General features: G+C 41.9%; 5 protein-coding genes and 3 long non-coding RNA genes across 11 annotated transcripts; 3 read left to right on the top strand and 5 right to left on the bottom strand.

Moving 5' to 3' along the window:
• The first annotated feature begins 1,273 nt into the window (after nucleotides 1-1,273).
• Nucleotides 1,274-8,729, top strand: zbtb8b (zinc finger and BTB domain containing 8B). The gene is made up of 5 exons (XM_004074408.4): nucleotides 1,274-1,411; nucleotides 1,955-2,147; nucleotides 6,161-7,076; nucleotides 7,163-7,341; nucleotides 7,459-8,729. Exons 2-5 carry the CDS (start codon nucleotides 1,974-1,976, stop codon nucleotides 7,771-7,773), a joined length of 1,584 nt encoding a protein of 527 aa, XP_004074456.1. The 5' UTR covers nucleotides 1,274-1,411; nucleotides 1,955-1,973; the 3' UTR covers nucleotides 7,774-8,729.
• Nucleotides 8,730-21,079: 12,350 nt separating this feature from the next.
• LOC101167304 (plasma kallikrein) lies at nucleotides 21,080-24,501 on the bottom strand. Its single transcript, XM_004074395.4, has 9 exons — nucleotides 24,343-24,501; nucleotides 24,114-24,270; nucleotides 23,847-23,962; nucleotides 23,607-23,769; nucleotides 22,104-22,222; nucleotides 21,890-22,022; nucleotides 21,651-21,757; nucleotides 21,319-21,478; nucleotides 21,080-21,229 (listed from the first exon to the last, which is right to left on the bottom strand). The coding sequence occupies exons 1-9, from the start codon at nucleotides 24,401-24,403 to the stop codon at nucleotides 21,115-21,117; spliced, it is 1,131 nt and encodes a 376-aa protein (XP_004074443.2). The 5' UTR covers nucleotides 24,404-24,501; the 3' UTR covers nucleotides 21,080-21,114.
• Nucleotides 24,502-39,448: 14,947 nt separating this feature from the next.
• LOC101167553 (glutathione S-transferase A) lies at nucleotides 39,449-41,906 on the bottom strand. Its single transcript, XM_004074396.5, has 6 exons — nucleotides 41,535-41,906; nucleotides 41,393-41,458; nucleotides 41,168-41,273; nucleotides 40,971-41,086; nucleotides 39,788-39,873; nucleotides 39,449-39,705 (listed from the first exon to the last, which is right to left on the bottom strand). The coding sequence occupies exons 1-6, from the start codon at nucleotides 41,700-41,702 to the stop codon at nucleotides 39,576-39,578; spliced, it is 672 nt and encodes a 223-aa protein (XP_004074444.1). The 5' UTR covers nucleotides 41,703-41,906; the 3' UTR covers nucleotides 39,449-39,575.
• Nucleotides 41,907-54,643: 12,737 nt separating this feature from the next.
• On the bottom strand, nucleotides 54,644-56,614 carry LOC101167806 (glutathione S-transferase A). The gene is made up of 6 exons (XM_004074397.5): nucleotides 56,367-56,614; nucleotides 56,228-56,293; nucleotides 55,971-56,076; nucleotides 55,391-55,506; nucleotides 55,115-55,200; nucleotides 54,644-54,904 (listed from the first exon to the last, which is right to left on the bottom strand). Exons 1-6 carry the CDS (start codon nucleotides 56,532-56,534, stop codon nucleotides 54,775-54,777), a joined length of 672 nt encoding a protein of 223 aa, XP_004074445.2. The 5' UTR covers nucleotides 56,535-56,614; the 3' UTR covers nucleotides 54,644-54,774.
• Nucleotides 56,615-67,617: 11,003 nt separating this feature from the next.
• On the bottom strand, nucleotides 67,618-70,747 carry LOC144995567 (uncharacterized). 2 transcript variants are annotated; one of them, XR_013659120.1, is made up of 2 exons: nucleotides 70,294-70,747; nucleotides 67,618-70,065 (listed from the first exon to the last, which is right to left on the bottom strand). It is a non-coding gene; the product is annotated as an uncharacterized LOC144995567 (long non-coding RNA). The 2 variants fall into 2 exon arrangements; XR_013659121.1 differs by having other exon boundaries at nucleotides 70,426-70,747.
• Nucleotides 70,748-71,462: 715 nt separating this feature from the next.
• Nucleotides 71,463-79,377, top strand: LOC144995109 (uncharacterized). Of its 2 annotated transcripts, none has more exons than XR_013658748.1 (6): nucleotides 71,463-73,684; nucleotides 74,074-76,798; nucleotides 77,075-77,160; nucleotides 77,502-77,613; nucleotides 77,722-77,983; nucleotides 78,941-79,377. It is a non-coding gene; the product is annotated as an uncharacterized LOC144995109 (long non-coding RNA). The 2 variants fall into 2 exon arrangements; XR_013658749.1 differs by having other exon boundaries at nucleotides 71,468-72,563; nucleotides 76,716-76,798.
• Nucleotides 79,378-84,694: 5,317 nt separating this feature from the next.
• Nucleotides 84,695-110,433, bottom strand: LOC101168100 (glutathione S-transferase A-like). 2 transcript variants are annotated; one of them, XM_023960227.2, is made up of 6 exons: nucleotides 110,179-110,433; nucleotides 86,085-86,150; nucleotides 85,903-86,008; nucleotides 85,587-85,705; nucleotides 85,427-85,512; nucleotides 84,695-85,354 (listed from the first exon to the last, which is right to left on the bottom strand). In XM_023960227.2, the coding sequence occupies exons 1-6, from the start codon at nucleotides 110,347-110,349 to the stop codon at nucleotides 85,222-85,224; spliced, it is 681 nt and encodes a 226-aa protein (XP_023815995.1). In that variant the 5' UTR covers nucleotides 110,350-110,433; the 3' UTR covers nucleotides 84,695-85,221. The 2 variants fall into 2 exon arrangements, with proteins under 2 accessions (XP_023815995.1, XP_023815994.1); XM_023960226.2 differs by having other exon boundaries at nucleotides 85,427-85,515; nucleotides 110,179-110,429.
• On the top strand, nucleotides 91,402-95,975 carry LOC144995108 (uncharacterized). The gene is made up of 2 exons (XR_013658747.1): nucleotides 91,402-91,678; nucleotides 92,022-95,975. It is a non-coding gene; the product is annotated as an uncharacterized LOC144995108 (long non-coding RNA).
• Nucleotides 110,434-111,314: the final 881 nt, after the last annotated feature.

Genomic DNA, 111,314 nt, shown 5'->3' with positions numbered 1-111,314 from the left:
TAACGTTTTAAAACCATTTAAATAGTTGTACTTTAAACCACAAGTGTTCTAAAAAAGTCAACTCTGATTCGTTTGAACCAAAGATCTTTGTCTGCTCCCCCCACACTATGCATTCATTAAGATGTTGGAAGTAATTATAGCTTGTTTTGGAGTCCAAGTTCTTCTGGTAGCTTTCAGTGGGTTAAACCTAACTGTTTTACTATCGACAAATAAAGTTCCCAAGAAAACCAAAACCAACCACAACAAAGGATTCTATGATGTTTCAGGAAGGATCACAAGAGGAGGGCCTTTCACCTCTCTCTGGTTCTCTTCCTTTGTTTTTTAATGAAACCATCCAGCTTCAGGAATGTAAAAACCAACCTGGGCGGTTTATGTGGGGCTTGAATCCAGTACCACTTAGACTGATACAACCACTTGGATGAGTTGCAAAATGTATCGACGAAGAAGAATTTGACTTTAGCCATGGCAAAGTATATTTGTGCTGTGCAAGGTAAAAAAAAAACCAGATAAACTTGAAAGAGAAAATGTTTAATGTGCAAGGACAGATTTGCAGTTTAAGGGCTGCAACAGTAAAATATCTTTTCCCTCTGAAGGGACAAATAACTCAAATGCATGGCAGCATTCCAGCTTAGTGCACTGCAAAAACTGAATCTTATGTAAGTAAAAAGAGCCTTGCATCAGAAAAGCAGTCTTATTTTCTGTCTTTCAACAGCAAGATAATCCCAGCTGATGACATTTCTGCAAGTTATTTTGACGTAAAGGATACTAGCTCTGCTCCATACTAATCATAAAACTTTTATTGGTAAATGAAGAGGCATTAAAAAAAACTCAAACGTCAAAAATTTAAACACCATCATCCAATCAGGGATGTCCCATAGTACCTACCTTTATTATGTTTCCTTTTTTAACATTTCAATTTGATTTCTGAAAATTATTTTCTTCCCCCAAAACATTTCATTTTGATTTTGTTTAACTTTTTTTTACTTGGGTTTTTGATTTATAGAATTTTGTTTAAATTTCTTAAATATAATGTTGTCTTTTTGATAATTTATTGATGTTTTTTAATGATTGGTTTTGCTTTTGTGGTGATCTTTAATGTTTTTTCAGTGAGTGATTTGTTGGTATAATTTCACTTCCTTTTTCTACTTTTTGCACTACTAAACTCGAAACATTTGTTCATTTTAAAACAATGATTTTTATTTTATTTTATCTAATAAATTTTAGATCTAAAAGGTACATCCACTAATGAAGAAAAAAGAGAAGAAGAAAAAAATCTTACAAAATTTCTTCCGGCGGCACTGATTGGATGGATCTGTAAACGTCACTTCCTGTCGAAAGCGGATGTGTTTGGCTGCTGGCGTGAAACAATGATCTCAGCTAACAATTTGCTTCACAGGAAAGGATTACGCAGGTAAATCCAAGTTACATGTGGCATGATTCATATAATTCTGGTGTTCATTTTCTGAGTTTTCTTCATCGTTAATCTTTTGTTTCGATTCAACACATTTGACAGTTTGCTGCTCAGTCCTCCCAGCAGCCGTCAGAGTTAGCTTAGCAAAATGTAGCTAAAATCCCCTCCCTCGCAGTGCCAGTTTGTTTGTTTACCTTGACTTCTTAGCTTCGGTTGTCACGATCTGCTACGAAACCTAACACGTTTTAGAGACTTTTATCTGTTATGAATTTTATTCATTCCTATTTTACGAAGATTTGTTTTTTAGTTTTTACACTGAATGTCAACCAAGCTGAAAAACTGAGCATTTTGAAAACGATTTGTGTGCTTTCAGTCGTATTTACGATACAAAACAAATCCCCTCATATTTTTAGATGCCCAGTTGCGAAAAAGTTAGGAGATAAGCTAAAGAAATAATACTTTAACAGGATGTCATAAATCATTCATGTATTTTCTAAAGATTTCTGTTGAATTGTTTTCTTAATGTTGTTGTCTTTGTGCCAGAGTCCAGTGAGGGTGGAGGATGGAGGTTCCTTGCTATCTACCCAAACTGCTCTTTGAGCTGAACGAGCAGAGGAAGCGGGGCTTCTTCTGTGACTGCAGCATTCTAGTGGAGGGTCAAGTCTTCAAAGCTCACCGGAATGTCTTGTTTGCTGGAAGTGGTTATTTCCGAGCTCTTCTGGTTCACTATCTTCAGGTGAGGTCTCTGTTTAGCACATATGGTGAAGTTATTCCTGCTCTCCTGTCTAAATATAAAAACACATCATAGTAAAGGACCTATATCATGCTTTGCGGCAGAGGATCAGGCGGTTGAGCAGGTTGGCCACTGATCGAAGGGTCGGCGGTTCAATCTCCGCTCCCCCCAGTCATCTCCCTTTCTCCAGTGTGGCTCCACTGGTGTGTGAATGCATTTGAATGTCCAGGTAATGGTCAGCGTGAACTGGCAGCCACACCCCTTTCAGTCTGCCCCAGGGCATCTGTGGCTACATCAGTAGCTACCATCACAAAGTATGAACAAGGACTAAATGAATACTGGACACATTGTAAGAACTTAAAGTGTCTGGAAAAGCGCAGAAAAATCCAATCTATTATTATTATTAAGCCTTTCATAATAAGCTATATTCATATATATCATGTATTAGCTTTGGCACACTAAAGATCAAATCTTTATGACATATGAGCTCTTTTCTTTCTCTGAAGTAGGAAGACCCAATCTCTGAGTCTGTCTGTGCCTTGTGCTCGGCGTGGTTACCGCCTTTTTATACCATGGTCCGGTTGAATACTCGATTCTGATTGGCTGCTGTGTATGCACTAAAACCTGATAACCGCACAGTGAAAAAAGAAGTTCCGGTCAGCTAGCTTAAATGTTAAACCTTTTGCTTCATCATTTGGACAAAAACAAGCGGTAAGAGGTGAACTTTCTCTCTGAACTGATGCTTTATTCAACCCATCGGGACGATCAGCATATACATATCCTCGAATCTTGACTGCAGCGGTGGTGCTGCGCAACGCGGACTATACTATTCTTCACATAGGACGGTCCAGGCTTCCACGGCGTGCGTTAAAAAGTAATAACCGCACACTTCGTCGGCCATTAACCCTTACGTAACGCCAAGTCGGCCTTGGCAGTGTGTCTGCGTTTCTCCCGTGAACACGAACAACATTTTTTGCAACATTTTATGGATGTGCATATCGTATATCTGCCTTTAGTAGGCCGGACGGTTCTTCCATCACAGACAGATTGGTGATGGCTAATCTGTTCATTTTGTGGTGAAATTTGGTCACAAAATGCGGACAACAACACCAGATGAACATTTCAGGATTTATTGAAACGATAAGTAACGAAAACTGTTTAGTTGGTGTGGGTCATCGAACATCTTAGGTGGGGTGCACATTCAAACACTGAACTCTCAAATCTCCACAGGCATCTTATTTATTTGGATTGAGCTGATGAGTTGTTGATGATTTTGCCTGTAATTAAATGCAGAAACAAATGAATACAATGATACATAAACCATTGTTGGTTGAAGATAATAATAAAACATACGTCTATGATGCATCCACTCAGCTGGACATGGACTGATCTGTGGTTGCATTTGGCTGGGACTGCATCTTCTCCTGGTAGAGGTTGGAGGGGAAGGGAATGCAACTGGCTGAGTTAAGGAAGTTCCTGGCTGAGTCTCACAGGTGCTCACTATTGAGCTGATAGTGGGTGTGGCCTGCTGGTGGTGCTGGATCACAACTAGTATTTTTAACAATAAGAACACTGTATTATGTTCTGATTAGCACTGGAAGCAAATGTTTCTTTTCTCTTTGAGGCATCAACCTCCGTATCATGAAATTTAAACGCTAAACGGAATGAGTATTTCTAAACACATAAATGATTGTTATACTGGGTCACAACTAGTGTATGGAAGTGATTGTGTAGCATAATTCAAAATAAAAGTCAAAACCAGAAATGCTTTTTCATTTTCAAAATGTAACTACGTTATTTGACTCAAAATTAAAATCAAAAAGCAATCCGCCAAAATGCTTTTTCATCTTCTGCTTCAGCACTGCTTATTCTGTCACTTAATTAAAACGATAAAGAAAATGGTATTTGACATTTCCTTTTCAAAAAGTTCTCTGGTAAATGTGTAGCAAAATTCATTTAGGAATGTCTGATTTGACAATTAAAATGGATTAACAGAAATGATTTTTATTTTCAAAATGTAGCTGCATCAAATGACTCAAAAATAAAATGAAAAATCAATACTTCAAAATGCTTTTTCATTTCTACTTAAAAACGCTTATTCTGTGTCATAATTAAAATGAAAATGCAAAGAGAGGATTACATTTTTGTTTTAACATCCACCCTGCAAAAATTGTCACTTAATTCAATTCCACTTAGGATTTCCAGATGGGAGGCGGGGCGATGACGTCAGTGCTTTCTCCGTGTGTCCGGCTGCTAAGGGACACATGCTAGGAGCAGTGGAGCTTTGTGTTAGCAGCAGAGGAGAGGCCTTTGTGATGGTTGTGAACTCCTGATGATTGTACACAGCTCCTTAGGACTACGTAGCAGCATTTCCACCTTATGCGGTCCTTCTTCAGACGCACCACGTTTCGTCAAAACTTTGCCCGGGACTAGCTTTAATGTCAGACCGGCAGCCGGATCGCCAAAGGCGGAAGTGCTCCTACGCAGATCTGAGAAACTCTAAATCATCAAATGAATATGTGTTTACAGCGGTGTCCACACAAAATAAAGGCTGATGTAATTCCCACATATTTACATCCAAGTTGCTCATTGCTGCTCAGCAGCGTGATTTGAACAGCGCGGCGAGTTCAGATCTCTGGACTCTGGCGAGGTCAGGAACTTAGTAACTTAGTAACTTGGTAGAGCTGTGACGGTGTGGGATTTTAGATCACTGTGGTGATGAACGAACAGGGGGCCAGGGGCCGCGGTGTCACGGTCACCCCCCCACCCCACCCCACCCCCGCCAAAAACAAAATCCCCCGGCGGCTGCGCCGCAAATGAATACAATTACAACGCAGCATTCTCTATTAACAAATAACAGTAACAACCAACTACTACCTATCTAACTAAAGAACTAACTATATAGGTGTTGTAGAATGACTATATGTGTGTGTTAGCGTGCTGTGTGTGTAGGAGGAAGGAGCACACACGTGTGTTGGTGGTGCGTGTTGATTCTTCTGCAGCGGACCGCTCTCTAGCTGCTCTCTGGTACAGACATTTTCTCAGAATATTATACATTACCCAGTAATAAACAGACTGCAGACACTTTGTCGCCTTTCTGGTAGCCGTGAAGCCTGACACCCATGAAGAACACGGGGCAGGAGGCTCCGCCTTTGTTCTTACAGACACGTAACTTTGCGCCGCACAAAATAGTTCCCAGACAAAACATGTAGTGATATTCGTGGAAATCTAACAGCGCATGTTTGGTGTTACAGAGTGAAGGAGAACAGTAATAAACCCCCCCAACACAAAATCCTCAGGTGGGCGGCCGTTTCGTGCACGCAGCTTGTAATGGAAATGAATAATTAGAACGCAGTAAATTGGTCGTATCATGTTAAAGTCAGTGACGTAAAAGCAAAAAAGTGGTTTCAGGTTAGTTAAGAACAACAAATCATTAACATATTGAGTTTTGGTTTCGTTTTTTTTTTTAAATTAATGTTTTTTTCTTATGTTTTTGCAAAAGATATAAATAATGGGATCTTTGAAGTTGGAAACCTGAATAATGACAAACGTGGGAACTTCTTCAGTTATCTGGTTTCTTAAAGCCAACAAGCCATTATCCATTCATAGATAGATAGATAGATATAAACTTCATTAATCTCCCAAAGGACAAATTCAGGTGTCTGGTAGCAAAACACACAACCACTCACAATAAACAACACTAAAATGACAGTTCACAAAATAAGATATCAGTTCATATCAGGCAGGTTCATTAAACATAATACTTATTTGTTTATGTTAATTATAGTACTGGAAATGTGATGGTTATGCTTCATTAATGTTGAGTCCTGATCCATTTGATCTGCTTTATTCAGGAACATCTTTTTAAATCAACACAGCATGTGTTAGTGTCATTTAACCGGCAGGTCTAAAATGTTCCTCAGACCTCATTTGCTCCTCCACAGGTTCTTCTGAGCAACAGGACAAAGTTTGAGTGCTGCTGGTTTATGTAAAACTTTACACTTGTTTAATTTCAGGACAGCGGACAGCGCTACAGCACAGCATCACTGGACATCGTCACGGCCGACGCCTTCTCCATCATCCTGGACTTCCTGTATTCTGGACGGCTGGCCCTGAACAGGAGTAACGTCATTGAGGTGATGTCTGCTGCCAGCTACCTGCAGATGACGGATCTTGTCAACCTATGTAAAGATTACATCCACTCATCGTTGGAGATCTGCAGTAAGGAGAAAGAGATGACTACAGCAAAGGATACGCGGGTGCAGGAGGGAGCCATGGGCCCGGCCGACAGCGGCACCCCTGCTGTGACCGTCCCCAGCGATGCAGGGGATGCAGAGTCCCTGTCCCAGACTGCAGAGGGAGACAGAGGATCAGGCTTGGCTTCAGAGTCCATGACCTCCACAAGGACCCCCTTAACCGTAACAGTCACCTCCCCTCCAGGGTCCAGCAGAGATGCGGATAGTGCCTACTCTTCAAGGGAGGGGTTTGCTTCTGGGATTGAGGGACAGAAGAGACACTTGGATCAACAGAACCTTTCATCCTCCTCATCCTCCGCTTTGACTCCTGAGTTGGTGAACCCAAAAATTGAATACGACCCCGACGAGGGGCTTATGGAGTCTCCCGACAACAAACTCCTCACACCGTATCAAGGACCTTCCCCCCACAATACCCATCATGGCAGGTTGCTGCCTTCAAGCCCCTCCCACTCTAACGAACGATCTCTTGCGGGGTACAGCTCTTCCTTTAACGCCAGGCAGCTGATGGAAATGCTGAGCAGAGCTGAGGGTCCCGCTGCTCTGGGGGACAGAGCGACGCAGCGCTTCACTCAGGCGCTCGGGAGCGGCGCCGCAGGAAGCCGAATGGAGGAAACGCTGGGGTTTGTGGGTTCATCCATCATGGAGATACAGACAGACTGGCTTGGAGAAGACACAGGTGATGACTGCGATGCATTTACATACATCACAGAGTCGGAGGGGAGATGGTTCAGTGGTCTAATTATTGTCTGGCTCCCCCTGCAGGTGATGGGTTAGTAGTGCCGGTGAAACTACACAAGTGCCCGTTCTGCCCGTACACCGCCAAGCAGAAAGGGATCATGAAGAGACACATACGCTGCCACACAGGGGAGAGGCCGTTCCCCTGCCCCATGTGTGGCAAGAGGTTCACCCGCCAGGAGCACCTTCGCACCCACGCCCTGACTGTACGCTGGCAGGGTCGGGTTTGGACCCCTGCTTTTGGTTTTCTCATTCTAGAGCTGTTTTCACCTTAACGTGTGCATTCTTAAACAGGCTGTCCTCTCGTGTTTTGGCCCCTGCAGGTCCACAGACATTACTGGCCAGTGACGTGTAAGAGCTGCAGGCGGACCTTCACCGGATCCGGAGTTTCACCGGGCCTCAGGCGCTTTGGGATCTGCGAAAGCTGCAACTGTGTGACCACAACTCACGAGGACTCTGCTCCAGTTCACCCCTCCAGCCAGCAGGAGAACATGGAGCGTGCAGACAGCGGCACAGATTGGTCCAGTTTTATGGACGATGTAGATGAGGTGGAGGTTGGCAGGGTGGAGGACCTGGTGGAGAAGCAGATGCTGGATCGACAGTTGGCAGTGTGCTCAGATGTGGGCCATACCCTGTGACGTAATGGTCTGTGAAGAAGCCTTTTCCACGCTCGTCCCTGATTAGGAATGATGTCAGACACTGACTCACAGACATCTATTCCCTTCGTTGTTCAAGTCCCACTCCGACCATCTTGTGATCTATTGTAGAAGCGTTCCCAGTGATTCTTTTAAGTAGGATTCTGCTGTTTTTAGCTAAAATCGAAACACCTGTCCTTTTCTAGGACATAGTTTCTACAGAGCAGCAGGAGTTCATTAGAAATTCACCTCTTGAGTTGTGGGAGGGAGGGTTGGATGGAAGCCTCCACTATATCCCATCATCCCTTTGTTTACACTCTCCCACTAGCTTACAGCCCCTCACAACCAAACATTAGCGGTGCAACATAAATGGTGATCAATATCAGGTCTATCCAGCCGTCCAGTTCTGATCCAGATTCCAGCTCAGACCAGGAAAACAAAGACGTTCATGGATCCGTTTGTCTGACAGTGGATCATCAGAATGGAGCAGAGCAGGAAGACTTTGGGGCACCCATCACAGTTTCTACGTCACAACTGAGAGATTTTCAACAGCATTTTTTCATCTGCTCCTGATTTATCCTGATTTGAATAAAAAATACACAGAAATTCAGTTTAAATCTTAATTTTCTTTATAGATGTCCACCATGATACAAGAACACGTTATAAAAACGTGGAATTTAAAAGGCTCTGTGTACAGACACGTCTGTGAATCATGTTAGAATAAATGCTGTTGGGTAAAATGCAGCCACATGAATAAAAGTCTGTTCCTGAGAGTCATCAGTTCATCCTGAAATCCAGTTATGTCTAATCTTTGAAAGTGTCCTGGGGGGCCATCTAGTGGCTAAGTCACTCTTAAAAAGTGTCGGCTCACTGCTTTTGGTGATCCACATCTGTGGAAACCTGTTTTCATCTCTCTCAGAAAATAAAGAGGCTTTTGATGGCTCAGTAACTCCATTCTAGTTAAGGGGTTTAGAGTTTTCCTTCTTACTTCCAGAAAATCTTGTTCAACTCTTATTTTGTATCTTCTTTTTGAGAAGTTGATTGCAGTCATTACATAAAGTTTATCCTCTTTCACCAGGTCACCAACTCCAAGAGCTTTATGTTCCTCCATCTTCATTTGATTGGGTAGTTTGAGGACTTTGGTTTCATTTGCTGGAGGGAGAGCAGCTGAAGTTTCACTGTGCCTCCCACTTTGGCCAGATCAGATCCATGTCTTGAGGATAAACTCTCTTTCAGGATCTGTTCCACTCCCTTTATGTTTTCATCCAGGCTCTCCAAGTTGTTGCTGGACGTCATCAACATAGCTGTCTTCTTCAACAATTTGTCGCCCCTCTTCTAGGTTGGTGAACATTTGACGGTTTGCAGTTTTTCTAAATCTTCTTGCTGCTCATCAAGTTCCACTGTCTTTGCCACTAGTTTCCAACTCTCCAAGTAGATCAACTCTGTAATCATTATTCACTTCACTAACATTTCTTCCCTCCTTTGTGATTCTTTTGAACTCTTTTAGGTGATTTTCTCCTATACTTCAATTTTATTTCTAAAGCCCAAATTCACAACAACAGTTGTCTCAATGGGCTTCATACCTGTGATTGTAAAGTAAACATACAATCAAAAAGGATCATAAATGCATAGAATTCAATTGGATGATACTAAACTTTAACTAAACTGACTAAACTAAACTGGGCATCCCTGCCCTTAGACACTCCTCTGTAAGAAAAACTTCTAAAAAAAACGGAATCCAGAAAAAACGAAGCAACCAAGGGGTGTCCACATGTATGAGGGATCCTCCCCCAGGACGGACAGGGCTTTCTGCTGAAGTAGTTGGTTTGTTTAGTGAAAGCATTTTTTTGCCACGGTTCTCTCTCACTTCAGTTGTTTTAAGGTTCTTCCAAGACCTTCTTCAGCCATCTTTACAGATTATGATTTGTTCTTGTGAACTTGCGTATTTCCCACATCAAGAGATGATTTTTCTGACTTTATCAGCTTTAGTTTCACCGTCACACGTCGGTTTTCAACCATCGAGTCCTCAGGTCTCCGACTCCGACTCGATTGACCGTGTTTTCCAAAGGACATGGAATCAACTCAATCACTCAACTACTTTTCTTTGCTTTTCTGTTGTTTTTTGGCAGGTAATTTTCTGATAGATGATAAATATGATAGGTTTTCAACCAATCATATTTAAAGACATAAATCAGACATAAATCTGAATTTCAATTGAACATTTCAAGAAACTTAACCTGTCAAACACATCAAAATGCCAGAAATAATCAGCACTAAACATAAAGGATTTTCTTAATTTATTAGTAGTCCATACTGGTTGTGTCTTTGGTTTTTGGAGCTGGAGAAGAATCGGACCAAACAAAGATGCAAGTGTGAGCATTAAAAATACTGATGGTGCAGTGTGTCAAACAAAAAGAAACATTGTGTTATGTTCAGTAGATAATTAGTTCCATCTGTGTGCAGCAAAGCAGATAAAAAATAGTTTCAAACGTTTCTGATGAGGTTCTAAATGCTCACCAATAGCTAAAAAAAAAACCCTCACAAGTTCAACGGATGCAACAAAAATAGCTGCTACAAAATAGCTTTTGATTTCAGTAAAAAAGACCCCCTCATCAGTGATGTGGTCACAAACTGGCCCCAATGTAATCAGACAGTTGGCGAGAATTAGAGAAATGAAGTGATTAAAAATAAAGTTTTTTTATGATGAAGGAAGGACGGAAGCAGTGAAGCACATGCGTCCGCTGCAGCTCAGTTAGTGTGTGCGGCCAGACACACTTATGTTTGGTTTAAAAATAAAATATAAATATAAAATTTACTAACACATTCTAAGATTTATTTCAATTAATTTTCATTGATTTCATGTTGCTGTTTTGGGCTGCTGGTGTTGAGGGGACCTTTGCTGCTGCTTCTGCCATCTGCAGTTGGAACCTGATGCAAGGAAGCAGGCCAGTCAGCAGAGGCCTTGTATTCAGCAGGCAGCTTATTGGACTGAACCATCGCCTGCGGAGAAGAAACTCTTTTTGTGTTAAATATTGCTTCACTTTAGCTTCTATTTGATGCTCATTAGTTCCATTATTTTTGTATGTTAATGCAGGCTGCAGGGGTTAGTGTCGGAGCTGGCATCACAGGGAATTATGGGAATCGATCCCCTTTGCTTGCTTTGGTCAAAATAGGGTTGAGCACGGGTGTTTCTTTTTGCCTACGGGTCCTTTCATCAGTTAATTTTCCTGTTGTGTTTACTTCTTTTTGGCACCATGAGTGTGGGAAGGGGAGGGGATGATGACACCTGTGCGATGTACAATGTTCAGCGTGTCAAAATAAAAATGCAGCGTATGTCTTATCATGTGTCTCTGCCTCTATTGCAGCGTTGCTGCAGTGTGTGTCCGCCACATATAACATATCGGTCAGTGAGAATCTTGCCAGACATCAAACTGGTCCGTGGCGCAATAAAGGTTGGGGATCGCTGACTTACAGCATTAAGTTTGTCCTTTACATCCTCTAAATTTTTTATCTTGCTGTGCAGTTCCTTATTTTCCACAGACAGACCCCTCTTCATTTGCTGGAGTTGATCTGTGTTGGTTTTACTGTAAAGACACTGAGCTTCCACTCTCTCTTTTTGTAGAAGAAGACCGGTCAGCTGCTTTTTTTCTTCTTTAAGTGCATCTGTTTGCTCTTTGAGGGAATCAAGTTCATCCAGCTCTCGGATGTACTCCTCTGTCTGTCTCAGACCAACAACCTCATTTTCCTGCTTCCCCACAAGATCTTCCAGACAGGACTTTTCCTTCATGGTGTCCATGTATTCGTCCAGAAGATCTTTGTATTGAGTAAAAGCCTACAGGTCGTCTAGCTCTTCCTGGAGACCTGCAGCGTGTTTCTGCAGGGATGAGGTCACTGCATGCAGATATTTTACTTCTTCCATTACAGTCTCATTCTGGTCCTTCACAGCATTGAGTTTGTCCTTTGCATCTTCCAAATGTTTGATCTTGTTGTGGAGTTCTTCATTTTCCACGAACAGATCCCTCTTAGTTTGCTCCAATTTTTTTTCTTTTTTACCTTTAAAAACATCTTTTTACACAAGTGTTTTCCTTTTAGGATTATTTCACACCATGAAAAGTGATCCTCCCAGTCTGACCAAGGATCAAGGCATTCTCATAACAGCAACATGAAGCAGTTCTTTAGTTAACCACGAGCAGGGGTCACCAATGCAGTGCCCGAGGACCACTTAAAGCAGGGGTGCTCTTTAGGTCGATTGCGATCAACCGGTCGATCTTCAAGGACATGAGGGTAGATCACAGGCCAGCAAAGACAAATACCCCAAAAAATGAAAAGATATTTCGAAAAAATCCTTCAGCAAATCAAAATCCTCACCGAGAAGTACGGGACTTGATTGACATGCAGAACGGCCAATCAAACATCCCCTGATACATACGTCACTGCACATGCGTGTTAAAATTCACTTAGCGCAAATTCTGTCTGTCATCAGAATGTCGCTACTTGCGCCGCGGCACATCAAGTCCCCAACAGAAAACAACTCCAGTACACAGGAGTATTTATTGAGGCCCGCGGACACCGAGCACGCCTCCGCAGTTCCCCTCCAATGGATCCGAGTTCACCAAGGTAGCAGTGTTTTCCTGTGGCACGCGATTCTGGAGCGCCGCTCACGGAGCCAGCCGCGCTTTGGAAATGCCATGCTGCCCCCATTGCACGGTTTACAGAAGAGCATGAAATGTAAGGAGCCTGTGTCCTGACATTAAACAATTAAAATATATCTCGTTCTCACAGATTAATATCTTCATCGCACGGAATAATATCTCTTTCCCTCAAAATTCTATTTCGCTCCCTCGAAATGATTAATTCGCAGGGATGATTAATTCTAAACATCCTCCGTGTCTTCAATGCAATGTAATGAGACACAAACAGACAGAAATGTGAAGGTATCTGCTGTAAAGCTATGACGTGAATAACAAGATGAATGATCGGCTAGTTAGCATGTAGCCTAATAGCCTTCGAATGTAAAGTGACTGCTAAAGAGAATGTTAATAAAAGACAAGTCCTGAATATTATTATCCCTATTCGACCCTAAAATACAATATCAGCTGGCTGTCTGTCTACCAGCCAGCCAGATGCCCGAATGGCGGCATGACAAGCAAAAAAGCTCCGCAGTGGAGCGACATCCGGTGAATCGTATGGCAAAGCAGCAATCCTAGGTATCATAAATCTTATAATATTTATCTTATATTCATTGAGACAATAATAAATTGATAATTCTTGTTTTTCTTTTTCTTTTCTTGAACGAATGTGGGTCACAAAGATACGGAAGTTACCGCTGATAGCGGCTTTTGCGGCAGGACAGAGACCATATCGTTGTTTATGAATGATTTATGACGTGAATAATTATTGCGTTCGCACGAATTAATCATTTCGAGGGAACGAGTTATTATTTCGTATGAACAAGATATTAACTTGTTGGAACAAGATATGAATCTGTGGGAACAAGATATATTTTAATTTTTTAATGTCAGGACACGGGCTCCGTAGAAATGTGATAGTCACTGCTATTTATAAAAATAGTACAGACCAAAAGTTTCGTCACACCTTCTCATTCAAAGAGTTTTCTTTATTTTCATGACTATGAAAATTGTGGAGTCATACTGTAGGCATCAAATCTGTGAATTAACACATGTGGAATTATTTACATAACACAAAAATGTGAAACAACTGAAAACATGTCATATTGTAAGTTCTTCATAGTAGCCACCTTTTGCTTTGATTACTGCTTTGCACACTCTTGGCATTCTCTTGATGAGCTTTAAGAGGTAGTCCAACTCACCCTGAACCATCTGGATTGGGTTCAGGTCCAGTGAATGTGGAGGCCAGGGGCCTCATTTATAAAACTTTGCGTAGGATTTGCGTCAGAAGTGGCGTACGGATGAAACATAGGACGTGCGTACGCAAAGAAATATTCGGATTTATAAAACCGTGCGCACGCACATCCTACGCATCTTTCCCTTAATAAATCACAACCGATTCTAAATGCAGCGCAGCTTTTTGCGGCTTCATGACACGCCCATAGTTGCCCATAAATAGTCCGTGAAACGCCCACAAATGAATATTCATTGATTGCGGAACCATGGCAAACACCGAGAGGAAATCAAAAAAACGTAACTTCACTCAATGTGAAGTAAAAGTTATCGTTGGCGAGGTGGAAAAGAGGAGAAAAGTGTTGTTTGGAGGGCACAGTGTGGGCATTACTAATGCCAAAAAGGCACGTGAGCGGCAAACGGTGGCGGACGCCGTAAATGCTGTAGCCTCACAACCATTCGAGGTTGTGAGGCTACAGCGCTCCATCGGGGGGGGGGGGACACCGGAGCGCCAGATGCATGCGCCGGGGGGACCGGAGCGCCAGATGCACCGGGTGACACGCGTGGTTCCTCCGAGTGCTCCTCTGTAACGCCGGGCCCAAAAGCCCGCAGAGGTCCAACAGGACGGCTGGAGGAAGTCAGAACCGGCTCATAAGCCACTCGTCCTCATTTGCCAGCACGTCTTCTTGCTGTCTAAAAATGCGTTCACTCCGAATTCTTCCATTTGCCACATCTTCTAAGAGCGTAAGATCAGCCATTGTGCGTCATTACGCATTGTGATGGGGCATTTTATAAGCTACAGATGGATGTCGGTAATAATCCACATGGAAATGGGAAATTGATCTGCGCAAATGTAATTTCTTGTTGCTTTCTGAATGGTTGAGACATACGCCATACATTGTTTTATCAAAAATAAAACAAACTAAAGGCATATGCATGAATACCATAATTCAATAGCTTATGAAGAAATGTTTTAATATGAAAACAACTTTCCCCAGTGGATAATTAGTACGTCCGTCCGCACGCCCACACCTTTGTCTGCTCCTCCAGACGGACACACTGACGAGAATATCAGTTTTGTACATTATTTCGTTCTGTTAACTATATTATTTATGAGGATGAATTGCACAACATGCCAATATTGCAGAACATATTTCACTTTTCTTTTTCCAAATAAGTGTTCATTTGAATTTCTGTTGTAATTTTCGTTTGATTGTTTTGTTTGTTTCACTGCTGATCGATCAAACGGGTGTTCGTGTAGGCTGTTAATTGTAAGACTTGCTTTGTGAAGTCTTCATGTTATTTCTGAGAGGCAGGATTGTCATTTTCACTTTCACGTGTTTCTTCCATCTGCCGACGGCGTCGCCGTTTCTCATTTCACCCGTTTTTGTGCGTACGCCTGGGTCAGAGCTTGCGTGGAGGACCGCACATTTTCCCGTCAAGTTTGCTTTTTATAAATCTCAACTATTGCGTAGAGAGTGGCGTACGCCTTCTTTTGTGCGTACGCAACGTTTATAAATGAGGCCCCAGGTCATCTGGCGCAGCCCCCATCACTCTCCTTCTTCTCTTCCTTACACAGCCTGGAGGTGTGTTTGGGGTCATTGTCCTGTTGAAAAATAAATGATGGTCCAACTAAACGCAAACCGGATGGAACAGCATGCTCAAAGCCCAGATTTCCACTGTTCTAATGTCCATTCCTTGTGTTCTTTAGCCCAAACAAGTCTCTTGTTGCCTTTCTTTAGCAGTGGTTTCCTAGCAGATATTTTAGCATGAAGGCCTGATTGACACAGTCTCCTTTGAACAGTTGTTGTAGAGATGTGTCTGCTGCTAGAACTCTATGTGCCATTGACCTGCTCTCTAATCTGAGCTGCTGTTAACCTGCCATTTCTGAGGCTGCTGACTCGGATGAACTTATCCTCCACAGCAGAGGTGACTCTTGGTCTTCCTTTCCTGGGGCGGTCCGCATGTGAGCCAGTTTCTTTGTAGCGCTTGATGGTTTTTGTGACTGCACTTGGGGACACTTTCAAAGTTTTTCTCAATTTTTGGGACAGACTGAGTGACCTTCATTTCTTAAAGTATTGATGGTCACTCATTTAGCTGCTTTTTTCCTGCCATAATACAAATTCTAACAGTCCATTCAGTAGGACTATCAGCTGTGTATCCACCTGACTTCTGCACAACACAACTGATCCATTTATGAGGCAAGAAATCACACTTATTAAACCTGCAGTATCTTAGCTGTTCCTAGCACTGCGCTTTTCTGGACTGAGAGGTCTGAGGTCTTTCCAGGTATCTGTTGTAGCCACTCCTCCAGCTTGGGGGTTACTGCCCCAAGTGATCTAATTACCACAGGCACCACTGTCACCTTCCCTTTCCAGGCTTTCTCCAGTTCTTCTCTGAGTCCCTGGTATTTCTCCAGTTTCTCATGTTCCTTCTTCCTGATGTTCCCATCGCTTGGCACTGCCACATCCACCACAACGTCTTTCCTCTGTTCTTTATCCACCGCCACAATGTCTGGTTGGTTCTCCATTACCATCCTATCAGTCTGGATCTGGAAGTCCCACAGGATCTTTGCCCTCTCATTCTGTACCACCTTCGGAGGTGTTTCCCATTTTGACCTTGGGGTTTCCAGTCCATATTCTGCACACACGTTCCTGTATATTATTCCAGCCACTTGATTGTGGCGCTCCATGTATGCTTTCCCTGCCAGCATCTTACACCCTGCAGTTATGTGCTGGATTGTTTCAGGCGCCTCTTTGCACAGCCTACACCTTGGGTCTTGTCTGGTGTGGTAGATCTACACCTTGGGTTTTGTCTGGTGTGGTAGATCTACACCTTGGGTCTTGTCTGGTGTGGTAGATCTGAGCCTCTATTGCTCTGGTGCTCAGGGCTTGTTCCTGAGCTGCCAGGATGAGCGCTTCAGTGCTGTCCTGTAGGCTAGCCCTTTCTAGCCATTGGTAGGACTTCTTGATATCAGCCACTTCAGTTATGGTCCAGCGGTACATCCCATGCAAGGGTTTGTCCTCCCATGAGGATCTGTCCTCCAGCACTGTATCCTCTGCTCTCCATTGCCTGAGACATTCACTGAGCACACTGTCAGTTGGGGCCTTGAGCTTGATGTACTCATGCATCTTGGATGTTTCATCCTGGATAGTGGCTTCTACGCTCACTAGTCCTCGGCATCCTTCCTTGCGACTAGCATACAGTCTCAGGGTGCTGGATTTGGGATGGAACCCTCCATGCATGGTGAGGAGCTTTCATGTTTTAACATCCGTGGTCTGTATATCTTCCTCTTGCCATCTTATTATGTGGATCGGGGAATCAATGTCACGCTTGCTCTTAGCATATAGCTTGATGTCATCCATGTATCCATAGCCAGTCTTGTTGATTATTTGGCTGAGGGGGTTCTATCCCCCTATGCAGAACAGCAGTGGGGATATATATATATATATATATATATATATATATATATATATATACATATATATATATATATATATATATATATATATATATATATATATATATATATATATATATATATATATATATATAAATAACTTTTGAGATGACAATGTCTTTTAAAGATCTACCTATATATATTAAGTAGTTCACATGCCAAAAAGGTGTGGACACCCCTGTTGTAGTTTGTCTGAAGCGTCCACCTTCGTTCTTTTCCGAGTGACTGATTATAAATTTTAAATTCTTCCTTGATCCAATTTGTACGGAGCTCTTGTCCTGACATTACGATATTAAAATATTTTTTTTCCCCTCAGATTAATATCTCGTTCGTACGAAATACTATTCCGTTCCCACAAGATACTATTCTGTTCCCACAAGATACTATTCCGTTCCCACAAGATACTATTGCCTTCCCTCAAAATACTATCCCGTTCCCTCGAAATGATTAACTCGTGCGAACGCAATAATTATTTCGTTCGAACGCAATAATTAATCCCTTCGAACGCAATAATTATTCACGTCATAAGTCATTCACGCGGATATGCTCTCTGTCTGTAGGCCGGCAAAAGCCGCTTTCAGCGGTAACTTCCGTGTCTCTGTGACCCACATTCGTTCAAAAAAGGAACATGAAAGAAAACAATGATCACTTTATTACTGTCTCAATGAATATAAGAAAAATATCAAAAGATTTATGATAACTAGGCTGCTTTGTCATACGATAGCTCCTGCTAGGCTACTACTAGCTCCGCCGCAGAGCTCTTTGATGTATGCCGGCATTAGGGCAACTGGCTGGTCGGTTGACAGACAGACAGCTGATATTGTAGTTTAGGGTCGAATAGGAATAATAATAATATTCAGGACTTGTATTTTATTAACTTTAGCAGTCAGTAGCTTTACATTCGAAGGCTATTAGGCTACATGCTAACTAACTAGCCGATCATTTATCCTGTTATTAATTTACGTCATAGAGTAACAGCAGATACCTTCACATTTCTGTCTGTCTGTTTCTCATTACATTGAAGACACGGAGTATGTTTAGAAAACAGATTTATGTATTTTAAAAAGCAGAAAAAGCATCCATCGTATTCACGTTCATTCACATCTGGTATGCCCTCCGTCATCTTGCTGCAAAAGCCGCTTCCTGCCGCTACTTCCGTGTCTCTGTGAGCATTCAATAAGGGTAAAAATAAAAGCAAGAATGGTCGATCTGTTATTGTCTCGATGAAAATCTGAAAAATATATTAAGCTGGCTGCTTCGCCCAATGCACTTACCATTAGCTTGTAGCATCACAACAATAGCAGTGCATCACATTTCCCAGCATGCAGCTTAATATGATATTTTTCAGATTTTCATCGAGACAATAACAGATCGACCATTCTTGCTTTTATTTTTACCCCTATTGAATGCTCACAGAGACACGGAAGTAGCGGCAGGAAGCGGCTTTTGCAGCAAGATGACGGAGGGCGTACCATCAGGATGATGTGAATGAACGTGAAAAGCACCTTTAGTAACAGATACAAACGAAAACTCGTCCTAGGGATTTTTATCGATCTTTTTGAAACTTCTCGGGCATCAATGGCAAGCTACTGTGGACAAAATGTTGGAATTAGAAGTTGTAGAATTTGAAACGCGTGCGCGTGGCGAATTCGCAATCGACGCCATTTTAGCTAGCTCACACATATTTTATCGGAATAGCCTGAAACTGAAATATGCGATACCCTGGCCCACACTGAACAAAACGATGTCACATACGACAAAATCGATAAAGGAATGTGGCCGTGGTAAACAAAAAACGATCGCAAAAAAAAGTGCTGACTCGGCAAAAATTTATTTTTCTGATTTTATTTTTAAGAATCGGCTAACGAAACCCAGATAACTTTGTCGGGTATATCCAAACAAAGTTTTGAAATCATTACTTGATGGCGACACGACCTACTGTTTGGCGGCCATTTTGTGCCAAAATCTGCCATTTTGAGTTTTTCGCGTTTTTACACAATATGGAAAAATTAACTTTTTTTCGAGCGATTTTCACGAAATTTGACGCGCATGTCCCTAGCGTAAGTTTACAATCACATTTGGAGTTTCATCGACCTTTGACCTCGAGAAAAGGCGGCCATCTTGAATTTTCTATAAATCGGAATTTTTATCGATCGTCTCGAAACTTTTTGGGCATCAATGGCAAGCTACTGTGGAAAAAATGTTGGAATTAGAAGTTGTAGATTTTGAACGGCGTGCGTGTGGCAAGCTAGCAAAGTGGCGCACTGTTATAACTCCCATGTCTTTCAATACAATACAGTGAAAATTGAATGCATGCATTCATGCCTGAAACTGAATACATTGAATAACACTGGATATGGACATATAAGGAATGTGGGCGTGGTTACCATAAAACCACTGTTGCTAAGGACGACAAAAAGTTTACTTTTACCGATTTGTCCGAAACTGACGTCAATCTGTTCGTCCTCCTGAGGGTACCAAGACATAAAATGGTTGCTATGGAGATAAAATCAACAGAAAAGCCGCCATTTTGGAAAAAGTGGTTTTTTTAGCAACTTATGACATATAACTCTTACCAATGGAGGAATGTGTTTTTCTGAGTCAGTTGATGATGCGGATCGCTATGCTAGCACTTTTAGCTATGTTAGCATAACTAGCATAGTTAGCATAATTAGCATTTTAGGTAATGTGTTTTTCTAAGTCAGTTGATGATGCTGATCGCTATGCTAGCACTTTTAGCCACATTAGCATAGTTAGCATAGTTAGCATAATTAGCATTTTAGATAATGTGTTTTTCTGAGTCAGTTGATGATGCTGATCGCAATGCTAGCACTTTTAGCCATATTAGCATAGTTAACATTGTTAGCATAATTAGCAAATCCAGCCTTGACTAGCTTTTAATTTGCGGGCTGTGAGGGCGGTAAGGTCAGCGTTTGTGCGTAGAGTTGGGCGTGGAAGGCGGGTTGCTTCTGCGGGCCATACAACGCCGCTTGCGGCTTTAATTTTGAAGTGTAATTTGGTTTTACAGCCCAGTGTGTTCTACATCCTGAATGGCTGTTGACCATGACACTCCACCTCCTCCCTGATGTGTATTTGATCAGTAGCAGATTCTTGGTTTCACTCTATAATACTGGAATTCCTTTTCTGAGGAGGTTTGAACTTTGAGAAATGAGAAAATTTTCATGTCCGCTGAGAAAAGTGGGTTTTACAGCTTGTCCATTTTAGCTGTAAAAAAATGTAGCTGACTACTTAGCAGGATTTCCCTGTCGTGGTTTCATTTCTTAAAGCGCAACTCCAGTGATTCATGAGGAATCGCTGTGATTACTCATCACACTAACGGTAAGCATCTTTCTTGTTATCTGGACCAAAATTCTTTCCATCTGCACAGCTTTTCCCAGACACGAAGAAAACAACTCAGTCATTTTTGTTTTATACAGCCCCCATTTCTTTCAAGCTATTTACGGGTGATGCCACACCCGTACTTGCACATAACCTCTTGTGATTGGTTAACTTTTTGGTCACCACAAGTTGGCAAACTTCTTTTTACTTACGTCCTCTCTGTGCGTTGGACTGGTGGTGGGAGATTTGTCAACATACAGAAAGACTTCAGACCAGGGATGGGCAATGCCAGGCCTCGAGGGCCGGCGTGTCTGCATGTATTTCCAGATAGCTAAGCCCTACTCATGAACATACCTGGTTCAGATGTTCATTCATTCATTTTCTTAACCGCTTTTTCCCTTTCGGGGGCACGGGGCTGCCAGAGCCTATCCCGGCCACTTGTGGGCGAAGGCAGGGGACAACCTGGACAGGTCGCCAGTCTGTCACAGGGTAGAATGTCTTGGTTCAGATGTGTCCAGGAAATTAGAACATGACAGAGCAGGGTATGTTGGAAAACAGGAATGTGGCCTGCTTTAGACTTTGACTCTGTGTCAGTTCTCCATGGTGGACTTGAGAGCATTTATATCAACAACAGTTGCCTCAAAAGCCATTAAAGGAAGATTTGTTTATTTTGCAAATGAAGTTTCAGAAAACTATCGTCCCACAGTTCCTCCCAGAAAAACCGGAAACTGCTCCTGTCAGTTTCGTGACGCTGGGCGGAGCCGGCAGGGTGACCACACGCTTTAAATAGCAGCGGCGCCTTTAACAAACAAACAAACAAACAAATGAATCTCTTAAATTCTCTAGAGTTTCTGTGAGAATTTTCAATCCCACAGAGGAGTCTCCTACCTAGCTATGGGGTCAGGGAAGCTCGCATCTGCGTAGGTGTAGAACTGGCAGAAAGGAGAGGCGGTGCACTTCGTCTGACACTGCTGGACATTGTCCATCGGCTCAAAGCCAATATCAGAACCAAAAAAATCAATCCCTTCATAACGCGTCGTCAACCAGTCTGTCAGACAGAAAGCGGTAAGAGGTTTAGCTTAAAACACTGAAGACATATGTGAACAGTTTTTCTTTGTTCTAAAGTCAGGAAGAACAAAATCCTTTGATGTTTGTTCAAAACGAACACATTAGGACAGGATAAAGGATTTTTTACCAAACGATTGCTGTCTGTTTCCTACCGTCGGCAAGCTGACAGAATCGTGCCGGCAGCCCTGAAGTCGTTCCCTCTTTAGCTACAGTCACCAAGCTCTGTTGGTTGTTCTTCAAATTGCAGTTAAACCCAGTACTGAAACAAACAGGAAACACTATGAAGGAAAAGGCAGATTTTATGAAAACATTCAAAATTAATCATAGAAGTCAGAAAATATTAATGTGAAATGGAATGAAGGTGTGACACTGAGGCCGATGCTGTCTGTACCTTTGGAAGGAGAAGTACGTGCACTGAGGGTGAGCCGAGCACATCACCTGACAGTGCTCCACTGAAGCTGCTTTAACCAACTCCAGGTCATTTCCTGGGATGTCCATGTTCACAAAAAATGTTTTCTGACAGCCTGTGAAGAACAGTTTAAAAATCCGGTAAGCCATTCACATAAGGGTCCTGGATTCAAACATGCTCTGTGTTTCAGTGTTACCTTTTTTAAAATCTTGATTTAAAAACAAGTTTTGTGAAAATCCAGATGTGACGCCAGTCTTTCTCTCTATATTTGGAATCCTGGGTATATTCCAGCTGTATTTAAGGTGGCATCGAAACCTGGAAGGGAAGCATAAATGACAGTGGAGCTTCATAGTAGTTCAAATAAGAAACTTCTTAACTGGTGAGTATCTCAATACATGGATGATGGTTCTCATTCATCCAGGCAATGTTGCCTTGAAGTTGAGTGATGACACAAAGACTCAAGATCTTCGCCTGAACCTTTTCTGCATTCATCCAGTTGCTTCATCAGTCTGAAGCTATGTACACACTGAATGTGGTTCGCACATCAGGTGTGGTGGTCTGGCAGCAGCATGTTTCAGGCATTGAAGCGGGGCAGGTCGCAGCAATCCAGGGTTGCGCTAATCAGTGGCCAAGACTGTTTGAAAATGAGTCTTCATGTCTGTCTGGGCCCACTACAGTTGTTTCTGCTTGTGTGTTGTTTAGGGGCGGCCTAACAGATGGTTAAAGTAGAACTGCGAGCCTCTTGAGGATCCTACATCTTGATATTGATGGGACTCCAGAGACAGCAGCAGCTTCAAATATGTTCTTCCAGCTTTGTTTTGGTATTTTAACAGCTGCTCTCTTAATCCGATGTATTTGTCTGGCAGAAACTTTAACTATTTGAGGCATTCCTGCATCAGAGAGATCATTTTTCTTCCCCATATTGCTTCAAAATGTTGGTCTAGCACGGGGGTGGGCAATTATCTTAAGTCACGGTCCACATTGGGTTCTAAAATTCGATAGAAGGGCTGGACCACGAGCAGATGCGTAAAGTGAGAATGACATAACATGGAATGTAGATGAAAACATTTGGATTGAAAATCATATTCTAAAACAGAATATTCTAGAGTTTTTAGTTTAAAACTTTTGTTCTTATTTTAGATCTCTTTTTTTTATTGTGAAGCCCTTTGAATAAAGTTTAATTCATTCATGATCCTTTTATTAACATAAATAACATTATTTATGAAATAAGACAAAATTTCAGGAAAAATATACTGATACATTTAAAAAAACACACACACAAAACCAATAAATAATGGATCCTCTCCCATCATAATCCTAATAAAGACTTTGAGGGCTGCAGCTCCTCACACGTCTCACAGTTTGAGAAGTCTGCGCGTCTGTTTCTCATTTAGTAATAATGAAACAGCTAATGTCAATGTCTTCTGCTGCAGCTACGCACATTTCTTTTACCTTTTTACCAGAACAGAGTTCCCTCGTTTATTGCAGGAGATATGTTCTAAAAATAACCGTGATCGGTGAAATCCACGGAGAATGATTACAGACGTTTATGGCAGTAAAACTCCTCACTGCCTAAATACGCTTTTCTCAGACAGACATGAACTAATTATCACAGGGTATATGAGATTCAAAGAGCCTAGAGATTTAATATCACCTGTGAGTTTATTTTAAAAACAACAAATTTTCCATCCTGGTGTACCTGACATCCTGTGTTCGGAAATCTCCTTCCAGAAAGGTGAAGAACTGGCAGGCCGGGTCTAGAGTGCAGACTCTCTGACAGTCTTCATTATCGTTTGTGAACAAGAACCTGTAGTCTGCTCCGCCGAAATCCACGTTCTGGTAAACCTGAGACAGACAAGGTTCTAGGCGTGGAAACGCAAAGTTAAAGGGAATAGAGGTATGTTCTTTAATGTCAGAAGGAAAATAGTTATGAACTTACCAAGGTTTGGCTTGCAGGAGAAAGCCTTCAGAGAAAAACCAGATGTGGCACCATTCAATGGAGTCTGGGAAGTGGGTTTTCCAGAGGGGGTGGATTTCAGGTAGCACTTGAAGGCCCTGAACAGCAGCAAAATCTTATTTTTTTAGGTTAAATGTTTGTACCTCAGAGCTATTTTTCTCTTTGTAATACATGTAAAAGTAGTCTGCATTTCTTTCTGTCTCAATTCAAGCATTCTCCTTAACTTCTGCGTTCATCCATGAATAGTACCTGTCATCTGTAGTCCCGAGGGACCCAAAGAAAGTGAAGAAGAGACATGCGGGGTGCTGCGTGCACAGGTGCTGGCAGTGGTCCACATCAGGAGACTGAAGTTCGGCAATATCTGTTCCCTGAAAGTCCACATTCTCCAGAAGCTCCTCGTTGCATACTGAAAAGACAAAGTTAGCATGAGTTCTGAAAAAAAAAGTCCACAGAAGGAGTCATAAGAAGATGCTATTACCATCAATGGAGGCACAGCTGTAGAGAGGCAGCAGGCTCAGCCAAAGCAGAGCGGTTTTCATGCTGAAGGTCTGACTGCAGGAACGATAGAGCCCCTGAAAGACAGTTGCATTTATTGCAGCACCATTGCAAACAAAAGCTTCCAGTTCTGCAACCTTTGGTTTGGACCATGTACTGTTGATTTTATCTTGTTGATTAGTGACATGATGTAATCAGAGAAACAGGCAAAACAATGTTCTAGTTTGAAAGAAATTCAATGGAAATTCCGGTCAAAGTTAGATGTTTGCTCACAAACATACTTTGATTCCCAGTGAATGCCTATATACCTTATTTTCACGACCATAAGGCGCATTTAAAGTCTTAATATTTCTCCAAACTGTAGGGGGTACCCTATGAGGCGGTGTACCTAAGGTGTTGTGGTTCAACACTAGCATGCATGTTTTACTGGTATGTGTTAACGTCCCCGCGCCCTAACACCCGGTGCGCCTTTTGCATGTGTCAATTACTGAAAAATCACCCATAACTGAGACTGTGCCCTATAACCCGGTGCGCACCTGGTCGTGAAAATACGGTACATACACTGCTACAACCTTGACAACACGGTGGTAAACCCTTATGCACTGCACATTTTCCTTTTTGCAGTTCAATAAGTTTACAGTTACAGATTTTTTGTTTTTAAATAAATGCACACGTTTCTTTGAGTTCAAATATACTTTTATTCTGTGTTTTGCGTTTGTTTGTAGCACATAAACTTACACATTTTAGTTCAGTTTACTCAATTTTACCTGCTTTTGAGTTGCCAGTGCTAAACACTGTTGCATCTTACTTTAACCCTTGTGCTATCTTAGATGACCCCCCCTTACTTTGACGTGTTCTCCCTACCATGACAAAGGTGGATAAAGGTGGAAAGATTTCATATAATCCATGGACACCAGTGAAGATCACAAATCATTGAAGAAAAAAGGTTCAGAGTACTGTCTAGTGGGTCTAGATGACCCAACTCCCAATGATAAAGTGCCTAGGATAGCACAAGGGTTAAACAAGTAACTAGTTATAGCAGCTAGTTACATCCCATAAAAATAACCATCAACACGGCCAAGTCTGGACAAGAAAAAAACACTACATGATGATTGAAAATCCTTACCTAGGTCTGATGTTCCAGTGAAACTTGAATTAATATAAAAAAAAATCTTATATGTTAAACTACTTCTAACACCACACTCACATGCAGGTCATGACACACACACAACATTAAGTATAGAGCCCAGCGCTACATTGGCCTGAAGCTGGTGTGGTGTTCACCAGAGCCCGGCGCGGCTACCAACACCGGCATGACGTTCGCCTGAGCCTGGCGCCAGGTGAAGATAGATAGATAGATAGATAGATATATAGATAGATAGATAGATAGATAGATAGATAGATAGATAGATAGATAGATAGATAGATAGATAGATAGATAGATAGATAGATAGATAGATAGATAGATAGATAGATAGATAGATAGATAGATAGATAGATAGATAGATAGATAGATAGATAGATAGATGACTTTGGGGAAATTTCATTTATCTGTGACAGAAAAAATGACAGTCAGAAATAATCTATTTAATATAACATCAAAAAAGGACATCACAAATGACATTCATATTAAATAATGAAAAATTATTATTAAAATTATTATGAAAATTATTATCAAAAATGAGATTCTTATTAAATAAATAAATAAATATTAAATAAATACAGCTGCAAAAGTGTAAAAAACATGTGGTCTGCAAAACATGTGATCAACTGTAAAAAAACATGTAAAAACTTTTTTTTTTCTTTTTTCAAAATACAGAAATAAGTAATGAAGTTCACACCAAAAACAAACAACTGTTCAGGAACAAAAACAATTGAAAATTGAAAAACAACAACTACAAGAAACTACAACAAACAACTACAAAAACAACTACTACAGTTCCGTCTTGCACTGTGGGTAACAGTCTGGTGCTGAAGGAGCTGGTCAGCGCCTCTACAGTTTGGTGCAGGGGGTGGGAGGGGTTATCCATGATGGATGTCAGCTTAGCCAACATCCTCCTGTTCGCCACCTCCTCCATGGACTCTAGTGTGCAGACCAGGACACTAGTTAACCAGTTTGTTAAGCCTCCTCCTGTCTCTGTCTGTACTGCCCCCCGCCCAGCACACAATTCCATAAAGGACCACTGAGGCCACCACAGTGTCATAAAAGGTCCTGAGCAGCTGTCTGCACACGCCAAAAGACCTCAGTCTCCTCAGCAGGTGAAGGTGACTCTGACCCCTCCTGTACAGAGCATCCGTGTTGTTGGACCAGTCCAGTCTGTTGTTCAGGTGAACACCCAGATATTTAAAAGTGTCCACGACCTCAATGTCTGAACCCTGGATGTTCACCAGTGAGTGTGGTGTAGGGGAAACTCCTGAAGTCCAGGACCAGCTCCTTCGTCTTGCTGGTGTTAAGCAGCAGATGGTTGCTTCACACCAGCCAACAAAGTCAGAGATGACCCCCCTGTACTCCTGCTCATCCCCCCCTGATACACAGCCCACAATGGCACTGTCATCTGAGAACTTCTGCAGATGACAGTGGTGGGAGTTGTAGGTGTACTCCGATGTGTACAGGGTGAACAGGAATGGGGATAGCACAGTCCCTTGAGGTGCCCCCGTGCTGCAGACCACCACATCAGACACACAGTCATGCAGCCTCACAAACTGTGGTCTGTCTGTGAGGTAGTTGATGGTCCAAGCAACCAGATGTTGGTCCACACCTGCAACCTCCAGCTTCCTCCTCAGTAGTGATGGCTGCCCAGGACACTCTTTCCATGGATTGGCAAAATGTGCTCTGCCTTTTTCCTGCTGGACACCAAAGAACCATCCTGGACTGAAATGGTTGTTAGGGGCACAAGGAGACCCAAGATGAGGTAGACATTGCCTCCTCATCTTGCACTGTCCAACCAGTTTGCTGTTCTGGCAGACAATGAGGCAGCCATCTCTACTCCTGGGGGTCAGGTGGTCTATCAGCTTCCAAGACCAGCCACTAGTGGTTCAGCCCAGAACTGCCCCCCCTCCCCCAGCCCCAGGAGCAACAGCAGAGCAGCAGGAGGGAGTGGCTAGTCCGATTGAGGCTTAATCCTCTCGCCCCCAACCACTATTCCCCCAAACCACCCTGATTGTTGGCGACTCCATAACCTGGGGGGTATTCCAGAAAGCATGTTTAAACTGCCCTGACTTTAACCTTGAACTCTGGCTGAACTTCGCCTGAACTTGCTTACTCTGGGTATGTCGGTTCCAAAAGACCTGATATGAGTTTACATGATTAACCTCTTTTTGGTAACCCTGGGTTAAAGCATGTGCACGGCAAGTACAACAAGGCATTATCAATGGATTGCTGATTTCCGGAGTCACCATGGAAACGCGTGGAGAAAAAGAAGCGAGCGCTAGACTTAGACTATATATATAGTCTAAGTCTATCTTAAGTCTATCTATCTATCTATCTATCTATCTATCTATCTATCTATCTATCTATCTATCTATCTATCTATCTATCTATCTATCTATCTATCTATCTATCTATCTATATATATATATATATATATATATATATATATATAACTTAAATGTCTTACTTTGAATTTACTTCTTTGAACTTTGAACTTAAATTTATTCAACCTAATTTCTTATGTCTATCCTATTTAATAGTTTTTTGTACAACTCAAATTTACATGTTTATATAACTAAATGTCATAATATTACAATTCAATTTAGTTTTTATACATCTTAATTTATTGTATTTCTTGAACTCTCATATGTCTAAATTAAGTCTGTAGACTTTATGATTTTTTTAACATAAAAATGTATGATACAGTGTGACTTTGCACCACAAAAGCTGTGTACACTTCTCATGACTCTGACCTTTACTTTAATTCTTGCAACAGTATCTGAACAAGGGGTTTGGTCATCACCCTCTCACTCATTGTGCAGAAAGAATTAAACATAACAGGATAAAATAACTCGGCAAAACACAGTAAAACAGCTAAACAACTAAACACATTTGGTCAAAAAGCCGCACTTAAACCCAAATCCGTCCAGACAGGCAAAGGGAATGGTATCCCACAATTCCTTGCGGTGCCGATCTAACAGCAGCACGAAAGTTACACCTGCTTAACTGAATTAATTTAAATGAAAGTAAAATAAATGTCTGATAACTATGTGTTATTTTTAAGTTGACTACACTCAAAGAAATGATTTATCTTAAGTAAAGCAAATAATTAAGTTAGATTAATGTAAAATGTTTATCTTTAAACATTCATGCGTGGTCTTATCACCCTCTCACGGTGGAAAAAGTATTATCTGAGCTTCTTCATCCACTAAATCATCTTCAAATGGACACGCCATGCTGCTTCACCTCTATGAAAACAAACTAACCTTCAACTTAACCTGCTCCAGACCAGGTTATGTTCAGAGCATGAGTTGCTATGGGAACTTGACATACCCTGAAACATACCTCTGTTTTTGGAACAGTTGAGAAAATCCGCTTCCTTAGCCTCAAACTTTTCGAGGTAACTCACATAACCTGCTTTTTGGAATACCCCTCAGAAATAGGGTACATCAATGCCATTCCCAGATGCTTCCTTGGGGCTAAGGTGAAGGATCTTCTTTAAAAGCCCCCTGACCCGACCAGCGTCATTCGGATTATAGTTCACATTGGAATCAATGACAGAACACTCCGCACACAAAAAGCCAATTTATGTAACTCTTCTATCTGACACTGGAAGAACAGTTTTTATCTCTGGACCTATTCCCACACTTACTTGAGGATCTACACGTTTCAGCAGGATCTTCTCCCTACACACCTGGCTGCTCTCCACCTCCCGCATGCACAGGTTTGGTTTTATTGACAGTTTTAACCTCTTCTGGAATTGCCCCTCTTTCGTCAGACCAGATGGACTTTATTCCAGTCTGCTTGGTGGTAGTATTTTAACAGCAAACATTCGACATGCTGTTCATTGTTTTAAAGAGGACTTTCTGCCAACTCCCTAAACTTCTCCAGAACCTGGACCACACCAATTTTATGTCCCTCCCTTAGGACCCCCACATGGATTATCTACAAAACCTTTAATAAGACCTACCACGTGTACCATTCAATCAGTCATATTAAACCAATCAAGAGTTCACCTCAAAACCTTTAACAGAAATTATAAGCCCTTAAGCGTAAACCATGTTTTTTATTCTGAATTTGCAGAGAATAACTATTTTGGGCAGTTTTAACCTACATGTTAACCTACAATCCATCGGACTCATATGTCCAAGACTTTTTCAACAGTTTAGCAATAATGGATTTTACTCAGCATGTCAATGTTCCCACCCACAACAGGGGTCACACTGCAGATGTTTTAATCAGTCGTGGCCTGATGGCCACATGTGTGTTGTGCATGTTGGTATCTCAGATCACTCGTACGTGTGAGTTTTACTATTATGGTTTTGTCAGACACAAACTAGAGAGCAAAGAGAGCTGTTAGAGGGAGTTGTCTACACTCTGAACTGACTGAAAACTTCACCTCACATCTGGAAAACAACCAACCAGATACTCTAAAGTAATCTGTGGATTTATTCGTCCAAAGTTTTATAGTAAACTCATATCAATATTGGACAAAGTTGCTCCTTTAAAAATAAAAACAGTTAAAAACAAAGCACCTCATACTTGGAGAACAGAGAGACTTAAGAGAATCTCCAGGAGTGCAGAACGACATTGGCGCAAAATAAAACTAACAATTCATTTCCAGATCTTCGAGGAAAAGCTTACACAATACAACAACTTTATTAAACAAGAAAAACAGGAATACTATTCAAAATTAAGTCCATGTTCTTTTCTTAGCATTTTAAAATGTGAAGTTTGCAGCCCACTTCACTGATAAGATAAAGAACATTAGACTTAATATCACCCAACGACCATAACAGTACAGTCATTTGCATTCCCTTTTGCTTGTGAGAACACACTAGAGAGTTTTGCATTGATCGATGCTACAAAGCAGTTATACATTCATACAAAGACGTATCAAACTTAGGATAATTTGACATTAAATCAAAGATTGCTTGAAAGGGAGTGGAAGGAAGGGAATTTATATAATCCCACCCCTGTTATACCTTAACCATTTTTATTACATGATTTATCATTATCCGGTTCATAACTTCTATCAGACAGAATTAAGAATCCTGAAGTATCAATAGATCACATGACAAAGATGAATAACATGATTATTATGTAAAATAGACATAACTTTATTTTGGAAATCCGCATAGCACATATAGATCAGTTATCTGAAATATTTTCAGATTGTTTTTATTAGAAAAATCATGACTATAATTAAAAATAATACTATATCAGAAAAAATAGACATAACACTGTTTCAGAAATCTTCATAGCATATTAAGATCACGTATCAAAAATGTATGCAGATTATTATTACATTAGAACAATCATGAATATAATTACACATAACACTATTTCCAAAATATGCACATCAAGTATAAAAAGTTAATATGTGCTGATTATCTTTCATTAGAAAAAAATCATGAATCTATTTTTTGTGGCAAGAGAAGTGATGTAATTAGAGATCAATCACTTTAACCATCTTCAATAATTGATTAAGCAATTTTAGTATTGTAATTATAATGTAATCCTGTGAAATAGAAAAGGGTCCACATCCTGTTGATTGTCCAAAGTTAGTATTCTATCTTCTGCTGCCTGAATGACAGCCATCTTTCTGGGTTTAACAGAGTTTATAAGTTCTGTTTGCTGTAATGTCTGCAGAATTAGTTTAAGGTCCTTGTCCTTATGCAGCTGTTATCAGCGTAGCTGAAAGTTGAGGTCGAGTTGTCTGCAGGTCAGAACTCTGCTGAAAATCAGTGTGACAGTTGACTTTTAGAGATAGCGCAGATCCCAGGCGCCTTATTTCGCCCTGAAGAAGAGTGGTTGAAATGCTTCAAATCTAGATAATTACTGACCAGTGTCAAACCTGCCATTTTTAAGAAAATTTAGAAAACCAGTTTTTATCCAACCAAATAATTTCATAAATAAAAATAATATTTTATAAAAATTTCAGTCTGGTTTTAGACCCTATCACTGCACAGAGACGGCACTGGTCAAGGTTATAAGTGATCTCAGGTTCAACCCGAGTGCAGCCTTTGACACAGTTGACCACGCTATTAACCGGCTGCATGACGTGGTTGGAATCACTGGAACAGTACTCTGCTGGTTTGAATCCTACCTCACAGGAAGAGATTTTATTGTCAGTGTAAAGGATTCGTCATCTGGGAGCCACAGACTGACATGTTGTGTGCCACAGGGTTCAGTCCTTGGACCTACACTTTTCACCTTTATATGTTTCTGGTTGGTGATGTCATCAGGACAGCTGGCATAAACCTTCATAGTTATGCTGATGACACCCAGTTATATTTGTCTGTGTCTCCTGACGCCTTGGGACCCATTGATGACCTTTTAGGATGTGTTTTAGATATCAAAACATGGATGGGAGAGAATGTATGGAAGAGATTCTGTAGCATAATTAGAAATAAAAGTCAATACCAGAAATGCTTTTTCATTTTCAAAATGAAGCTGCATTTTCTGACTCAAAATTAAAATGAAAAAGCAATCCACCAAAATAGCGACTCGTCGCATTTCGGGCAGATACTCTGCAGAATTACAGGTTACTCCCCTAGGGCGGGTCAGTCAATTAACTCACCTGCTTAGCGTCCTATTTAAGTCAGGTGTACAATTGTTCATTCTCTCTTCCCTCCAGCGCTCATTCTTTGCAGTTCCCTGTGCTCGCTGTTCTCTTTTCACTGTCCCACCGGTCCTTGTCGGATCTTGTTGGATCTTCATCCTTTTCGCAGCAGCGCTGCGTTCCTCTTCGCCGATTCTCCGTGTTCGCTGTTCTCCTTCTGCGTCATGGTGTTCTCCCCCGTTCTTCTGTTTGTTGGTTCCCCCCTTCTTATAGGGGGGGGGGGACATCCGTCTCCCCGCGTCTGCCCCTGTGTTTCGGCTTCCGGCTCGTGGCGCGTCTTCGGAGCCGCGGGTCTTGTGTCGCGTGTCTGTGTGTCGCGTTGCGTGTCTACGGAGCGGTGTCCTGCCACAGTCGGGCTGTCTGTGGCAATCGATCGGGAGATGTCTCAGCGTTTTTGGGTGCCGTGGTTGCCGGAATGTTTGGTGAGCGGCGTGCGTTAGCCTCGGCTTCTTTGCTGTGTTTTCTTCCGGGGTTTTTCCTGCTTGTCGCTGTCATCTGTGACGTCACGCTCCTAAGGACCCTGGCACTTGCAGTTCTCAATAAGGCACAGTGCGTTTTTCAAACTCTGGTCCGGTTTCTGCTGTCTGGGCCATTATTCAGTGGCGGCTCTTTGTTTTGCTTTCTTTGAAGCTGTGTACAATTGCTAGTTGACCTGCATTTGAATTGGTTGGTTTATGGATGGGTCTCTTTTGTGAGAGGGTGAGAGAAGGAAATGTGAAGAGTGTCCCCCTGGTTTTCGGCGGAACTAAATTCTGCCCTGTTGTGTGTGCGTCTGTCAGTTGGCGCGTGGCCCTGTCTTCTCACGCACACTGGTGTTTTGTTTTTGTTTTGTTTTTTTTGGCATTCTGGTTGTGTGTTCTTTGGTAATTTAGGGATTTGTCGGGGGGGGGGGGTGTTTCATGATGGGCTTTTCCCAGGGGCCGTTTTCTGTTTTGGATCGGCACTAAGGTGACACTCGGACGTTCAGGTTTGACGCGATTGTGTGGGAACTGTCGCGCCTCGGTTCCTCCGCTTTGAATTTGGCATCGGCGGCTTTTCCTCGTGTTCCTTCTGGTTTTCGTTTGCGCTCGGCCGACTATGCCATCTCTATAAGTTGTTCTGTCAGACACTCGCTTTGGATTTCGGTTCCACTTTATTCAAGAAAGACGGATGGGTCTCCGCCATCCAGATTTGTTTCTGCTCAGATCTTGGTTTATGATACGCGCCTCTCTGTCCCTATGTAATCTTTTGCGTTATGCTGCACGTCGCACCCCGTCTTTGGAGTATCCGGACGTCCTTGGTTAATTCATTTCAGTGGTCTGTACTTTGTTTTCCACCTATTCCTATTGGTATGCGATGGAGCTACAAAATTGGGTCGTAAGTTCATATGTTAGTGTATCAATGACGCATAGTAATTCTAGCCGTTGAGCTCGTTCCTAATATTTAGATGGAACTCGATTACATGGAGGTTTAAGGGCGTTTAATTGGTATGCCGAATGGAAGAAAACTTTGTGGGCGTTAAGCTCGTTGTGGTATTGTCGTTGGAAGTTCGTAATAATGGAAGTTACTAAGCCTGCGTGGGTAGCATGCATAATGGATGTTATGGCGTCGAGCCCGTCATAGTGTGATGGCAGCTTAGAATAATGGATGTTACTAAGCTTGTGTGAATATTATGCCAAATGAAATGTTTATGGCCGTTAACCCCGTCATAGTATGAGATGGAAGCTTCGAATATGGGGTTATTTCAGCATGGCATAGGATGTCATCGGGAGCATTGTCTTGGATGTAAGTTTGTGTCATCCTAGGGTCGTTCATGGCGGCTAAAATTATAGTTCCGCAAAGCGTTTTGCGGACGTGGGCTTTACGTTCTAAGATCAGGTATGAGTACTTCTTATGTCGGCTCCCATTTCATTTCTTTCCCTCTCTCTTTTAGGTAGTATGCTCCCCTGGTGAACGGGAGCGGCCCAACGGTCAATGGTGCCGGGGTAATAACATAGCAGATACACTAGATAGCATGTTCCCTTCGTAGAGTGGTTCTCGAACGGGAGCGGCCCAACGGTCAATGGTGCCGGGGTAAACACATAGCAGATACACTAGATAGCATGTTCCCTTCGGAGAGTGGTTCTCGAATGGGAACGGCCCAAACGGTCAATGGTGCCAGGTAAACACATAGCAGATACACTAGATAGCATGTTCCCTTCGTAGAGTGGTTCTCGAACGGGAGCGGCCAAACGGTCAATGTACCGGGTAAACACATAGCAGATACACTAGATAGCATGTTCCCTTCGTAGAGTGGTTCTCGAACGGGAGCGGCCCAAACGGTCAATGGTGCCGGGTAAACACATAGCAGATACACTAGATAGCATGTTCCCTTCGTAGAGTGGTTCTCAAACGGGAGCGGCCAAACGGTCAATGGTACCGGGTAAACACATAGCAGAAACACTAGATAGCATGTTCCCTTCGTAGAGTGGTTCTCGAACGGGAGCGGCCAAACGGGCAATGGTGCCGGGTAAACACATAGCAGGTACACTAGATAGCATGTTCCCTTAGTAGAGTGGTTCTCGAACGGGAACGGCCCAAACAGTCAATGGTGCCGGGTAAACACATAGCAGATACACTAGATAGCATGTTCCCTTCGTAGAGTGGTTCTCGAACGGGAGCGGCCCAAACGGTCAATGGTGCCGGGTAAACACATAGCAGATACACTAGATAGCATGTTCCCTTCGTAGAGTGGTTCTCAAACGGGAGCGGCCAAACGGTCAATGGTACCGGGTAAACACATAGCAGAAACACTAGATAGCATGTTCCCTTCGTAGAGTGGTTCTCGAACGGGAGCGGCCCAACGGTCAATGGTGCCGGGTAAACACATAGCAGTCATACTGGAAAATGAAATGAAATGAAGTGAAAATGGAATGCCGCCGAAAACACACCTCATCTTATTTACACACTGATTATACATTCACATTTTTTCTTCTGGACGATCTTGGTGTTGGGGGTTTTGTTACCCTAAAGCGTAAGGAAAATAATAATCTTAAGAGAAGTCCTTCTTCAAGTGGAAGCCGCGAATGATGAGTATAAAATGCATGGTGTTTAAATTGAATCAGGTTGTGTAATCTCGTTTGTTCTCCTCCAGTCTTCTCTCTCTCTCTTCAGATAGTATGTTCCCCTGGTGAACGGGAGCGGCCCAACGGTCAATGGTGCCGGGGTAAACACATAGCAGATACACTAGATAGCATGTTCCCTTCGTAGAGTGGTTCTCGAACGGGAGCGGCCCAACGGTCAATGGTGCCGGGGTAAACACATAGCAGATACACTAGATAGCATGTTCCCTTCGTAGAGTGGTTCTCGAACGGGAGCGGCCAAACGGTCAATGGTACCGGGTAAACACATAGCAGATACACTAGATAGCATGTTCCCTTCGTAGAGTGGTTCTCGAACGGGAGCGGCCAAACGGGCAATGGTGCCGGGTAAACACATAGTAGGTACACTAGAAAGCATGTTCCCTTAGTAGAGTGGTTCTCAAACGGGAACGGCCCAAACGGTCAATGGTGCCGGGTAAACACATAGCAGATACACTAGATAGCATGTTCCCTTCGTAGAGTGGTTCTCGAACGGGAGCGGCCCAAACGGTCAATGGTGCCGGGTAAACACATAGCAGATACACTAGATACCATGTTCCCTTCGTAGAGTGGTTCTCGAACGGGAGCGGCCAAACGGTCAATGGTACCGGGTAAACACATAGCAGATACACTAGATACCATGTTCCCTTCGTAGAGTGGTTCTCGAACGGGAGCGGCCAAACGGTCAATGGTACCGGGTAAACACATAGCAGGTACACTAGATAGCATGTTCCCTTCGTAGAGTGGTTCTCGAACGGGAGCGGCCAAACGGTCAATGGTACCGGGTAAACACATAGCAGTCATACCGGAAAATGAAATGAAGTGAAAATGGAATGCCGCCGAAAACACACCTCATCTTATTTACACACTGATTATACATTCACATTTTCTTCTTCTGGATGATCTTGGTGTTGGGGGTTTTTGTTACCCGAAAGTGTAAGGAAAAAGAATTATCTCAAGGAATTGAACGGAGCCTTATGCCAAACCGAAGTTGTGAATCTAATTGTGAATGCCAACCAAAAGATGTGAAAATATAAAGATGTTGTGAAATAAATATTCTTCTGCAAGAGTTGTCTGACTGAAATGCTTTTTCATTCTCTTCTTCAACACTACTTATTCTGTCAATTAATTCAAATGATAATGAAAATGGTATTTGACAGTTAATTTTCAAAAAGTTCTCTGTTAAATGTGTAGCAAAATTCAGTTTTTTAGCCCCATAGATTTTGGCCCCATTCATTTTTGTATGGTTTTGCTTTGATGTCATACTTTTCTTTAAGGGGGGGGGGTCTTTAATATGTCCAAAATTCATTTTCAGCGAGATCTGAGTTTCTGAGTTTGTGGCTGGGATCAAATTTTTGCTCAAAGGCGCAGTAAGAAAGAAGAATTGTGAAAACCATCTGGTCCTTCAGTCCAGAACTACTGCAGGATGGAACAAATGACATCAAGTTAAAAGTGTGTTTGTATAAAAAAAAATGTACAAACTGTTGCAAAAGAAACGTTTTACAGCTGGAACTGGGATAAATGCAAATATCAGCTTTCAACGAGATATAAAGATGAAATTTTCAGGAGATTTTAAGCAGAAAATTTAAATCAGCAGAGATTTAAAACAGGAAAACCATACAAAAAAAAGGAATTTACTGGGAATTTAGTAAGTTTAATTTTGTGTGCAAACATTAGAAAAAAGCAACGTGTGTGAAATAAGGCCAAAGTTCATCAATCTGCAAAATGAAAAATGAGCTCAAACTGCAGATGTTTTGCTCCAAAGACACCTCCTAGAAAAGAGAAGACTGACCTCCTGTGGAAGGAAAGTGTATTGTTCGTTGTTTGGACACTGGTCATTTCTGCTGGATTCACCTGTTACATCTTACTTTGAAATTATTTAAATTTAAGTTAATCTGCATTAAATATGTTATTTATACCTAAAATTGTTCTTGAAGAATATAAAATGGTTCCTCTCTTTTGATAAAAGGTAGAAGAACAAAAATAATGTCTCTATTTTGGTTTAAAGATGAACCCTATTGGTGCAAATTAGATTAGATTAGATGACTTTATTAATCCCACGATGGGGAAATTCATTTATCTGTGGCAGCAACAACGACATTCAGAAATAACATCAAAAAAAGGACATCAAAAACAACATTCATATTAAATAAAGACAGCTGCGAAAGTGTAAAAAACATGTGATCCACTGTAAAAAACATGTAAAACTTTTTTTTTTCTTTTAATACAAAAATAAGTAAGTAATAAAGTACACACCAAAACAAACAACCGTTCAGGAACAAAAACAATTGAAAACAGCAACAACTGCAACAAAAGTAAATGAATAAATGAGTGAAAGAAGAAACACCCGTGGGTCCGTGGAGTGTCACTGTAACAAGGTGTTGTACAGTCTGATGGCTGGTCAGTGCCTCTACAGTTTGGTGCAGGGGGTGGGAGGGGGTATCCATGATGGATGCTAGCTTAGCCAACATCCTCCTGTCCGCCACCTCCTCCATGGACTCCAGTGTGCAGCCCTCACAGAGCTGGTCTTGTCTTTTCTCTCTTGTCCCCAGAGAGAAAAGCCCTCTTCTTTTCATTTAGGAGGGTCTTCAGCTCAGGAGTGACCCAGGGCTTATTGTTGGAAAAACACTGCACTGATTTTGTTTGCACTGTGTTTTCCACACAAACATTACATAGTCCGTGATGCAGTCAGTGAGACTGTCAATGTCCTCCCCGTGTGGACTGCAGAGAACGTCCCAGTCTGTGGTGCTAAAACAGTCCCTTAGTCGCTCTGTTACCTCCTCAGTCCAGATCTTCACCGTTTTAATCTGTGGTTTCTGCTGTTTCACCACTGGAGTGTAGGTGCAGAGGAGAGATGGACCAGGTTCTGGTCAGAGCGTCCTAAAGGGGGGGAGGGGGGCAGAAGCATATGCATTCTTGACATTAGCATAGAAAAGGTCCAGAGTTTTATGTCCCTCGTATGACAGTTCACATACTGGGTGAAGTTGGACAGGGTGGCAGAGAGGGGGGGTGCATGCATGGTTAAAGTCCCCAGAAATCAGGATCAGGTCCTGTGGGTGTTGTGTCTGCAGCTGGGACACGGTGCTGTGCACGCACTCACAAGCGACAGCAGCGTCAGCCGACGGAGGGACGTAAACAGTCACCACCAGCACATGGGAGAACTCCCGTGGAAGGTAGTACGGCCGAACGCTGACTGCCACCAGTTCAATGTCCTTGCTGCAGTGCTGTTCTTTCACACACAGTGATGTGGTTCGGGTTACACCATCTGTCATTCACGAACACCGCCAGACCACCGCCTTTCTTCTTTCAGCTCTGCGCCGCGCTCCGGTCCGCCCGCACCAGCGTGAATCCAGCAAAACCCTCGTGCTATCCTAGGCACTTTACCATTGGGAGTTGGGTCATCTAGACCCACTAGACAGTGCTCTGAACCTTTTTTCTTCAATGATTTGTGATCTTCACTGGTGTCCATGGATTACATGAAATCTTTCTACCTTTATCCACCTTTGTCATGGTAGGGAGAACACGTCAATGTAAGGGTGGGGTCATAGGATAGCACAATGGTTAACTGAGACCACAGAGTTTGTCGTTTCCTGGTTGAGCCACATCTCGGTGAAACAGCAGGCTGCTCTCACGGTACACCCGCTGCAGACGCATGAGCACCCTCAGCTCACCTAGCTTGTTAGAGAGAGAGAGCGGACGTTTCCCATAATAACGGATGTAAACATGGCTTGTACCTCCGTCTTCTCTCCCGGCGTTTAACTCCGGCTCTGCAGCCTGGTCGTTTCCTTCAGCTGAAATATCTGGCTTTCCATCGAGGAGAAACTCAGCTCGGCCAAGAGCTAACAGCTTAAAATATGCATCAAACTACCTCAGCTCCAAATTCACCTTCATTTAGCATCAACATAAAAGCAAAAAGATGAGTGATTTTTTTTTTGTTTTGTTTGTTTTCATAGCTGGAAATAAATTCCGGCATCAAGGGGATAAATGTTCCTGTTCATGCATCTCTACGGACAAGCTGCAAACAGGAAGTGCGACGCCCTGCTGGAGCCTAAGATAAATCCTCATTTCACAAAAAAATGTACACAAAGCTTTTTAATCAACCTTTAAAGTAACATAACAAAAGTATTTTTGAAGATTGTTTGAACCCATCAGACATTAAAACAGCCCTTTTAAGTGTTTCTTTTTTTTTAAAAGAAATGACCCAGAAACAAACAAGTATGTTTACATTTTGTTCCCATTTATTTTGTTCACAGCACAAAATCAAAATTCGTAAGCCGATATGCCGATAGGTTTTGAAAAACACAAAGACTTGGAGTGGTTGGAAAGAGAAATGGCGAAGCATTTCAGATGTCCTTCAGTGTTCCCATTCCAGGCCCATCAATCCAGGTGGGAGGCCATGTTTTCTTGATGCTGGGTCTGTCCCTCAGCTTTTTGTAGTAAGCTGCCACGTTGGGGTAACGCTCCTCACTCCCTCTGAAGGCAGCAGAGATGTGGTGAAACTTTAACATCGAGCTCTTTCAAATAAGTGAAAAACTAAGCGGTTAGGGGAACTTACCCGTTTCGTATGAAATAAGCAAAAACTGGGAAAATAATCACGTCAGCCAAAGAAAAAGACTTTCCAACCAGGAAATCACCACATCCCTGAAAGAAGAAGAAATGATTGCTACAACTCAAAAACCTAAAACACACCAAGAACAGCATGAGCATAGACGCAAACTCGGGCTGCGCGCATCAGAAACTTCCCCGGAGTTCACCGGTTCGAGAGCAGAAGACGCTGCCGTGGGTTTGTAACCACAGTTGTGCAAACACGCACGCAGCCTGTTTCCTAAACTGTGTCGCAGCAAATGGGCAACTTCCGCTTTGAAAATGAAACCAAGTGTAGGCAGGTCACTTTCCTGAAGGCAACAGCTTCACTGCAAACTCCAGGAATTTAGTCGTTTTAGGGCCTTTTAACATTTAAATTTACCAAACTGGGATAAATCTCTGGACGATCCCAGACATTTTTATGGATGAACAGAGGAGTACAGAGTAATAGGCTCCTTTCACTGCGCTGCAGGACAGAGCGCTTTAGGAACTCATTTGTCCCTTCAGCTATCAGGCTGTTCAATGAACCTCCCTGATATGAACTGCTGGCTTTTGAATTTCTCCCTTCAGAGATCAATAAAGTTTCTATCTATAAGTGTCATGTATTCTTCCTGTTTCTCCTAAGTCACAGACGTTATTGTGTTTGTGTGTCTTTTTTTCAGAAATAATCAAGATTTAAAAAAAAAAAAAAAAAAAAAAATCAACAAACATTGGTGGAATTTTAAAAGGTACAAAAATAATAAAGCAAAAAAAAAAAAGACAGAAAATCAGTGTTTGTATTCAGTGGAATCCACCTGTTTTGATGTCATATTTCATGTTAGTGTCCGATCATTAATCATGCGTGATGGGAAAACTTCCCATAAGTCTTTGGGTGAGGCCTTTTGGATAAAAACACACACATGCAAATGACCGGAGCTTGTAAAATCAGCTGATCTGTGTACATTTGTTTGGCAGCTGAAGCACAACAAACATTCAAACCACAAACAAACAAGCTGGGATTGACAGGAAGTGAGCGCACATAAACACAAAACCACAGCTTAACTTGACTGGACCATTTATTGTTACCGCTTTTGGTGCCACTCCCACTCTGGTGCTACGTTTGATTCATTTGAAAGGATCAAAAGTTTGGAATTTGTGTTGCTCTCCGGCCTTACCTGCAGGTGTCCCTCCCATATTTTCATCTCCTCTTTCAGGGCCTCTTTATTCCTCTGCACGGCAGAATCGTGCCTCTCCCCTTCTGGAACCTTCCAGTTGTAGTAAAGAACCTCACCTGGAAGAAAGACCACCGATCCTCCACTTTAGACCAATCTGTCAGCGTTAGGCTCTGTGGTGTTTGGACAGAGAAGCATACCTATTTTCTGGGCGAGAGGCTGTGCCTCGAAGATGAGCTGGTACATGAGGCCGACCTCGGCGGCGCCCTCAGGGATCAGCTGGGTCCCCTGAGACTTGAACTGGTTCTGTTGTTGGGAGACATGAAGAGAGCAACAGTTAGCTCATGTTTGCATCTGTTTGCAGGGTGTTGTTGAAGAAACCCTCCTCTTCATGTCAGTGGTGGAGGTTTGAGCCAAGTTCTCACCTCCAGGTACAAGCAGGCGGCGTAGGACTCGTTCAGGATGATCTTTCCATGTTTAAAGGCAGGAAGCTGGAGGATGAAGAACAGCAGATATAAACACAGCTCATGCAAACGCACTCAGGTGACGCGCATGAGATGATCTCACCTGACCCCTGGGGTTGATCTCCAGAACCTCCTTGGATTTGTGCTCGCCTTTCTCAAAAGACAGCAGCTTCTGGTTGTAGCCCTGCAGGTTCTTCTCCTCCAGAGCGATCTGCACCCTCCAGCAGGGGGGAGAGCCAGAGCCCCACAGCAGAGTCATGTCCTTGGCCATGGTAACAGAAATGACGAGCAGCAGCTGAGGCCTGGAGTTCAGCAGGAGGAAGGAGGGAGGAGTGAGTGCAGACGAATCCACATTCCTGGTTTTATAACCAGCTCCAACCCACTACGTCCGGATTGGAGGAGTGAAGAGACGGCCCCTTTTTTTTCTTCCTTCTATTGTTTTCAGCACAGATCTGTGAGATCCCTCAGGAAGATTAACGAGGTCCAAACTGGCTAAACCACACTTTTCCTGAAGAGTTACACAACCCTCTGTGGTTAACTCCACCTCTGATTCTCCAACTGCAGCTTCTGTCAAACACAGAACTCCAACAAACTCCTGCATTTCAAAGAAAAAGCAGCAGATAAAGAGTCGTTTTAGTGCTGCATTCAGGATTCTGTCACTGTTTCATTCAAAACTCCAAAAGAATTTTTTAAAAAAAGAAAAGAGAAGAAAAAGATCCCCACATGACTTGTCTGACTTCCTCCTAATTCTGCAAAATCATGCTGCCTATAGCCCATATGCTTAACTGGGCTGATGACTCTGCACTTTTCATTCAACTCTGCACACAGAGAAGGCGGCCACTCCTACTCATTTATCACAGTAAAAAAACAAGACCTGCTGAAGGTAACTGACACTGCCTATCCCATTTCAACAACAAACACTATTGCTATGCACAAGCGGCTGAACTGAAAAAGGGTTTGGTCTCCTGCCTGTGTCAACATTGCATTGGAAAAAATAGATTTTTTTATCATTTGTTTGTCAGGTTTTGGCCCTACACCTGATAAAGCTTCAGAAAAACTCCTTTAATACAAAATAATCTTTGTAACAAAAGGAGCTTTTCTCCAGGGACATTTTTGGGGAGCAGTCATAAACTCACATCATAAAACATTTCAGTTGTTGCTACTGGATGATGCAAACGCACCGTCAGGGCGTCTTCCTGTGGCTGCCGTCTAATGGGTCCTTTGAGTATTTCCTCAGAGTGTGTGTGGGTTCACTTTCCTGCACAGAACCAAACAGAGTTCTGCTAAAAGCATGCCAGGCTCATTCATAGATTTTCCATATTTACCAAAAATGTTTCAGTCTTCACTTTTTTCTCTGGCCATCAGAGTCTTGGTTATGTAATATCTTTTTGTTTAGCCTTTGGCCTCCATATATGTGTAACCATGCTCTGTGGACAAAGGTGAAGTCTCTAGAAAAAGAGGTTTCTCTGCTTTTACTCAATTTTTAAATGCTACAAACTTTAATTCATAAGATTTTTTAAACACTGGTTAAACCATTCTTTAAAAATATTTTTAGAAACAAATTCAAACATGCTTATGACCAAAAGATCATCTAATAATATTAACCAGTTGTAAGATAAGTGATCAGTGTTCATTTCTTAATGATTAACATTAATGTGAAAGGTGGGAAACTGCTTAGAACGACCAAATACAGGATGCACTTACACTGCATTTCATTGACGGATTGATGGAGACAAATGGTCTCTCAGTTTGCTATAAAACATTTTTTTTATATCTAAGTCATGCCAATTCTTCGTTTCTCTCCTTTATGTTTTATTTCAAACTCCTGTCCAGCAACACAGTAAAGGGAGGGCGGTAAAAACCCCAACTTTGAATAGAGAATGAATGAAAGCAAATGTAAAGATTCATGTGCGGTGACTGGACTCTTCAGGTACTGTAGTTGCAAGCATAAACTGGTAAATCATAAAGTAACAGTATTCAAAGTTCTCGAGAAAAAGTGTGGCTTTTAATCGTGCAGCTCATTAATGTATTCACAGAGTTGAAGTCATGTTTTGTGTTGCATGGTTATATATATATATATATATATATATATATATATATATATATATATATATATATATATATATATATATAAAACTGACAAACAACTGGTAGCCTAATGCTCGAACATCCACAAGCGACAACTCCTGTCACAACTTGAGATTGAAGCAATACAATACAATGGCAATATCACGGGAGAGCCAGATTAGCAGGTCAGAGAAGAGGTTATACCACACTCCCACCCTTAGATTGGGTGGACAGCCCCATCAACCACAGATATGCTGAGCGAGGCAGCAACTGACCTGAAACCAACCCCGACACCAGCTACAACGGTTAAGTGATGGACCGCCTGAAAGTCTCCTGGAAGCTGTGAATGAAGCATTGACGGCAATCCCTACCACAACAATCACAGAAACCAATGAACTGGTTTACACTTCAGCAGCAGTGATTTTGGAGATGCTTGGCTATAAGAGCAACCATGGGAGAAAACAGTACCCACCATGGAAGCAACGGTTAGAGGCCAAAATCAAGGCAACTCGGAAGGATGTGAGTAAGCTGACAGAGGCTCAAAGAGGTACAATGAGAAAGCAAGTACCCTAAAAGATACAGCCATGCCCATTCCTGAAGCACTGGAAACTGCCAAACAAAGGCTCCTATAGCCTTGAGCAGCCGCCTAAGGAGGTACACAAGAGACAATGAAGCCAGACATTACAGACCCCCTCCTGGACCCCCTGCAATTTGCCTACAGAGCCAACAGATCGGTAGACGATGCTGTAAACATGGCCCTCAACTTCATCCTCCATCATCTGGAGTCTTTAGGATCCTACGCCAGGATCCTGTTTGTTGACTCCAGCTCCGTGTTCAACACAATAGTTCCATCCCTGCTCCATGACAAACTCTCCCAGATGAATGTGCCTGACTCCACCTGCCTGCAGGTGGATCACAGACTTCCTGACGGACAGACAGCAGTATGTGAGGCTGGGGAAGCTCGTCTCGGATACCCGGACCACAAGCACCGGATCCCCCCAGGGCTGTGTCCTTTCACCCCTGTTATTCTCCCTGTACACAAACAGCTGCACAGCTGGTCACCTGTCTGTCAAACTCCTGAAGTTTGCTGACGACACCACACTCATCGGCCTCATCTCTGACGGAGATGAGTCTACAGCCTACAGGAGTGAGATACAGGAGCCTGCAGGAGTGAGATAGCCAGGCTGGTGTCATGGTGCAGCGCTAACAACCTGGAGCTTAATGCTCTAAAGACAGTGGAGATGACAGTGGACTTTAGGAAGGCCCCAGCCCCCCCTCCCCCCTGTCATCCTCTGTGACTCCCCGGTGACCTCTGTGGAGTCCTTCTGCTTCCTGGGAACCATCATCAGCCAGGACCTCAAGTGGGAGCAGAACATCAGCTCCATCACTAGCCGCGGTTACATGGGCAAAATATCTTGATCGGGTCAATGGTCGGGTTACAATTCACCCGTGCACATGGGATCAGAAAACCTTTTTCCGATTAGAAGAAACGTTCACATGGGTCACACTTTCGGTCGGAATAAATCATTTGGGCATGCGCAGTAGTGTCGAAAACCCGGAAGGGAAATGTGTCCCGTTGTAAACAAACCTTTGCTGTCACAAATGTTTATGCAGCAGCTCGGTAATATACGAGGCGATCTTCCAAACGGGCTTTTATTAATGTTATGAAGTGCCTGTTCGCTCATCATTTCATATTTAATCCGCGTGGTCAGTGCTTTTTTTGCGAAAGAAGTACGGAGCTGGTAGAGCCCGGTGTTAGGAGAGGCTAACAACACGGGCTAACAACATTAGCCTTTTGATGGACACAAAATCCAGGACTAACCATGCGGGAAACGCTGCAATCTGCAGCTTGGCTGCACGTAAATGTGTGGGAATAACTGCCTTTATTTTGTCAGGGCACAACTGGAAACACAATTCCATGTGATATTTTGAACAGTTTCTAAGGACTGAGAGGCATTTCTGCTCTGGAAAGCTCACACACACACTGCCCCAGGACGGCAGCCGCTAACCCAGAGCGGCGGTTCGGCTCACACATAACAAAACAACAAAACGCACACGTAACAAAACACCCTCCCCTCAAACACATTAATAAATCGCAGAGCTCGGGTGCCGGTTCCAGATGTCAGTGGGCACGGATCCCCCCCGCATCTCTCTCGTGAGGGGTGTAAGAGAGGGGAGAGCCAGCGGGGCGAGAGCGGAGCGGCACTTTACGCGGGGCGTCCGCAGAGCAGCTTATCGGTCCTGTATGCGCTCCAAAGCTTTCTCTCAGCGAAACACCATCTATGCATGACGTAAACCAGAGCAATAGACCTTTTTCACACTTCCGCATTTTTCGACCGGAAGTACGTCACTGACGTGTAAAACAACTTCCTGTTAGCATAGCGGCAGATGTGAAGAATGGCAAGTCGAAGAGTTGCAGTCTCAGTTGTGTTCCAGGCTGTTCGTTTTCCAACCAAAACAGCCCGGCCTTTCATTTCATTATTTTCCTGTGGATCCAAACCTGAAACCCGAATGGATACAGGCGATCTGAAGAGAGGAAGGACATAGTTTTAATGTAAACACAGATCATCATTCCACCTTTTAAGCGTTCAGCTCCATCAGCAAGGAGGGAACGGAACAAACCCAAGCCATTACCCGCCTCAGAATTATAGTGGAAAGAGTGATCAGTAGGATAAAGTCCTTTCACATCAGGGACTCTCCCGTGCCGCTCACACTAATGGGCAGTGGGAATCAGATCTGACTAAACTGCCGTGGTTTGGTAAATTATCATGGACTTTTTTGTTTTGAAGAGTGAATTAATGTTTGGTATGTAAATAATGTATAATGTGCAAATAGTATGGAAAAAAATTAGTGTTTCCACATATTCTTGAAATCTAATTAAATATAATTGTTATATTCTTAATATTTTTCTGTTGAAATGTGACTTTGACTTAACAAAAAAAATTAGATGAACAAATAAAACAATTTTGGTCAAAATTGTGCCTCATTTAATTTTTTGTTATGCGTAACATCAACTGATTAATCACAACACAAATAACATCAAACATTTACAATAAAAAATAACATTACAGATCATTAACAGTAAGACAGAAGGCTGAACTGATTGTTAAAGACAAGTGTAACTTAAGGTATGCATTCATGCATTTGCCATAATAATATTTATCCAAGTTCTCTTTCATTCCATCTCAAAAACCCCATCCAACACAGCCATGAGAGGTTGGGGCTGCACCTGGCATAATCTGCTTCCAGATGCCATCATATATGGATGTGGCAGTGGTCCTACACAAGAAAAACACAAGATTATTGGTCACACAAAAAAGTTAGACATGAGTGCATAACTACATTTAAATTTAATTCATTATATCTGCTGTGACCATAATTTGGTTAGTCATAACATTAAAAAAAAAAAAAAACTTAAATTGCTCACAAAGCAACAAAAAGTTAAGTGAATCACCTGTAAATGCCTTGTACAGTGTGGACCTCAGACCGTCCCTGCCAACTGTTTTGGGCTTTTGCACCACCAGCTCACTAACCGGTTCAGGATGGATTCTCTTATAAGTAAAAGGCAAAAAGCAATTAGTCTGTAGTCACTAATGGGGGTGTTTTTATAATAATTTACAGTTGGTATGGATACACATCGGTTCTTAAATCATGACAATTTGATCACAAATCCACCTGTGTTCTTGGTCTGTGCCATCTTTGAAAGCCACTTGTGCAGGCCAGGGGGGGTGGAACAGCCTGCTGACCCAGCTGTGAATAATATGCGGTCTGGAACAGGATGGCAACTATGTGATTGCAGAATTTTTTAGCAGCCGCACAACTGCAGGAGAAAGCTTTCAGGTTGGCACTTTCTGCATCCAGTGATATCTAGACACAATACATTAAATAGGTTACAATGAAGACATACTTATGTTGCTACATCAATGTAACATGAAACTATAACTTTCAGTAGGGTGACCAGATTTGAGTTTGTAAAAAAGAGGAGTGAAGTGAGTTTGTGAGATATTTCATCGAGAGTAATTGGTGTTCAAAGCTGCATACATAAAGCAAATATGATTACATTTCATCTATGTTCAATGTTATTTTATAATATAGGTATCTAAAAACCTCAGAGATGCTCTGTCTGCTCAGATAGTCTCCCTGGATGGTATAAGTATAGCCCCCAATTCCACAGTTAGAAACCTTGGGGTTTTACTTGACCAGGATTTATCATTGAAGGCTCACATATCTCAGGCATGTAGAACTGCCTTTTTTCACCTGCGGAATATTGCTAAGATCAGAAATATACTTTCTAAGATTGATGCTGAAAAACTCATCCATGCATTTGTTACGTCGAGGCTGGATTACTGTAACTCCTTGTTAGCAGCGTGTCCTAAGAGTTCCTTAAGAAGTCTCCAGCTTGTTCAGAACGCAGCAGCTAGATTGTTAGCAGGAACCAGCAGAAGAGATCACATCACTCCTGTGTTAGTTTCACTTCACTGGATCCCAGTTGATTCTAGAATCAAGTTCAAGATCCTCCTGTTAACCTATAAGGCCTTACATGGAATGGCCCCGTCCTATATTAAGGACCTCATAGTCCCTTACCATCCAATCAGAACACTTCACTCCCAAAATGCAGGACTGCTTGTGGTTCCTAGAATTAGTAAAAGTACGGTTGGAGGTAGAGCGTTTAGCCACCAAGCCCCTGTCTTGTGGAATAAACTCCCAGCTCATGCAAGAGAGGCCGACTCAGTTTCTACATTCAAAGTTAGACTGAAAACATTCCTCTTTGGACAGGCTTATTGTCAGACTAGTTAAGAGACTATTTAACTTAATGTTAATTTGTTTAAATTAAACTTAATAATAACTATTTCTTTTAAAAGGCTGCTAGAAGTTGAAGCTGGGGTAACTATGGTGCACTGGGGTTCTGTCCTCTTTCCTTTTTTACTTCTACCCTTCCTCTCCTCTATTCTTGATCATAATTCATCATTTGTTCTCCATGCCTCTGTTTGGTGCAGAGCGATTCATGTATTGTCCCTCTTTTCCTCTCCCCTCCTGGGGAGTGGGAGTGCTTCCAGACTCCAGTTGCCTCATCCGTGCTCCAGTTCCTGCCCGTTTACCTCGCCTTTGCTCCTGCTCCTACACCTGGCTGTGGTTCCTGTCTCCGGCTCGACTCGCGCCTTTGACTGTCCCCACAACCACGGCTGGATGAAGCTCGTCTGCTGGACTTTTATATATGTAGTTGTAGATTTAGATAAGTTAATTCTTCTCTAAGAGTTCTGGTAAATCGCCTGTCCGTCCTGGGGGAGGATCCCTCCTTCATGTGGGCACCCCTGAGGTTTCTTCGTTTTTTCCGGAATCCGTTTTTTTTGGGAGTTTTTACTTACCGCGAAGGGGGGTCTAAGGGCAGGGATGCCAGTATAGCTTAGTCAGTTTGTTAGTTCATTTTAGTATTTTTCTATTGAACTCTTTGTATTCGTGATCCTTTTGATTTCATGTTTTACTTCGAAGCCCATCGAGACGACTGTTGTTGTGATTTTGGGCTATACAAATAAAATTGAATTGAATTGAATTGAATTGAAAAGAGGACATGTCCAGGAAAAGAGGACGTCTGGTCACCATACTTTTAGAAAAATAGTACTAATAGTAAGTGAAGAAAGTGCCGACACCGCAGCAAAAAGAATGAAGACGCAAACGGGCAACTTAACATTTCTTATTTACAGCTTCAGCAAATTTTTTGTTGTTATGTTTATCTCATGCCTTTTCACTTAAACATGCACACAACATATTCACTGCGATGTGTTATACCTTATATTACAAATTAATAACGCCAGGATTTACAGTTGACGTAAACAGAGTTATAACCGGTGATGCGGCTATGGCTAAAGCTAGCTGAAGCTTACCTTGGTAATGGTGGATAAACTCTTCGTGGAAGAATTTATATCCCTTGTCCAATTTGTTTCCTTTAGTGGACGAATGCATCTTGACACTCTTCACCACATCGGCGCTGATGAACCTCGGAACACAACTCAGGCTCTTTGAAAACACTCGAGGCTCTGCCATTCCTCTCCAGCGAAGCACAAACCGGAACTAGGTTTACACTCTGATGACGTGTTTCCGGTTTTGCGAAAAAGGTCTATAGTGACACACGATCGGAATGACCGTTTCCATGCTAAACGATCGGAAAAACAATCGGTATAACCCACCTATCTCGATCGGAAAGAAATTTTGATCCGAACGAGTCTGATCAGGGCAGAGTATTCCGAATGGCGCGTTTACCTGACGCATTTTCTTTCCGATCATCAGGCGTTCATTCCGATTACTTTTGCCCATGTAAACGCGGCTACTAAGAAGGCTCAGCAAAGGATGTACTTCCTGAGGCAGCTGAAGAAGTTTCACCTCCCTGAAAAAATGCTGGTTAACTTCCACACTGCCATCATCGAATCCACCCTCACGTCCTCCATCACAGTCTGGTTCGCTGCGGCCACGGCCAGAGACAAGGCCAAGCTGCAGCGTGTCATCCACTCAGCAGAGAAGGTGATCGGCTGCCACCTCCCGTCTCTCCAGGAGCTGCACATCTCCAGGACCCGGAGGCGGGCAGCCAGGATTGTAGCCAACCCCTCTCATCCAGGACATGAACTGTTTCTGCCCCTCCCCTCTGGCAAGAGGCTCCGGTCCATCAGGACCAGGACCTCGCGCCACAAGAACAGCTTCTTCCCCACTGCAGTCAGCCTGCTGAACAGTACCCCCACCACCAAAGGTCTATCGCTGCCACTTACAGGCCCCACCATCCCAGCCAACCTGCGCTCCCACTTTACTTCACCCTACTCTGCTGTATATAGTCTGCATCCACCTCTCTCCACTGTATATAGTCTGTTGTTGTTGTTAACTTAATTTTGAACTTATTCTTAATTGCACTATGCACCAAGTCAAATTCCTCGCTCTGTAAAGTACGCTCTACTGAACCTGGCAATAAAGCTTTTTCTGATTCTGATTCTGATAATATCGCTAATGTTTGTGAGCTCCTTCGATTAAATCTGTCGCAAGAAGAGCGTGACAGAGCCAGGCCTAGCCAGGCTGGCTGCGACAGCTGCAGGACCTGGGATCTCCTCCCAGTAGCGGTTTTAGGCACGGGCCATACGGGCGATCGCCCGGGGCGGAAAAATGACGGAGGGGCGGCGCCAGCGGCTCAGCTCTTGTAAAATACTTTATGCATCACTATTGGTTTACTTATATCACAGAGTTTGTAACAGCCTGAAACCTGGCGGGGCCCCCGCCCCGCAGCTGCGCTCTCTCCTGTCTTTGAGAAGTAGACGCAAATGTGTGTGAGAAGGAGAAGGGAGGGGGCGCGGGGTGAAGAAGGAGAAGGGAGGGGGCGCGGGGTGAAGGATGCAGGCTGAGAGGTGAGCACGGAGCGCAAGCATGCGCAAACCTGGCTAGATCTACTTCCAGGGGGGCAACGGTCGCGGGCCGCGGCTCAGTGCTTGATGAAAAAATAAAAATAAAAATTGCGCCGCCATGTAGTGAATTGGCGCCCCTGGGTGCAGCTGCACGCGCTCCTTCTGGAAATGTATGACGAACGGGGGGGGGGGCTGCGGGTATAAAAAAGGTATAAAAAAATCATGCTTTTTTGGTTATTTTTGTGTGAAATGCCCAAATAAAAAATGGGAAAACAAAAAAAATTCTTCACTTAGATGACAGTTGGTTTAGTCGACAGACTTGATACCTATGTCAGGACATTTATGCTAAATGCAGAAACATCTGAAATATGGAGAAAAAAGGTCAAAGCTGGTGCCCAATTTAGAAAGAAAAGAGAAGAAGAGGAGAAAAGAGACAAAGAAAAGGGTATTATCGCATAGCTACATGCACGTTTTCTAAATTCGAATGCTACCTGCCCTACAACAACAACAACGTTGCAGAGGAAAAATCTCTTGTTTGGTCTATCATGACCAAAACTGAAGTAGGCCCAAATATTGCAAATAACGTCATTTTTAAGATATTTATTCTTAAATGTTTGCTCTGCCTTAACTTGTTACATTAGTTATGATTCGTGTGTCTGTCTGCTCTGCTGTAACACAAAGTTTTTGTTGTGTTTTATTGTTGTATATTAGTTCATAATGTTAAATAAGCTGTGATGGTAGCATGCTGCTGCTGCTGCTGCTGCTGCTGCTGCTGCTGCTGCTGATGCTGCTGCTGCTGCTGCTGCTGCTGCTGCTGCTGCTGCTGCTGATGCTGCTGCTGCTGCTGCTGCTGCTGTTAGCTTTTCAAAACTCCAGTTGATCAAGTCATACCTGAGATCACCAATGTCTCAGGAGCAACTCACTAACCTGCTGTTGTTAGTATCAATCATTCAGGGGGGGAGCAGATTTCATATGATGACGTTATTGACAAGCTTGCATCAGGAAGGCCACAAAGGTTAGGTTTTAGTTAGTGTTTTCTGTTCTAGTGCTGCAGTTACATTTATTCTAGTGTATTATTTGTGTGATTTGTAGTTTATAATATTTATTTCAGATTATTTGTGTTTATTAAATATTTCCTAACTGTATTTTCAGTTACAATAAATGGACAAAGTGACTCTATTGGGGGGGGCGCCAGAGGAGGGTCTCGCCCGGGGAGTAATTCAGGGTAGAACCGCCACTGTCTCCTCCTATGGCTCCCCTTGGCCGAAGACGGCTGTCCAACAGTTCTAGTGGCTGAACGCTGGGCTTATCCTCCAAAATCAGGTTTAGCTCTTGGTAAAATGGACAGGTGTTATGTTGACGCTAGGTGATCGGATTAAGACCTACTAAAATGTGCTCTCTGTTCTTAACGTTAACGTTAATTAAGAGTGCGCCTTTCCCCCATTCTACCCAGACTGGATTTGATCACGTTGAGGAGACAGGCCCACGTGTCTCATTAAGAGGTGAAAATGAAATGGGATTTGCAGCATGTTAATACAAAAACCAGGCTGTTATTGTTCATTTGTGGCTGATTTGAAGAGTTAATTTCTAGTACAAAAATTAAGATGACTAATTTGTCAAGTTCACCAGCAGGTTATAAGGTAATATTTTCATTAGCACTTTATTTGAATGTCATTTACAGTTTATTTAATTTGAAACTTTGAAACTTTTATTTTAAGTGTGCTTGTTGTATTTCCACAACATGTTATTTATCAAAATGTCTTATAGATATTTTTGGAATTATAATTTTTGTTAAGTATGACGACCCAGCTTTACCTGTTTCGTGTGAAAATAAATGTCTTTGAGATGATCACATTGTATCATATGTTTTTACCCACAAGGTTTTACTTTAATAAAACATAAAAGGACATGATGGAATTATTAAACACAAATCAAACAAGACATGGATTGATTTGAATTAACATGTGACTTTTAGTGGGCCTTGAATCACTTTGTACTTGGAAAAATGGGCCCAGGTGTCAAAAAGGTTAAGAACCTCTGGTATAGGCACTTTACCGAAATAGTAACTGGAGGCACACACAAAAATATGAAGTCCAGCTGTTCTTTTGCCCAGGACAGGATAAGAAGATGAGGAAGACCCAGACAAGAACCTTCACCAGAAGTCTCCAGACAGATGACAGAAGGAAAAGTATCTGAAACAGAACCAATCATTGTTATGATTATGCCCTCCTCTGGCCTTTCTCTGATTGTGTTGGTTATTCTCTACAGGTGTGCAGGGTTACTAGCAGAGACTCCTGACACAGCTGTAACCCATATCCACCCTCTCTGGAAGTATAACCGGTTTTGCCAGCCTTCATTCACCAGTCTGTCAGCAAAAAAAGTGCTACGGAGCACACATTTTTAACATCAACTCTGGCCTTGAAAATATGCTTCTTTTTCAATCCTCATCTAGCCTGGCCCAATTCTTAGACTATCCTCGTTTTTTCTGACAGCAAAGAAAACTGAACCTACTTCACTAATTCCAGATTCCAAACACCTTCTGATGAATAAACTGTTTTGCTCCAAAACAAAGAAATAAACAACAGAAATCCATCCCACCAAGAGATCCAAAACTGGTACAGTTGAAGGCCAGACATGAATGAATCCGTGGTCAAGAAGGCCAAAACCCTGACAACATGAAGAACGAGCAGAAGCTATGGGAGAAGATTCTCCTGCATGGAGCAGCATAGTCAAGCAGGGACACAGGTTGGTTTCCTGCAGACAGGAAATGGCCAGGATCGTGAAACCTCGCTATGGGACAACTTTTATGATGGCCTCTTTGACTTCAGCTCAGGTGATGGACTGGCCCAAAGCCTCTGCTTCTGCTTCCTCAGTTTAATGTGTTGTGGTGGAATTTAGAAGATTCTCAAAGCGTTCTTTTCACTTCTCAAAATTGTCCTCATTCATGGTCAACAGCCCACACTGCTGGCGGAGAGTTGCTTCTTCAGAATCAGATGGTTCAAATGGATGAGATGGATGAGGCCTTCAAGCCAAAGTCCGTGAGGGTTCTATCAACAACCCAAAGACACAAAATGCAATGCTCTTTTTCACCCGAAGGAACTCCAATGCACAGCTGCTGAGCTGGGGGCTATGAGCAAATCCTCCCAAGCCCTCCAGCCCTCACCAACTCTAAGGTGGAAGAAAGTCCAACCCCTGTGTGTGTGTTGTGGGGGTTGGTTGAACCGTGTGTGGAGGCCAGCCTATTAATCCCCATCTGGTACTACTGAGTCTGTAGCACGAAACCCTTCCCCTCAGTGAGGTGACAGTCAGTGTCCTGATGGTTGGAGTTCAGCTCTGTGGTCACAGAGCACCAACTACTTGTGGTCCTATTGGTGGGTGGAGGGCTTATGGGAGGGCACTCGTCTCCTAAAGCTGTCCCTGACTGGGTTGGGAAGAGAACCAACCACCAGAGACAGTGACCCCTGACCCGAGCATACAGGTTTTATAACAGGGGTTTGAACCCCTTTCAGTCTGGAATATCGCTGAAAACCACTCTTCCACAGAAGATCCAGGCAGAGGTTTCTGCCTTCAGACTGCATAGGCCCTGCACTGACTCAGGCTCTCAAACCCTCAACCTCAGTAAGGTGGTGCTTTCCGCGCTCATCAGGCTTTTATCATTTTCATGTTTGAAGCCATTTGGAGAGCAGCTGTGACTGAAATTTAAACTACAGAAATGACGTCTAGAATTACCAAACACCAGAGAAGGGAAATGATCAAAGCAAAGAAATTTAAATCAATTTATATTTATTATTTTCACATCTCAAAATCTAGTTCAGTGACAAATGCAGCCAGAGAATTACACAGTGAGACGGAGTGTTTAAACAAAAACACAATAGAAGCAGGTTGATGGTTTGATTCTTAGAGGTCTTTCAGCTGCTCCTGTCCAGGTGCCTCCAGCCAGTATTGAGGCCAGGTCTTTTTGATGCTGGGCCTCACCTTGAGTTTGTTGTAGTAAGCTGCCAGGTTAGGGTAGTGGCTCTCGTTTGCTCTGAAGGGAGAAGAGGAGATGTGGTGAGAACTTCACATGCACCATTTGGAGTTCCACTTTTCTGCTGCAGCTCAGTTAAATTCTATATCTCTGTTCGCTGCTCATGCTCCTCAATATCCTTTTTTTTTAACTTATTTTGGTCATCAGACCTGGTTATGACCTTTCTGGTTCATAAATAATGGCAACAGCAATATGATTCAGTGCACTTACCCAAGTCGGAAGAAAAAAGCAACAACTGGGTAAACGATCACATCAGCGAGAGAAAAGGACTTTCCACTCAAGTAACCATCAGATCCCTGAAAGAAAAGAGAATTTAAATGTCTGAAGCTCTCACTTCCTCAAAGCTCTCTCAGAACCTGCTGGAGATGGAGTTTGAGAGGAAGTGACCGTCAAAGTAATGGTCCAGCACTTTTTTCCTTTAAAGCCACATTTGAATCAAATACCAACGTAAAGTTACTTCATATAAGGTCTGTAATGAGAACGCACCTTCAGATATCCATCCCATGTCTGGATTTCCTGTTTCAGGGCCTCTCTGTTTCTCTTCACAGCCGAGTCGTGTCTCTCTGCCTCTGGGACTTTCTTTGTGTAACGGACGACATCAGCTGGAAAGAGAACTGAGGTTCAGGAGAAGGCGGCCTGAAAGAAAGCGCTCTACACTGTGGAATCCATTCCTCTCTCCTTTCATTTCTCTTCAGCAGGACTAGCCAGTGATTATGCAACACTCAAACAGTTGGAAGCAGCTTCTCATGGAATGCAGATCTACGAGCAAACTCGTCAGGTGATCCTGAGTGCAATTAACATTTGACCCTTTTTCTTCTCCAGCCGCAACCTAATGACCTGCAGGAGGAACTCCTGAATGCTGCAGGTGTTTTGAAGTCTTAAAGGAGATGATGTCAGGAGGTTTCTGAGGGACCAAACTGAAGGAACAAACTCTCAGAAGATCTAAGGTTGCAGGCTGCTGCTTTTTAATGTTGCTAAGGAGGCATTTGTCCCTGAAGACAGTCAAACTGGAGGCAACAACAGCCTCTGAACGACTTTTTATGACCAAAAAAGAGGCAAAGCATACCTATTTTCTGGCCAAGAATCTGCCCCTCAAAGATGCGCTGGTACATGAGACCGACCTCGGCGGCGCCCTCAGGGATCAGCTGGTTCCCCTGAGACTTGAACTGGTTCTGTTGTTGGGAGACACGAGGAGAGCAACAGTTAAGAGGGGTTTCGGTTTCCTTCTGCCTGCGGGACTTTTTTGAGCATGCAAACTACCCCCCCCCCCCTCACATTTCCAAAACAATGGGGGTCGGCTGACTGAAAGAATCATGTTCTCACCTCCAGGTAAAAGCAGATGGCACAGGACTCATTCACGATGGTGTTCTTGTGTTTGAAAGCAGGGAACTGGAAGACAGAATAAAGTCAATGCAACAAACGAAAAAACAAGTTTGCAAGAAAGCACATGAGATGACCTCACCTGACCCCTGGGGTTGATCTCCAGAACCTCCTTGGATTTTTGCTCCCCTTTCGCAACAGACAGCAGCTTCTGGTTGTAGCCCTGCAGGTTCTTCTCCTCCAGAGCGATCTGCACCCCCCAGCAGGGGGGAGAGCCGGATGCCCACAGCAGAGTCATGTCCTTGGCCATGGTAACAGAAATGACGAGCAGCAGCTGAGGCCTGGAGTTCAGCAGGAGGAAGGAGGGAGGAGTGAGTGCAGACGGATCCACATTCCTGGTTTTATAACCAGCTCCAACCCACCACATCCGGAGAAGAGGAAAGAAGAGACGGCCCCTTTTTCTTCTTCTTTATTGTTAATCAATGAAAATTGTGCAAATCAAAACAGAGACTGAGTTCCAAACCGGTTTGAGTTCCAACCCTTATTTCAAAAATGAAGTACTGAGCGTCAAAGTTGAAAACTCACGATGACTCTGCACTTTTCATTCACCTTAACCCACACACAAAATAAAGGAAGTCGTGCACAGCAACTGAAGGTAAACAAACCAGACCTGTTTTTGAAATGATAAACCAAAACTGAACTCCTGACAGAGTCCATGTGAACAGCTGCCTGTGTCTGTGCAGACTGAGGGAAGCAGTCTGTGCAGAAAAGAGATGTGATTCTCATCTTTTCTGGGATTTGATTGACATTCTTGTGACTTGGAGATAAAACAAACCCACTAGTTGTCTTCCTGAGTCTGTCAGCTCTGGCAGATGACTTCATCCAGCGTTTTCTCCTCTGACTCTGAGTGGGAGTTTGTAGGGGACGTCATTTTTGGTTGAACAAGATCAAATTTGTGTTTGCAGAGCAGAGAAAACAATCCTTCATACTCATTTAAAAGTCCATTGGCTCTTTTTCAAACCTTAATTCAGTTAAATAACGTTTTGCTCTGGTTGGCCTTTGTCAAATGTAAAATAATTACGCCATCCACTGTAAATAAAGGTTGACATACTGGACCAACAGTTATCTGTTCCACACACCAACAGGTCTTTCTTTATCTGTCACCGCAGATCATTACAATTTAGATGAAGTTTCTCAAAAAGAGTTCATTTAAGTTTGGGTGGGTCTGGGGTGAGTTTTGAGTCGACCTCCAGAATCGCAGAATTACAAAGTTCTGATTTATGCAAAGTCATGACTACATGACATTTGACAAACCTGCAAGGTGCAGCCAAACTGCTTTCAGGTTCAGCCAGTCAAATGATACAAGTCAGGTATGCAAAGGCCCCACCCCTTTTTACAGCAGCACGACACCCACCGTGATCTCACGCCCTCAGCTCATTTGTGTTTCCTGCAGCAGTAAACGTGGCCTCTTCCTCATTGCAGTCATCCCTGCGTGACTTCTACCTCAAGAATGTTGAAATGGATTAATACCTCGATAGTTTTTTGCATACTTCTCCACCTGCAGAGCCAAACATACCTCAACAAATACAAAAAATGACTATTTTCAGGTTTTGGCTGTATATGAGCTGCTAAAATAAACAGAGAAGCTTCATGCAGTCAAAGCACAGCTGCCTGAAGGAACTTTGGGCGGATAACCTGGGGGGTATTCCAGGAAGCATTTTCCTTGTGACGCGCATGCATGCATATATATATATACAGTAAACCCTTGTTTTTCGCGAGGGTTCCGTTCCAAAAAGAACCCGTGATAGGCAAAATCCGTGAAGTAGAATCCTCTATTTTTTTTTTACAATTATTATACAATTAAATCCTCTATTATACATTGAAAAGAAAAAACAAACCATTTTACAGGCTCAAGCATTTGTTTCACAAATAAAAGTACTTTAGAAACGTTTTTTCAACAAATACCATCTGTACTGTACTGTCAAATAATAATTTTAATCATCAATGTGAACAGAAGGCTTCAAATCGCGGAGATTAGCCCGCCCACCGCAACCCGAGTTTTGGATTAAACGGGAGAAAATTTTAAATGATTATGAAAAAATACAAAGTACAGTCGGACAAATAGTGACTCAGGTGTATTTCACTGTTTTTCAGACTGTGCCGCTGCATCCTGACTCCGCTCTGCAGTGTTTTCTTCTTTTGAAGCCCTCGGTGCAGCTGTGTTTGTTCAGGAGAAGAACATAGTGATAGGCAGTTGTTGTCGCTCTTTTTTCTATGGGTTTTAGAGAAACTCGAAATTGCAAGATGATTTGCACGTACGTGTTGTCAATTTGGCAAGCTGATTTACTTATGTGTACATATTAAACTGCAACGTTATTGACGCACAGGTAGAGAAGAAGCGGAGTGACTTTTTAGCCAATCAGAATGCAGAATACAATGCACGATGCAAATCCGTGAAGTAGCGAAACCGTGAAAAGTAAACCGCGTTATAGCGAGGGATCACTGTATATAAATATATAAAACTATTACTTCTATTGGTAACAAAAAATTGAGTTAAATTTATTCAACCTAATTTCTTACGTCTATAAAACTCAATAATTGTTTTATACAACTCAAATTTACGTATTTATCTAACTAAATGTTATATTACTCCAATTGAATTAATCTTTTTTCCATCTTAATTAATTATATTTCTTGAACTCTCAAATGTCTAAGTTTGAGCGGGCAGATATGCTCATTTCTATAACAATATAAAAGACGGGGGGGGGGGGGGGGTGCAAAAATTCGTTAAAGAATTTATCATCATTGTCGTTAAAGCCTAAATTGTAGTGGTGCTATATGAACTAATCATCCTCTCCTTCACTCTCACTCATGGTGCAGAGACGTAAGCTCAGTAGGGCAAAATAACTCAGCGAAACACAGTAAAACAGCTATACAGTTAAACACATTTGGTCAAAAACCCACACTTAAACCCAAATCCGTCCAGACAGGCAAAGGGAATGATATCCCAGAATCCTTTGCGGTGCCGATCTAACAGCAGCACCAAAGTTACACCTACTCAATTGAATTAATTTGAATGAAAGTAAAATAACTGTCTTAAAACTACGTGTAATTTTTAAACCGACTTACAAAAAAATGATTTATTTTAACTGAAACAAATAATTAAGTTAGATCAAAGTAAAATAATTCTTTTTCCAACATCCATATGTGGTCTTATCCCCCTCTCACTGTGGAAAAAGTATTATCTGAGCTTCTTCATCCACTAAATCATCTTCAAATGGACACGCCATGCTGCTTCACCTCTCTGAAAACAAACTAAGCTTCAACTAAACCTGCTCCCGACCAGGTTATGTTCAGAGCACGAGTTGCTATGGGAACTTGACCTACCCTGAAACATACTTCCATTTCTGGAACCAAAAGCTGAGGTTATCAACTTCCTTAGCCTCAAACTTACCGTTCCTCTGGCAAAGTTAGCCATCATTCAAAAATAACTAAACTTCATAGTCAGAAAGTACGTGATTAATTCTTTATTTTTAGCATTTTTCACAGAAAGCAACTCAAAAAGGGTTTCACAAAGTGAAAACAAGAAAGGCGAGCACAATAATACACAACAATGTTTTATTGTGTTTTGTTTATTTGTGTTTTCTTATTTAATATGATAAGAAAACACTAATAGATAAATTTCAGTTCAAAGCTCTTCTAAATAAAAAGTCTTAACCTGAGTTAGAATACAGAAAGCATAAACCACGTACAATAATCATCCCAAGCCCAAATAAAAACTGTTTCAGTTAAAGTACTTTAACTGAAACTAAGTTTTTAGTTGACTTTTAAAAGACTTCATAGAACCCAGAAAACGTAGGGACTACGGGAGCTTATTCCTACGGAGCATGTGTCCTGACATTAAGATATTAAAATATATCTTGTTCCCACAGATTAATATCTTGTTCCCACAGATTATTATCTCGTTCGCACGAAATATTATTCCGTTCCCACAAGATACTATTGCATTCCCTCGAAATACTATTCCGTTCCCTCAAAATACTATTCCATTCCCTCGAAATGGTTAACTCGTGCGAACGCAATAATTATTTCGTTCGAACGCAATAATTAATACGTTTGAACGCAATAATTATTCACGTCATAAGTCATACACACGGATATACGACGGAGTTTTAGGGCCACGGTGAGGAAAAGAAATTCTGGCCAACGTGACGAGTTTTTTTCTCGTCATGACGAGATTAATGTCGCCATGACGAGAAAAAACTCGACACAAAGTTTCGAGAAAAAACTCGTAGTGTCGAGATAAAAGCCGAAATAAAGTTTTGAGATTAAAGTTGCAATGTTGCCAGTCTTTCAGGAGTATTCAGTGTCATGTTAACTCGTAAATTTAAGAGATAAAAACTCGTAAATTTAGGAGAAAAAACTCATAAATTGACAAAATTTTAAGTCGTAAATTTACGCGATTAAGACAGTGGAAGTGAGCATGCGGAGCAGCAGGTGAATGACGCGCATCAACAGAGCAGACCGACTAAACTTGTGGAACAGGTGATCTGAATGTATTGATAACATTTCAAATGTCTGGAAGCTCATTTGTTCAATTTATTAAAGTTGTATTCATTGATGGGTGGTTATGCAGGATCTCTGCAGCCCGATGAAGCCGTCGGTATCCCTGCAGCTTTCCACTTCAATCCTTTCTTCCTCCACCAAAGACCACTACGTCTGTGTGACGCTGCCGTCCAAAGGAGGAGCACTTTTTTGGCATTTTCAGCGTTCTAATGCTAATATAACGGACTACTTTCTTTCATCTTTGTTGTTTTATGCTGAAACAGGACGCTTCATCTGCAGGAGTGGGCGTATGTAACACTGTTTACTTCCGCATTGGTGTTACGATGACAGATTCATGACAGATGAACTTCAGGTTATGTGAATGAAAAGGAGAATAAAGGCTGCAGCGGTCCTCTACACCCAAACGTTTCTCTGAGCTCCTTATTTTACTTATGAAAGTCCGCTTTACTGACACCGAACCCCGGAAAGACGGCTCCACTGACAATTATCTGATTTTGAGTAGCCAAAAGGTTCAGAATCTCTTTGTTTTAAACATATAATCCGGAAATAAAGCTTCACAAAAGGCTCCACATATTTCATCTTCAAGCTAGGCTCCGATAAACAGAAAACGGTGTTTTCTCCTTGTTAATCTATGATTTTTTCCCCCGTAAATTTACGAGTTTTTATCTCCTAATAAAATTACTTTTTTTTGTGGCCGTAAAACTCTGTCGTAAACTCTGAAGTACAAAGCCACTAGCTCACTAACATTAGCCATAACACTGAAAACTCCTGAAAGACTCAGCTTCACTTCTCTCGCGCAACATTGCGACTTTAATCTTGAAACTTTATTTCGACTTTTATCTCGACACGACAAGTTTTTTCTCGAAACTTTGTGTCACGTTGGCCAGATTTTTTTTCTTCACCGTGGCCCTAAAACTCCGTCGTACACGGATATGCTTTCTGTACGCCGGCAAAAGCCGCTTTCAGCAGTAACTTCCGTGTCTCTGTGACCCACATTCAAAAAAGGAACATGAAAAAAAACAATGATCACTTTATTACTGTCTCAATGAATATAAGAAAAATATCAAAAGATTTATGATAACTAGGCTGCTTTGTCATACGAAATTGGTCTTGTTGTTACACCTCGGTTACAGGGACACGGTGATTGGCCATTGATTGGCTGCAAAGCATGCTGGGAAACATGACGTACTGCTATTGTTGTTATGCTACGAGCTAAAGGTAAGTGCATTAGGTGAAGCAGCCAGCTTAATATGATATTTTTCAGATTTTCATCGAGACAATAACAGATCGACCATTGTTGCTTTTATTTTTACCCCTATTGAATGCTCACAGAGATACGGAAGTAGCGGCAGGAAGCGGCTTTTGCAGCAAGATGAAGGAGGGCGTACCATCAGGATGATGTGAATGAACGTGAACGCTTTTGTGCTTTTTAAAATAAATAAATCTGTTCTCTAAACATCCTCCGTGTCTTCAATGTAATGAGAAACAGACAGAAATGTGAAGGTATCTGCTGTAAATCTATGAAGTAAATTAATAACAGGATAAATGATCGGCTAGTCAGTTAGCATGTAGCCTAATAGCCTTCGAATGTAAAGCAACTGACTGCTAAAGTTAATAAAAGACAAGTCCTGAATATTATTATTCCTATTTGACCCTAAACTACAATATCAGTTGTCTGTCAACCGACCAGCCAGTTGCCCAAATGCCGGCATACATCAAAGAGCTCTGCGGCGGTGCTAGTAGTAGGCTAGCAGGAGCTATCGTATGACAAAGCAGCCTAGTTATCATAAATCTTTTGATATTTTTCTTATATTCATTGAGACAGTAATAAAGTGATCATTATTTTTTTTCATGTTCCTTTTTTGAACGAATGTGGGTCACAGAGACACGGAAGTTACCACTGAAAGCGGCTTTTGCCGGCGTACAGAGAGCATATCCTCGTGTATGACTTATGACGTGAATAATTATTGCGTTCGAATGGATTAATTATTGCGTTCGAACGAAATAATTATTGCGTTCGCACGAGTTAATCATTTCGAGGGAATGGAATAGTATTTCGAGGGAACGCAATAGTATCTTGTGGAAACGGAATAGTATTTCGTGCGAACGAGATAATAATCTGTGGGAACAAGATAATAATCTGTGGGAACAAGATCAATTTTAATATCTTAATGTCAGGACACGGGCTCCGTATATTCCAGAGTTTAGGTTCCACAGCCTGGAAGGATCTGTCTCCTCTGGTCCAGAACCGTGTGATGGACCATCAACAGGCTCTGATCCACAGACCTCAGTGCAAGAGATGGTCTGTAGGGGGCGATCAAACCATGCAAATGTGAAGGAGCTTGCCCACCCTAAAAGTCAACACTAAGATTTTATATTAAAAGCAGTAAGCTACCGGGAGCCAATGAAGAGCTTTAAGGATAAGGGAGATGTGATCTCTTCTCTTAGTGCGGGTCAAGATCCTCACAGCTGAGTTCTGGATCAACGAGATCTTGCGAGAAAGCTCGTTCTGATTCAGACAGGAAAACGGACTGTTACAATAGTCTAGCCGTGTAGAAACAAAGGCATGGATAAGAAGTTCTACATCTTCATTTGACACCATTTTCCTAAGCTTAGAAATGTTCCTCAACTGGACAAAACAGTTCCTGATCAGCTGTTTGGAGAGCTGCACCCACATATCTTTGTCAAAAATGACACCCACGTTTCTAAGGCTGGGTTGGACAGCCTGGCCGAGAGAACCCAAGTGCTGCTCAATCCCTGGTATGAGCGCACACATCATGTTAAATTATGTAATTGAAGCACAAATCACTGGTGAATTGCAAAAAACAATGTTTAAATAAAAACAATAATCACAAACGGCCACGAAAATGGATGATCAGTTCCAGGTCAGATCGAGGTAAAATGAACGACTTTGAGAGATTTTCAGGCAGGCACCTCAGCAGTGCATTTACCTGGTTACACCTCCCCCGGGGAAGTACAGGCCAATTAAATCACCTGTTTTGCATCCTACTAAAGAACCAGGTGTGGGAGAGACACATTCATTACCACGAGCTCTGCGTTCGTCACCCCACCCTCCTCCCCAGCTTCCACCTGTGAGCTCCGTTAGGGGTAGTTTAATACCCCAAATTTTCTATGGAGATCTTTGTTTTATGAATCTGAACGGAGCCTTATGACAAACTAAAAGAAAATATGGAAAATAAAGCTTTCTCTGCTGCATGAGTTCACTGACTGAGAAAGCTTTTAGTTTAGCCACGTTCCTCATGTGATCAAAACGTTTTTACAAGTATTCTTTGATGGATGTTAAGGTTCATAGCTCAGATTCCTGAGACGGAGAAGCTCAGTGAACTGAGGTTTCTTTTGATGGAGGGTTTTTTAGATTCTGGGGCAAATGTCTGTTGTTTTAGAGCGTAATTGGTTGTCATGTAACCACACTTTGATGCGGCCAAACAATCAAGTAGGTAACACAGATAATTATAAGGGAACGATCAATCTGAATGTCGTCATCACATAAATAATGATAAATGTGACCAAATTAGCTAATAGGTCTGCCAAGAAGGATCATGTAGAGAATAAATAAGATGGGGTCCAGAACAGAACCCTGAGGAATACCACTAAAAAGCTGCTCATGTTCAGTGCTCCCACTCCTCTGAATAGGAAGTAATACATATTTGGAGCTCATCCCAATGCGCACGGATCCATGATGGAACATGAGCTAAATGTTTCATTCCTGATTCTGCTGAGCCTCTAATGAGTCAGTCCTCATTTTTTTTTTATTTAGTTATTCATTGTTTGTGAATTTTGCAAGTGGCATGTCGGGCATCAAAATTGAAAGCTCATGATGACTCTGCACTTTTCTTTCACCTTTAATCACACACACACAATACCAGAATTCCTAAACAAACCAGACCTGTTTTTTAAATGATAAACAAAACTGAACTCCTGACAGAGTCCATGTGAACAGCTGCCTGTGTCTGTGCAGACTGAGGGAAGCAGTCTGTGCAGAAAAGAGATGTGATTCTCATCTTTTCTGGGATTTGATTGACATTCTTGTGACTTGGAGATAAAACAAACCCGCTAGTTGTCTTCCTGAGTCTGTCAGCTCTGGCAGATGACTTCATCCAGCGTTTTCTCCTCTGACTCTGAGTGGGAGTTTGTAGGGGATTTCATTTTTGGTTGAACAAGATCAAATTAAATCAGATATGTAACGTTTTCCTCTGGTTGGTTCCCTTTGCCAAATGTAAAATAATTACGACATCCACTGTAAATAAAGGTTGACATACTGGACCAACAGTTATCTGTTCCAGACACCAACAGGTCTTTCTCTTTTAACTAGCTGGGCTGGATCCTGATGACTCCACATCAGAAAAGTGTATATTCACCATCAACATACGCAAATACACTCACGTAGTGTTCTGTGGTGGACACTTTTGGGAGATCACAAATTGAGGAATGGAGGAATTTGCATCGGGTTGTCCTGTCCTGTCAGAGAGTCCTGTAGCTCAGGACTCTCAGCCGGTGGCGTGTCTCTCGACTGGGCACATACGTAGGTCTCGAGCGGTCGGGGCATTGGGTATTGGCCCGGAGCGGCTTGGGGTGGGATGGGGTCCCTGCCCTGGAGGGGGCTCCTGGCAGGGGCTCCCCCTGCCCTTTGTTCCTCCTCAGCCAGGTGGTTGCTGGGTCTTGGGCTCTGGCACTGTCTCCGTGGTGGGGGTCCAGTGCATGAGAGGGTGGTTGCTCGCAGGTGGTCTGACGGTGGGGGTCCTGGATTGGCTGGGCTGCTGCGCTGTCTGCCCCTGGCTCAGGGGTGTGGGGCCGTGCCTCCTGCCTTTGCTGGAGAATTCAGTGTGATCAAGGTTCACTCTGAGAGGCACACAATCATTCAACCTACCTGCTTGAAAAGCTTGAAACCTGTGAATTGGCGCCCCTGCAGCTTCACACGCTCCTGCCTTAGAGAAGGAGCAGCAAATGTGTGTGACAGAAAAGGGGAGGGGTAGTGAGCGCAGGGATTAGGCTGATGTGTGCTAACATTTAGCCGTGGATGAACTTAAACTAGAATAACCATCAGCCTTTATTTTGTCTGGAAACGACTGGTAACACAAATTCACATGATTGTTTGCACGTTTTCTCAGGACTGTTCATTCAAAAGCCGCCTCCTGCTTGGAGGTACAAATCTTCTTCTGAGTCCGGCAGTTCGCTTATAACTCGCTTCTGTTTTGACTTTGTATTATCGACTGCCCCCCATCTTAACCCTTTATCCCCCATTTGTAATATTCCACTCTATCTCTCTCTTTTGTATGCATATAAATATGATCATTATAAAGTTTAGCCTCAAATACAAAAAGGAGTTTATACAAATATACTCTGCTTGTCTGATCCATTATGCCATGCTGTAACAGTAAAATCTGTCCAATACAAGAGCCCTTCAGCCCAGATCTGCTGTCTGAAGCTGATATGAAGTAAAAAAAATAAAGAAAAAGTTTATGCTCATCTGAATTTGACACTTGACCCCCAAACTCAAGGCTGTAAATGCAGACAGAAAAGACAAACAGCACAGTGCAGCTGCAACCTTACTCTGCCTGTGGCTTCACAGAGCATCGTTGCAATGGTGTCACTAAACTCCAGAACCATGATGGATCACACTTCTGCTTCTATAAATCTGAGTATGCAAGTTACTAGAAAAACAGACCGTTTTGTGCTCAGTGTGACATTTGGTGGGGGAGGGACGGTGGTATGGCGTTGTTTTCCAGGAGCAAGGCTTGGCCCGTTGACTGTATAAGAGAACGGGACTGAGTAACCCCTCCCACTGGCATTCCAAGCAGGAAGTACTTCTAGTTTCAGGAGCCAAATTCCCATAGACCTCTATAGATAAATAACCAGCTGTTACTCAGTCATTCTATTGGTCAGAAGAACCATTCTTGCTCTGATACTGTTTTTAACCCTTGTGTTATCCTATGGGGTCAAGACGACCCATTCCTACCATGACAAAGGTGGATGAAGGTGGAAAGATTTCATGTTATCCATGGACACCAGTGAAGATCACAGATCATTGAAGAAAAAAGGTTCAGAGTCTAGTGGGTCTAGATGATACGACGGAGTATTAGGGCCACCAAAAAAAAAAAAAAATTAGAGCCACCAAAAAAAAAAAAAGTAAAATTACGAGATTTTATCTCGTAAATTTAGGAGATAAAAACTCGTAAATTTACGACTTTTTATCTCATAAATTTACGACTTAAAATCTCATAAATTTACGAGAAAAAAGTCGTAGATTAAGGAAAAAACACCGAAGTTGTCCGTTTATCGGAACCTAGCTTGAAGATGAAGTATGTGGAGCCTTTTGTGAAGCTTCATTTCCGGATTATTATAGGTGTAAAACAAAGAGATTCTGAACCTTTTGGCGACTCAAAATCAGATTAGTTTCCGTGTAGCAGTCTTTCCGGGGTTCAGTGTCAGTAAAGCGGAGTTTAATATGTAAAATAAGGAGCTCAGAGACACGTTTGGGTGTAGACAATCGCTGCAGCCTTTATTGTCCTTTTCATTCACATATCCTGAAGTTCATTTGTCTCATTACGTCATGAACCTGTCATCCCAACACCAATGCGGAAGTAAACAGTCTTACAAACGCCCCCTCCTGCAGATGAAATGTCCCGTTTCAGCATAAAACAATAAAGAGGAATGAAAATAGTGTTTTATATTGGCTTTGGAACGTTGAAAATGCCAAAAAAAGTGCTCCTCCTTTTGTGTGACGGAAGCGTCACAAAGACGTAGAGTCTTGTCTTTGGTGGAGGAAGAAAGGATTCAAGCAAACAGCTGCAGGGACACCGACGACGGCTTCATCGGGCTGCAGAGATCCTGCAAACCAACCATCAATAAATAAAACTTTAATGAATCGGAAATCAAACAAATGACCTTCCAGACATTTGGAACGTTATCAATAAACATTCAGCTCACCTGTTCAACAAAGTTTAGTCGGTCTTCTCTGCGGCTGCACGGCGTTCACCTGCTGCTCTGCATGCTCACTTCCACTGTAATCTCCTAAAATTACGAGTTTTTATCTCCTAAATTTACGAGTTTTTATCTCCTAAATTTACGAGATAAAATCTCGTAATTTTACTTTTTTTTTTTTTTTTGGTGGCTCTATTTTTTTTTTTTTTGTGGCCCTAATACTCCGTCGTAAGATGACACAATTGCCAATGTTAAAATGCCTAGGATAGCACAAGGGTTAAACAACCTATATCCTTCTATTATTGAGCCTTTTATAATAAACTATATCCTTATGTTATTATATATTACCTTTGGCACACTAAAGAATGATTTTTAATGAAATATTAGTTATTTTTGCAGCTATTTTTTTTACACACGATTATGACGACTTGATTTCTGAGGCTCCGCGTTTCTCTCCTTGTGGGTGCCGCCCATTTCATGACATCATCCTAGAACCGGCCTCAGCAGCGTGTCTGCATATCTCCCCTAAAAACAAACATCCAAACTTTTTCAGAGATGGATGTGCATACAATAGGAAAGATTGTAGCCAATCACCGCTAGCTCTGTTTAGAAAGTGGGTATTTGTGTTAGCCTGGGGGTAGGGCTTGCAGCACAGACTCCTTCTGGAAAGGGCGGTGTCATGGTTTTGAGTTTGCTGTCTTGTTTTTCGTCTTGTTTTCTGTTTCCTGTTTTATTTTGTAAGGTCCTGTCTTGTCTTGTTTCTTGAGTTTTACTTCCTTTGGTCCCCATCAGCCCTGATCGTTTTCACCTGTGTCTTGTCTGCCCTGTCTGTATTTAAGTCTCGTCTCTGCCTTCCTCCTGTGCTGGTCCATTAACTCAGTCTTGGTGTTCATGTCTTGCTGTCAAGTCCCTTGTTCCTCGCCACGCCACAGTGAGTTTTCGTTTGGTTTTTGTCATCCTGCTCTGCAGCGCTTTTTGTTTGTTTTTTTGTGTATTAAAACCCACTAGCCCTGATCCTCATGCCTCCGCCTCTGCGTCTGGGTCCAACCGGCTCTCGGGCCACCCCCCCACCATGACAGGCGGTTCCTTATGGAGAGATATTTCTGCCACCACGTTGAACACAAAACTTTCTAATTCTTTTGCTCAAAATTTTTTTTGCTTTCAAATTTTTTTTTTTTTGCTTTCCTAAAGTTTTTTGCGTGCGTTGTGTCAAATCTCGCTTTTGTCTTTTTCTGTGATTTTGCTGACTACTTTGAGCGCGACTTAGCGTGATATGACTGCCACTGACATAGCAAAAAAGAAATTTGCATGCGTTGTGTGTCATCTCACTTTTTTCCTATCTTTGCTGAGTTAAGTTTCGGTTTGACGTGACCAATGAGTTATATCACTAGAGGAGACACGCCCGTTTTAGAAGCCTGGCCGACGGTGGCGGAGCGCGACGCCATCTTGGTGAGGTCGACGACGCCCACATGGCAATGATTTCTATTGCTTTTAGAGGTGTTTAAGTAGCTTTTATATACTATATATATTTTTACATTTATATATATATATATTTATAAATATATGTAAATACATTATATTTATATATAATATATATATAGATACATCATTTGTTGTTGTTAAAGAAGAGAAACAGTCAGCCTTAAAAGCTCAAACTTTAATGAAAATGCATTGTTGCAGGGTTCTTACAAATAAAAAAAATTCTTACAAAGAATTTTTAAAAATAATTTCTAAACATTTAGAAGTTCTAGACCTCTTTGACATGTAATTTAAATTATTTAGAAAAACCCAACAATAAGTCAATAATATACAAATAATAATAAATCAATAGTGAATCAATACAAACAATAAATAATAACAATAAATAAATAATAAGTCAATAAATAATAATAAAAACAAGTCTATTAATAATAATAATAATCATAGTAATAATAATATTAAATCAATAGTAAGTCAATGCAAACAATAAATAATTACAATACATAAATAATAAGTAAATAAACAATAAAAAATAAGTCTATTAATAATAATAATAATAATAAAATAAATATTCAAAAGAAGTACAAAAGTAAACAATAGATTTATCCTAAAAAAAACAACAAAGAAAAACAATAGATTTACACTGATTCATGTGAGTGATCAATTTGTGTAACACAGGTGTTATGGTGTCGGGTTTCAAGCAAACAGTCTGGCCTCTTGTCAAAATGTGTTTCCACAAAATGTTCTGAACATATCCAGACTGTATTGCTAGTTGGTACCACAGTGATCCATCTGGGTTAGCTCTTTTTATTGCTAAGATCCACTTTTTCCTTAAGTCTGAATCCTTTGGAAACCTGCAAGAAAAGTTCAGGCACTGAGTCAGAAATGTATAAATCTATATTACTATAATAGCCTAGTATGCTGTATACACGTTTAGCAAAATAAAATGTACATTTGTCGACAGAAAATTATCCGTACATCATGCAGCATGTTGATAACAGCCCTGCAGCATCATGCATGTCAACATGTGTATGATTAATGAAGCCCCTGCAGCATTAAAAGAAAAGAATTAAAATACTTACCTGTGAAATGATATACCTTCCTCCTTCATGGACTCATTTCTCTGATTTTGGCAGTTGAAACCCAAACAATGAACTGGTATTATGCAAAAAATGTGTTCACATGCATTCACTGCAGCAGTAAGTTGACCTCACCAAGATGGCGGTGCTCTCCTCCCATGAGGAATCACGTGATGTCTCCTCTAGTGATATAACTCATTGGACGTGACCAAGCTGCCATCAAACAGCTGCTGATTGGTCCAGATTCTAACCAATCAAGTGTTTCTGTCTCATATTGACGGTACGCCCAGTGTTGCCAGATTGGGTGCTTTTCCGCCCAATTGGGCGGTTTTGGTTCTAAATTTGCGGGTAAAAATGGCTTTGGGCGGGTATGCATACTTTGGGCGGTTTTAAGGGGAGTTCGGCGGGTTTTTCCCCTCATGAATATATAATAACGGACTACGTTAGGCTGTGTGCCTGTTGGAGTCTTATGTACTGAAGCTCCGTGTACGCACCAGGCAGAGACGATAATGGGCTCTGTCATTAGAACCTGTTGGGGGGTGCAACGTCCCTCCTCTTAGAAATTGTGTTCTTTAAAGGATGATACCGCGGCCGCGTGTGGGCGGAGCTACAGTTATGGTCTGATCGCTGCATGTAGCGATATCTGTTTACATCAATGCATGGTAGACACAGAGAATGTGGAGAGATCAAGTTTATTTTGAAGAGTTCTATTTGGTAATCATGTTTCCATGTTTGAGTTCATAAAATCATCCCAGAGAAAATCTCTGCTTCAACTTCCGCAGTGAAAGCTGCGTCTTAATCTGACGCCCGTGTTTGCATCTCTGACAGTTTGAAGCCAAAGCCCCTCCCCCGCTCCAGCACAGCACAAAGATGAAAACGCCGCACGAAGGATATAGCAGGGATAGAGCGGGTTAAGAAAATTAATGGAAGAAGGCGGTCCACTGAAGAAATATTCAATACTTTACTCATTATATATATATATATATATATATATATATATATATATATATATATATATATATATATATATATATATATATATATATATATATACATATATATATATATATATACACATATATATATATATATATATACACACACACATACACACAAAAAAACTTGTCACGTGACCCCCCCCCCCCCCCCCCCCCCCCCCCGTTGGGCGGTTTTTGGCTGAGTCTGGCGGTTTTCAGATGACTTTTGGCCTGGAAAACTGACTCTATCTGGCAACACTGGGTACGCCGAGGCAGACATGGACTTTAGACTTTGTGTCCGTTCTGTTCGTACAGGGTTCTGCCGTTTTCAACGATTCTGGCCCGTTTCTATGAAGGTAAAAATGTGTCAAAAAGAACGCACTTATAGATTTGATTTGAGATCTTGTAATATAGAATGAGAATACTTGTGCATCAAAAATCTGCATCTGTGTGTAAAACTCTTCTGCTGTGAACTGACAAATTTCCATTTGCATGTGTTCATTTAGAGTTACAACTTCAAATCTGTGATTACAACTGCTCAAATGTGCTTCTGCGTGTGCTCGAATCTGCTGGTGCAAATCACAAGTGCGCTACAACTGCGCTCTGAATTCTGACACATTCCTTGCGAAAAACTTGTGTCAAAAGTGATCTGTGTCCGAAAATTATGGAGTTATTTCAGTCTCAATAATCAGAAATGCACACAACCGGTTTCACAAATACACACGCTCCGATTCACAAATGTCATTCTATGCAAACGTGAAAAATAAATTCGGAAATACACACCCTGTGTTTCACAAACACACAGATTGTGTTTCACACATGCACACTAAATGTTTTACAAATGCACAATAAGTGTTTCTCACAAATGTGCACACTGTTTTTCACAAAAACATTTTAGACATTCACAATAAATGTATCAGAAATGCACAGTAGGTGCTTCACAAACATGATTTTTAGTTACACATGTGATGTGAACTCACAGATCATTCGAATTGCAGAATGTGCATTCAAAATCCCGTTCTCGTTTGTGAATCTCCCCGTGTGTGTGAGAGATTTTTCTACGGTGAATATTGAGACTCATCTGACGGAGCGGGTCAACTAATCTCACCATTGGCTAGTGAATCTGTCAATCAAACTCATCGGCAAAGCAGGCGGGTTCGCTTTTAGCCAATCGAATGGCCCCTTACACTCTTCACTCTCAACTGACGAGGGAGGGAGCTGTTCAGCACAGCAGTTGAAAGGACGCGGGCGGCAAACATGGCGGAGAGGTCTTCCGAACGGGATCAGTCTCAGCCCGTAAGTAATGCATTTTTTTTGATCATTCCTTCGTTGTACGTCCTGTAATGTTATTGAATACTAAGTTGAAGCGTTCTCCTTAGCCAAGTGACATGTGTGAATGCTTTATAAACATTTCAGCCGAGTCGTTTGCAGAGTACCCCCACCGCTAATTAGCTTAGCTTTGCTTTGCCTGTGCGGTCATATTTTTTTAATGGTTTTAAAGCGGGGGAGGACTTATGGTTTTGTCAAGTTTTACCAGCTCTTCACACAACACGAGTAACTACAACCAACCAGGGGCCTCGAAACTAGCCGGCTTTCGACTCAAGTTGTGTCTGCCTTTGTGAGTGAACTTCAAGCCGGTTCGGTTCAAGCTAGCGCCTGTAGCCAATGATCTGTAGGTTCTACCATGATTCAGATAGAACTAAGGGGAAAAGCATGCCGGATTTACAGCAGCACAGAAAGTTTAATAAAAAGTATTGATTTAGAGACGGGGGCTGTGTCCGAATTACCCCCCTAACTACTAAAACCCTATATAGTGCGGCACTATATAGTTCTCTATATAGTTCTCTGAATTTTCAAAGCAATTCGGACACCCGTGCTCACTAGTTTTCTCTTTCGGGTGTTTTTAAATGGCGCTTGGCACGGAAACAAAGTGGCGCATTACCGCCACCACCTGGTCTGGAGGGGAACTACTTCTATTTAACGCGGAGAATGACACCCATTTGTCAAATTAAAAATATAATAAATATGAACATTTTATGAAGACTATTTATGAATATGCTGTGTTCTGATCATGGAAAATGTGGCTGATTTATAAATAATAAAATTACAAACAAATTGGTGATTTTATGTATTTGTTGATAAATAAACCCCCATGTTATTACTCCATGGCAATATTTATTTTTGTGCCGCTGAACGATTTACGGGCTCTTGCCAGGAGGCATTTTTTTTCTGTAGTTTTCTCTTCTACCTTACTGAAAATAGCTTTATATATGAATCTGTCCGTGTTCCTGGCAATAATTCAACCGTTTTTCATGGGATTAAACCAAAAACGAGCAGATATGCACCATCACAGGACGGCAAGGAGAAGCAGACGTCTCAGATTTCCTCTGGATGCCCTGGCCAGACATGAACAACTTGTGAGTTAAACATAAAGTTTTTTTAATAGTTCAATTTAAGCATTTGTTACTAATTGTGCTCAAGGTTACAGTCTGCTGGGTAAGACTTTAACATTCTTTTTCAACACTGGACTATGAACTGTATAGTCTAACTACATGAAACACTTGTGAGATCAAAGTTTAGTATTTTTTATTCAGAGTCAAACCATATCACTTGTTTTAAACAAAAATACTTTAATTTTTAAATATTTATATAAAAAATCCAAAAACCCAGCCAAAAAAAAACACGAGATTTTCCAGCATTTATAAATACGTCATAAACTAAAATGTAAGACATCAGAATAAAATGAAACATTCAAAAAAATCATATTTAATTTTCTCAATGAAATAATTATTTTTCTATTTTACAGGGTCTTCCACGTCTCTACTGCTTTGCCAACATAAAGGTGTCTGTCGTGGCCCTTCACGCTGACGGTCAGTCCGACACAAAACCAGACCGGCAGACCCGCAGATCGGTTGACCCGCAGGACCATTGAGCATCTGGTGGAGCAGCTTCGGGTTCCTCACACTCCGGGGGGGCACAGGAGACTGAGGTCCTGGTGTTTCTTTTCTGGCTGGCATGTGGCACATCATACAGTGTGGTAGCCAGGGCCTTTGACATGCCACGGTCCACTGTGAGCGACAGTGTGTACAGGACGGCAGACCGCATCCTCCAGCTGATGAGCAGGGTCACCCAGCATCCAGTGGGAATGAACTGCCATTAGTCAACTCTGGTTTTATAGCAGCTTGCTTGTTCTTTCACCTTCCAAAAGGTCGTGGGGAGCATTGATGGCTGCCACTGAAGAATAAAGGCCCTAAAAGAAAGTGCAGCTTGTTATTTTAACAGGAAGCTTTTTTATTCCATTCAACTGCAGGCTGTATGTGACTCTAATGCCAAATTTAGAGAGATTTTTGTTGGGAATCAAGGATCAGTCCACAGTTCACAGGTTCTACGTAAAAGCCCAATTTATGTAAATCAAACATTACCCACCTGAAAGATCCTTTTGGGTGATGGTGGGTATCCCTGCATTGCTCATCCCATCACGCTGCTGACACCCAACAGGGAACCCATGAGGAATGCGGTTCAGGCCCGTTACAACCAGCACCACGCCAAGGCACGCTCTGTGGTGGAGAGAGCATTTGGCATTATGAAGATGAGGAGGAGAGCAATATTTCTGGGAGCACTGGAAGTAAAACCAACCTTTGCAATGAAAATCATTGCAAAGGTTCAGTTCTGCACAATCTGTGCATCAGAGAAGGGGACTGCTGGGAGCCACAGATGTTGAGCCACAGCAGGAACCATAGGACGGGTAAAGTGGCGTCCGTCTGCGAGGACAGATCTCTGCATTCCTTTCAGCTCCAACTGTGACACACATGACTCTAGAAGACCAGGATTATTGTTAAGATGTATAAATGTTAACATATAAAACAAAAATGTAAATATGTACATTTTATATTTATATTTTGAGATTGTTAAAAATATCTCAGATTTAAATAATACATGTAAATAATTCATTTTTGTTCATGCATTTATTAAACAAATTGCAAAAACAACGACGACGTTACATTTTGTGAACAATATTTTAAACTCAGGTAACCTTAACAGACTCTCCTGTCACTCTTTGTCCCTTCGTGCTCTTTCCTCCTCTCCTCTTTCAACAACAACCTTTACCCCAACATGACAACGATTACAGTTTAATGATAAATAAATACAAATCTGATTAAGTGTCTCTCACTCCCATCCGGCACGAGCTTGCCTGATAACAAACAGGCTATCTTTCTCCATCCACAGATGGATCAAATTTTCCTCATCCTCGTCTGTCCCTACATATAAACACATTTTAAAAATGTGTTAACTTATGACTACGGTTAGAACTCACTGCTTTTTGATGTACTATCAACAGCGTTTGTTTTTAGCCTTCAATGCTAATTCGCGCTAGCGTTAGCTTTAGCATTACCGAAATTGATGAGCTTCAAAACAATGTAGGTTGTCGATTGAGGAATATAACATATTAAACACTTCATCTTACGTATTTACAAATATATTTTACAACATATACAAGATACTTTTAAATATACTTACATTTTTAAGTCCTCTTTCTAGCGCAACCGTCCGCCATCTTCGAATAATTCAAACGCAGTGTATTGTGGGTCACACGCAATGCATTCTGGTATGAACGCAGTGCATTCTGGGCAATATTCGCCGATCGAGTGAGCATCGATCCACACTGGTTTTTCGTAGAGAATTCTGGGAAATTTCTAGTGCACATGATTTTTGAACTGTAGATTCGGACAGCACTACAAAATGGCGACCGCACTATATAGTGCACTATATAGGGGTTAGGGCAGTAATTCGGACACAGTAGGGGATTTGTTTAAACACTGATGCTATGCTATGCTAACTAGTTAGCTGTTCCGTGTGCTGCCTTTATGTAAACGCGATCCGGGTTAAAGTTAGACACAGTCTTTTCACAACCCAGACTTTAAGATGGGGTGGATTGTGCAACAAAGTTAATTCATATGACATTCATGAAAACGGCATTTTTTAAATATAACAGACGTGAATCCACGCTTGAATGAAAGAAGCCTCATTAACTTAAGTTTCTAACGTTAGAACCCGTATTGTGCTGAAAAGCCCTGTGAGATTGTGTCAGAGTGACAGCAACTAAATTCCCCGTATCTTTACTTCCAATGAAGAAATGACAAGAATCCCAAACATTATGTTTTTAGGCTGTTTTGTAGTCGATAAGTAGTCACAGAAAGGGTGGATGGGAGAAATATGCTGTCAACAGTGATTTGAGTAGAAGTTACTGTAAATATTACACACAGGCTTCCTGTGATCAGTGTCTTGTCTCTGATTTTTTTTAAAGGTGTTCTTTACTACAAGCTCAAGTTATCATAGCAAGAGTGTTTTAAAAAAATTCCCCTTTCAAATATTTGAAAATGATGTAATTTAATCTCAGACAGCTAAATGATCTAATCCATGTTTGTCGTGTTTTTATTTATTCTCCAGGAATTACTGAAGCGTGACAGCGTGACAATCTTTTGTTCCTCCTGACATCAGGCAATGCAACTCTCTGGCAGGGCATCTTACAAGTAATTTCTTTTAATTTTACCCACTGATTTTCCAATTATTTACCTTTTTTTATCAATCTTTTTATTTTGTGATATTTCTATTTGTAATGCATGTGTGTTTATGTGTTTTTTTAAGATGGCCATTTTTAAAAAATGTCCTCAGGGATTATTAAATACCCTTCTATTTCATATTTTATCATCTTATTGTATTACTGTTTTACCTGTCAATTGGGAATTTAGCATTTTTGCCCCTGTAAATATCTGTCAGTTGAAAGTTTTTGTACTTGTATTCCATAGATCTTGTACCTGAAGATAGCAGAGAACAACTGTGCAGACTTGGCCTTCTTCAGTGACGCTGTGAACGTTTATGGCTTTCCTCTGAGGTATTCATGTTATTCATAAAGAAATATTTCATTCACATATCAGGCAGTATAAGCACTTGGTTATTTGTACAAAAATAAAATAACTTTTTTAGACTACTCTGAAAACAAAGGCAACTCTAAAACTTTCCCCTCATGAATAACATTTTACCCCCCCTTAACAGTCTCTCTCACCTCAATTTTTCCCCCAGAGAAAATGTAACCCACTCCTGCAATTTATCTAACCTAGAAATTCTACTTATTGGCATCATACATAAGAACATTACATTTTAAATTGATGTGTACCGTATTGGCGATGTTTTTGTAATTATGTGTTTGAGACATGATTTTCATGTTATTGTCAGGGTTAGAGGAGATCACGGAGGAGAAAACGTGGGCATAGCCAAGTAAATGCTCACAGTACGTAGAACTGACACAAACAGCTTCATTGCAGCAAAAGTGTACACACAATCAACGGTGAGTTGAACCTAGTTTTAGACGCTTTAATATATACATAAAAGTGAATGATGTATTAAAAATAAATCTGACAATATAATATTTCTTTTTGCTTTTTTCCAAATACAGGATTGAGCCCCTCTGGTGTGATGTCTTCATGACTGTTACTGGTTTATACTACAACATCCTGCACTCCTGAGGACCAAGACTTGCTCAATATCAGTAACATCACGTATTCTGCTGCCACTATATTTTCCTACCACGCATTCAGGCCAGTTTGGATGTGTTTAGTGACGCGTGGGACAGCCATCCAATCAGGACGGAGCAAAGCATGACACCAAATCAGCTGTGGCAGTTGGGCTTGACCCAGAACCCTGTTTCTGATCCCCGGGTAAGTGCTTTATTTCAGTGTTTTTCAACCTTTGTTCATTTGTTCCACGGTCTGAGGAAAGTGTGGAAAGTTACACCGCTAAAGACGAGCTTTAGCTGGTATTTTTTGTTAGAACTGAGAGACTTTACCAGCAGAATTAAGAACAAGGAAGTGAAGACTTAAACCACTTCTGATTGGTCAGACTGATGACATGTGATTAAGCCTTCAAGAATGATTGGCGGAGACAGTTAAAGGGGCGCGACTTTTCCTTACACGGTTATAGCTGCAGCTAAATCGCGGTACCGTCAACCTTATCAAAATGTATTTTATAGAATTAAATAAACACAAAGAAAAAGTCATTTTAAGATCTCTCATATTCTTAACTACTCAGTGTTTTATCAGGGCCTGTTTGAATGAACAAAGAGCTGATTTCCTGGAGATGGGAAATGGTTTTAGATCAGTGAAGTAGGGCAATTCCCCACGGCACACTTGACCATCTCCCACGGCACACTATTGTGCCGCGGCACACACACTGGTTGAAAAACACTGCTTTATTTAATCTCACTGTACTGGACAACTGATTTGTGTGCAGTTCGACTAAAGTGGAAAGTATCAAGAACAGTATGATGAAATCATAATGACTACAAGGAATTTTCATCAAAAATGAATGAAAAGTATTATTGTTGTGTGGTGCAAACAATTTCCCTAAATTGTTTGTTTGTAGGAAGAATAGCACATCTGCAAGTTCAAAATGCATCACAATGCATGGCATTATGAGCCATCATATGTACTAATGTCACTACTTTGTTAAGGATCACTTATTTGCAAATTATAATCAGTTATGGAGATATGAGGTCTGCCTGCCAGCAACAATATAAGTTATTATTAGTGGGTGTCTGTTCCTACATAATCTAAAACACAAAAAAAAAACAGTGCTGTTCATAAACAGTTTTTCTTTTTTTTTCTTTTTTTTGTCAGGGTATGCTGGTTCCAGAGATTGAATGGGAGGAGAGTGGATCCATGACTGAACCTCATCCTGGGATCAATGTCCCGGTATGGGACAGTCCTCTTTTGGGTCCACAAATGTTAGAACTGCAAGACGACATCAACCCATTGTTTAATTCAGACCGTTTGGGAGTGGAATTACATCTTTACTGTCCCGTTTGTTTAGAACTTAATTTAGGCCACATAATTACATACAGAAGAAGAGAGACTGAGGGGAGCAAGACAGAGTTCAAATCAATACTGCTGTATTGTTCAAGGGACTTCATTGTATGTAAGGAAGTTATGAAAATTAGTTCCAGTTTAAATAAAATTCAAATCAGTAGAGATCCCACATTTGCTTAAATTTTGATGTTTTAATCTGTCCATGTTTTCTCTGAATTTTACTCTGCAATAAAGGGTGAATGTTTGCACTTTGTTGTTCTATGACCATCTTTTGTTGTGTAGTATTTAACCAGCTATAAAACCCAGAGAGATGAGGATCTTTTTTGCAAGGGTGACCTGGCCAAGAGGTGTATATGTATATGGTTACAATATAAAATCAATGACATTTGAGTTATTAAAAAAGTAAAATTAAGGTCCAGCAAAGTGACTTCGGGCTGAGCAGGGGGGGTGTATTGGGTATCTGTGATTGACAGTGAGATGAACTTGAGGTAATGTAGTCCCACTGCGTGGTACGGAGCAAAGTGATGCCAGTTTCTCCACAAAACCTTCTGTGGAAGTTGCAGATTTTTCTCCTCCACCTTCATATGATCCAAACCGTGTCTGAGTGTTGAAATGACGCTAGCATGAAAGCTAAGAGAATAACGTACAAACGATCCCGAGTGAAACGTTCATTGTAAATCTCATGACCAGTACAGAGTTCGATTCAATGTCAACTGCATTCAACCACTGTTGCCTTGCTTCCAGGTCCACTGAAAAGTTGCACAAGCCAGTCATTTTTGACAACCGAAGGCAATAAACCGACAAGCCATGCTAGGGCTAACACGCTAACGACCGACTGGTACAGAATCAAATATGGGCGGGGCTTTTGCCACCTGCAGAAAGCGTAGAGAAAGTGTAAGGGGCCATACGATTGGCTAAAAGCGAACCCGCCTGCTTTGCCGATGAGTTTGATTGACAGATTCACTAGCCAATGGTGAGATTAGTCGACCCGCTCCGTCAGATGAGTCTCAATATTCACCGTAGAAAAATCTCACACACACGGGGAGATTCACAAACGAGAACGGGATTTTGAATGCACATTCTGCAATTCGAATGATCTGTGAGTTCACATCACATGTGTACCTAAAAATCACGTTTGTGAAGCACTTACTGTGCATTTCTGATATATTTATTGTGAATTTCTAAAATGTTTTTGTGAAAAACAGTGTGCACATTTGTGAGAAACACTCATTGTGCATTTGTAAAACATTTAGTGTGCATGTGTGAAACACAATGTGTGTGTTTGTGAAACACAGGGTGTGTATTTCCGAATTTATTTTTCACGTTTGCATAAAATGACATTTGTGAATCGGAGCGTGTGTATTTGTGAAACCGGTTGTGTGCATTTCTGATTATTGAGACTGAAATAACTCCATAGAAAATGGGACTAGGGGGGGAGGGAGGGTACGAGGAGGCGGAGTCAACCCATCAGAGTGCAAGATTCAGAGAACTTGGTAAAGTTAGAAAGGACTTCACAGATTCAGACTTCCTGCTTCAATAACTCTTCTGATAAAGGTTCAAATGTGACAGCAACAGTCTCTCAATCATTTTGTATGAACACAGAGAGTGAACTAAAAATGCATTTCTAAAGAAGAACTTAGTTTTTTTTCTGTTTTTTCTGCATTTTAATTAGAAATGATCTCTTCGTGCTTTAAATGCAGACATGCAGCGAGACGGCTGCGAACGGACCGTCAGCAGGAAGATCCTCTTTGTTGTAGCAGGACAACATGGCCAGGGCTATTGAGCAGCTTTATTATAAATCATATGGATAAACATTTGAAAAAAAATATATTAGATAAACGCTTTCTCCGCGACGTTCCAGGCGACGGCACGGCGAAGCGCGGCTGTGGCGGACTCAGCCCGCTGAGCGACGGCTGGTCGCGTACCCAGTGACACCGCGGCCAGACGCCGAGATCCGCGAAGGAAAGAAGAAGCGAGGATCCCGCTGAGCACGCCTGTCGCTCGCGCATACCCAGCCGTCGCTCAGCGGGCTGAGTCCGCCACCCCCCGTGCCGTCACCTGGAACGTCGCGGAAAAGGCGTTCATCTTATCTAATATATTTTTTCTTTCAAATTTTAATCCATATGATTTATAATAAAGCTGAGCAGCTTTATTATAAATCATATGGATAAACATTTGAAAAAAAATATATTAGATAAACGCTTTCTCCGCGACGTTCCAGGCGACGGCACGGCGAAGCGCGGCTGTGGCGGACTCAGCCCGCTGAGCGACGGCTGGTCGCGTACCCAGTGACACCGCGGCCAGACGCCGAGATCCGCGAAGGAAAGAAGAAGCGAGGATCCCGCTGAGCACGCCTGTCGCTCGCGCATACCCAGCCGTCGCTCAGCGGGCTGAGTCCGCCACCCCCCGTGCCGTCACCTGGAACGTCGCGGAAAACGCGTTCATCTTATCTAATATATTTTTTCTTTCAAATTTTAATCCATATGATTTATAATAAAGCTGCTCAATAGCCCTGGCCATGTTGTCCTGCTACAACAAAGAGGATCTTCCTGCTGACGGTCCGTTCGCAGCCGTCTTGCTGCATGTCTGCATTTAAAGCACGAAGAGATCATTTCTAATTAAAATGCAGAAAAAAAACTAAGTTTTTCTTTAGAAATGCATTTTTAGTTCACTCTCTGTGTTAATATAAAATGATTGAGAGACTGTTGCTGCCACATTTGAACCTTTATCAGAAGAGTTATTGAAGCAGGAAGTCCGAATCTGTGAAGTCCTTTCTAACTTTACCAAGTTCTCTGAATCCTGCACTCTGATTGGTTGACTCCGCCTCCTCTTACCCTCCCTCCCCCCCTAGTCCCATTTTCGGACACAGATCACTTTTGACACAAGTTTTTCGCAAGGAATGTGTCAGAATTCAGAGCGCAGTTGTAGCGCACTTGTGATTTGCAGCAGCAGATTCGAGCACACGCAGAAGCACATTTGAGCAGTTGTAATCACAGATTTGAAGTTGTAACTCTAAATGAACACATGCAATTGGAAATTTGTCAGTTCACAGCAGAAGAGTTTTACACACAGATGCAGATTTTTGATGCACAAGTATTCTCATTCTATATTACAAGATCTCAAATCTAATCTACAAGTGCGTTCTTTTTGACACATTTTTACCTTCATACATTTCTCTCAGAGTAAAACCCAGAAAGAGCAGCAAAGCAGCTAAAACCAAACAGAGTTTAGTCTTTATTCATGTCAGTTGAAACTGTCAGTGATGAACGTGTCTAAAATGTTTGTAGCAGAAAAAAACGTCCGAGCTCTGACTCCGTCCAGCAGGGAAGCAACACTTTTTAAGATTTGTATCTGAACTACTGTTTTATTTTAGTCAAAAATGGTTGAAATATTAAGAGAAAATAGCATTTTTTATGACTAATATTTTTTAACTTTGGACAAATGCTCACAAGTTCTAAAACATAAATGATAATAAAATTCAAAAAATGCCTTTTCTGTGTTATATACATTGAGTTTACTGTGGTGAGCCATCATTCTTCTGCTTATTATTGCTGTTAATCTGATCCCAAACACGTGTGCAGCATTAAATAATATGTGCTTTAAATCTTTTATTGTTTTGTTTTAACAGACCTTAAAGAAAATCACACTTTTCACTAATATTTTGCTTTGCAGGATTCACAGATCACACACAGGCCTGTTGATTTAATGTCAGCAGATAAACATGACAGTTTCAGGAGATCCTCAGCCATAAATTCAAAAATCTGACTTAATAAAAATGAACTAATGCTAAAAAAACAGAAAGTATGAATTATTGTAAAAATTATATTTAAAAAAATGAAAACGTCTTCATCCAAAAATCCAAAAATGAGGGTAAAACGAGCTGGTTCAGCCTCTGAGCCTCGGCGGCAGACACCATGTTAGATTCATTTGGCGATTTGATTGGTTAGAATCTGGACCAATCAGCAGCTGTTTGATGGCAGCTTGTCACGTCAAACCGAAACTCAACTCAGCAAAGATAGGAAAAAAGTGAGATGACACACAATGCATGCGAATTTCTTTTTGGCGATGTCAGTGGCAGTCATATCACGCTAAGTCGAACTCAAAGTAGTCAGCAAAATCAAAGATAGGACAAAAGCGAGATTTGACCAACGCACGCGAAAAAATGTGTTTTGCAAACACAAAAAACGTTTTTGAAAGCAAAAATAATAATTTTTGAGCAAAAAACATAGAAAGTTGTGTGTTCAATTTAGAAAGTTTTGTGTGCAACGTGGTGGCAGAAATATCACTGGTCCACGTCAGCTCATGAGAACCCACTCAGTTGGAAGGGGCTCGTTGCCAGAGTAGAGGTTTTTAGAGGAATACTCAGAAATGCTTCAAACCCTTCTTCAGTACTCGCTGCTCACTTGGATCAGGTGTCTTCAGTTAATGACAACCTGGTCTGATTCAATCTAGCTAATCAGGATTTACTGAATTGGGTTTTGCTGACGAACAAGCGGGATGGTAGCCCACCAGGAGAGTCACAGAGAACCTGACTTCCAATGACACTAAATTATGACTGAAATTAACAAATTATTCATAAGTCCATAAACATCCAAGCCTGTTAACAGTTTATGGCAGGAAAGTGAGTAAATTCTTATCTGTGAATGGTCTGGAACGGTTTTTATTTGGCAGACTGACCCACTCTGATGAAAATGATGATTTTGGTGTTTCTACTATGTTCTTATGGCATTTTTCTGATGATATATTTGGATAAAGTTACACTGCTGAGTATGTCTTTATTCAAGTATTTGTGAATCAGGAGTAGAAGAAAAAAATGGTAACTGGTGTACTTATATAGCGCTTTTCTACCTACAAGGAAGCGCTTCTACAGTCACATTCACACACTGGTGGCCGCTCTGCTGCCAAACACTGGCACCAAACTTCCACCAGAGGCAAGGTGGGGTTCAGTGTCTTGCCCAAGGACACTTTGACTCATGGGCGTGCAAGGCGGGAATTGAACCTGCAACCTTACGATCATGGGTCGACCGCCCTACCACTCCACCACTGCTGCAGTTTTATGATGGTTTTATGACACCAACAGTCCTGCCAACAACTCAGAATGAACTCCTGCTGCTCTGCAGAAAATATGTCCAAAAAACAACAGGTTTTTAGATTTTTGCCGTAGAAACTAGATCAGAAATGGGACTGAGGTCAAAGACTTTTCAGTCTTTTCTTCATGGCTTTATTCTAAGCCTCACGTGACTTTAGCAAAGAGTTAGTTCAACAGTGGGTGAGATTATGCAAATAGGACGTCCCTGAAGCTCAGAGTAAAGGCCAGGTAAAGGTGTTTCTGAAGGTTGACATGAAATGTTGTTTATGAGGCCAACTGTTGGTCACTGCACCACATGGAGTTTATCAAACTCCTCCCCGTTTGAACCAAAGCTGAATGAATGTGGAGCAAATAATGCAAAGCCAACAAAAGTCATGTGCAAATGAACCAAAATGCTGAAATCATTCTAACTGGTGGGTTTGCATTCAAAGAAGCAGGATCTTTTTTTCTGCTCAGCTTTTATTTGTGAAAAAAAGTGAATTTATAGGAATTGTTTAATCAGGAACAAACAGAGTTACAGCATTTTCTTTTACAGCAACACAAAGGGAAAAAAAACGAAAACGTCTAGCGCTTCAGAAGTTTCAGATAAAAGAAGCTCTAAATTCACGCACACGCTCATGTTTCTTTGTTTTTTTTCATTATCAATGTGTCTTCTTGACAAATATTCTGCTTCTAGGTGGTTTTGCTCTTGCACTGCTTTTCTTCCAGCACACAGCTGCGTCTGCGCAGGAACTGCAGATAACAGCTGCCAGACAGACCTGCAGAGTCACGGTGACACAGGCAGGTGGAGCGACGTTTGTGCAGAGGTCACAGAGGTCACAGAGGTCACAGTCAGTTTATCGGGTTCCTGTAACTTCCTAAAGACAGACGCATCTGTGGACTTTTACAGTTTGTTCTATGAATCTACTGCTGCTGGAAGCAGGAATCTTCCAGTCTGAGGAAGAAGCAGAGCTGCATCGCTGTGTTTTGGATCATTAAAGCAGTTGGGAACAATAAAGCGCTTTCAGATGTCTTTCAGCAGCAGTTCCTCCTCGGGACCCTCCAGCCAGTGAGGGGGCCAGCTGGCTTTGATGCTGGGCCTGTCCTTCAGGAGGGCGTAGTACTCCTCCAGTTTGGGGTAACGCCCCGCAGACAGCCTGCACAACAGGAAGCCAAAGCTCAGAAGAAGCGCGATTGTTGTGTAGAACCCAGAAACCTTTTTGTCTCACCCGAATCGGAACAGAAAGGCGACGGTGGGGAAAACCACCACGTCTGCCAGCGAGAAACTCTTTCCTGCCAGGAACGAGCCAGAGCCCTGCTGGAAACAAGAACAGAGAGTCTGAAGACGTGGCCGCACCAGGAGCGCCTTCCAGCCTCTGCTGGGCTCACCTTGGACAGGTAACCCTCCCAGAGCCCGAGCTCCACCACCAGGCCGTCCTTGTTCCTCTTCAGGGCCGAGTCGTGCCGCTCTCCTTCAGGGACGTACCAATCGTAGTAGATGACGCTTCCTGGAAACAAGAGGAATCAGAAAACCAGCTGGACCGTTAGAGGATCTGGAGAAAAAGGGGAAATAAGGAACTGCAGACGCATCCATTCAGGCTTCACCCGTTCAAGGACTAGAACTCAGGAAACCACACCTCCTGGTTACAGCCGTGGTTCCTTCCTACATGAACAGGTGACAGGAAGTAAAACCTGCTGGCCTTACCGAGCTTCTCGTAGAACGTGAGGCCCTCAAACATGCGCTGGTACATCAGAGCTTGTTCTTCTGGGCCGTCCGGGATCAGCTGGTTTCCCTGAGACTTGAAGTGGCTCTGATGAAAGAGGACAGTCAGGACAGCAGATCCTGAGGAGTGTTTGAGCTGCGCAGCGATGGGCGGGACACCTCACCTCCAGATACAAGCAGATGGCGTAGGACTCGTTCACAACCGTGTCTCCGTGTTTAAAGGTTGGGAGCTGGAGGACGAAGAAAGGAGATTTTCAAAGCCTTCCCAGTGATCTTTGAATGATGATGATGATGATGAACCTGTGTCGTTCTCTAGGACATAGTGTCTGCAGAGCAGCAGGAGTTCTTCAGAAATTCACCTGAGTTGTGGGCGGGACTGTTGGTGCGGAGGAAGCCCTTCTCCAATTCCCATCACCCATCTGTTTGCATTCTCTATTGCTAGCTTACAGCCCCTCACACCTCCAAGCTAACATGAACTAAAATGGCGAGCAATGATGGATCTATCCATCCGTCCAGTTTAGATCCAGATTCCCGCTCAGACCAGGAAAACAAAGACGTTCATGGATCTATTAGGGCCAGTTGTTCAAAGGTAAGCTGATCGGATTTTGGTGATCAGATTGGATCAAATCTTGAAAATGGATTGTTCAAAAGGGAAAGAAGGAAACTGAAATCAGATTAGATCACAGAATCCAATCCTAGTTCTAATCTGGATCAAACCTTCAGTTTGTGTTGTTCAAAACTTGTCAGGAGGATTTGGATAACTTTGATCCAAACAAACTGGATTATCCTGATCCCAACAGGGGGTAGGATTTAAAGGTGGATTCCAGGAGGGAAATGTAGAAAAACTTTAAAATTGGTCAAATAATACATTTGTTTCATTTAGTGTTTATACTTGTATTTATATTTTGCACTTGACTTGTGTAACCGTTGTAACAGGGATGAAGTAGATACAGTAGACATAGGCTACCAGTTAAACTATTCAATAAAGTAAAAACAACCAAAGTAGAACTGCAGATCCGCCTCCTAAAAGCAGAGCTTGGAAATGCTGGTCTCTCCTCCTCAGATTAAAAAACTCTCTGAACATTCTTTATTTTGTTAACTATCGGACATTTAGCCATTTTATTTAAGACGTTTTCAAAATATCCACAATGTATTTGTTAATGTATATTTGTTTTTATTTTTTGTGACTCAGATGAGGGGTCATAAAGGAAATTATGAATGGAAGTGGATGTTTGTTATTTTTGTGTTTTGTCTCAGAATAACAAACTCTCACAGTGACCCCATGTTGGCTCTTCCACCAGTTCTTCACATAGCTGGTAGCCCGTGTTGTGATATGTTGTCCCATTTAGAGCACAGGTAATCTGGATTTGGTAATCTTGAAAACTGTGTATCTGGATCAGGGGGATCCAGTCCAATGTTGCTTTGAAAAACCGGCATAAAAGTAAGACGGATTACCTGATCCTGCAGAGGAAAAAATCAGATTTCCAAATCCGGATCATTTTGATCCAGATTAAACTTTCTGAACAACTGGCCCTTAGTGATCAGAACTGAAGTCCACCCAGTGTATTTCTACATCACAAATAAGCTCTTTTTAAAATGTTTTTTGTCTGCTCCTGATTCACAACTATTTTAATTTTCTTTCCATTTGTCCTCCATCATGAGAAAAATCCCACAGGACATGTTCAAAACACCATTTTCCTCAAGTGTCAAATCCAAACTGATATTTAAACGTTCTCCCCTGAAACAAAAGCATCCGGGGGGTTGTTTTTTAATACTTTGATGAAAAATCCTTGTTTTTCTCTAAAGGATTAAGGACCTGAATGTTTGCAAACTGTTCCGCTGTAACAGCAAAACCATCCATGGAAAACGAGCTGCAAGATGGAGGAAACATTCTGCCCTACTTATCAGACCTTTAGCTGTTCAGAGTCCGGATGTTACCACATCATTCAGCCGTTTGCTGAAACGCACTCACTGTCCATTAAGTTTACTGTAATGGCTCCAACACCTTCAAGGAAGAATTAAAAGAAATCCCCGAATGCACAGCTCTGAGCTCCCATCACAGATTTCTAAATGGAAATTAACCAGAAATTCAGAAAACTTTCAGGATGTCGCCTTAACTTTTGGGATAAAGTGGAGAATTTCTTCAAGATTAAATTTCAGGAACTGAAAAAGCTTTGAGACTCACCTGCAGACGCCCACTTCCTGAACACTCTTTCAAGTTAGTAAAACTTCACAGTTTACATTTTTTATTTACCAACATGTTTCTATTCTTTCTGCTTACATGGATGCTGGGAGCTTCAGGTCAATTCTGGTAAAAGTCATTCTATGAATGCAACGTATTTGTTTCTATTTTCCTTTGGACTAAACGCAAACATGAAACCACAAACTTAGACATTTCTGTCAGCTTTAGTTTAACTTTGTCGCCACCTACCGGACAGATACAGAAACTACACTCCAGAGTTCAAAACGTCTGAGCTGCAGGATTTCAACCTTCAAATCAGGAAGCAACGCTTGAGTCATTTCATCTCATTCTGATGGCTTAGGGGGAGAATGACGGAAACCATGTCTCCATATCAGAATGAAGAATATGAAAAGCCTGCAGTCTGGATTGATCCGTTTCCAGTTTGACAGCAGTTTCTTTCATGACAACGATGATAATTAAACTTATTGATATTTCAAGATTCTTAATTCTGTCTGATAAAAGTTATGAACCGGATATTGATAAATCATGTAATAAAATGGTTACAGTAGAACAGGGGTGGGATTATATAAGTTCGCTTCCTTCCACTCCCTTTCAAGCAATATTTATTAATATGTCTAATTATACTAAGTTTGATTAGTGTATGAATGTATAACTGATGATTGTATTGTTGTGCATTATTCCTATTTGATTGCTTGAAATAAACCATTTCAAATCAAATCAAATCAAAATTAAAGGCATTTTCCACAATCTGCATTGATGGATGTGACCTGGGAGTTTAAATTAACAGCTTTTAACACGTGAAACCCGTCATGGTGACAATGATCTGTAGTTTTTCCAGCGTGACAACAGTGTTAAATGGGAACAAAGGCAGCTCTAGATGCTATAGAGCAGGGGTCGGGAACCTTTTTGGCCGAGAGAGCCATGAATGCCACAAATTTTTAAATGTAATTTCAAAAGAGCCATACAATAATGTAGCGTCTCTTTCCCACAATGAAGCACAGAGACTTAAATTCTTTTAAGTTTCTTTATTCTGGTTACTGCAGAGCGCAACAAACGCCGTCAAATTAATTCAGCAACTCCTGAATCTCTCCTGCCGAGACGAGAGCGCTTTTCCCTAGTTTATATTCCCTCACTGCCGCTCTAGCCCTCCCATTTCCCTTATTCGGCCCATTGCTGAACCCCATTGGTCAAAATTACCTAACAACATGCTGAGCGACAGAACTGAGGGCCAATCAGATCTCTGCTTGATCGATGCGTTCCATGAACTCCAGAACTTTTAACGAGGCCCAACAGCCACCCAGTCTAACTCAGTCCACTACAATATATTTAAAACTAAATATACAAGTGAATGTGTGCATTTGACGTAATTTCAACACTTTTAAAGTACAATAAGTCTGTGGATTCTTTTTTAATAACATTGTTATGCTAATTAATGATGAGTATTTCTCGTGGTAGTTTTGCTGATGGTCTAGTCTGGTTGATACGTGGTGAGTTTCTGCTTCATGCAGGCGTTGAGACTTTAAACGCCATCGTAGGTCTGAATGTTCTGTAGATGTGAGACAGACCTGGAGACAAACACACACTCAGACACTGCAGTGAGTGACGGGCAGTGGTTTTACGTTTTTACCATCCCTGCGCGGTTCACCTGCTGCCGCCCCCCCCGGCTTTCTCCCTCACACATCCCGTCCCCGATACTGCGCGCTCTTCGTCAGAGACAGTATCGCGCAGTTTTAGGCACGGCAATTCACAGGTTTCCGGGTGGTACAAACTCTGTGAAATAATAGATAACAGTAAACTGATAGTTTTCCCTCCAAGCACCGCTACTACTGCGCGCCTCTGGCATCGCATCGCGCCCGAGAAGGACTGGTCTAATGAAAAAAAAAAGTATAATTAAGGATTTGTCTGCGAGCCACATGTGACCATCAAAAGAGCCATATATGGCTCGCGAGCCATAGGTTCCCGACCCCTGCTATAGATCTTCCAGTTATAAATGGGCTTCTTAAACTAAGATGGTTACATTCAATTATTTCAAATCAAAATCCTCTCTGGTTTACTCTTCCCAGGGCTGTTTTTCAATAAATAGGAGGAGTTGGTTGTATTTTACGTTGACTAAACTGCCTGTAAAATTATCTGCGTATCACAAACATGTTTTTTCTATTTTGGTATTTAATATTCAAACATAATTCCTCTCTGCACAATTCACCTTTATGGATTAATGTAATAAACCAAAGTCTTTGTTTGTAAGCAATTGGTTGGAAAAAGGAGTTTGGGCGATTTCTCATTTAATGGACAAACATGGTAATTATCTTGATCATTTGATCATCTTGATGATTTTTTTTGTAAAACATAATTTGGTCTGCCCATTAAAAGAATATTTAAGGGTTAATGGCCGACGAAATGTGCATTTATTACTTTTTAAAGCACGCCGTGGAAGCCTGAACCTCGCGTCGGACGGTTGCTTCCGCGAAGTGCGTTAAAAAGTAATAATGCACACTTCGAAGGCCATTAACCCGCTTATACCATGGTCACTTACAAAAGCGATACATATTAACCAGGTTTTAGTCCTTAATTCTTGTTTTTTTCCCGATTTGGATAGCTTTTCTCACAAAAAGCGGACTATATGTTACGTGATGCGGACCACATAGTCTGCGTCTCGCAGCACCACCGCTGCAGTCAAGATTCAGCGATATATGTATGCTGATCTTTCCGATGGGTTGAATAAAGCATCAGTTCAGAGAGAAAGTTCTCCTCTTACCGCTTATTTTTGTCCAGATGATGAAGCTAAAGGTTGTTTTAAAGAAGCCGGCGCAGTGATACAAAACATTTAAGCTAGCTGACCGGAACTTCTTTTTTCACCGTGCGGTTATCAGGTTTTAATAGATATAGATAGATAGATATAAACTTTATTAATCTCCCAAAGGAGAAATTCAGGTGTCCGGTAGCAAAACACACAACCACACACAACAAACAACAGTAAAAAGACAGTTCACAAAATAATATCAGTTCATATCAGGCAGGTTCATTAAACAGCCTGATAGCTGTAGGGACAAATGAGTTCTTAAAGCGTTCTGTCCTGCAGCGCAGTGAAAGGAGCCTATTACTCCGTGAGCTCCTCTGACCAGACATCGTGTTGTGCAAGGGATGTCTGGGATTGTCCAGGATGCTCTGAGTCAAGGCCCTCATTCTCTTCTGCAGCACAGATCCCAGAGAGTCCACCCTCCTCCCGATCACAGATGCACATCTCTTAATCAGTTTGTCCAATCGAGTGCAATTGTAACCCCGATGAAATTCTGCGCTATCACTTTAAATCATACTGCGCTGTCGCTCCTAGTAAAATTCTGCACTGTCACTTTAAATTTGCCGGTTCCCTTGCGCTGTGCAAATACCGCGAGACTATAAGTTCAGTGTTGACGTGGCTTTCGTTCTTGGGAGACCTGTCAAAGCACTGACAGGTTGCAAGTACGAGGGAGCTGGGCTGTGTACCGCTGCTGCAGATCGGCGTTCATCATCTGAAGCCGGGATTTAAATCTGCACAATTGAACAAAAAGTGAACTGGTGAGTGCAGCCATGATTGAGACAGCTGGCGCGGGCGCCAGTTTAAATGAATTGTTTTTTATAATTGGATGTGGTTAAAATGAACTATTTTTCTGCTTGATAAATAATGTTGAAATATAAATTGTGAGTACTCGTTGAAATGAAATTGATGATCATCTACATTGAAATAGAATTTGGAAATGTTGTACAACTATCGATTATGCACTTAAAATAATTTTGTAATTTCCTCTTGATTATGAATTGCATATGCATTTGTTTATTATGTTAATTAAGGAGGTTGTGGGAATATGCTTTCTTTTGATCAAAGGAAATTATTATTTATTTATTGACCCTGTTTTAACAGGCCAGGTCGCAAGACTGGTCGTCTTGCAGACCAATTTACTGGATGCTCAACCTGAGCACTGGACAGAATTGTTTATCAGGGAGTTTTTTACCACTCCCAGAAGGAAAAAAGAGGATAAATCCTCTGCAGATGGCGAGCTAAAAAGGAGCCCCGATCCTGACTTGGATTCTGCCCTCTTCACTGCCAGTGCGGTAGGAACTAACCCCCTTCTCATCCAACAAATCAGCCGGAGTGTCTCTTTCTTTCGTTTTTCCAAAAGAGAACTATAAAAACTCTTTCATAAGGCCTAACGGACGCCTTAAGAACTAGAAAGACAAAACAACAGAAAACATCCACTGGACTAAAAAAAAAATCCTTTGTTGTATATATTGTGATTTTTGTATTCACTGTATATTGTAAATACATTTACATTAGCAACTCAAGTCTTGTCTGTTGTTTTTAAACATTCACATTCCTCCATGAGTCGAACCAAACTAGCCCAAATTAATCAAAACCAACTTTGTAAAGTTCATGTAAGACATACATGCTACATAGTAAAAACTTGGCGAGCTAGCTAGGAGAGGATTTATCAAGAGCATCAAGCTTAGCTGAGGTCAAGACGTAAGTCAGGGGGTAGTAGATGAGGACCAAGCCTGCCAAGAACCAGAGCTGGTTCAGCACCTAACTGAGCAGCAATGTCAGACCGGCGACGTGGGAGAACTTCCTCCTGATGTTGTAGATGCCATCTGTAATAGTTGTCTGCTGAGAACAAAATCCGATTCTCCTCTCTGCAATGTCGCCCTGATTGAGTCTTTATCAGTGACTACTGGAGCTGTTCCAGACATTTATGAAGAGGATTTCTATGGGTTTCCACTTATTCCACCCCTGTCCCGTGAAGCTATAAAAGCTGAGCAGCAAGCTGATGCAGCCATCCGGGAAGTGATTCATCAACTGATCACTGGTGAAAAAATCCCCCCTCTAGTTAGGGAGGAGCTTCCAGAGCTGACTTTTCTTTTACGGGAGTGGAACCGGTTGGAGCTGGATGATGGCATATTGTATCGGAAGCGACGCCAAGAGGACACTTATGTTCTCCAGTTGGTTCTGCCTCCAAATTTGCGTCCTGCTGTGCTAAAGGCCTTGCATAACGATATGGGGCACATGGGCGTTGAGCGCACCCTTGATTTGGTGCGTCAACGGTTCTTCTGGCCCAGGATGGCAGCGGGTGTGGATCAGACAATTAAAACCTGTGACCGGTGTGTTAGGCGGAAAGCCTTACCTGAAAGAGCCGCTCCATTGGTGAACATAAGAACGTGTCGTCCTCTTGAACTTCTGTGCATGGATTTTTTGTCACTGGAACCGGACAGTGCCAATACTAAAGACATCCTGGTTCTCACGGATCATTTCACAAAGTTCTCTGTTGCCATACCTACCCCAAATCAGAAAGCCAAAACAGTTGCAAAGTGTCTGTGGGAAGAGTTCATAGTCCATTATGGCATCCCAGAGCGCCTGCACTCTGATCAAGGCCCAGACTTTGAGTCAAAGTTGATTAAAGAGCTTTGTGAAGTTGCTGGGATAACTAAAACCAGAACTACTCCCTATCATCCTCGTGGTAACCCGGTGGAACGTTTTAACCGAACGCTCTTGAACATGTTGGGGACATTAGAGGCTAAACAAAAGTCCAAATGGAGGGAGTACGTGAAACCTTTAGTGCATGCTTATAACTGCACAAGGAATGAGGTCACAGGGTTCACGCCTTATGAACTTCTTTTTGGTCGTTCCCCTCGACTCCCTGTTGACTTGGCTTTTGGTTTACCTGTTCGTGACCCTCCTAGTGTTTCCCATTCAGAATATGTAAAAAATCTTCGTTCACGCCTAGAGGAGAGTTACAAGCTGGCTTCACAGCATTCACTCAAGTCTAATGAGAAAAACAAACGTCGCTTTGACCAGAGGGTAATACCCTGTAGTTTGGAGGTTGGAGACAGAGTTCTGGTTCGAAATGTTCGGCTACGTGGGAAGCACAAGCTGGAAGATAAATGGGAGCATGACGTCTATGTGGTGACCAAACGTGCTGGCAACCTCCCTGTCTACACCATAAAACCTGAGACAAAGGATGGGCCGAGCCGCACACTTCATCGAGACTTACTTTTACCCTGTGGGTTTCTTCCATCAAGTCCTGTTCAATCTTCCAATGCAGAAACCTCTCCAGTCAGACCAAAATCACGAAGTCAGTCCAAACTTCAGTCTGATTCTGTCGATCTTCCGGAAGAAGATGCTGAGTCTGTCCTTTCAGAAGGTTTGGTTCCGTCGCCAGTAAGGTTCCGAGTGCCACAACCTTCAGGGCAGCCACAGCTTGCACCAGGAAGCTTGGATTGCTGCATCTTCCCATCAACAGCAGTAGGCTCTTCTGCTGATCCTCAACTCAAAAGCACAACCATGGTTCCTTCATCTATGGGGGCAAAAGGGGCTAACTTGCCTGAGGTTGCAGAACCCGTACTGATGCCTGAAGGTGATCCCTCTAATCTTGCCAGTAACGAGTCTGAACAACCTGCGGAAGTTCCTGTGGAAGAAGACTTGCCTACCGACGTGTCCATAACCTTACCTGATGTCGGGTTGTCTCTGGAGTCTGAGGTTGGAGATGCTGTTCAATCTGAGTCATCACCAGAAGTAGCTAACCCCAACACTACCGTTATGCCTTGTGATCCTATAGGGGAAGATTTAACACCCAGACGATCTACTCGGCAACGTCGACAGCCAAGTAGGCTTAAGTATTCAGTGTTGGGAAATCCGCTTATTTCTGTTATACAAACACTACTTCAGAACGTGTCAAAAGCTTATTCGAGTGCTTTGGATCAAGCCATTGCAGCAGACTCATCTTAGGCATTGTATTGATATGCGACGCGGACGCGCATGAACTAAAGTGGGGAGGGTGTAACCCCGATGAAATTCTGCGCTATCACTTTAAATCATACTGCGCTGTCGCTCCTAGTAAAATTCTGCACTGTCACTTTAAATTTGCCGGTTCCCTTGCGCTGTGCAAATACCGCGAGACTATAAGTTCAGTGTTGACGTGGCTTTCGTTCTTGGGAGACCTGTCAAAGCACTGACAGGTTGCAAGTACGAGGGAGCTGGGCTGTGTACCGCTGCTGCAGATCGGCGTTCATCATCTGAAGCCGGGATTTAAATCTGCACAATTGAACAAAAAGTGAACTGGTGAGTGCAGCCATGATTGAGACAGCTGGCGCGGGCGCCAGTTTAAATGAATTGTTTTTTATAATTGGATGTGGTTAAAATGAACTATTTTTCTGCTTGATAAATAATGTTGAAATATAAATTGTGAGTACTCGTTGAAATGAAATTGATGATCATCTACATTGAAATAGAATTTGGAAATGTTGTACAACTATCGATTATGCACTTAAAATAATTTTGTAATTTCCTCTTGATTATGAATTGCATATGCATTTGTTTATTATGTTAATTAAGGAGGTTGTGGGAATATGCTTTCTTTTGATCAAAGGAAATTATTATTTATTTATTGACCCTGTTTTAACAGGCCAGGTCGCAAGACTGGTCGTCTTGCAGACCAATTTACTGGATGCTCAACCTGAGCACTGGACAGAATTGTTTATCAGGGAGTTTTTTACCACTCCCAGAAGGAAAAAAGAGGATAAATCCTCTGCAGATGGCGAGCTAAAAAGGAGCCCCGATCCTGACTTGGATTCTGCCCTCTTCACTGCCAGTGCGGTAGGAACTAACCCCCTTCTCATCCAACAAATCAGCTGGAGTGTTTCTTTCTTTCGTTTTTCCAAAAGAGAACTATAAAAACTCTTTCATAAGGCCTAACGGACGCCTTAAGAACTAGAAAGACAAAACAACAGAAAACATCCTCTGGACTAAAAAAAAAATCCTTTGTTGTATATATTGTGATTTTTGTATTCACTGTATATTGTAAATACATTTACATTAGCAACTCAAGTCTTGTCTGTTGTTTTTAAACATTCACATTCCTCCATGAGTCGAACCAAACTAGCCCAAATTAATTAAAACCAACTTTGTAAAGTTCATGTAAGACATACATGCTACACAATCCCTTGTGGTCATACTGCCACCCCAGCATACAACCCCATAGAAGACAGCACTCGCCACAACCGACTGATAAAAGAGGAGCAACATGTCAGTACATACATCAAAGGACCTCAGCTTTCTCAGAAAGAACAGTCTACTCTGCCCTTTCTTATACAGAGCATGAGCCTGCTCCGACCAGTCCAGTTTGTGGTCAAGGTGCACACCCAAGTATTTGTAGGAGTCATGCATACCCAGCAGCCAATCAGAATCGAGTATTCAACCGGACCATGGTGTAAAATAAGAAAATCAAATCCATTCAATTCCCACTAAAACTGCAGCTCAGCCAATAATGCTGCAACAACATTCTTCAGAAATGGTTTATGACAAAAAACTAACAAACAAATGTTTGAGAGATATTAAATATACCTTTCCCCGTTAAAAAGAAAATGGATTTAGCAGAATTACAGCACAGCAGAAGCTAAAAGGATACAAACATTATATCCATCATATCCTGTCCCTCACGAAGCAAAGAAGTGACCTATAAAGTACTTTTTACACACTGGCTTTAACTGGGATGGTGATGTTTGGGTCTTTTGTGGAAATGATGTAGAAACTGTGGAACATCTTTTCTTTGAATGTTTGCATGTAAAAGAGTTTTGGTTTTCTTTTCATAATTGTCTCAAATCAAAAAATATCACCATTAACCCAACATTTAAATTGGAATACTATTAAAATTCGATTACAAAAATCTGGACTTTCTGATGAATGTACTGATTGTAATTTCAAAGCATTTTGTACATAATTGTAAATTCTTAAAGGTGAAACCTCACATTAATGGATTATTAAACCGTCTTAAACTGTTCTATAAATCTTTACATGAATCACAAGAATGAACAGACACTTAATTTATTTGATTTATTTAAACTTTTGTAATAGCCCCTTGATTTTTTTAAGTTATATTTGTTTTCTGTCTACATTTATTTCATCATTGATATTGATGTCATTGACAGACATGCCGAGATTGTTTGTTAATTATTTGCTTCAATAAAAAACAAAACAAAAAATAAATAAATTAAATTCCCAGATGGAATTTATTCGTTTAAAAAACCGACATTGCAGGGCTCCAGACTAACTTTTTTCACTAGGAGCACTGTGGCCCCTAACTGAAAATTTTAGGGGCGCAACCAGAAAATTTAGGGGCGCATACCGTAAATCAACATTCTAACCAAATCTACTAATTTCCACTGTATTACTAATAAGTGCTTTAATAATAGATGCAGAAATTACAATGTGCTGTTTCAAATTCAGTGTCACATTTTATTCTGCACTTTTGAAGATGCAACAAAACAAAAGCATCGCTGTCATGACAGTACAAATTTATCTTCGTGACACCAAATAGGTGCAGCCAAGATGCACAATAAGCGTGTTTGAGATCACCCAGGTGAACTCAACGCTGCGCAGATCACCTGGTGTGTGACGTATATTTTTGTTTTTGCTCCAACATCAACTGTCAATCGAGAAAGGGGTGGGAGCAAGGGGCAAACCTACCCGGACACAGCTGGAAACTTAACTGACTGAAAGCTGCTCTACAGACTACAAAACAATGCATTATGGGACATGTGTCCTGATGGTTTTTGTAGTGGAGTGATTAATTAAAATAATTTAAAATACCAATTCATTAAAAAAAGGCTACATACATCACAAAACATTAAAATAATCATAAAATATATAATAACACAGATCATACTAAGGGGGAGAAGAATATTAAAACTAAATTGAATGTTAAGGACAATTCCAATTTCCTGTTCTCCTTCAGTCTTGCTGCAGATTCGCTTTCCCCCCCCACCCCCCCGGTCTCCCCAACGATCTAGGCGAGCCGCCGGTTCATCTCAAACACGTCGATCGTTGCATTTTCCCCACGTATTTTCAGTGTGTCTAAAACTAATGTTGTTTTTGCTCGCACGTGTTTAAAGTTCAAGCCCCGTTAGCTGTCACGCATGCAGGTGTGGGACATTTATTCTCCTCAGCTGACCCGACTCCCGCGGGAGCGATGTGCTGCCGTAACGGCCGTGCATAACCGTTTGATGCGCCGCCGTAAACAAAACCTAAACCTTCCTCCGGTTCTGTGCGGCCCAGAGAAAAGTTCAGCACGGACTGCATGTATTTAGAAAATTACGAGCGAATAGATACGTTCTAAAGGAAAGTAAGGAACTTCTTAATGTGGCCCGGGGAGGGAGGGGGCTGTCAGGTTTCCTGCTTTCAAACCCTGTCATTGTCACGCCCCCAAGTGTCATATACTCCACTGTGATTGGTTGGTCAGCTTCGCGCACGACAATGAAAAAGTGTCATTCATTAAAACTGGCGGGCTGCAGTAACATTAAACCTTCATATTAAGGCGGGGACCGCAAAATATCATCTTGGGGGCCGCAAATAGCCTGCGGCCGCGAGTTTGAGACCCCTGCTGTACACTCTTGCACTGGTACACTAGCCGCAGGTCGGAAGAACGAATCAATAGTTCGCTTGCTCATAGCTTAGACGCACATATCAGGTTGTGACATTTGTCTCCGTTTCCTTCCCACAGATGTTTACGCGCACTCGATTATCTCTAGGCCCCTCCCCCTCCACGCATTTTAGCCACTCACAGTGGCTTTGCCTATTCTTCTCACACGCAGTGGCCGCCTCGCACACAGGCATCACGCGAGAGTGTACGTGCTCGCGTTTCATGAGTATGTGCGCGAGTGTGTGTGTCTGCCTGCGTCCGTGTGGCTTGCGTCTCATTGATTATTTCATTGATCATTGACGTGCCCCTTCCACGTTTGATGTATAAAAAAATACGAAGGGTGGGGGAAGCAAATTTACTGGTCGCGCATGTGCGACTGGATGTAAAATTCAGTCGCACACTCTCAAATTTTGGTCGCAAAATGCGACCAATTGCTCGCAGTCTGGAGCCCTGCATTGGACTAAAGAACTTCAAGGTTAATTTTTCCTTTCATTTTATGATGAGATGTGCCTTTTTCATCACTGTTTATGTGTTCATTGAGATAAATAAATAAAAAACCATCCCAAAGACCGATCTGCCAGATCGGTCTTTGGGATCATCTGGGAGAACTACATGTGCCGTCATAGCGGTCACGCGTCTAAATCGCTCCTCCTACTTCACTCGGAAATCTGAATGTTATTTTTGGCTTTCATAATAAAAACTTGGACTCAAGTTTGGTAAATTCCATCTTCATAAATGCACATTTTCTTCATCTTCTATGTTTTCCCCGTGTTAATCAAACAAATGTACCATCTCTAAAAGCCTTAACCAGAAAGCTGTACGTTTGTATGAAAGTTGTAGAACCTCAATGTATCATGTAAAATGCATGTAATATGTACGCTCCCTTCACTTGGCACATTTTTTATTGTTTATTTTATAAAATTGTGTTTTGTACTGTACTTCCGTTTTGTACAATAAATTTAAAAAAAAAACATCAACAAAAAATTAAAATAAATAAATAATAAACCGCTCCTTCAGCGGGGTTAGGGTTGTGAATCACGTGTTTATTGTTATTTCTTTTCTACATATGTGTATTTGACTTTTGCAGTTGTATTTTTATTGCATACCTAAAGGTGTCTTCCTTGTAAATGGCATAATGTGCAATAAAGTTTATTATTAATAAAAAATAAATACATAAAAAATAAAAGGTTGTGAATCACGTGTCCCGGAAGAAAGTTTGGCTCCTCGGAAAGGTTTAGAAAATAAAAGCCTCCGTTAGAAAAATGTTTAACATTCTATCAGATTTAAATCAATAGCATATGAGCAGTTTTTTAGTGCTGATGTGGTGCACCCAAATATGTGCATCCACATTTGGTATTTATTTAAAAATTAAAAACCATTATTATTATTATTATTATTTTGTAGTAATTAAAATAATTATTTTTGAATGCATTTATTAAAAATAGTCTGTGAAAAAAAAGAAGATAAAAAGGAACTATATTATGAGTCTGGTAGGCGGAACCTTTGACACTCGCAGCGCCTCCAAGTGGCCGAAGACGGATCAACTTCCTGTTTCCGTCAGAAGTGATTTGGAGAATGAAAGAGTGCTCGTGTCGTTTCTGCTCTGAGACTCGTTTTATATTTTCACAGGTTAGTATGTGGTTTAAACCCAGCAGATGTAAGCCCTAAGCTTTGGTCTACTTCCCAGATGATTTTCAGTGTTGTTCAATTTGTAATTTTGATGTAAACTGGGGAAGTTTAATTCAGTTTCGGCGAGTTTCGGCGGGAAAAGCCGGACCGGAAGTAGCGGGTGTTATCGCGCTAGCTTGTTTTTGTTTGTTGTAAAACATCTGATCAACCTCAGAGCCCTGAAGCAAGTGAATCAGAGGATGATATACTTACCTACTGGTTCCGAGTACCTAACCGTCAACCACAACATGAAAACCAGCACTCATCCCGACAATTTCACAATGTGTCACAACACTTAAGACCGATCGGGACAACTTTGAGAGAAAAGGTTAACATCCAGCCTGAACAAAGAGAAGACACAGTCGTCACTGAAGAGGAACACACTGATGGAAGGCAAGATACAGATCTTGGACCTGATGGTAGTCAGGAAGAACAGCGACTCCATCACGAAGAGGATCCAGCAGAGGCAAGACCTGAACCAGCACCCAATACATGTGCAGAGCTGGAGCTAAATTCGTCAGCTGAGTCACCAGTCCGTTACCGAAGATCCACTAGGGAGAGACGACCAAACACTATCTTCACTTACCCATCCCTGGGACAGCCAGCATACTTACCTCATCCCACGGTGAACTCCATGAATGTCCAGCCAGCATACTTGCCTCGTCCTACAGAGCATGCTGAGAGAACTCAGCCAATATCATATCCTTTTATGCTGTACCCTCATCTTTACTCTCAACTCTTTAACCCATACTTACCTTTTCCATATCCAGTTACATGCTTTTGAACTTCAGAGAACACTGAAAGAGACATGGACAAGCCAGTTGACAAGAGACTTTAGTGTTATATGTGTTTAAAGTTTAACAGTTTTAAGTCAAGTGTCAGGAGCCACTTTTGTTGTTGGGGAGCGTGTGGTGCACCCAAATATGTGCATCCACATTTGGTATTTATTTAAAAATTAAAAACCATTATTATTATTATTATTATTTTGTAGTAATTAAAATAATTATTTTTGAATGCATTTATTAAAAATAGTCTGTGAAAAAAAAGAAGATAAAAAGGAACTATATTATGAGTCTGGTAGGCGGAACCTTTGACACTCGCAGCGCCTCCAAGTGGCCGAAGACGGATCAACTTCCTGTTTCCGTCAGAAGTGATTTGGAGAATGAAAGAGTGCTCGTGTCGTTTCTGCTCTGAGACTCGTTTTATATTTTCACAGGTTAGTATGTGGTTTAAACCCAGCAGATGTAAGCCCTAAGCTTTGGTCTACTTCCCAGATGATTTTCAGTGTTGTTCAATTTGTAATTTTGATGTAAACTGGGGAAGTTTAATTCAGTTTCGGCGAGTTGCGGCGGGAAAAGCCGGACCGGAAGTAGCGGGTGTTATCGCGCTAGCTTGTTTTCACAAGACAGGATGTTGTTAGCTCGCGCTAAATGAGCTTGTATTGCCATAGCAACTATGCTAACTAGTTGGATCCATTACTGTGTTTGTTTTATTAATTTTTTAAGATTCCTGACGTGACTTTAAACATGTTTAAAAGCAACAGAAACAATTACTTTTGTAACAGTTGTAAAATGATGAAAGTTTACAGTTTTATTGTTCTTTTATTATTATTATAAGTTTATATTTCTAACAGTGCAATGTCCATTAAACTTATGTGATTCTTTTGTTTAGTTTTGAAATTTGAAATGTAATGTATTTGAAAACAGAGTAATTACTGATGTGAGATATTCGTCAGATATTTAATTTAGACTTGATTTAGAGGTCAGATTGTACATTGGACAATTACATGCACTGAATTTAAAATGTAAATGTGTTGAAACATTTAAAGAGAAGTGATTTGGAGAATGAAAGAGTGCTCGTGTCGTTTCTGCTCTGAGACTCGTTTTATATTTTCACAGAGACACAATTCTTTTTGTTATTGTGGTCGCCGCACTCGGGACCCGTAACAAACTGTGGGGGCTCGTCCGGGATCTCTCCTCTTCAGTTGTTGAGGAGCAGATCCAGTGATAACTGAACCAAGAGACTTCCGAGACCGGACCACCATTCAAGTCAAGTCAGTCGGTGAGTGTCCAAGGAGGGAGATCAGGGAGCAAAGGATCTTCACCTCAGAAAGGAGCTGCACTGCTGAAAGGAAGTAAACACATACGTCACAGAAAACTATAACAGAGCGCACCGAAGAAGAATACAGAACCCGTCATTGACAACATGTCAACAGTACGCAAAGAACTAGTGTGGGAAATTAGAGGACGCTTATTCACACTCTCCACCACAAATCTCTTTGATCTGGCAAGAAGCATCGCTACAGACAATAGTGACTCCACACAATTCAGTCAACATGACAAGGAAAGCTGCATGGACTACATCACCTCTTATATACAATCAGACAGCCTGCTGGACCTTGAGGATGAGGGGATGAGCCACCTGCTCATGTTGAATGACCTAATAAGCCAAGCTATTCAAACTAATGATCCAGAACCTCCAGCGGATGCATCCGCCAAGGCTGAAACACATGCCATACCCAGCTCACTGCGGCCTAACACATTACCAGACTCTCCGGACAGACACTTTAGCACAAATACTAACACAGAAGGACAATCAACAGAAGAACTAAGGAGAATGTGTGAGGAAATGATTGAGAGGCTAAGGCAATGTGAAGTTACAGCATCACAACCTGCCACAACACCAAGTCATCACAGTCACTCACAGTCCCAAAACAGACCACAACAAAGTCCAGAAAGACCCGTAACTCTGAGAGACCTTTCCTACCTGCCTCGGAGAGAATTCAAGGTGTTTGGAGGACAGATCGGAGACAGCAGCTCTGACATTAGCTACAACAGCCTCACCAAACAGATCAGCGAAGGAGCTATAGAAGGGTTTTCTGAAGCGGAGATTGTTAGAGGTGTACTGAGAATTGTAAAGCCTGGTACCTTCAGGGACATGCTCATGCACAAGGATGAACTATCTCTTTCAGAACTACAATGCTTCCTAAGGTCTCACCTTGGAGAAAAAGCTACAACGGAGATGTTTCAGGAGTTAATGTGTGCCAAACAAGCCGAACATGAATCACCTCAACAGTTTTTGTATCGCATGATTGGACTCAAGCAGAAATTAATCTTTCAGTCAAAACAGACCGCCTCTGACATTTCCTATGACCCCAAGACAATTCAGGAAGTGTTCCTTCACACAGTCTACCAAGGCCTGGGAGTTAAATATGCAGACTTGCGCTTAAGACTAAGACCCCTTACTTCAAATCATAACATCACAGATGAAGAGATACTTAGCGAAGTCACTAAGATAATCAGCGATGAAAAAGAACATCAGCGGAGATTAGGCCAAGTACCCCGCCAGAGAACCGCACAAGCTCAAAGTGCAGTAATTGAGACAAAAGAAACAAAAATAACCAAAGATCAACAAACGGCACAAACAATCAAACAACTCACAGACCAAGTAGAGACATTAACCAACCTGGTGGCTAGTTTGATGGAATCAAAGGCCACATGGCCATACCACTATGCCCCATCACCACCGACCCAAGCCCAGACTCATGCCACTACACCTTCGCCTTCTCAGTCGCAATACTGTCAAGCTCCTCAACCCTTTGCTCGCCAAACTACAACCCCATTGAAAAGAACATTCCGCTGCCCAAAATGCAGTGAGCAAAACCTGCAGGACTGTTGCCATTGTTTTGTGTGTGGTGAATCAGGGCATCGAGCAATTGGATGCTTAAAGCGGACCAAGTTTCAGGGAAACGTGAATCGGCCTCTGTCGAGGGACAGCCAGAGACCGGTCCAGAGCTCCAGTCCCAGCCAGTAAAACCTCCTCCTGCAAAACTGCATGCAAGACACAAGAATAAACAGTCAAGAAAACTCCCTCAACACCATCAGAGGAAACCCTATGAGAACTCCAATCAAAACATCACAAGATGTAAAGTTCCCCTTGTCGGTAAGAAAAGTCTTTTAAAGTGTTTGATCAGTGGTTATCCTGCAACAGTATTATTTGACTCTGGTTCACAAGTGAGTATGGTAGACCAACACTGGGCCAAGAAGTATATCCCCAGCTATTCAGTGAGACCACTACAAGAACTTCTTAACGATGGGTTTGAAGTTTACGCCGTCAATGGCCAAACAGTCCCCTACGACGGGTGGGTAGAACTCACAGTCACACTCGCTGGTCACGAAGATCCTAATCTCACTGTGCAAGCACCATTCCTCGTTAGTAGATTGTCACTACCCCAGCCATTAGTGGGAGCTAATGTGCTTGGAGCAATTATTGAAAGACAGGAGTCTGATGAAGAAGCCAGCACAGTTCTATACAGCCTCCTTCGTCAGGCCTTGGGAATGGATGAAGAACAGGTAGTTGCTATGGTGAACTTCATTCAAACACCAAAAAGTACTGATGGAGGCCCAGCCACAGTAAGAACTGGCAGAGACAATGTAACTATCCCTGCTGGGAAAGCAGTTCAACTATGGTGCAGAGTCCCCCAGAGCTTTGACATCTCTGACCCCCTGGTGCTGTATGAACCTGCAGAGGAGACCAATATGCTAAGACAGTTAAGCGTGGGTGAAGGACTTTTAGAGGTCAACAACCCCCAAAGACCCTATGTAAAGATCCCCATTTCCAATCACTCAAAACATGAAATAATTCTGCCAAGGAAAACAATCATGGGTACCATCCAAAATGTTGCTAAAGTCATCCAACCAGAGACATCAGAGCAGCCCCTAACCCATCTCGCCCAAGTTGCAGCAAATGCAGTGGAAGTAAACAAATCCTCTGCTGAGCCCTGGTTGCCACCTGTCGACCTAAGTCACCTGAGTTCAGACCAACAACAAATAATTGAAAAGGTGCTGGAGGAAGAGTGTGAGGCGTTCTCCCGCGACAGCAACGACATTGGGTGTATCCCTTCACTAAAGATGGAAATCAGGTTGAAAGATGACACTCCAGTACAAAGGGCCTATGCCTCCATCCCAAGACCTCTTTATAAGGAAGTAAAGGAGTACATTCAAGAACTGTTAGTGAAAGGATGGATTGTAAAGTCCCAGTCCCCTTATGCAGCCCCTGTCATCTGCGTAAGGAAGAAAGATGGGTCATTACGGCTTTGTATTGATTATCGCCTTCTAAACAGTAAAACAGTTCCAGACAGACACCCCCTCCCCCGCATCCAAGACCTCACAGACTCACTTGGAGGCTACAGTTGGTTTTCAATCCTGGATCAGGGTAAGGCCTACCATCAGGGTTTCATTGCTGAAGGGTCAAGATACATGACTGCATTTACCACGCCTTGGGGCCTTTATGAGTGGGTGAGGATACCCTTCGGGCTGTCAAACGCACCTGCAGCTTTCCAACGAAGCATGGAGGAGATGCTTGACACACTCCGGGATGAGTGTTGCATTCCCTACCTCGATGATGTCCTTTGTTTTGCAAAGTCTTTTGAGGAACATGTTCAGGTGCTTCGTAAAGTTCTGCAAGCCTTACAACGCCATGGAGTGAAGCTAAAGCCAGAAAAGTGCAAGCTGTTCCGTAAAGAGGTTCGATATGTTGGCCGTTTAGTGTCTGCAGAAGGAGTAAGAGTGGACCCAAAAGACATCGAGGCTGTGCAGGCACTCAAACATAAAAGACCGCGAACTGTTGGAGATGTCAGACAACTCCTTGGATTTCTCAGTTATTATCGGACATACGTGCAGGACTTCTCACGAATCGCCAAGCCTCTATACGACCTACTCCAGATAAAACCAGACACAGCACAGCTCAAACCAACCAGAGGCCGAGGTAAACATCCACAACCATCTTCCCGTGCCCCAGTACAATGGGATGACAAACACCAAGAGATCCTGGAACGCCTGATTGACATGTTAACCCAGCCACCAGTGTTGGCATACCCAGATTTTACCCGCCCCTTCATATTACACACTGACGCTTCCCAGAAAGGCCTCGGGGCAGTCCTTTATCAAAACCAGGACAACAAAATGAGGGTGATAGGGTACGGGTCACGCACACTAACACCGGCTGAACAAAACTACCATTTGCATAGTGGAAAACTAGAGTTTCTAGCCCTCAAGTGGGCCGTCTGCGACAAGTTTAAAGACTATCTTTTCTATGCACCCCACTTCACTATCTTTACGGACAACAATCCCCTAACATATGTCCTAAGCACAGCAAAACTTAATGCAGTCGGACATCGTTGGGTGGGACAACTGGCAGATTTCCATTTCGATATAAAATATCGGCCAGGAAAAGCCAACATTGATGCAGACGTGTTGTCACGTTGCCCTTTTGACATTGAGACCTTCATGAAAGAGTGTTCAGAGGAGTTACCTGAAGAAGCAGTTGGTGCAGTCTGGGAAGGGAGCAGAAGAGCAAAGTGTGGAGATGTGCCTTGGATAGCTGCCCTCACCCTTGCCTCACCAAGCCACTCTTTTAAAGAGCCTCTGCGAACCATCAGTCATGAAAGCCTAATTCAAGAACAAAGAGCAGATCCAGCTATCGGCAAAGTCTTAGAGATGAAAGAAAGAGGCAAGACACCTACAGATAACGACAGAGAAAAAGTGGACATCAACACAAAAAGACTATTGAGAGAGTGGAGTCGGTTGCACATAGAAAATGGCCTTCTCTACAGAAAGACGACAGAACGAAAACAACTAGTTCTACCGGCTGTTTACAAACAGACAGCTCTGATCCATCTTCATAACAACGTGGGCCATGTTGGAGTGGAGAAAGTGTTAAACCTCGCCCGAGAACGATTCTACTGGCCTTTCATGAAGAAAGAGATTGAGGAGTACATCACCAGGAAGTGTCCGTGCATAAAACAGAAAAAGCCAACAACACACGAGAGAGCACCTATGGGCAGCTTAACATCCAGTGAGCCACTTGAACTTGTCAGTATAGACTTTCTGCATTTAGAGTCCTGCAAAGGTGGGTTCGAGTACATTTTGATTGTGGTGGACCACTTCACAAGGTTCGCACAAGCGTATGCCACCAAGAACAAGGCAGCCAAGACTGCAGCAGATCGACTCTTTAATGATTTCATCCCCAGATTTGGATATCCATCCAAACTCCATCACGATCAAGGTCGGGAATTTGAAAACGAACTGTTCAAATCCCTCCGACAGCTCGCTGGTGTGGGTCATTCGAGAACATCACCTTACCACCCACAGGGCAACCCAGCCGAAAGATTAAACCGCACTTTGCTACAGATGCTTCGGACATTGGGTGAAAAAGAGAAACAGTGCTGGAAAGATCATCTGCCACATGTTCTACATGCTTATAATTGCACAAAACATGAAGCGACAGGTTTCTCCCCGTATTACCTGTTATATGGCAGACATCCTCGTCTACCAATTGACATCCTCTTTGGCCTCAGGACCGAAGAAGCAGAAGAAACGCCACAAGGATATGCCCAGAAATGGAAAGTAAAGATGACTGAGGCTTATCGAATCGCAAGTGCAAACAGCCAACACTCAAGTTCCAAAGGTAAAGCGAACTATGATAAACGATGCAAGGGAGTGACACTGCAAGCTGGAGACAGAGTACTCGTACGTAATCTGAGTGAAAGGGGTGGACCTGGCAAACTGAGACCCTACTGGGAGAGTGCAATTTACATTGTGCGGGAGCAGATTGGAGATAACCCAGTCTATAAAGTGAGTCCAGAAGCAGGAGGTCGTCCCATTCGCACCCTCCACAGAAACTTGTTGTTACAAGTAAATGACCTGCCAGTAGACATAGTCCAAGACTCAACAACCAAGCCACAAAAGAAAAACGGAAAGACACCAGACAGATCAAAAACATCTGATCAACCTCAGAGCCCTGAAGCAAGTGAATCAGAGGATGATATACCTACCTACTGGTTCCGAGTACCTAACCGTCAACCACAACATGAAAACCAGCACTCATCCCGACAATTTCACAATGTGTCACAACACTTAAGACCGATCGGGACAACTTTGAGAGAAAAGGTTAACATCCAGCCTGAACAAAGAGAAGACACAGTCGTCACTGAAGAGGAACACACTGATGGAAGGCAAGATACAGATCTTGGACCTGATGGTAGTCAGGAAGAACAGCGACTCCATCACGAAGAGGATCCAGCAGAGGCAAGACCTGAACCAGCACCCAATACATGTGCAGAGCTGGAGCTAAATTCGTCAGCTGAGTCACCAGTCCGTTACCGAAGATCCACTAGGGAGAGACGACCAAACACTATCTTCACTTACCCATCCCTGGGACAGCCAGCATACTTACCTCATCCCACGGTGAACTCCATGAATGTCCAGCCAGCATACTTGCCTCGTCCTACAGAGCATGCTGAGAGAACTCAGCCAATATCATATCCTTTTATGCTGTACCCTCATCTTTACTCTCAACTCTTTAACCCATACTTACCTTTTCCATATCCAGTTACATGCTTTTGAACTTCAGAGAACACTGAAAGAGACATGGACAAGCCAGTTGACAAGAGACTTTAGTGTTATATGTGTTTAAAGTTTAACAGTTTTAAGTCAAGTGTCAGGAGCCACTTTTGTTGTTGGGGAGCATGTGGTGCACCCAAATATGTGCATCCACATTTGGTATTTATTTAAAAATTAAAAACCATTATTATTATTATTATTTTGTAGTAATTAAAATAATTATTTTTGAATGCATTTATTAAAAATAGTCTGTGAAAAAAAAGAAGATAAAAAGGAACTATATTATGAGTCTGGTAGGCGGAACCTTTGACACTCGCAGCGCCTCCAAGTGGCCGAAGACGGATCAACTTCCTGTTTCCGTCAGAAGTGATTTGGAGAATGAAAGAGTGCTCGTGTCGTTTCTGCTCTGAGACTCGTTTTATATTTTCACAGGTTAGTATGTGGTTTAAACCCAGCAGATGTAAGCCCTAAGCTTTGGTCTACTTCCCAGATGATTTTCAGTGTTGTTCAATTTGTAATTTTGATGTAAACTGGGGAAGTTTAATTCAGTTTCGGCGAGTTGCGGCGGGAAAAGCCGGACCGGAAGTAGCGGGTGTTATCGCGCTAGCTTGTTTTCACAAGACAGGATGTTGTTAGCTCGCGCTAAATGAGCTTGTATTGCCATAGCAACTATGCTAACTAGTTGGATCCATTACTGTGTTTGTTTTATTAATTTTTTAAGATTCCTGACGTGACTTTAAACATGTTTAAAAGCAACAGAAACAATTACTTTTGTAACAGTTGTAAAATGATGAAAGTTTACAGTTTTATTGTTCTTTTATTATTATTATAAGTTTATATTTCTAACAGTGCAATGTCCATTAAACTTATGTGATTCTTTTGTTTAGTTTTGAAATTTGAAATGTAATGTATTTGAAAACAGAGTAATTACTGATGTGAGATATTCGTCAGATATTTAATTTAGACTTGATTTAGAGGTCAGATTGTACATTGGACAATTACATGCACTGAATTTAAAATGTAAATGTGTTGAAACATTTAAAGAGAAGTGATTTGGAGAATGAAAGAGTGCTCGTGTCGTTTCTGCTCTGAGACTCGTTTTATATTTTCACAGAGACACAATTCTTTTTGTTATTGTGGTCGCCGCACTCGGGACCCGTAACACTGACTTACACAGCTATGACTTACCTTTACTGGGATTGAAACGTGTCTAGAAATACTTAACCTTTAATCTTATTCTAGATAAAGTAAAGTTAATGTTTAACGTTACTCCGTTTGTTAAAATAGTCCAACAGTGTTGTGTTTGCTTATATCAGGGGTCTAGCAACCACGTGTGTTTTTAATCAGTTTCCTTTTTAACCCTGTTTATTTTTAAAAAAGACAACAACGGTTTTTTTTTTTTTTTTTGTCAAAGTAAATAAATTATTCAACTAAAACCTTAAAGCTCCGCACACGCAAACCTCTGCAGCTGCTCTGATCTGCGTGTTCAGACTCTCGTGTCTCTTGGGTTTGGCTCAGGTGTCCCCTTAGCCCCCCACCTCACCTGTCCTCTGGGGTTGATGTCCAGAACTTGCTGGGATTTGTGCTCCATCTTGTCGAAGGAGAGCAGCTTGTGGTTGTAGCCCTGCAGGTTCTTCTCCTCCAGGGCGATCATGGCCCTCCAGCAGGGGCAGGAGCCGGAGCCCCACAGCAGAGTCATGCTTTTAGCAGCCATGATCGCAGCTTTTCGAGACCCAGACAGCCGCGAGCGCCTCTGACAACTGCAGGCTGAGAACCCGGGCTGACGGGCTTATCAACAGCTACACGTCGCCCCCTAGCGGCCGGGAGCCCAAATCTCACTCATAAACAGTTTCAAATGATATTTTGTCCTTGAAAATATAGATTTAAGTGAAGAATATTTTACTCAAGAAAGAGAAAAGTTTGTAAATATGCCAACAAAAAAAGTGTTTAGTGTTTTTCAGAAATTCTTAAAAACTCTCCATCCTTAAATAAATCTAAAAATGAATTTAGTTATTAAATTATGGAAAACTAGCACAACTTTTAAAAAAACAGCTGAAAATTTACATTTTTTGTGCCTCCATTGCTGGGAAAAATGTGCACATGATGGATGGTGGAGAAACTGTATATCAATACAGACAATAGAGTCTCTCTTTTTTATTCTTTTTGGTTGCTGGTGTGCTTCAGGATTTTTGTAAAGGAAAAAATGTGTACCTCGGCTCAAAAAAGGGTGAAAAATCACTATTTTTGAGCCTTTTTTTAAAAACTAACTCCAATGACTTAGCAAAGCCATATTTTTGCAATGTCATCTTTGCCTCACAGTGAAGCTGTTGAAGATGACTCAACTTTAATGGAGAACCTTCCTCCACATAAACCAAGCAGGATGTCTTTCTACTTATCTATGGAAGCGATTATGTAGCATAAATAAAAAGCAAAGTCAAAACAAGAAATGCTTTTTCATTTTCAAAATGAAGCTGCATTTTTTGACTCAAAAATATAATGAAAAAGCAAACCACCAAAATGCTTTTTCATTTCCTTCCTCAACACAGCTTATTCTGTCACTTAATTAAAATTAAAATGAAAATGGTATTTGACATTTCATTTTCAAGACGTTCTCTGGTAAATGTGTAGCATAATTCATTTAGAAATGTCTAATTTGACCATTAAAATGGATTAATAGAA

Source organism: Oryzias latipes, chromosome 11, assembly GCF_053564925.1.
Source record: "Oryzias latipes strain Hd-rR chromosome 11, Olatipes_Hd-rR_3.1".
In the NCBI taxonomy this organism is placed as follows: Eukaryota; Metazoa; Chordata; class Actinopteri; order Beloniformes; family Adrianichthyidae; genus Oryzias; species Oryzias latipes.
The sequence above is the reverse complement of the archived record's forward strand: the minus strand, read 5'-3'. Positions and strand labels throughout refer to the sequence as shown.

Bases quoted from the DNA above. Each gene is read 5' to 3' on its own strand.
- zbtb8b (XM_004074408.4), top strand. From the start codon at position 1,974: ATGGAGGTTCCTTGCTATCTACCCAAACTGCTCTTTGAGCTGAACGAG. The intron at 2,148-6,160 runs GTGAGGTCTCTG...GTTTAATTTCAG, and splicing joins TTCTGGTTCACTATCTTCAG to GACAGCGGACAGCGCTACAG. The intron at 7,342-7,458 runs GTACGCTGGCAG...TGGCCCCTGCAG, and splicing joins TTCGCACCCACGCCCTGACT to GTCCACAGACATTACTGGCC.
- LOC101167304 (XM_004074395.4), bottom strand. From the start codon at position 24,403: ATGAAAACCGCTCTGCTTTGGCTGAGCCTGCTGCCTCTCTACAGCTGT. The intron at 23,770-23,846 runs GTAAGTTCATAA...TTCCACGCCTAG, and splicing joins CTCCTGCAAGCCAAACCTTG to AACCTTGTCTGTCTCAGGTT. The intron at 21,230-21,318 runs GTAGGAGACTCC...TGTTTGTTAAAG, and splicing joins TTCCCTGACCCCATAGCTAG to GCGCCGCTGCTATTTAAAGC.
- LOC101167553 (XM_004074396.5), bottom strand. From the start codon at position 41,702: ATGGCCAAGGACATGACTCTGCTGTGGGGCTCTGGCTCTCCCCCCTGC. The intron at 41,459-41,534 runs GTGAGATCATCT...TTCATCCTCCAG, and splicing joins AGATCAACCCCAGGGGTCAG to CTTCCTGCCTTTAAACATGG. The intron at 39,874-40,970 runs GTAAGGCCGGAG...TTCTTCTTTCAG, and splicing joins TATGGGAGGGACACCTGCAG to GGATGTGGTGATTTCCTGGT.
- LOC101167806 (XM_004074397.5), bottom strand. From the start codon at position 56,534: ATGGCCAAGGACATGACTCTGCTGTGGGCATCCGGCTCTCCCCCCTGC. The intron at 56,294-56,366 runs GTGAGGTCATCT...TCTGTCTTCCAG, and splicing joins AGATCAACCCCAGGGGTCAG to TTCCCTGCTTTCAAACACAA. The intron at 55,201-55,390 runs GTGCGTTCTCAT...CTTTTCTTTCAG, and splicing joins CATGGGATGGATATCTGAAG to GGATCTGATGGTTACTTGAG.
- LOC101168100 (XM_023960226.2), bottom strand. From the start codon at position 110,349: ATGGCTGCTAAAAGCATGACTCTGCTGTGGGGCTCCGGCTCCTGCCCC. The intron at 86,009-86,084 runs GTGAGGTGTCCC...CTCTTTCATCAG, and splicing joins CCATCTGCTTGTATCTGGAG to AGCCACTTCAAGTCTCAGGG. The intron at 85,355-85,426 runs GTGAGACAAAAA...CCTGTTGTGCAG, and splicing joins GCCTTTCTGTTCCGATTCGG to GCTGTCTGCGGGGCGTTACC.